Source organism: Sorex fumeus, unplaced genomic scaffold (genome assembly GCF_029834395.1).
Source record: "Sorex fumeus unplaced genomic scaffold, SorFum_2.1 ptg000048l, whole genome shotgun sequence".
In the NCBI taxonomy this organism is placed as follows: Eukaryota; Metazoa; Chordata; class Mammalia; order Eulipotyphla; family Soricidae; genus Sorex; species Sorex fumeus.
Window position 1 is genome coordinate 16297395 of NW_026606105.1, and position 144179 is coordinate 16441573.

General features: G+C 44.1%; 1 protein-coding gene and 1 pseudogene across 1 annotated transcript; one reads left to right on the forward strand and one right to left on the reverse strand.

Moving 5' to 3' along the window:
* Positions 1-21354: 21354 nt before the first annotated feature.
* Positions 21355-108263, reverse strand: LOC130032425 (serine/arginine-rich splicing factor 12-like; annotated as a pseudogene).
* On the forward strand, positions 108262-120810 carry KLF14 (KLF transcription factor 14). Its single transcript, XM_056123979.1, has 5 exons — positions 108262-109218; positions 109393-109462; positions 110321-110354; positions 112117-112179; positions 120675-120810. The coding sequence occupies exons 1-5, from the start codon at positions 108262-108264 to the stop codon at positions 120808-120810; spliced, it is 1260 nt and encodes a 419-aa protein (XP_055979954.1).
* Positions 120811-144179: the final 23369 nt, after the last annotated feature.

The window sequence follows — 144179 nt, forward strand, 5'->3', positions numbered from 1 at the left end:
CCGGCGCCCCGGGTAGGAAGAGGCTGGGACGGGTAAGTCAGCCCCGAGGCGGGTTTGTGCTTTCTGGAGGGTTGGCCCCGGTCTCCTTAGACGGCGCCTGCATCCGGGTGTTCTGCCTTCTAAAACCCCGCAGCACCCCACTTAGTGTCAGGAGAAACGTCTCTAAGGGGGCTGCTGCTTACAGACCCGGATTCAGGCCTGATGGGGAGGAGAAGCGGGCAGAACGCGGCTAGCAGGCTCCTTTGGGCTCCTTCGGCTGGAGGTGTGAGTCGTTGCAGGGGCTTCATCCCACACCTGTGCGGGGGCAGCGAGAGCCCCCAGCATTAAGGGGGGGCCTGCCTCAGAACCGTCAGTGTCCACGCCCCTCCTTACGCGGGTGCTCGCTCAGATTGCTTCGTCTTATTGATCGTCTTTGACTCTGGGAATAGAGCCTGGCATGGTGGCGGCCGTTGTCCTCCTCCTGCAGAGCTGGAGGCCGGGATGTGGACAAGCTCGAGGACACCCTGCCCCACCCCGCCAGACATGCAGGGAGCTTGTCCCAGAGCTTGACGTGCCCTCCTCAGATGTCGGCCTTTGCCCCCTGACCTGCGGGAGGAGGAGCGGTGGGGCCAGGCTTGGAGACAAGGGCATCTCAGCATCCTGTTGCTTACTGGCGTGATCCAGCGGACGGGGCACGTTCTCTGAGCCCCTGAATTTCCTTGAGAATTCTGGGACGTGTCGCTGCTGCCCTTACTTTGCCTGCAGGCCCAGGGTTGCACCGACCTTCTGGTGCCTTCCGGTGCCAAAGGAATCCTCCCCATGCCGGCTTGTTTGATGCTGCGGCTGCTCTCCTTGACTGAAGCCTCGGTCAGTGGTTTGTTTGCTCGGGTGCTTGTAAAAACTTGGGGCCTCAGGGGTTTCCCAGCCTCTCTGTGAAGATACGCTGGGACAGTCCGTGTAAATCCAGGGTCTGTCACCATTGCCGCCTATGGAGGTAGTAAGGTTGAAAACTGCCGGTCCTCTGCCTTGGTTGGTGTGGGGACTGGTACGCAGGAGGGAGCCTCTCCAAGGGGCTTCAGAGGTTGAAGGGCTCTTGATGCTGCTATAAGGCACCAGGCAGCAGAATGAGAACAGCCTGCAGTCACACGGTCAGGGTTGGAATTCTGCTTTGTGACCCAAAGTCAGGTCATGTCGCCACTCGGAATCTCTGCTCCCCTAGAGAACCACTGCACACCGTGTTGGGAGCTGTGAAAATGCAGAGGGCAGAGGACAGACAGGCCTTGCCCATGGTTTTTGTGTCCCCACCTGGAAGCCCTTAGTATCATTCTGAGAAGCATCCTGGCACCTCTCGGCTGGTTTTGACACCTCCTCCACCAGCTTGCCGAGTTCTGATTCGTAAACACAGTGCTGTCCTGGCAGGGGGCTTTAATGATTCCTGACTTGCTGTGCATCTGGAATGGCGCGTGTGGCCTGAACACGCCGCTTCCATGCGGGAACTTGTGTGCACACTCTCGGGACTGAAGTACCGAGGCTCAGAAAGCTGTCGGGGGATGGCCCAGGGTCACCGAGGCAGTGGCCCATGGCACAGACACAGCTCCTGCAGCACGACTTCCTGGTCCCTCTGCTCCCGGTAAAAGCCAGAATGACTTGCAGCTCTGACTCAGCACCATGAGATCCACAGCGGCGCCAGGGTCGCATGGCTGATGAGGGGAGGGTTGCATCCTGATCCGTATCACTCGGAGCTCTGTTTTTTACACACGTGTCACCGTCAGATCCCGTCTCCTTGTGAAATCCAGCCCCAAGGCGGGGGCTTGGATCCAGGCTGCCCCGGCAAGAACAGACTGGCATTGCCCCCGCAGGGAAAACAATGGCCTTCCTCGGCCCCGCCTTGGCCACACAGGAGTGACCGGGGTGGCTGATTGGCTCACCTGTCAGGCTCCCGACTTGACTGTCAGACTTTGGACGCATGAATCGGAGAAGGGCAGCTTGCCCCAGCGGGCTCGCAGGCCTTTGAAGTGGAAATACAGCCTCCCTTGCTTGTGGGCCAGGTGATGCCAGAGATGGGTTTTGTTCTGGAAAGGTGGTGATTTTGACTCTGGGGATGATTGAGAGGGTGCATGTGAGAAAGACTCTAGCCAACAGCATTCCTTTCCAGTGTCGCAGTGCCATAGAATCATCGGTGGGTAGAAGAGAAACGCAGGCCGGAGCAAGGGTACAGAATAGGGTGCTTGTCAAGGCCGGGCTCGATTCCCAGCAGCCCCTGAGCACAGAGCCAGGAGTCAGCCCTGAGCACTGCCAGGCGTGGCCCCAGAACCAATAGAAAAGACGACCAGAAGAGACGCCCGAGAAATTTCACCCTACAATCTCCTGGACTAAAAATACAGATCAGTCAGATTGATTGTTGCAGGTTGGAGGCTATGGGGGGGGTGTGGAAACAGTACTAATTAGCGAGTCTTTCACCAAAAGACAGAAGAGGCAGCTGGCTGCGGCTGTGCCGTCCTGTTGTTCTGTGGGTGTCCTGGGGAGAGAATGAATGATCTCGTGTTACTGGTTGTGCTTTCTCTCTTCCCTACAAGTGAACAGCGCGATTTCCCCCCACTCTGAGTTTTGGTGCCCAGGTTCCTGCTTCAGGCCTATTTCCAGGAAGCTGGCTGTTTGCCTGAAAGAATGTGCATATAGGTCCCCAGATGGAAGATCCTTATCTCAGTGTGTTTTAAGGTCCTTTATAGTTACGTACCAAGTGACTGCCTCAGTTTCCTCCTGAGGACTTCGGAATTGCAGGGGAGTCTGCTCAGTGTCTGATCTCGCGCTGGTTTTCTTGGACTGACAGAGCCTTCTCAAGCCAGGCTCAGGTGGGGACGCATTCCTCCCTGAGGCTTCCTGACCCAAGGAAAGGATTTCCCCGACTTCCCACCAGAGGGAGACAGGCGGCGATTGCCTCCAAAGGATAACGCACAAGGAGTCCCAGCAGCGCCCACCCCACCCTGGAGAGTGTGTGACGTCACTCTCGCCTCCCTGGTGCCTGCTAGAACTCTGTGCAGACAGCCTTGCAGTAGCTCATGACCAGGTCCCACCTGTCCCCTTTCTAGGCTGTCTCGCATTGACTTGCGAGGACATTCTGAAGACCGGAGATCATAAAGCTTCTTCAGGAAGCTGGTTTCATATGGTGGTTTAGATTTAAATAGTGATTGTCTAGCACCATTTGAAATCAGTGTTCTTGGGGGAGGCCAGCGGCGTGACTAGCTACGGAGGAAAGGAAGGGAACAAGGAGGAAGGATTCTAAGGCCGTGGACGGGGGGGCCTGCCGGCGGATCCACTCTGCCTATCACATGGTCCTGTGGAGCAGATCATTATTGGGGTGTATGCAGGGGGTGGGGAGGTGCGCACATCTCTGGAAATGCAGACTCCTCCTGCCTGGGTCTGAGGAGACAAGCGTGCAGCCCAGTTCATCTCACGGTCCTCCCAGCTCTCGCCGCCTCCTGTGACCCCTTAGAGGATGACTGATTTCTTTTGGTGTTCAGAGTCAATATAATTTTCTAGCACCATCTGAAATCGGTTATAATGATGGGGGAAGAGCACCGTGCAGCTGATTAGCGAGAGGAGACTTGCTGGTGACCTTTAGAGAAGCAGCAGAAGAAAAACAAGCAAAGCAGAAACCCCAGGAACTGGCATTTATTTCTTCTTTCAGGTTTTAAGGGAATGTTCGCGGCCCTGAATGGCAGGAGTTTGGATTACACTAACAAATAGTTCATCCTTTCCATATTCATGAAGCTGTAGAGAACTGCTGCAGAATTCGTGGGTTGGGGTTGTTTTGATAATTCCGGGGGTTGGTGTGTGTGTGGGGGGGGACAGATAAAATCAGGGCTGCTGTTGATCATTTGAGAGTGCAGTGAGGGAGTGAGCCCGGCTCAAAGGGAAATAAAATGGGCATTTTCGTCCCCATCACTCCCATTCTGCAGGTGAGCAAACAGGGAACTAGATCGTTGACACCATTCTGCAGGAGCGAGGACCGGGGTTTGCTGGCAGCAGTGTCTATACTCAGCTGCTTTAACAGTGGGCAGCGCGCTCCCTTGCTGGGGGGCCACTAAACCGTTCCCGTGAATCCCACCTGCTGGCGTGCTCCTCCCATCCCTTTGGGTGTGGGCTGGACCAGGGCTGCAGAGATGGGGAACATGATGGGAAACTGCCGCAGGCTGTGCTCCGGCCCTTTCTCTCTCTCTCTCTCTCTCTCTCTCTCTCTCTCTCTCTCTCTCTCTCCCCCCCCCCCCCGCCTCCCTCCCCCTTGCAGCCTTCACGCCCCTCTCGCCCTCCTCTCTTGTAGGGAGGCGGCCCAGTGAAGAGGCCCACGTGCAGTGGCCCACATGCAGTGGCTGCTGTCTGCAGTAGTACGTGAAGGTCAGAGCCCCCCCTCCCCCACCCAAGAGCCACGTGAGTGATGTAAAGTGATGCTGCCTCCAACAAGCCGGGAGGTGGCTGAGCCACAGGACTCCCTGCAGGTGTGTGTGGCAATGACCCTGAGTCTTAGACTCATGTGCTGGGCAGCTGCAGACTCATACAGTATACAGACTCCTAACTTACACTGCTCATAATCTTCCACACCCCAAGTCCAGCTCTGTGATTTCACAATCTCGTTTTAATGGAGGATTTTGGAATAACTAGATTTCTAGAAAAACTGCAAAGATAGTCCATAGTTGGTTCTTTCCTTTTCCGTTATAATCCCGTGTGCTTTATGATTTACATCTTCCATAGCCATAGCGTTTTGCCAGTGCTGAGGGACCAGTCAGTTGACATCGGACTCTGTTCACATCCTATTAGTTTCTTCACTAATGTAATTTATCTGTTACAGTCTAACTCATATTTTCAGGAGCCTAATAGATTGCATGCCTTATAACACTGAGAGTATATATGTGCACATAGGTGTTTTTTGCATAGGAAAACAGACTTGTATTTGCTAAAGACTGGGAGATCCACCTAGAAATAGAAATATTAGCCAAGTCTTTATAGGTCTTGAGATGGCCCTCCCGTTGATCATCGATTTGCTTGAGCGGGCCCAGTAACGTCTCCATTGGAGACTTTGTTGTTACTGTGTCTGGCATATCGAATACGTCGCAGGGAGCTTGCCAGGCTCTGCCGTGCGGGCGAGATACTCTCGGTAGCTTGCCGGGCTCTCCGAGAGGGGCGGAGGAATCGAACTCGGGTTGGCCATGTTGGCTGCGTGCAAGGCAAACGCCCTACCGCTGTGCTATTGCTCTAGCTTTATAGGTCTTGGATACAATTATTTAGAAAAATAGCCGTTATTTCAGTTACTTGAAAGCTGTTATTGTGGGTACCAGAGTGATAGTACACAGGCTGGGGCACTTGCCTTGCACATGGCCAGCCAAGGTTCAGTCCCCGACATCCTGGACTGTCCCCCAAGCACTGCCAGAAGTGATTACTGAGTGCAGAGCCAGGAATAAGCCTAGAGCATTGCCAAGAGTTCCCCCTCAAATCCATCCCTGCAAAAACGAAGAAAACTGTTATGTGACATTGCTAAGCGATGCAGGTAGAACCCACTCCATAGAAAACACACTGAAACCCTAAACTAGTCAAGACACTTTCAGATACATCCTACTAAAAGACTATATTTGGGTAAACAAATGTTAGCCCCCTAACATTTTAGTTTTGTTGTTAATTTTTATTATTATTTTTTATGTAGGAGTACTGCTATTTATTCAGCCACTGATTAGCTGATTGAATTGGGCATGAACTCCACCTCACTTTTTTTTCATTTTTTATAATTTTATTTATTGAATCACTGTGGTAAAAGTTACTAAGCTTTCAGGTTTAAGTCTCGATCATACAATGATCAAACACCTTTCTCTTCACCAGTTCATTTTTCACCACCGAGAACCCCAATATACCCCCCTCCCACCCCTCCCAATGCCTGTGAGGCAGATGATTTCTACTTAACTTTTCTCTACATTGATTACATTCATTATTTTGACAAAAGATGCACCATTAGTGTTTAGAATCCCCCCCCCCACAACAATCAGAATTGCTGAAAAGGCATTGTGAAATACTTTGTTTTCTGTAGCTGGTTATGAGAATCATATAATGATTTTGGATTTCTGCAAAGAGCCAGATAATTACGAGATGGTTTCTGTGCGTCTGGAGCCATGGCTGTGCTGGAGAGCCGCTCATGGGGGGGCAACTCATGACCTCGGTAGGGCATGAAGGATGAGCCGGTACTGCCCCCCTTCCCATGAGATTGCAGTTGCCCCGTCACTGCCAGCTCATACCTGGCTTTCCTATAAACGCTGAGGCAGCAGCCAGCCATCTTGCTGTGGGGGGGGCGGGGGGGATGGAGAGAAAGGCAGAAGGGAGCAACACCCTTTCCCTCCCAGGGAGGCATAGCGCTATAGTTGAATGCATGGTCCATTCACTTTTCTGCTACAAGCTTCCGGGCTCTGGATTAAGTCCTTTTGCCTCTGGAGCCATAACCGCGTTGGAGAGCTGCTTGTGGGGGCAACTCGTGACCTCAGTAGGGCATGAAGGACGAGCTGGTACCGCCCCCATTCCCATGAGACTGCAGTTGCCCCATCACCTCCAGCTCATACCTGGCTTTCCTATAAGCTCTGAGGTGGCAGCCACCTTGCTGCCAGGGTGGGGGGGGGGGGGTTGGGGGAAGGCAGAAGGGAGCAACACCCTTTCCCTCCCGGGGAGGCATGGCACAGTAGTTTAAGGCATGATCCATTCACTTTGCTGCTGCAAGCTGCCGGGCTCTGGATTAAGTCCTTTTGCCTCTGGAGTCATGGCTGTGTTGGAGAGCCGCTCATGTGGGGCAACTCATGACCTCGTTAGGGCATGAAGGACGAGCCTCGTTAGGGCATGAAGGACGATCTGGTACCGTCCCCCTTCCCATGAGACTGCAGTTGCCCTGTCACCGCCGGCTCATAGCTGGCTTTCCAATAAGCTCTGAGGCGGCGGCCACCTTGCTGCCAGGGGTGAAAAAGGCGGAATGATTTTTATTTTTATTTGCTTATTTTGTGGCCTAATGGTGCTCAGGGGTTACTCCTGGCTCTGCACTCAGGAATTACTCCTGGCAGTGCTCAGGGGACCATATTGGATGCTGGGGATCAAACCTGGGTTGACCATGTGCAAGGCAAACACCCTACCTACTATACTATTACTCCTGGAGTTTTAATATCTTTGAGAATCAGTTATTACATTATCACACTGTTGCAAAATTGATTTCTATTTTTATAGCAATTACTTAATTTTCTTGTAACTGTTTAGGTAGAAACTGGTGAAGTAAGTATTAATTTACATTTTTTCCATAATCTTCAGGTACTGGCCAAGACTCTGGGTGGGTATATGTAATGTTGGATTTTTGTTGTGGGGATTTTTTTATGTGAATAGAATTTACAATTCATCAGATATCACAACCACTTAATAGTTGTACACAAATCACTATGCAAAGTTCTCTGTAAAAGGATAATAAACTTATTCACCTAATTACTTAGCTAGCTACATTATTTGGCAGTATTTTAAAATGATTCTTAAGGAACAGTCCATATAAAAGGAGAACTTACTAGGAAAAATGTATGCATACAATTTCAATTAAGGATAATGTTGCTTAAATAACAAAGTATATCCTTCTAGGAGACCCACTGTCTCCTGGGTGAATTTTTTAGCTAGAATTTATATATGAGAAAATCCAGGACTTAAAAGAAAAATAGTAGATAGCAAAGCTTGTCAGAATGCAATTAAGTGCAATTAAGTGAGACCGGATTTTTAAAATCGTGCTGGTCAACAAAAATAACCTATAAAAACACTCTAGAACAGTCTCCCCAGTGAAAGGTTTGTGCATGTGAGGCCCATCCTTGGTGGTTAATGTTGAGCTCTTGGCCTTAGTGTGAGGAGCTCAGGGGTCAAGGCCAGAGTCTTCCTTGTGCCAGTGAGTGGCCTGAGTATCAGTATTGAACACTGAGAAAAACAAAACAATAGAAGGTGTGGTGGGAGGAGAGGATGCCAGAGGAGAGAAAAGTGAAGTATGATTAGGAAAAGGAGCAAAACAGTGTAATTACTTGCACAATGCTTTCATGCCCAGAAGTCCAAATTCATGAAGTTTCTGAAATTTTATCCTCTGAAATAAGTGTTAGTAAAAGAGTACGTTAGTAAGCTTACAGAAAAGCTGCATGCATGCATGCATGTATATATATATATATATATATGTGTGTGTGTGTGTGTGTATGTGTGTGTGTGTATACACACATGTATATAACAGTACATCATTTTTGTCTGATCCTCAAAGATCACGGAAACCATAAGTCATCAAAGATTTCAGTTTTATCCGTCTTTGGTTACTAAAGCCAGAAAAATGTAGAAGTTAAAGAGACCTGATAAACACTTCTTATGTTGCCAGAAATAGAATATAGAACAGACTCTGCACACTCCCTGGACAAAATCCATCCTCAAGTGTCCTTAACACTTCTGTTAAGACAAAAGTCACCCAATATAAAATCTTCCATTTGAACATTTTAGAGGTGGTGGTGGATTTTAGGGGCCACATAAGGTGGTTCTCAGAGGCTATTCCCAGCTTGGTACTTATGGAACATTCCTGGAAGTGCTCAGGACACCATGCAGTTTTGGGAATGCATAGTCTCCGGCATGCTCAGCATGGCCACAGCCCATCAAGCTATCTCTCTGACCTCCCAGTTGATCCATTTTTAAAAAACGTACAATCAAGTGGTCTATAGTACACTTATGGTACTGTGCATGCACCACCAGCATCTTATTCCAGAACATTTGCATTGGCACAAAAAAAAAAAAAACCAAGACATTAGGGGACACTTCTTGTTCTCCTCGCCGTCAGTGACCTGAGGTCTGAGAATCAGCCTGTTCTAGGCCATCATGCACACAGCCTCCCCTGAATAAGGCGCCTCTCATTTCACCTGCCTCTGTTCCTGTTCCAGCAACTGAGCAGGCCACGTTGTGTTGATCCCCTTGTTGATTTGGTGGGCACTGGGCTTTTTCTCTTTACCTTCCTTTTATTTCACTCCAAGCCATGCATGTCCATAGACTTAGCCAGTCAGAAGGTCTCTACTGCCCACAGCAGCCACTTTCTCCCCAGAAGGCTTCCCTCCTCACTCTTCACTTGGGTTTCCATGTCCTCTTCTCTCCAGGACATGAGGACTCAGCTCAAACTCACTCACTCCTGCCAGTCTCTACCTCCACCCTGTCATCAAGGCGGGCTGTGTAGTCACCTCACAAATCCGTGTTGATTATGACAAAAATGCTGCTGGTACACAGTGTCTCTATTTCCTTATACACATTTCTGAACCCCAAGTGAATTAGTTCTTCATGTTCACTTGCATAACTGCCCATAACTTTAATTAAAGTCCTATTTTAGCATCTGCAGACAGATCCAACCGACAGTTATTTGATTGTTCTTTTTCTCAGAGCCAACATCCTTCTGGGTGAGCTGCGTGGGCGACCCCATCATTGTCCAGGAAATGGAACCTTGCTTGGGTTCCATCCCTGGGTTCCAGGGCGGAGGGATCTTTCCATCCTCCCCGCTTCACCTCACGTGCTTATTCTTCCTGTGTTTTCTTAGGCTGATCCAGGCAGTCACGTGTAGGTATATATTTACGTAGGAGTCACTACTAGTGGCTAGAGAGGGAGCCTGCAGGTTGGGGAATGGGGTCAGGACCTAACATATGCTGGTCTCTGCTTCACACTGGGGCCTGATCTCCCAACCCTGGGAGGGGTTGTTTGAAGCTTATGATTTTACTCCTGTGCTCATGTGACTGCCCATGCTATGGCATTTCCAGTTAGAAAAACAGTTACTCTCAGCTCTCTGTTCTCTGTGTCCTGATGTTGTTGAGGAGTCTGATTTTAGGCCCTTTATCTCTGGAACATTCTTGGTGATGTTTGGTTTACTCCTTGTGCAGTTGGCATCTTGTTACAGTTTACAGGGTAAAATTTGCTCTTATATAGTTGTCTCTGTCCCTCAACTCTAGAAAATGTCCCTCTTTTGAACTGGGCCTGGCCACATGCCAGGAAAGCACCTTAATCCATGTATTATCTCTCTGGCTCCGACTTTTTTTTTTAAAGATAGTATAGTGGGTAGGGGATTTGCCTTACACAAGGTTGATCTGGGTTTGATCCCCAGCACACCATGTGGTACTTTAAATACCACCAGGAATGATCCCTAAGTACCCCTGGGTGTGGCCCCAAAACCTAATAATAAAAAATAGAATGATGATTCTGTGTGTGTGTGTGTGTGTGTGTGTGTGTGTGTGTGTACGCGTACGCGCGCGCGCACGTGTGCATGCCTTTCACTTTGGGCCATGTACCCTGTGTTACTTGGAGTTCCCTTTTGTTTCGTTGTCTTCAACTCAGTGCTTAACGGACATCCTGTGCCAGAGAGGGAACCCGAGGCCTCAAACTTGCAAGACAAGAGCCTTACCACTGAGTTAACTGCCTTCTTTCTGTTCCCACTTGTAGTCCCAAAAGTTCATATTTAATTCTTATGTTAACAAATTTTAGTAACTTGGAAGGTTTTGTCCTTATTAACTTTTTCCCCCATTTGAAGATCCACACATGATCCTTTGTTGTTTTTTCCATCATTTTAAAGATTCATGCCCCCTAGATTCCCTGAATTATCTGTTTCTTTTAGGCCCTCTATTTGCATTTTTGGTTCTATCTTTGTTTTGGGGGTCAAGCCTGGCAATGTTCAAGGGTTACTCCTGACTCTGTATACTCAGGAGTTACTCCTGGAGGTGCTTGGGGAGACGTATGGGTTGCCAGGTTTGAACCTAGGTTGGCTGCAGTCACTTCCCACCTGCTGTACTATGGCTCCAGCCCTTTGGCTCTATGTTTTATGTTGGAGGTTTGTTCAGAAGTCTAAGGACTCATAGTTTTGTCCATTGGTAAGTACCTAAGGTAGACGCCGGAAGCTGCTAGACTCTTTTTGCAGACGACAGGATGTATCCACGGGTAGGCCAGGTGGTTTGCCGAACAGTGCCCCTTCCCCAGAGGTGCACGACTTCGGCCTCTGAATCCATGACAGCAAGAAAACATGTGCTGTGCTTTCCAAGTTGTGTGTATGTGTGTGTGGGAGGGGTTGTTGTTTCTCCTATCTTCTGCCTTACCCAGGCAGGGTCCAGTTTGAGGCTCAGCTCCATGGTGGATGGGACATCTGTGAGAGACTCTCTGTGGCTGGCTTTGCCTGGGCCACAGGGCGCAGCCACTCCCAGAGGAACTGGGAAAAGACAGGAAACATGATCTTCCCAAGCCCTGGGGAAACTCAGCCTGCTGGCATTGGATGTGACCCCAGGGCGACCCGCACAGACTTCTGACCTGCAAGTTGGGTCAGACAATAAATTGTTATTGTGAGTCATGGCACTTTGTAAGGGCAGCCATGGAGAACGAATCTGGGGAGCCTGGGTGGAGATTCGGTTGATCCAGAAGAAGGTCCTGTGTCACTGCTGTACTTTTTATTTGCTAGTGGTGGGGGGCTCCTAAGTGGTGCTCAGGGGCCTGGGAGCCCCCCCCCCCGGGATTCTCAGCCAACTGGACTCCGGGGTGCAGCTGCCAGGTGCCAGTGTGCGCTGCTGCTGAGTGCCGTGTGGTGCCGGGGTCAGTACCAGGGTCACCTAGGACACTTGGGCAGTGCTCGACTCTCCAGGGCCACAGCAGCTGGTGCGCAGAGTCTTCCCGGACTGCTCCCAGGAGTGCTTAGGAGACCCTGTGGTGCTGGGGAGGAGCAGGGTCAGCCGCACAGGAGATATGGGCTCTGTCCCCTGTCCTGTCTCACCATCCTGCCTGTCACAAGTCTGGGATTTGTATCTGTTCAAACAAAATCCGGGCACGTTCTACAAGCGTTTCTTTGGGGGAACAGCGGGGAGGGTCTCCTAGTGGTCCTGGGGCTCAGCGGCCACTTTGGGGGAACACCACCTGGACCACCGTCAGCACTGGTCTGGGATCACACAGGAATTCAGCTCAGCAGCTTCTCACACACTCCAGGCGTGCGCTCCAGCCCTTTGCACCAGCTCCCCAACCCTCCGGGATTATTTTTTTCCCCTTTTGGTTTTTGAGCCACACCTGGCAGCTCTCAGGGCTAACTCCAGACTCTGTCCTCATGGGACTCTCCTGGTAGGGCTCAGGGAACCATGTGGGTGCCAGGGATGAAACCAGGTCAGCTGTGTGCAAGGCCAGCTCCCTGCCCCGCCATCTACCAGTCTCTCCAGCTACCACCTAGAGAATTTTTAAGAGAGCCCAGGGTGACTGAGGTCGGCTTCTGGATCTTGGCTTTCACTTTTGAGAAGTCCAGCTTGTTTCTTGTCTCTGGTGGGAGACGGAGCCATCACCCTCTCCTCCCATGGGACAAGTGCTCATGGCAACACACAGAACTTCAGGTAACAGTTAGAAGGGCCACGGGTTCCCCAAAGCCTCCCACAAAGCCCCCAGGAGTACTGATCCCTAAGTTCCAGAACACCTGGCTCAGGTCGCCTCTAAGGTCACCTTTAGATCTAACCTTCTCAAAGGTGTCACATTCCAATATAAAAGATTCCAAGGGACATTTCAAATTGCCCCTTTGAAAATGAATGAAGCCACTGCCAATGTGCATCAGGAAACTGAAGAAAACCATGAGTCTGAATTAGGTTCAGGGCAACCAGCAGCTTAGAGACATCAGTGGCCTGTGGCTGCCCAATGGCTGATGAGCAAGATGAGGTCGGGGGACTGTCCTGGTGAGGGCCCAGGCTGCAGAACACCATGGAAGGAAGGAGCCAGATGGCCTCTGAGACCTGGATTCAGGCGTGCAGTGCAGGCTGAGCCCCATGAGCAGTTGTTCTCGCAACACCTCGTTTTCATTGTGCTGTCAACACAAGGGAGGAAAGAGAAGCACAGCAGGCCCTGGCGTTGCCATGTACCCACCCCCAGGACCAGCTCCCCAGGGCCGTGGGACAGCCTAGACCTCCTCTCCGTGCGTGGCCATGTGTCTGGGTAAGGAGGGGGCGAGTCTGCATGTTGGCGGCTGCAGGTGGTTGGCTGGTGACAGAACGGCTCCCTGCATTGCCTAGAAACTGTGGAGTGGAAAACATTGACTGGGCAGAGGTGATTGCTCACAAGGGGCTTTCTCCTTAGGGAAGGAAAAACCTTAGAGCATGGAATCACTGAGACAGTTCCAGTGCAGTCTACAATTTCAGCTTTTCGTTGAAGCTCCTCTGATCTGCAGGCCGCCCCTGCACAGCGGGCCCCAGGCCAGCATCTTTGCCAATGTTTGGTGACTTTTTTCTTTTTTAATACCACGTGTCGGCTGCTATCTTGAGTCCCGTGCTCCTGGGAGGGGAACCTGTCCCAGTTGGCTCTGCCCCAATCAATGCAGTGTCCAGTGAAGGAGTGAATCTACCACTGGACAAATGTGCCTGACCTCCTGCGCAGATCGAGGACATCCTGAGGGACCTGCTGGGGCATTGCACAAGTACAGTTGGTGACGACAATAGTAATCTCTGGATCTTCCTGAGGATCTCTATTACATGCGTAAGAAAGCTCTACATGTTGGAGAGACAGGTTTGATACTTAGTACCACACAGGGTCTCCTGAGCCAACTTCCAAGAATGATGTAGGCCCTGGCACTCTGGGTGCGGCCCATAAACCAGAAAAGAAAAAGACAGTCAACAAGAAAAAAGACCTGAAAACATCTTGGGAGGAACAGAAAGGATAAGGATGCAAAGTTCTGTTTGATTCTGATTGAGCGCCATAGTCATCACTTGATTTGCTATTCCATTGACCAAATGTGTTTTCCTGTCCCCCAAATCGGATATATGAGTTATCAACAGCCCCTGCCTTGGTTTCACAAACTTTGTGCATCCAAGCACGAGAACCATTGTTTGAATAGAAAAGCAAGTAGAAGTTAACATTCTCAAAATACTGGGCTCAAGACTTGCATCTTGCCCTGACATCCTTTTCTCGGCTCTGCCAAGTGTCCATATGGCTAACCTGGTCAGCAGTTGGAAATTCCCAGGAGCCCAGCAGCAGATAAAGGCATGATCTCTTCCTGGCTTACTGCCAGTGTCAGTGTCTCCTCTGTCAAATGCACCCTGCTTGTCAAAGTTACCTAATCCTGAAGTTTGTTTACAAGGGGGAAGAGTTGCAAAACACTGACTTCTTCCTTTGGGCAGAAACTGAAAAATTCAAAATCAAGTGCAGAGAGGATTTAGTTTACAGTTGATTGGGATATGGATACAGTTTTACTGAGCTCAGGAAGACAGTCACATGAGAGAGGGTCTTCCTTGAGCTCCAGTGCTTGGAGCAGCTCTGAGTGAGAGTCATTTGCCCCTAGAGAAGCAGTGTGTTTCCTCAGCACACTGTAGCTAACTGCATGCACTCTTGGAAGGCGGCCCTGAGCCCCAGCTGCACTGCCGCCATGCATTACCCCGTGGGGATGGATGTGACACACCTCTAACCTGCGTTCCATTGTGCCATCCATCCTTCTTGTGTAATTTTTTTTGTTTAGGGTTTTTGGGCCACGGTGTCCTCAGGGTGTACCCCTAGCTTTGTACTCAGGGGTCACTCCTAGTGGTGCTCAGAACCGTATGTGGTGTGGGAATCAAACCATATGCGTGGCCAAAGGTCCTGACCCCTTGTCCTATCTCTCCAGCTACCTGAGTAATTTTCCTTCACACACACTTTTTCTTCTTCATGCTGTCTTAATGTAGAGGCAAGTCTGCTGAGTAAATTATTATAGCATTGAAAGCAGCAGCAGCCAATCATTCTTCTACACACAGACATACAAACGCTGTGACATGGGCTTTGATAGTATTTACCCTGTACAGCTGGTGAAACAGGAAAAGTGCCGGCATCTGTCCCCCCCCCTCGCCAAGGCAAATTGCCTTCCCAGTGCCATGGGGCTGAATTTTCTTGAGAATAATGCTTAGAGTGCTATGGAAATTGTGTTTTGTTAACAGTTGATAGAGGGATTTGGGGTGGGGGGGGGGGCACCAATTATTTTTTTCAGTTTCCATGGTCTGCTTCTAGAGAAGTTTTGGGCATCATTCCCCAAAACTTTGGACTTTCCTGAGGTTCAAGGAACAAACTGGAGCTAGCTGCTTTGAAAAGGCTCATTCTACCCAGGTGGCCTTCAGTGCCCAGTAGCCAACCCTGCCCACTGTGTGGGAACAATGGGTACCGCCCTGGAATGTGGGTGTGCTCTGGTTGGTGGGGGCCAGTGCTGAAGACTTGAGGGCTCGGGATTAGCACTTCCTGGAGCCACAGAAAAGATGAGGCACTGGAGGCATGTGGCTCTTCCTCCTGGAGGCAGAGAGGGCCTGTTGGTGGACAGGACACGCCTGTGCATTAAGAGTCATTGGAGGAAGTTGGAGAAGAAGAAGGAGGTGGTACTTCCACCACTTGAACAAACTGTGCCTCCCTGCAGATCCGTCCATGCAAGTATGGCCCTGTACCAGTCTGTCAGCATCAAACATGTTGGACACCACCCACTATGGATTGGGCAGAAGATGGTGCAGGCCTGGCAGAGACTTGAGTAGCCAGTTCTGTGCCAAAGGCTTGATGTGGCAGGAGGTGACAGGACAAAGGTACTGGCAGATGCCAATTTGGGCGCCAGCCTTCTTAGCTGTTAGAACTGGTCTTGGAAAAAAAAAAGTATCGCCCTTGGGTATGCTTTTGTAGGAGGCATTTTCATTCAAAAAAACAACTGCCTCTCCTTCAGGCTTCCTGTTAAACAGGCCAGAGGGGAAGGTCAAGGGCAGAAGAATGGGGACAATGGAATAAGGTGTGGGTTATACACAGAGCCCTGCTCTAATCCTAGCACACTTAGTTCCTGCCTATGCAAAGCAAACACAAAACAGAGAAGAACGGGGGGCCTGAGAGATAGTACAGTGAGCAAAGCATTTGCCTTGCACGCAGCCAGCCCAGGTTCCATCCCTGGCACTCTATAAGGTCTCCCGAGCACCACCAGGAGTGATTCATGAGCACAGAGCCAGGATAAGCCCTGAGCACCACCAGGGGTGAAACTAAAAATAGATGGATTGGGGGGAAAGACTGGGAGACAAGAGTGAACAGGACTTCAGCACAGTCAGGAATAGTTACAGTCCGCAGAGGGTAAACGACCAGAGAGCGACTTTGAAATGATCTTGAAATGGGTCCCGACTCCCCAAAGAGACATGAAAACAAACAGACCATGAGCTTCATCTTCCCTATCCAGATGGTACTGAACATGCGCCTCCCTGAGATGCCTCGAGATTAGAGGTAGCAGCTTTTGAGGTTGTGGGCGTGGGCTCAGCTGAAAAGAATGGTGCCCTTGGAGAGGATTCCACTCTCACCTGTTCCCCTGCAACTGGGCTTCCAGTGCAGTGAAATGCTGGGCCTGGCGTTTCCTGTGTGTCGGCTGCTCAAGGGAACAGAATGCGGACTTGATGCTTCTCTGTCCTCCAGAGACATGAGCCCCAGGAAGCTGGTTCCCCTTCTTCGCACACCCCAGCAGTCACAGACGGACCTCACCCCCCAGTGGCTCCCACACCCTTTAGACCCTCCATGCTGAAGGTTGTGACCCTGTTCCAGGTCCAATCGCTTTTAATCGTTTGTCTTACAATTTTTATGATTTACGACCAAGAAATGTTTGGTTTGTATTCCAGTTTTACATACCTGTTTCCCCCGGGGTTGTGGAAAAATGTCTTGGGTGTGAAGGAACCTCGAGGGGAGGTGGTTTAAGAAGCGCTGCTCCAGACCAGAAGCTTTCAAGCCCTTCACACCTGCAGGCCAGCGTGTGAGGGAGAAAATGGGAGAGCTGTTTCATCAGATTCACAATTTGTGTTTTGATTCTAAAATCAAAGTTGCTTCCCAGGATGGGAGATGCACACTGAAAGTAGACTATAGACCGAACATGATTGCCACTCAATGCCTCTTTTGCAAACCACAGCACCCAAAAGGAGAGAAAGAACAAAAGGGAATGCCCTGCCACAGAGGTGGGGGAGATGGGGGGATGGGGGGTTGTGAAGGATACTGGCATTATTGGTAGTGAGAATGGGCACTGGTGTAGGGATGGGTACTCGATCATTGTATAACTGAAATCCAAGCACAAAAATTTGTAAGTCTACAACTGTATATCATGCTGTTTCACTAATAAAAATTAAAAAAATAATAATAAAACAAAATCAAAGGTGCTTTTCTGCAGACAGGCCATGGTCCACTGACCTCCCCCCAGTTGAAACCACCAGTCTAGATGTAAAAGGGAAATGTCCCACCCCCCCCAAAGCCTGGTGTCATTTTGCTTTAGACTGACAGCAGGAGTCGTGAAAAGCTGGTGCCCGCTGCTGTGTGGGCCAACAGCCACACTGCTCTCTTCGAACTAAGTCCTGGAAGGCTGGGGATGGGGGCTGGTTTCATTAGCTGCAGGTCGGCCCAAGTCAGCTGCTCATATGGGTCCCGCCTGTGTCCCCTGCCTCCACAAGTTGCTCCCCTGTTTTGTTCTTCTGCAAGATTTTGTAGAGACAAGAGTTGCACTTTGTACCCATAGAACAGATTAAACAACTTTTGCCCCAACATGCCCTGGACTGCCCCCTCACTGGTTGGCAGAATTCGAAGGAACAAGCTATCCACCCAAGCTCCTGGCAAGCGGGCATCTCCAGAGCCGTGAGCGGGATCTGCACAGAGGGGAATCCCTCTCTAAAGAGGCTCACAGCTCAGCAGACTCTGCCAGAGCATGCCCTGGAAGGAAGGTTGAAACCGGAAATCAGAGCTCTGGAAAACTCTGGGATTAGGATTCAGAGCAGAATGGATCACTGGCCGTATCACAATTCTCTTCTAATTTTTTTTTTTGCTTTTTGGGTCACACCCTGCAATGCACAGGGGTTACTCCTGGCTCTGCACTCAGGAGTTACTCCTGGCGGTGCTCAGGAGACCATATGGGAGGCTGGGAATCGAACTCAGGTCGGCCGCATGCAAGACAAACGCCCTACCCGCTGTGCTATCTCTCCAGCCCCCTCTCTTCTAATTTTTAAAAACTTTTGGTGTCATATCCAGAAGTACTAGGAGATTACTGCTTATTCAGTGCTCAGGGGAAACTGATGGTACCAAGGATTAAACCCAGGCTCCAGTCCTTTGAGCATCTCCCTCACTCTATAGTTTTTATGACATTTTAGTTCTTCTGAGCATTTTAGGTACTGAAGTTCAGCTGTTCTTCTAACACCACCTCTCACTCATACACTCAGCCTTGCTGGGGAATCACTCTTTTTTGTGTTTTCTCATCACCTGGATTGCAGACTTATTAATGAGATGTGAATGTGAAATGACAAATGTGGAATGACAGCATGTGACTTGCACAGGATAGGCCCTCGGGCTGAGCTGAAAAAGCACAGAAAATGCATCCTGAGAGGATTAGCCTACAGAAAAACATATAAACCCAAGTTGCTCGGTGTCTGCAGTCAAGCAAGCCCACGCTTATGTCAGAAACCCACTTGGACAGACAGAAGATCCTTTATGGTTGTGTGGGGAGCATGGCATTAATGTTATTGTTCCCTAGAAACAGAGAAGATAAACTTCCTTGACCTGGATTTATTTTGAAGGTGGTTTTCTGACTATTGAAGCACTTCCACTCATTCTCAGGTAGAGACCAGGCACTGGACACCTCCCAATCTCTACAGTTTAGCGACCCAGTTTAGTACAGTTTGGACAATTTTGTCTCTCCAAGTCCTGCTCCTTGGAATTCAAGGGAGGAGACAAGGGGTATAGCTTAAAGTGGCAATTCACGAAGATCCCAGAAGGGAGGGGGTGTCCATGCACCCCTATCAACTTAACACATCCCACAGCCATTTGTGGAATTGAGTTTACACAAACGGTTCAGCACCATGGTCAGAGCCAAAGAAGTAACATAGTGGGCCTGATGTAAATCCAGGCTGTAGGGAGAAAAATAAGGACTCTCTTTAGTAGAAGCATTTTTCTTCCGAACGCCGAGCTCACACCACACACCTTGAGAATGCTTACACCACCCAGTTGGCAAGAACGCCTCCGACGTGTTCTTGGCGGGAAAGTGGAATGGGACAGCACCACTTTCACGGTGGTTCAGTGCTGTCTTACAAAACCCATTTCACAAACCCAGCTGTCACACTCCTGGGTATTTCCCTAAAGGAGTTGAAAAGTTAACATCGATACACAAACCTGCATGCACAGGTTTATAGCAGCTTCATTCATAATCTCCAGAACTTGGAAGCAGCCAAGATGTTCTTCAGTTAGTGAACAGATAAAGTGCTGCACCCAGACAAGGAAGTATTATTGAGCTACAGATCATGAAAAAAAACGAAAGCATAGTAATAAGTAATAAAAGAAGCCAATCTAAAAATTACGACAGCACGATACCGGTTCTGTGGCATTCTGAATCGGTCAAACTAATGAGACGTTGAATTGATGAGCAGTTACCAGGACTTGAAGGTGCAGCACAGAGGATTTTTAACCGTGAAATAATCCCACTGGGTCATATAGTGGCTACATGTATGTATTTGTTAAACTCGCAGAATGAACTCACTGTGTGCCAAGGCTTTGATGTGATAATGTGTCACTGTCGTTCCATCAGTTACAACCACTGGGTTATGGTTATTTCTCCCCACAATCCAGTGAGCCTCTGGATCACAGAGGAGAGGCTAGACCTTCATAAGGAAGAGCAAGGGGTGTGTGTGACTTGAGTCTCTCATTTGATACTGTTGGGAACCTAAAACTGGTCTTCAAAGGGCTTCATAAAACTCTTGTTGACACAGCAGCGGCCAGTCCCAGAGGGCACCACAACACCGAAGATTTCTCTGGGTCCCAAACTGAGCCGATTTCACTGGGCTAACCCAGACAGAGCGGGTGCAGTCTCCCTGCCTTCTCTAGTTGGAACCCTGGCAACCATGAGCTTACACAAGCAGGGCTCTGGTATATGGCTTTCAGGAGTAAGTCTCCAAACCACACGGTGACAGTGGAATTGGACACCAACAGACCGGGCCCAGAAACTCCCAATTGAATCCCAAAATGGAATAACTCCCTACAGAGATGTCTCTGGAACCCATCCATTTATAATATTAGAATTTCAGAAGCATGCGGCCGCTCATGTGGCCATGCAACCTTTCATGATATGCAAAATGAGCAATAGAAAGTAAATGATCTAACATTTGCCCCTGGAAGGCAGGCTTGAATGGTGTTAGGAAAATTCGAGCAAAATATAATGCCCCCAAATAGAGAATATCCGTGCATTTGTCTACCATAGAGGCAGGGTGAGGACTGGGAGGGGGTTATGTAATGGGGATATTGGTGGTGGAGAGTTTACACTGGTGGAGGGATGGGTGTTCAATCATTGTATGGCTGAATCTCAAACATGAAAGCTTTGTATCATGGTGGGTCAATAAAAAAATTTTTTTAAAAGGAAAAAAATGAAAACTCTTGTTTAGGGCTTTGCATGTGAGTTCCCCAGGTTCAGTCCCTGGCACCACACTGTCAGCACTGCCTGGAGTAGCCTCTGAGCATCAGTGGATGTGATTCAAAAACCAAACATTTTCCCCCTGCTCCCTTCTGATGGCCCAGAAGGCAGCGTTAGGTCAGACTGGAGTTCATGCTCTGAGGAGCGCCCTCTGTCCTCAGCACTGCCCACTCCCAGGATGGAATTCCCAAGCACAGGCCTCCATTGGAACTTAGTCCACCAGGAGTTCTTCTCACTCCAGAGCCACATGCACCCCTCCTGTTGCTTTACAGTGCCAGATAATCTGTGAGAGGAAAAGGGGATCTGTGAGCTGTGTAATTAGAATAGTTGAGAATTCTTCCAAAACAAAGATGGTTAGAGGGCTGACTTCAGGGGCCCTGGAAGGAGGAAGATCTCTTCCCTTAAGAATCATTCCTGTATCGTTGCTGGCGGCTTTTCTAAGGAAATGGCTAAACCTTGGCAAGTACAGACAAACCAAGGAGAGTTTGGGAGGCTGGGAAAATGGCAAGGCAGCAACTTGATCTGAACGCCCGAAGGATGCCAGGAGTGAATACCGCCTCCTCCCATCCCCTGAGCACTAGCTGGGAAATCCTCTGGGATCTCTGTGTGCCTCGCATTACATAATTCATGCATTCCTAAAGAGAAAGAGGGAGAATTAAGCCTCACCAGGTCCTGCTGATTTGCATTTTAATTTTGGATTTTCCGCCCTGATGGAAATGAAAAGCTAGTGCTGTGAAAGTTCCTATCTCTTTTTGAGCTTTAATAATTCATTGCTAGGTCTGGTGTGAAGCACTGCGGAGTCTCTTACTTAGACATCACCACCCTCTCCGCGAAGCAAGTAGGTTATTGGCCCCTGTTTTTCACAATAGGAAATGGAAATGCAGCTTGGCGGAGCAGCTCGGTGTGCACAGCCCTTGAGAATGTCAGCAGTCAGCTCCGAACTCCTCTGACTTGGGCAGATCTCCTAAGGCCTCCAGAAACGTGCACTGTAGCAGATATTTGAGCTGCGTGTTAAATGGGAAACCTTTTATACAGAACATAAGAGCAAAGTTACTAAAATCGAAGATCACATCAAATTTGTGGTTCCACTCTAAAAGCAGCAAAGAGGAGTCTCCAGAAGATTTTATTCTTGGATTGTCCTGCAATAGGCTGTACAGTTGAGCTGTTTGTCTTCTTTGTTTTATTTATTTTTTTTGAGCCACATCCAGTGATGCTCAGGGGTTACTACTCCTGGCTTTGCACTCAGAAATCGCACCTGACAGTGCTCAGGGGACCATATGGGATGCCGGGGATTGAACCTGGGTCAGCGGCCTGCAAAGCAAGCACCCTACCTGCTGTGCTATTGCTCGGGCCCATGTTTGTCTTATTTCAGACGACTGTGGCATCAGTCCAAGAGCATAATCATCAGTCAAGGGTGGGTTTGTTTGGATTTTTTTTATCTTATGCCAAGTTTAGAATCCAGCGAAGTAAGGTGTACACAAGAGATAGACCCCCTGTTCAGTGACACAGAAGTGGTGAGGGATGAATCACATCCCTGACCAACCCCAGAGGAAGGAAGACAACCACAGCGACCGTTCAGGACTCAGTACCACAGAGGCACGCCCCAGCGCTCTGTCCTCCAGGTGGGGCGTTTCACGCACCTGCAGGCTCATTCCAGGTGTCCTGAGAAGCAGAGGAGAGCAGCCACTTCCCCGGCCAGCCTGCTGCATGGCACTCATTAATTACTGGCTAGGAGTTGAGAACCTCTGGGCTCTCAGCCAAGCGTGCCTTCAAATTATTTCTTCTCTCTGCAAGTTCCAAAAACCAGATGCCACTTTTATGGTGAAGTCTAATTTCTGTGGAATCTAGCGCCTGTCTCATGTTCATACTCAAGATACCCGCCTTCCAGTTGAATCCTCTGCACTCCCGTGACTCACAGTCAGGTTAGGGAAGGCACCACGCCTTGTTGATTACCACACAGTGTAAGTGCAAAGTGCATGTCCGTGTCTACGACTTCGGAAAGACACTTCCATGAAGCTAGTTAATAATAGACACAATAAGAGATTTGTCTTACAAAAGAATTAAAGGACAGATTTAAAGTTTTCAGCTCCATGTGTATGTCTCCCACACTCCCATGCACTATAAATATATATGTATGAAACCTTTAGCATTTCTATAGCATGAGACATAGCTGGAAAATTCAAAGGATAGCTTGTGTCTAGTTCAGTCTCTAGTTCAAACATTTAACAGAAGTGAAACCTAGATATTACTGGGTGTTAATAAAGCAAAAATGAATCAGTGTTCTCCTTTTTTCCCTGGGGGAAGTGGGATAGTGGAAAATTTCAAGTAATTTACCAGCATTCATCATATTAGGTGTTGCTGTGAAAAAGATGTTTGTTTATAACATCCCTATTTCAGAGTTCTTATGCCAGTATCTACCTTCATCTTTCTCATCTAACATATTACTAGTTTGAGAATGTCTTCCATGGGATCTTGATTTCGTTCCTGAGCTAGTCTGCTTTTGAGGTGACCTTGATTGTGATTTCCCTATTGACTTGGACTTTTTTTTTTTTTTTTGGTGAGGAATTGGACTTGAATGCCTTCTACAACCAGATTTTCTCCTTGGAGTTCTGGACTGCTTTGCTGAGGTAGACCGCCTTGGTAGCGATTTGGAGCGAGACTTAGACAGGCTGTAAGAAAACAGCTTGTACCAACACTCTGTAAGACTATCAGACCGCCTCCTATTTCTTCCCCACGAAGAGCTTCTACTTCGAGTTCTCCCCTGGCTGGGACTTCTTGATCTTCTATGATAACTCGGAAAACAAGGATGACATTTTTTTGATTTTATCTGGCCTGGTGTTTTGCAATCCCCTTGTGCAACTGTATTTCAGTCTGCCAGCCACATACCCATTTTCTGTTGAGGTTATAACGAGCATCTTCAGCATATCTGACATCTTCAAATTGTGAACGTAAGCAAATCCTTTGGAGTGGCAGGTGTAGAAGTCAAGTGGAATAATAGAATAATAGAAAATATTTCCTCCACTAAAATATGTGACTGATATAATGAAGTGGCATTGTACCTTGTGTAATCAGTGGTGCTTAAAAAAATTGGTCTTCTGGGTGTTGATGTGATAGCTCTTTTATTTCTCATGTAGGCACTGCTGCCCCTTTTCTGTCATCCTTAGCTTATGGGCAGTTGGTTACTATTATGCTTATTGCCTCAGGGTTGCAAGATGGCTGATGCAGCGTGTGGCTTCACACCATGATGTGATCCCATGAAAAATGATGGGATCCTGGGTGGGGTCAAGAATGACCCTACTGCCTTTGTTACCTACCCGGGAACTCTTGGAGATTGACATCAGTATCCACCACATTTTCTTAAGTCACTATTAATGTAGTTCTTTGATGCTTGCTGCCAAAAGCAGACGTAGTTTTTATAATCCTACATCTTTATTATTTCCCTAAGTCCTCAGAGTTGAACATAGCTCTTAAATTCAAAGATAATTAGACTGATTTACTTAATTTTAGGTCTCTGCTTTGAGGACCTAAATAATTTATTGCGTTTGTTATAATCAGAGGTATATAAATACCTGAATTAAAATGTGAAAAATCCCTATTAATAATTACACGTAAGTTCATAAGTTGTTGCTGGAATCAGGATGAAGGACATATATATTTATATATGCCATATATATGTACACACTCCATAGTATATATGTACATATAGTGTGTAAATACAATTTATGAAGTTCCACCCTTTAGATGGCAGAAGTCACTAAGTCTAACTAAACTACAGAGTTGGCAGGGTTTAAGGAATGAAATCTCTATGCCACCGCTGCTCACGAGCACTTTTCCACATCTCTTCACCCTGTAGACAAACCTATGCCATGCTTAGAGAATCTTACATGTACATTTGAGGGGTCTGTACTAGAACATGTGCTGTAGCACTTCTGAAAAATTGAGATTTAATTGACATATACTAGTTTCACGTACAGCACGAGTCAGTACGGACAGATATCATGGGAAACTGGCATATGTCACCACAGGTCTGCAGATTTTTCAAGGTGTACTCTCAGCAGCTTCCAGATCCACAATATTAGCCAGAATGGCCAAAGCATACACTACTTCCCCATCACATTATTGGAGGTTGTTGTCTTTTTAATCCCCTTTTAATCTCACCCCACCTCACCATTCTGCCTCTGGCAACCCCCAACTGTTTTGCCTTGTTTCCCCAGTGGGTAGGGTGTTTGCCTTGCATGCAGCCAACCCACCGACCCCGGGTTCGATTCCTCCGCCTCTCTCGGAGAGCTCTGCAAGCTACAGAGAGTATCTCGCCTGCTTGGCAAAGCCTGCCAAACTACTCGTGATGTATTCAATATGTCAAACACAGTAACAACAAGTCTCACAGTGGAGACGTTACTGGGCCCGCTCGAGCAAATCGATGAACAATGGGAGAACAGTGCCACAGTGGGGCGGTGTTTTTGAGCCTGCCCCAATTATCAGTCAGAGAGTACAGCCATTAAGGCACTTACCTTGCATTGTTGCACTGCAAATGTTTCCCCAAGCACCACCAGGAATCACTCCTGATCACCTTCAGGTGTGGCCCCCAGACTAAGCCAAATAAGTTTGGACATATTAGTGAGAACATGCACTATTTGTCTTTTGATCTAACTTATTTCACTTGACATGCCCTTGAGATCCATCTCATACAGACCTCATTTTTGTTGTTCCAAGTGGCAAGGTTTCACTCCTAGGCAGAATTAGGTTCTGTGAAAGGGGGTGGGATGCATCTCTCTATATATATATGACAGTGAGAAACTAGAGATAACCTAGGTGTCCATCAATAAGTGAATGGATAAAATTTAGTGAGACATGAAACTAGGCAGCTAGTTTAGGCATATGGCTTGGTTTGAACCCCAAAGAATTGCCAACTATGTATACATGTATAGAACCTTGTTGGCCCGTAGGCATCACCAGGTAAGGCCCTATGGGTCCCCAGCAGTGCAGGGCCTGAGCAGCTTTGGCTGAGTATTGCTGGGAGTGGCCTCCAGGTCCTCTGAGAACCTCTTTAGAGGTCCCCCCAAAATTGTGAGGCATCGTTAATATATTAAAGTGGAAGGGAGGATGGAGAGAGTGCAGAGGTTAGGTCATTTTCCTTCCACATAGCCAGCACCATTCAATCCCTACCACTGCATATGGTCCCCTGAGCACCAACAAGGATCAGTCTGGAGCACAAAGCCAGGAGTATGCCCCTGGACACACCAGGTGTAGCTCAAAAAGCAAAACTCGAAAGTTCTATATAACATTTTACCTATTCAGAAATGAGTTTTCTGTGAGTCACAATTCATACGAACTGGCTTAAACAAATAGGAAATTTATCTTATTTCCCACAGTAGAAATGCTGATATGCAGAGTCAAGGACCCTGAACTATCTGCATAGTTTGTTGAGGGACCCAGTTTCCTGTCTTTAGAGTTACTTCATGGTTCAAGGTGGCTGCTAGAGAGCCAGCTGTCATTGCTGTTTCAGCACTAAGGAAGAAATACCTTCTAGTTAAGTCAGCTCCCGTTTAGTAAGGTAAATACTCATGCATGCTGTAAAATGGGAAAAGCTTATCAAAGCCAGACTCATGACTTTTATCAGTGTACTCCTGGATCTTGCACAAGACAGTATATTGACCACTAAAAATTGTGAGAAAACACATATACAAGAAAATAATGAGTTGTATAACTATTTAGCCAAGCCATGCTAGGACCACTCTCCACACGTCTGGACGGGCCTCATGCATGAAAGAACTGGCAGAGGAACTCAGGCATGCGGGTCCCAGGGCTGAGGTCTCCAAGCCTACTCGGATTGGGACTGGGCCTTCTCTACCCAGACAGCCCATCTTCCAGTAGGTAGGCGTCACACCCACCAGCTGCTGACAGCGCCAGGTTGGTCCCATCAACGGCCAAGATGCAGAGACTATAAAACCCAGCTCCCGAAAGTGCGCGGCCGCATTTGCGGCCGGGCGACATCTTATTATCTTTCCTTTGGAGAACCTGGCAGGCTACAAAAAGTATCCTGCCCGCACGGCAGTCTGGCAAACTTCCCGTGTTGTGCTCAATATGCCAAATACCAGTAACAATGATGAGTCTCATCCTCCTAATCCTGAAAGAGCATTGAAATGGCTCTTTTAAAATCTTAGTGCTAGGTAGAAGGAGACGTTACTGGTGCCTGCTCGAGACAATCGACGAACAACAGGATGATCGTGATTGTGATAACTATTTAGATCCAAAAAAGAAGAAATGGGGAAATATTTTTCACACTATAATGTATGAGAGAAAATTGTAACCCTAGTTTTACTGAAAATATCCATGTGTGCATAGTGAAAATACTTAAATGTACTGATCTGGAAACTGATTTTCTAAATATATGGTGAAATTGCTGATTTTTAATAGCTTCTTTGTACCTTCTCATATTTCCTAAATGCCTGCAGTGACCTTTTCTAATTAAAAGGCACTCGCACTAGCACTATTCTCCTGTTGTTCATTGATTTGCTCGAGCGGGCCCAGTAACGGGCCCATTGTGAGACTTGTTACTGTGTTTGGCATATCGAATACATCAGTCATGAGTGGCTTGCCAGGCTTTGCCGTGCGGGCGAGATACTCTCCGTAGCTTGCCGGGCTCTCTGAGAGGGGTGGAGGAATCAAACTCAGGTTGGCCAGGTCAGCCGAGTGCAAAACAAACACCCTACCACTATCGCTCCAGCCCAATTAAAAGGCAAATTTTAAAAAATGAATAGCTCTGCATTCAGTTTAAAACTTCATCGAATAGGAAAATTGATAAAACTAAAATGGGGATGGGGGAAGCATTTGCAAATTATCTGATAAGGGGTTAATACCAGTGAAAAAGAAACTTACACAATGTAACAGTAAAAGTAAAGTCTGAGAAATGAGCAGAAATATTGCACAGTGGTCCAGCACTTGCCTTGCATGTGGTCGACCCCTGGGTTCAATTCCCAGCATCCCAAATAGTTCCCTGAGCACCAACAGGAGTGATTCTGGAGGACAGAGCCAGGAGTTACCCTTGAGCATCTCCAGGTGTTTCCCTCCTACCCACAAAAAAAGAAATGATTAGAAGATAAGAATACACATTTCCCCCCAAAGAAGATATGCAAATTAACAGGTATAAGAAAAAGTACTCAACAACCAGAAATGCACGTCAAACCCACCATGAGATGTCACCTGACACCTGTTAGAATGACATATTGAAAGCAAGTGATGAGAACAAGACAAAAAGAGCCTCACAGACTCTGTAGGAATGCACACGGAAGCAGCTGTGGAAAATGGGTTTTATGAAAAGTTAAAAATAGTCCCAACTACCACCATAGTCTGGGGTTGCCACATCTAGGTACTTATCCTGAGAAAACAAACACTAGCTCAAATGCACTTCTCTGTTCATTGCAGAATTATTTAGAATAGCCACGTTATGGAAACAACTCTTAACTGTCTACAAATAGCCGGATGGGTCATGGAATTGTGGAGCACGTTTATACACGGGAACATTAGCCATAAGAGAGAAGGAAGCCTTGTCTCCTGCACCAGAGTGGCTAACCCCCTGGGGCTTGGGCTCCATGAAATAAATCGTACCAAGGAAGGCAATACCTAACATTTATCTGTAGCGTCTTTAAAGAGATGTTTGAGAGGCAAAATCGTGCATTTTGGGGACAAAGTGAATGGAGCTTGAGGTGAAATATACTCAGTGAACTATAAAAGGAAGTGAAAAACAATCCAGAATGGTTCCATTCAACTGTGGAGTATAAATAAAGCAAACAAACCGGCAAAACAGCAAAGCTAACTCCTAGACTTGGAGACAATAGTGGTTACCCAAGGGGAAAGGAGAAGGTGATGGAAGGAGGGCAGATGGGCCGCTGGGGGGGATGGTTAGCACTGGAATTTGGGGACGGGCATAAAGGATCCTATACACACATGGCAGCTCTAATTCTGAAATTCTGAGCTGCTAGAAAGCAATGACAAGTTCACTAAAAAGACAGTAAATAAGCAATCAGGACTAATAGTTTGATAAAATAATTCTTTCAGGGGCCAAAGAGTACAGTGGGTAGAACACTTGCTTTGCATGTGGCTGGCATAGGTTCAGTCCCCAGCACCCCATATGGACCCTGAGCACCACCAGAAGTAATTGTTGAGTACAGAACCAGGAGTAACCCCTGAGCATTACCAGGTGTGGCCCCCCCAAAATAAAATAATTTTAACGATATGACTGAGAGCGCCTTAAAAATGTACATTTGCTTTAAAAGAAACCATTTGAAATCAAGTTTATAGACACTGAGAAGAGACTGGTCTTTGCCAGAGTAGAGGTGGGGGCATAGATTAGAGTCAAGAGGTAATTTGTAAATTTCCACTTACAAAATAAATCCTGGGAATGTCACATGGCATGGTTAATGGAGATGTGAGGATAAACTTTTAGGTAAGAATAGAAGATGGATTTTTTAAAAAATTTTTTATTAGTGAAACACCATGAGGTACAGTTGTAGACTTACAAATTTTTGTGCTTGGGTTTCAGTTATACAATGATCGAGTACCCATCCCTCCACCAGTCCCCATTCTCCATCATCTGCATTTTTTTTTAAATTTTTGTTAGTGAAACACCATGAGGTACAGTTGTAGATTTACTAATTTTTGTGCTAGGGTTTCAATTGTGCAATGATCAAACACCCATCCCTCCACCAGTGCCCATTTTCGACCATCACAGGTCCCAGTATCCCTCCCACCCCCATCCCCCATCCCCCCATCGCACCCTGCCTCTGTGGCAGGGTATTCCCTTTTGTTCTCTCTCTCCTTTTGGGTGTTGTGGTTTGCAAAAGAGGCATTGAGTGGCAGTCATGTTTGGTCTATAGTCTACTTTAGCAAGAAGCAAAGAAGATGGATGTTAACCATAGTTCTTGAGATTATTTTGCAGCATATATTATTGTCAGTCACTTCAGTATATACACATTACCCATGTGGAACTCATATGCAATGTCAATTATACTTCAGTTTAAAAACAAACCAAAAATAAAACAAGTCAACATAAAAATATGCTGGAAAAATATGTGCACAGATTCCATCAAAAGACTCCAACTACAATCTTTGAGAACATCAAGTACAGTAAAGCAGCAGGCTGCAAAACTTTGTGACGTTGCTTTGTGTAGACAACTAGAAGAGAAATATTTTTTTAAAAAAATTAATATTATGTCCCAGAACATCAGAGAGCTAAGGAATCAACACCAAAAAAACCAAATGACTTCGGCAGAAACATGTACAGGCCACCATCTACAGATAAAGGAAGGCCTCAGGACAAAGCAGCCTCCCTGCTTTCACCTTGATCTAGGACCTCCAACCTTGTATACTGTGGAAAATAACATTTGTAGTTTAAACCACCTGGCCCAGGGTGCTTTGTTACAGAAGACCTTGGAAATGGCTAGTTTGGGTGTGGGGCAGAGGAGGTGGGCCAGATCTTGAGATGCCTAGGGTTTATGCCTGGCTCTGTGGTCCCTTCTGGGAGTTGCTGGGGACCACAGGTGATACTCGGAATTGAACCAGGATCACCAGCATACAGGGCAAGTGTATGACTGTGATGACTGATTTTTATGCCAACTTGACGAGGCTACAGTGCCCGGTTGTTTGATCCAACACCCACATTGCTGCAAAGGTATTTTTCAGATGAGAGGAACACATAAATAATTCAACTTTGTGGGAACACAAGGATGAGACTCTACCCTGCCACAGAAAGCAAACTTTCCCTAAAAAGCATGGGTCCCCTGAAGAGGAAGAAGTTCTGACATGGGACTCAAGTGCTCTACAACCAGCACCACCAGACATTGCAGCCCACCTGCCTGGCACATATCACAGCCACGAATTGCCAACCCGTCTGTGAATTCGTAATCACATTAAGCCAGTTCTTAAATACAGTATATTTTAATTTAACAATCCAGAGATGCTTGCAAATAGTGACATTAAGTGAAACCTAACCAAAAAAGGCCCTCAAGAAGGACCATGTTATTCATCATGGGCAGGGGGCTTTTTTTCTCATCAGTGTTATGAAAACAAAAAATGCTGTAAATGAAATGGCAGCATGTTCTCTCCCTCCCTCCCTCCCTCCCTCCCTCCCTCTCTCCTTTCCTCACTCTTCTCTTTCTGCTCTCACACACACACCCTATAGGCTCTTACATAGTGACTAAGAATTGATCATTCCATGTACTTGTTGCTTTTTGCTCTCCTTTTTTTTTTTTTTTTTTTTTGCTTTTTGGATCACACCCGGCAATGCTCAGGGGTTATTCCTGGCTCTGCACTCAGGAATTACTCCTGGCAGTGCTTGGGGGACCATATGGGTTGCTGGGAATCGAACCCTGGTTGGCCAAGTGCAAGGCAAATGCCCTACCCACTGCGCTATTGCTCCAGCCCCTTTTTGCTCTCGTTTTTATGTGAAACATGTTTACCTAATGTCAAAATTTGTGAATGGAAATGATGGCTCTGTACTTGCATCCAAGTGAAATAATTCATCAGTGGACCCCGTTTGTTCCTTCTTACGTTTTCAAGATGACCTGCAGCTTTGCCGGGGGTAAGAGGGGGGGATGATGGGATGACAGCAGGGAAGAATGAAGGCCAGCATTCTTCCAGGGGACTCACTCTACACCCACAGTGCGCTGACAGCCAGTAAATTCCAGCGGAGTGAACAATGAGGGCTGTAATGGAGCTGGCTTTGTTAGAGGCATCCTGCTCTTGCCTTTTGGTCCTGCCTAATCTTGTTCTACCCTGTACATTGACTGCCTCTCTTCTTTCTTCCGAAGTGGCAGTTTTTCTTTCGGCTCTGTTAAGTACATAAATGCAGCAGCCAGCGCTAATCCAGACAAAAGACAGCAGCCAAGGGGGAGGTGGGGGAAAGATGTTTGCCAGGAGAAACAAAGAGGGAAACATGAAAGAGGCAAATGGGTGTGGAGGAATGGCCCCAGGGCTCACCTGGAAGCATCAGTGTCTAGGTGTCCTATGAGGCTGGGGACAGAAGAGAGCTAAGTGACCTGGGGACTGCAAGCAAAATCCCCAGCAACGGGTTTTCTTGTCATCTTGCTCTGGAAAAATCACTGCCCAGATTCCTGCAGAAATGGGCAGTTAGAGACAAACTAGAGGCCCCACAGCTCCTGGAATGAGTGATAGGCACGGAGTGAGCTAATGGGCTCCTCTTTGAAATCAAGGCACGAGGCAGATCCCCAAACTCTTGGTGGGGGGAAGGGTCCTGCCATCTGTCATTTAAAGAAGCAGCACCTTTGGGCAGCTGTGGGAACATACATGGAAACACACCAGCCACATGTGGCTTCTGAGCCCTTGAATTATTGCTAGTGAGGCTGAGCAGCTGAACTTGAGGTTTAATGTCACTAAACAGAATTAGCCACACGTAGCCTGGGGCTGCCACATTGGCCCGGCCCAGCTGTGTGGCTTCAGAACACACCAGTGGGTCTCCAAGGCTGCAGATGGGCTCGCGGATGCCCTTGCTCCTAGGAGCTCTGATTATAATGATCACAGTTTGAAATGTTGGGTGGAGCCGTAGGAGAGTGGTGGCAAGCAGTGAGGATTCTCTCATTAGAAGCCCGTCTGCAGGGAAAACACTTCGATACTTGCCTTGGGTGCGGAATATAGTTCCTTTTCCAGTAGTCCTTACAACTCACGGGACAGAACTCAAACACCCCCCCACCGCCTTCTGATTTTTTTCTTTCCAAAGGTGGGAATTTTTTTTCCCCTTCTCATTCGAGGTTTGGTCAGTTTAGAAAAATAGCTAGAAGGAAGTTTTTAAGTAGGAGCAGTTAGTATTGATCCAACTGGTGAAGAGAGAATTTGAGTTCAGTTGACTAGAAAATGGGATGTTCTTGGAATGTCCCGGGAGTTAGAATTTGAAACCGGGGCAGCAGACTGTTGAGCAAGAAAATAACTTGGCACTTGGCTCCCAGCGCAAATGCATGCCCACAGCTCCATTGGCTTTCGTTAGGGAGAAAATAGGCACTGGTGGTAACTGCCAGGGCTTCAGGGGAGCAACTCTGCCCACCCCCCTACAATTTTAGAAGGCTCTGGGACCAGGTGGGCTTCCACTGTTTTTGATATATAGCTCGGGAGGAAGGTAAGGTTACTTTCTTTTTTACAGTTTTTTTTTAAATTTTTATTAGTGAAACACCATGAGGTACAGTTGTGGGGCTCCTTTGAGGAAAGAGATTAGAACCTTATAAAGCACCCTTCCTCAAGGGAAGAAAAGACAGTTTCAAGAGTTGGTCACATGTCAGTTCTTGTTGATATGGGACCACAGTCACCTGTGTTCAGGGCTTATTCCTGGTTCTGTGCTCAGGGATCACTGAAGTTGGAATCTGGGGGGCCTTCTGGGGTGCTGGGGATCAAGCTGGGCAAGGCAAATCCCCTTACTCACTCTTCTGTTTCCCCTCCCCACATGTCAGTTCTTAAGAGAATTATTGCCTCCAGGAAGAAAGGGAGCTAGTTTCAGTATACTCTATCACCAGCTTTCTGACTGTGACCTGACTCATTTCTGAGGAATAGGTAAACAAATTCTTCCTCTTTAACTGCAGGATTATATTGATCAAGTCCATCTGCCTGTAGCGACGGGATGGCTCCACTTCACATTGTTTGGGGACCGGTCAGCTTGAGTCAGGCTGAGTAAGCACGGTTAACGAGCCTTGCTCTTTTCTCATTTACTTTTTACTCCATCCTTTCACTCAACCCACATTTTTCTTCTTCCCTCGAGACCATATGAACACATGAGTAATATCCTCATTTTTTAAAATCAAATCCAAAATTTAAAAAAGTCTATTTTATGCACCATTATTTAAAATCCTATTAATTGTAAGGATCTTGCATCCAATGTTCTAGCACCACGATCTCCCCAAATGTGTCTGCTTCCCTCCACCATTGTCCCAGTGCCTCCCTACCGCATCTTTTTCACTCTTCCTCAGCCCCCTAGCCATGGTAGGCTTTCAGTTAAAGATCAGTGCTCAAGTTTCTGTTGCCTTTGAACTTGTGTTTTTCTTTCTGCTTTTTTTCTGACCCACATATGAGAGTAAATTGTATGTCAGTCCCTCTCCTTCTGACTACTCCACATGATAAATTTTATTGCACTTTAGATAACATGGTTGCAGTTGTGTTAACATGGCTGGGTTTGTTGTAGCAACATCCTAAGGCTAAAAGAACAAGAGCAAACTGCCACATTGGCAGAGGAACTCGATTAAGAGTATGGTGTGTGGGACTTCCTGTGCCAACTGAGATCTGTTAAAGAATGAAGCAGTTTGTTTTGATAATTATACTGGGGCAACAAGGATACAGTGACTGTCTTAACTAAAGAAACAGTCAAACACGTACGTAAAGATGGCCCTCTGCATTAGTAATCAAAGCAAAAGTGGAATGAGTCCATCATATATCTGCCAGATTGGCAAACAATAAGAAATACCCAAACTTTTAGATGTGTTACCCAGATTTGGGCAACACAGGGAACAGCTGGGACTCCTGTGAGGAGCACATTTTGCCACCATTTTTGCAAACAATTTGACATCTACTAAAGATGACCGAGAATTGACCTGTGACATAGTAGTTTTATCCCATAGGTTGTGTTGGACAATGCATAGAAACTTTATAAAAACCTAAGCTGGGAGCAGCAGAGATATAGTAGAATATCAAAATAAATACATATCCAATGTATAAACATAGAAAGACGTTAAAGATGTCATAGTTTTGGAAAGATCCATTTATATGAATCCAAATAAACCCAAATTAAATAAATATACATGCCTTGATGGCAAGAATTAAAGCAGATACTATATTATTATTTTTCCTGTTATTGTTGGTGGTGGTTTGGTTTTGGGATCACGCCTGGCAATGCTCAGGACTTACTCCTGACTCTGTACTCAAGAATCACTCCTGGCAGCTCAAGGGATAGTAAGGAGTGCTGGGGATCAAACCCAGGTCAGCCATATGCAAGAAAACGCCCTATTGCTGTACTGTCTCTCTGGCCCAGGCATGGATATTATTAACTCAAAGTTAGATCATTGGAGGTCTTAGGTCTTGAAATTATTTTATTTCTTAACCTGGAAAATACTGGAGTTTGTTTCAATAATTATACTGGTCACACCCGGCGAAGCACAGGGGTTACTCCCTCCTGGCTTTGCACTCAGGAATTACTCCTGGAGGTACTCAGGGGATCATATGGGTTTCTAGGAATCGAACCCAGGTCGGCCGTGTACAAGGCAAACACCCTACCTATCGCTCCAGACCCCTACTCAAGAATGCGGAATGCAGAGGAATGTTGGCCTTGCAACATTAATTACACTTTACACATAAAATGCTGATTTCATAAAACTGTAACAGACTTGACATGTGTAAGTTTAAGTGCATAATATATTGTCACTGTCACTGTCCTCCCGTTGTTCATCGATTTGCTCGACCGGACCCAGTAACGTCTCCATTGTGAGACTTGTTGTTACTGTATTTGGTATATTGAATACGTCAGTCACGGGTAGCTTGCCAGGCTTTGCCGTGCAGGTGAGATACTCTCGGTAGCTTGCTGGGCTCTCCGAGAGGGGCAGAGGAATCGAACTCAGCGGCAGGGAGTTTGCCTTGCACGCGGCCGGCCTGGCCGAGCCAGGTTCAATAATATATTAATTTTTTTTATTTCAATAAGATTACCAGTTTAACTTTATCATGTCTCGGAGTAATAATTTCTACTTTTGTAGCAACTTTGAAGCTAATGATAACATTTCTTTTTAGATCCCAAATATAAGCAAGATCTATGGTAACTTTTTCTTACTTTGGCTTCTTTTAGTTAGATAATGCCCCTGAGCCATTTTTACTGAAGTCATGATGCATGATAGCATAAAATTCAGATCTGAATAATTAAAAGTGAATAAGTAGTTTTTGCGTAGTGTAACTATCTCACAGTGATTCAGTAAAACATATAAAACAATAATTAGCATAAAAGCTTAAATATATAAAAACTAATTAGCATAAAGCTTAAAATTAATACATGGTATTAAGAGACAGCAATTGTGCTGAGAGCATAGGTAACAATTGCAGAATAAAACCTGATAAATGTTTTTTAAAAAGTAAGTATATCCCCTTTTTGCCAGTTTTCCCCTTCCCCTTCCCTTCTGGTAATCAGCAATTGGTCTTACAGAACACATTTTTTTGTTTGTTTCATTTTAGTTAATCTGTTTGTTTTCTCTCTAGACCACATAAAAATGAAATCACCATCCATCTGGCTTGTTTCACTAGGCAGATCTTCTTGCCTTGAAACAATCAGTTAATCCATTAGTTCCATGTTTGGCTTTGGGGGAGGTGGTGCTTCAAAGCTGTGTGATTCCTAGCCAACTGGGCCAGTAGTCCAATGCAGGTACCTGAGGATGCAGTGATGCTTGGCATCTGAAGAGCCAGGGACCACCAGGGGCTGCCCCCAGTGGTGCTCAGGAGCGGATCTCTCCTGCACGACACCTGGCAGTCTCAGGAGGCCATGTGGTGCCAGGGACTGAAGCCAGGTTGGGCACACAGTGAACACACGCCCTAGCTGCTGTTCTCTTTCCTGATCCCCCCAGTCCCATGTGTAAAGGCCTTACCTTTGCAAGGCCAACATTCCTCTGCATTCCGTATTCTGCCTTAGCCCAGAACCATGTATTGGGATGACCAGTTTTTTTTTTTAATCTTTCACATACTTCTGTGTTAGCACCGTGATTTTTAATCCCTTTAATGGTCGTGTTTTATGCACAAAATATTTGAGCAACACATCCTTCACCAGTGTGTCCACTCCCCTCCACTACTGTCCCAGTGTCACCAGTCCTATGCCCTCTCCCCCTGCCTCCAACCCCACCATGGTCAGCTTCCTTCTGGAGACCAGTTCTCAGTCTCTGTTGTCTTTGAGCATTTGTTCTACCCTACTGTGTTTGTTTATATCCCTCACATGAGTAGATCATTCTGTGTCTGTTCCTCTTTCTGATTCATTTCACTCAGTATGATAACCTCCAGATCCATCAACAGATTCCTTCATCTTTTCTTCTGGCTAGTAGTATTCTAGCATTCCATTGTGTATATGTATCACATTTTCTTTACCCAGTTTTCTCTTCTTGTTACTTGGATTGTGTCCAGATTTTGACTGTTTCGAGTAGTGCTGCAATGATCCTTGGGTTAGCTGCCAAGAAGTGGAATTATGAGAACTCAATTCTTAGTTCTTTAGCATTATCCATCTTGTTTTCCCAAAAGGTTGGATCAGTCAGCATTCCCCTTTTCCCCACATCCCCAACACGGGTTGCTTTTGTTCTTTGTGGTGCGTGCCAGTCTCACTGACATGTGATGATATCTCGTCATTTTGATTTGCATCTCCCTGATGATCAGTGATCAAGAGTATTATTTTTATATGCCTTTGCGGAGAGCCTGGCAAACTACCGAGAGTATTCAATATGCCAAACACAGTAACAAGAAGTCTCACAATGGAGACGTTACTGGGCCCGCTCGAGCAAATGGATGAACAATGGGAGGACAGTGTTTGTGGACAGTGCCTTTGCGTTGAATGCCCAATTCTTTTCCAAGGTTTAAAACCTCTCAACCTTTTCAAAAGTGAATTTTATGCTCCCCTCTCTCTCTCTTTTCCTTCTAAAATATCTATTTGTCTAATATTTATTCTTTCGTGGCATCTCAGAGATCATGTAGGCTCTCTTCAGCCTCTTTTCATTTTGTGTTCTTTGTGTGCCTTTGTTTCAGGGAAAGGGCACGCCCTCGGAGCCACTCCCTGCAGTTAGGGAAGCCAGTGGGTCATACCCAGGCCTCTCCCTGCACAGTGTGCTTTCCAGTCCTTTGAACCGTCTTCCCCAGCCCTCTTCGTTTGCCTGGAACTGAGCTAGTTCAAAATTCCTCTCCTCTGACTCCTTCTGTATTCCCTTCATATTTCTTTACTGCCTTTTTTTTTTGTTTATGTGTTTGTTTTGGGGCCACACCCAGAAATGCTCAGGGGTTACTCCTGGGTCTGCACTAAAAACTTAGTTCTGGCAGTGCTCAGGGGGCCATATGGGTTGCTGGGATCCAACCCAGGTCATCCCTTTTATTTTATCCATTGATTTCTTCACCTCTAGAATCTCATGCTTTTTCAGGTTCTACATGTTTAGGGGGGGAAATAATCATTGATTTTGAATCATTTTTATTACAGTGAAGAGTTTACTGTTAATCACACCTTTCATGCATACATCATTCCAGCACCACACCCATCACAGGGAGCTCGTGTCCTTTCACCTGTGTCCTGAGATTGCCCTCATCTCACCCCAGGTATGCTCGTATCTGTAGACAAAATCTTCAGTTCCAGTTCCTAGGAAAAAAATAATGTTAACGATGTTTACAGCAGGTAGGGCGTTTGCCTTGCAAGCGGCCAACATGGCCGACCTGAGTTCGATTCCTCCTCCCCTCTCGGAGAGCCCAGAAAAGCTACCGAGAGTATCTCACCCGCACGGCAAAGCCTGGCAAGCTACCCGTGACGTATTCGATATGCCAAACACAGTAACAATTGTCACAATGGAGACGTTACTGGGCCCGCTCGAGCAAATTGATGAACAACGGGAGGAGAGTGACAGTGACAGAATCAATTTGTTTGTTTTGGGGCCATACCCAGTGATGCTTAGGGATTACTCCTAGCTCTATGCTCAAGTATCACTCCTGAAGGTGTTCAGGGGACCATTGTGTACTGGGGAACAAACCCAGGTTGGCTGCATACAAATCAAGTGCGCTACCCACTGTACTATCTCTCCAACCCATGATCCTGATTTTTTTTATAGTTTGTTATGTTTCTTTGAAATAACTATTTTGAATTTTTATCAGTCAGATCACAAAATTCCATCGAGTTTGGAAAATTTTCAAATTAAGTTTTTGATGGCATATCTCATTGATTTTACTTGTTCCTGGTAGTTTGCTGTTGCTGCCTTTTCACTTGAAATAGCAGGTGTCTCTTTAAATTTTCCTAGTTGGGGGCCAGAGAGAAGTACCATTGATAGGGTACTTGCCTTGCACATGGTTGACCCAGTCTTGATCCCCAACAGCATATCCCTGCGCTCTGCTACGAATGAGCCCAGAGCCAGGAAAAAGCCCTGAGCACTGCCAGGTGTGGCTGAAATTTTTTTAGATCTCTTTTTGCTAGTTTCCAGGTAAGAGGATTCTGTTCAACAGTGATGTTTTCAGATGACTGCTTTTTCTATTAGTAACCTGCTCTGCTCCCTTGCGCCCTCTTATGGCAGGACAAGGACTTTTACGTCTTTTTACATCAACCAGCCAGGCTCCTGGAAAACTCGAGTTTATTTTATATTAGTTGGCAACTCTCAAGTTTTCCAGTAGGTGGCACCATCACTCTAGTTTCTCTTTTTCTCCTTCACCCAGGTCTCTCCCTGCACCGAGTCTGTCTGAATTTGTTCTTATGGCTGCACTCAAGAGTATGCACGAGAAGCTGTGGCAGAGTACTGGAAGGTGTTGGCTTTATTACTTGCTGACGTTTTGTTTGGGGAACTGTAAGGCGCCAAGGGTCTAATCTGAGATTTCCACCTGCAAAGCATTCGTTCACCCCCTTTGAGTCAGACTCTCCACAGCCAAAGGTGTGGGTTTAACCCTGAGACATCGGGGTCCCCATGCATTCGGTTAGGGGGTCCCCAGGAGTTCCTCTCCGCAGCTAGTTGGCTTCAGAAGCAGTGGTACCCCAGGTCTGCGGCTTCAGGAGACCGATCCCTCCTGAACACAGAGTCCTGAGCCACTGCTGGGTGTGCCCCCAAAACCAAAAGAAAAAGAGAAAAGAAACGACAGTTTCACAGATGAACAGTAGAGGGCACCCTGGCGCCGTGTACTAGTGACATACAGCAACGCTCTAAAATCCTTCCCCATGGTGAACCGTTCCAAGAAAAAAAATTTTTTTTCCCCCAAATGAATGAGAAATGTCTGGTAACTTCCCAGACAAAGCCTGTCTATAACAGGAACATAAAAACGTTTCAGCTGATGAAAGTTTCCTCCCCAAAATGAAGCAGATGGCACAAATCTGCAATAATCATTCTGAATGGAACCAACACCAAAGAGGAAGCTATAAAAAAGAGAGGCTTACAGTACAGGTGGGCTCGTGGTCCTTCAGACCACTCCTCCTTCCAGCAACAGCCACAAGTCCCAGCCAGAATATCAACGCCACTACTCAGGGGCACAGGGACGAAAATCAGAAGGAAGCAGGAACAGGAAGGCTCACATGAGGGGGACACAGGGTACCCGGAGTTGCATGCCTGGATTCCATGGACTATTTAGGTCTGTTGAGCTCAGGATGCACTTTTTTGTTATAATCACCTTTTTAGCCCAGAGGGAAAGCTCAGCTACCCACAGGCTCAGTGATTCACAAGACAGATTCTGAGGCACTTCACCAGATTTAGAGGAGGAAGTTACACATTGAGCATCTGCCTTAAAGTCCTTCCCACTAGTCCCAGAGAATAGGAACTTCTGTAGGAACAGGACCATGAGGGTAAATTTTGTTAACACGAAGCCATAGTGCAGAAGGGTGAGCTTGCTGGTGTAGCGGGGGGGCCCAACAAAAGTGGAGATATTGGGCTCGAGACATAGCACAACAGGCTGAACACATGCTTAGCACGTGGAATGCCTGGGTTTTGGTATCTGGTACCATATGTTCTCCCAAACACACGTATGGGGTGAGGGGGATCAAACCCAGGTCAGACTGATGCAAGGCAAACACCCTGCATGCTGTACTATCTCTCCGGCCCTGCAGCTCTCTTGAGGGAGTGGGAGAGGGTTCATAGGGCTGGAGCACAAACTTGGCGACTGTCCATCTACACCAAGTTTTCCTCAGCACCTCAGAGTAGCTCTGGGGTCCCCAGATCTGCTGTATTAAGCAACACAGACTGAGCTAAGTGTCCTGATAGTCGCCCTGTGCTTCCTGCACGTTGCTTGGGAGGCATCCGGATACAAACACACACACACTCATATACGCCCACACATTCTCACACACACACCATCACACACACTCACATTCATACAGATTTATACACACCCACACATGCTCACCCACACACACTCACACCCTCACACACATGCACACTCATACACACCCACACATGCTCACTCACACGCACACCCTCATACACACCCATGCTCAATCACACACACTCACACCCTTACACTCATACACACCCACACATGCTTACACACAATCACACCTTCACATATACACACACACCCACACACTCATACACTCATACAGACCCACACATGCTCACTCAGACCCTCACACATACACACTCTTACACATACACACACATTCATACACACCCTCACACACTCACCCCAGACACACACATACAGCTCTTTCTCAGCCTGTCACCACTAGCAAACGTACCCAGGCAGAGAGAATTGTTCTTGCTCTATCCTGCCCCCAAAGCCTAAGAAATGAACAGTTGTCCTCATGCTGTCCTTCCACGGAAGTCTGACCCTTAAGGACAATCTCCTGGTTGAGTAGTCCTGTATCTCCGGCACCCCAAGTGATCCACCAAGCACCATCAGGAGTAGTTCCTGAGCACAGAGCCAGGGGTAACCCCTGAGCACTGCCAGGTGTGGTCCCCAAACCAAACCCAACCCCATCCCCCCAAAATAGAAGCAGCTACAGGGGAACCCTAAGATCTCAATAAGAATATGAATAGGAAGGAGTCCAAGGCTTTTTCTCTGTCAAAATACCCAGATTAACTTTTATGTGTGTGGAGAACACCAGGCCAAGACAGTTTGGAAAAATTGTATGGAATCTTCTCCCAAAAGCCATTTTCTCATACAGGGCAGGCTGCCCCATTGCTGGACACCAGAGCAATGGGCTGTATGAAAACGAGTTAGCAATTGGAGGGGACCTAAAAGTCACATGGCTAGGAAAGCTGAATTATTTCTCATGCCCCGTGAGTTTATCCCGTAATTTAGGACATCTGGGCCCTTTACTACCGAGTGCCTTATCTTCTGCTTCTTTGTCTATCCCTTACTGTCCAGTAGTCTTTGCTTTGCCCTCTTTCGTTTGTGTGCTGTGTGAACACTGAGATTTGCAGGAGGCGTGTCTTTGTGAATGCAAGGTTTGGGACTGCTTTTTTACTCCACGCGTGCCTCATTACCTCTTGTGGTTTTGTCACCTGGGCTCTGTCAATTAGAAAGCTTGGAAACCAAAGAGCAGGCCGGAGAACTAGTATTCCAGAGGGAGTAAGGTGCTTGCCCTGCAGGCAGTCGACCCGTGTTCGATCCCAGGCCACATCTAGATCCCAAAGCTCTACCAAGTGAGGCCCCCAAACAAAGCAAAAAACTACACAATTTAAATATGCAGTGGGCACTACGTGGACACTCAATTTAAAGTGGTGAATCTAAAGATAAAAGGAAATGGGCTTCTTGGGGTCTAGGAGCAGGGGAAGAAGGAGGTGTGAGCTCAAGCTGTCTCCTCTGTCCGCTTTGGCCTGAGATCCACTTCTTTCTGACTTTCATGAAAGGAAACTTAATAGATTGAATTAAGTAATTTCCCCCCCCTCCCGTTGACAGGAACTGGTCTTCATTGCTTAATCTCAAAAATAAATGCTGGTAGGAATTATCATAGAGGTCATTACCCAAATTCTGTTAGGAATGTGGCTGTCTCGTAAATGAAGGTGTGGTTTTAGAAATTTTAAAAAACCTCATGCATCAAAGGCATAGGACTATTTGAAATTAACTCAAAGCAAGTGCTTAGTTCTTGTATTTTCAGATTTTTTTTTCTTATTGGGGTTACACCAGGCAGTGCTCAGGAGTTACCCCTGGCTCTGCACTCAGGAATTACTCCTGGTGGTGTATAGGGGATCATATGGGATGCCGGGGATTGAACCCTGGTTGACCACAGGCAAGGCAAGCACCCCACTCACTGTACTATCACTCTGGCCCCAAGTTCTTGTATTTTTATAAACACTGGTTACTCAAGTGTTTTCTATTTTTTTAAATTTTTATTTATTTATTTATTTTGAATACTCATCCCTCCACCAGTGCCCATTTCCCACCACCATGGATCCCAGTATCCCTCCCACCCCCCATCCCCCCCATCCCACCCTGCCTCACAGAGGGCATTCCCTTTTGTTCTCTCTCTTCTATTGGGTGTTGTGGTTTATAAAAGAGTTAATCCTGATTTTCAGGGAGAAACGTTGGATGATTTACTTCCCATTGATCACTTTGTATATAAGGAGATGTCGCGCGGCCGCATAAGTGGCTGCACGGTTTGGAGTAAAAGTCCTGGTTCCCACATGCCTGAGCTATGCTTGTAGAGGCTCATGGTCACCAGGGTTCCATCTGGAGAAGGCGGGATGCGGCACCTACCCCGTCTGGGACTTCCCGGTGATCTCAGCTCTGTTTGGGACCTGGAGCATTCTCCGGGAGCTGTGGAGCCTTCCAGCGGCCTTTCTTCTCTGTTGCTGTGTGTTGTAAAGATGGCGCTGGGGGGGTCAAGTGTTTTCTTTTAAGATAGTACATATGTTAATTTTTTTTCTGGCCTTCATCTGGCAGTGCTCAGGGATTACTCCTGTTTCTGTACCAAAGGATTATTCCTGGCGAGTTTGGAAGACCTTATGTGGTCTTGGGTATCAAACCCTTGGGCCTCATGGCCAGCACTTACCTGCTTTACTGTCCCTCCAACCCTATTTGAAATTTTAATGAAAACTAAGAAACTTCTTTTGTGTTTGGATATATGTTTGTACATATGCCCACTTTTATTTTGCTCTTGGACAGATTCATTAAAATAATTTGATTCAGCATGCTTATGATGTGAAGTAATTTTTGGTAAATAAAAAGTTGTTTAAAAATGGTATTGTGTCATGTCTGCCCGGAGGGGAAAGGGTGTTGTTCCCCTCCGCCTTCTCCCCTCTGGAAAGAAAGATGGCAGCCGCATGGGAGCCTAGTGGAGAGCCAGGTATGAGCCGGTGGTGATGGGGCGACTAAAACCTCATGGGAAGGAGGACGTTCCGACGCGTCCTTCACGCCCTACCGAGGTCACCAGTTGCCCCCCACGAGCAGCTCTCCGGCACAGCTATGGCTCCAGAGCACAGAAACCAATCTCTTAATTATCTGACTCTCAGTAGAAATACTTCCAGGGTTAATAAGTAAAATAGCAGAAATCCAAAACCGCATGGCCGCATCATTTAATTCTTGAACCCAGCTGTAGAAAGCAAATCATTTCACAATGCTTTTTCAGCAGGTCTGATTTGGGGGGTAAATTCTAAATAATAATGGTGCATCTTTTATCAAAACAATGAATCTAATCAAAAGTAGATAGAGTGTTAACTAGAATTCATCTGCCTCACAGGCATTGGGAGGGGTGGGGGTGGGGGTTTATTGGGGTTCTTCGTGGTGAAAAATAAGTATTGGTAAAGGGAAATGTGTTTGATATTTGCATGACCAAAACCTAAACCTGAAAGATTTGTAACTTTTCCCACAGTGATTCAATAAATAAATAAATAAATTTTTAAAAAATGGTATGGTGTCGTTTAAAGCATGCTTGTCTTCCAAGTATACAGTTGGGTGTACGAATCTATCTGACTGGTATTTATTAATCAGAGCTCATGTAATCTTAGCAAGGACAGTATCTTGACATTACAAGGTTTTTGGGAAAACTTGTTCTGTGTCTTCCCAGAAATCCATGTCAGGTAAACTTGCTTAAGAGGTAAGAAATTAAACAATGATAGAACTCTCCTGCAATATTTAGTTGCTAATCGTTTTGGTCAATCAACATTTTTAGAACTACTTAATGAGCTAGAGAAAAGGAGAGATTATTTTGGACCAAAGTCATAGTACATAGGGTAGAGCATTTGCCTTGCAGGCGGCTGACCCAGGTTTGATCCCTAGCATCCCCTCTGGTCCCCCAAGCACCGTCAGGAGCAATTCCTGATTGCAGAGCCAGGAGTAACCCCTGAGCATCGCCAGGTGTGACCCCAAAAGCCACAGAAAACAAGAAAGGAAAGATTATTTCCAGGAAGATAACCTCTATGGTGAAGTTGAAAGCACAGTACTGCTATCAAGAGGACTCCTTTTTCCAAATCTTTTGGGAAATTAAAGTTTGATTTTAAGTTTAATAATGGAAATTTATTGAGTAGCCATTTTACTAAAATATTATTTGGCTTAATTTACTTTTAAGACTCATAGTTTACACCTATAAAATATGATAAATGTGTTCTTAAAGTAGGAAACACGATGAAGACTTCTTTAATGAGGGGGATAAAGGATTCTGTTATAGTGGCAGACTAGAGGTTTATGACATGAAATGAAGAAAAAGTATAGGACTAATGTGAATGTGAAAGAAACGTGTAAAAGATTTATGAGGAATGGATTTTAGAATAAGTAACTTAAAATGCGGTCAAGTTGAATATAATCTAATAAACTGTTATAAGGATTTTTAAATTAAGTTTTAAAATTTGCAGTGTACTTGAGTAAATAAAATTGAAACTTTCCCTTACTAAAGGATAATAGAATTCATAAGCCTGGTCAGCATTTTAGAATATAAATTGTTTAATTAGTCTTGATAATAACTGAACATGTATATTTTTAAAATAACTATTTCAAATCAGTTTTATATACATCAGGTCATTAAGTAAATATAGTCTTCATAAAATAGCTAAATTTTATTTGCAGTATGGAGGGTTTTTAATGTTCCTTTAGAAACCTTTGTCATTTGTCTAAATGGGCAGTTAAATACTTTTTTTTAATAATCTATGTGTTGAAATATTTAATATCTGTGACAACTTCCCAGAAATCAAAATTCTAAGAAAATAAAATCTTAATTGTTTAAAAGGAAAATTAATATGGGAAGCTTTAGATTTTTTATGGTATCCTGTAATAACTGTCCTCTGACCTTCTAGAAAGAGAAATACATGCAGATCGGTCCCATTTGATAGGTTGAAACTTCATGGTAAACATTGTCACATAAGGGACAGGTCTAAACTTCTTACCATATATATGAATATATGTCATTCTAAAATTATGTGACCCTCCTGGAGACTCTATTATGTTCTGGGCAGTTCGGGTATTACAGGCATAATATCGAGTCAACTTCCTTGCCAGTGGTATTAGAATAAGCTATTGGAGAGCAGTCTAAAGCCTTTTTCCATTCGCAGAGTAGTTCTAACACCTTGTGATCAGAGAAGTCTGTAGAAAGAAGACAGAAGACTCTGACAAATACTGCAGAGTATAGATCTGTCATGAAACTAATGGTAGAACTGGAGAGCATAGGAGCCAGAGAGTACAGCGGGCAAGGTGCTGGCACCCCATATGGATCCCTGAGCACTGCCAGAACTGATCCCTGAGCACATGAGCATAGACAGGTATGGCCCCCAAATGAACCAAAACTACAGAGCTTTCGCGCAGGGTTGGGGGGTGGGAGGAATGAACACTTAAAAGTGGTAGGAAATAGAGAATATGTTCAAGAGAGAGAAACGGGCTTCTCCAGCGTGGAAGGTCAGGCAAGCAAAAACGGAGACAAGCAAGATATATCTTCAATAGAGAATACAGACTTGAAGAGTGAGCCCAGTGGTCTGCAGGGGGAGGCGTTTTTTACACAATTACTCCGAAAGGGCTTTGCCTAGGGTTTTGCATACATTCAAGTTCATCTGCAGGGTTGATGGTCTCTTCATAATCTCATGGACTCTTCCGTAGCTTCTCATTTTCTGAGGCGCCCACCTTTTTCTGGCAAGGCCTTGGATTTCTGTATCTGGGTGATGCCTCAGTTTCTCCTCAGAGCCCAGGCTTTGCATCTCAAAGGGATGTGGTCTTTGCATTTTCTCTCCAGGGTTTACATTTCAAAAGCTGTGTTCTTCATGCCTTTGGGCTACTTAGAGCTAGGCAATCTCTTCTGAAATTTTGAGGGTGGGGGGAGGGTGAGAGAGAGCACCTTCAGGGGCTCCTAAAGACAGACCAGCCTAACCAGTAACTCGGAATGTCTCCACTGCTCAAAAATGGATTTTGGAACATCAAATACTGAGATCTGATACCCCTTACCAGACCCTGTCCTCAGTATCTAAATGACACTCTGGAAAATGGGATTGCTCCCAGCCCAGCCCTAGGCAGGATGAGAAGACTGAAGAGGCTCAAGACTCCCTTCACTTCACCACGTTGACCTAATTGTCACATCAGGCTACACTTTAAGTAACCCTTGACATAGTAGATAGAAATATTAAATTTATCTAGAGTTGCCACCATCACCTCAGGAGTACTGAGCCTCACAGTAGAAGTAGAACTTTACCTGTTTGAAACCTCAGTTGTTCAGGTCCCTGTGTCTGAAAGCTCCGTGCCTTCTTGGAATCAGGATGGGCTACCTCCCACCACTTCCTGGTACTTCCCGAAGCCCTGGCAATCACACCCACTAACCACCTCTACTGCCATAGAAATTCAGCAGTAAAAAATTTAACTCCAGCTGGAGTGGTCAGTTAAAAAACTGGATTTTCATTCTTTTGGATGTGGGCCGGTCTCTGTGGTGTGAGATGATATCTCATTGTTGTTTTGATCTGCATCTCCCTGATGATTAGTAATGTAGAGCATTTTCTCATGTGTCTTTTAGCCATTCGAATTTCTTCTTTGGAAAAGTTTCTGTTCATTTTATCACCCCATTTTTTGATGGGGTTAGATGCAAGAATAGCCAAGATAAGTACCACGAGGTTCACTCCATGGCTTGGAGGCCAGCTGCACATGCTAAGGGAAAAGGCAGCTCAGATAGAGAAGGGAGCACCAAATAAAGGGTGTTGGGAGGATCCTTCCAGGAAGGGAGATGAAAGTAGAGCCATGCTGAAAGTAGACTATAGACCAAACACGATTGCCACTCAATGCCTCTTTTGCAAACCAGAGCACCCAAAAGGAGAGAGAAAACAAAAGGAAATGCCCTGCCACAGGGGTGGGGTGTGATGCGGGGGTGGGAGGGGGTGGGGGGAGGGATACTGGGAGCACTGGAGGTGGAGAATGGGCACTGGTGGAGGGATGGGTGCTCAATCATTGTATAACTGAAACCCAAGCACAAAAAATTGTAAGTCTACAACTGTACCACATGGTGTTTCACTAATAAAAAAAATAATTAAAAAATGAATAAAAAACTGAATTTTCTGTAGTGCATGGTTGTGAGTGCCAAACTCTACATCTCCAAACTCTACAAGACTGACAATCCAGTAGTAGCACACCAGCCTGGATGCAATGCAATGCAACCAATTTCAACAAACAAAAACATTAAAGCAGAAGCTTAATCTGTAACATTTTAGTAATCCCATTTCTTAATTCTAAGAAAATGCTTTTTAATCCTTCTGTTAACCATTTATAGGTAACAGGCAATATAAAATAAATTATTGTGGGCTTGCCACATGGCGGGGCAGGCTTGAGGGGTGGTTGGGAAAATGGTGACAGCGAAGGTAGGCTTGGTGTTGGAATATTGAATACCTGAACAAAATCATCATGAACAACTTTGTAAAACACGGTGTTTAAATAAAGTGTGTGTGTGTGTGTGTGTGTGTGTGTGTGTGTGTGTGTGTGTAATATTGAGCAGTTTGGCCAATGGAAAAACTGAGGGACCACCCAGATACATAAAAGGAGGCACTTCCCAGAGATTGGTTGAACCTCTCAGCAAAAGAGAAGCTACAGGAGAATCTAAAGGTCATGATAAGAATATGAAAAGATCATCAAGCATCCAAGACTTTCTTTGTGACAATGCCCAGGTTTTTCTATATGTAGAGTACTCTAAGCCATGACAATTTGGAGAATTTGTATATGACCTTCTCCCCAGGTTGGAGATACCTGTGTTCTCTTTCTTTCCTCTCGTGTTTCTTTTAAGTAGATTTCTTCCAATAAACTATTTTGCTTGACGAAAAAGAAGAAATTGATAAGTTCATAATTGATACAGGAGCCACTTATTGTCCTCAGCCAATCCCTAGGACTTCTCTCAGCAAAATACTAGAGGTAAATACTGCATCCAGAATAGAATGTTTACTGAATATCTCCATTCTTCCTGTACTTAGGCAAAATCACTAGCCGCATTTTTTTAAAAGTAAATGTAATCGTTCACTGTAGTTATTTGATAGATTTGGGAAGAAGGTGGATAGGAAAATGTTTTAAGTTACTGCGTTTTTGTGGAGATCATATTATCATTTCTCTTTGTCATTTCTTTCAGTTTTTGCTTTTTTGCTTGTAAATGGGAATATATCTTAGAGCTCTTAACCGGATTTTCTATTTAATTTTAACTGAATTTTTTGTCTCATTCTGCATAAAGGATTTTTAAAAAGTCAGAAAATGGGGTTTTACAACTTTAAGGAATTGTAAATACAACTCTTTGTAAACTGACATATCCTTAGGATGGAGAGACTTTTTTGGTAATATCTAGACAATGTGAAATAAGACTGAGTTTTGGAACTTCCCAAACTTAAACCCAAAAATCTAAATCCTCATTCTTCTCTACTGCACATAGAATAGAACATATACTGGTATTCACAAAATTACAAAAATATAAATTATGCTTAGTATCTTAACAGATCTTGAAGGTAGAAATTAACCATTTTTTTAAAAGAACAGAAAAGCTCCAACAAATTCGACAATCCCCTAATGAGATTCATGAAGAAAAAGGGGAAAAAAAACAGGGTCAGCGATTAAAGGGGGAAAAACTTACAACAGACACCTCAGAAATGTCAGAGATCATAAATTACTATAGACAAGTCTAATGCCACTTAGCTGGAGAACCTAGAAGAAATGAGTGAATTCTTAGAATTAAAAAAAATCCCAATATTGGACCAGGAGGAAGTAAAACAGCTGAGCAGATCAATTACTAATAAAGAAACTGAAACAGTAATAAAAAAAAGGTTCAATCCAGGGAAGTTTACCTGTGGGTTCTACCAGACCTTTATTTATTTATTTATTTATTTTTTATTTATTGAATCACTGTGGGAAAGGTTACAAAGCTTTCAGGTTTATGTCTCAGTCATGCAAATATCAAACACATTCCCTTTACCAATACTTATTTTTTACCATGAAGAACCCCAATAAAACCCCACCCCCCACCCCTCCCCGTCCCTGTGAGGCAGATGAATTCTAGTTAACACTCTGTCTGCTTTGATTAGATTCATTGTTTCAATAAAAGATTCACCACTATTATTTAGAGTTTACCCCCCCCCCCAAATCAGACATGCTGAAAAAGCATTGTGAAGTGATTTGCTGGGTTCAGGAATTAAATGTTGGTTTTGGATTTCTGCTATTTTACCTATTGACCCTGGAAGTATTTCTACTGAAAGTCAGATAGTTAAGAAATTGGTTTCTGTGTTCTGGAGTCGTGGCCGTGCTGGAGAGCCGCTCGCGGGGGGCAACCGGTGGCCTCGGTAGGGCGTGAAGGGCGGAGCGAAACGCCCCCCTTCCCATGAGGTTTTAGTCGCCCCCACACTCCCGGCTCATACCTGCTGTCCACAAGGCTCCCATGTGGCCGCCATCTTTCTTTCCAGAGAGGAGAGGGCGAATGGGGCAACACCCTTTCCCCTCCAGCAGACTTGATGGGCTGGATCAACGTATAGTCCGTTCACTTTTCTGTTCCAAGCTGCTGGGTTCTGCATTAAGTCCTTGTGCTTCTGGGGCCATGGCCGTGCTGGAGAGCCGCTCACAGGGGGCGACTGGTGACCTCGGTAGGGCGTGAAGGACGGACCGGAACGCCCCCCGACCCATGAGGTTTTAGTCGCCCCCACTCCCCCGGCTCATACCTGCTGTCCACAAGGCTCCCATGTGGCCGCCATCTTTCTTTCCAGAGGGAGGAGGACGGAAGGGAGCAACACCCTTTCCCCTCTGGGCAGAAATGATTGCCTGGATTAACGCATAGTCCTTTCACTTTTCTGCTCCAAGCTGCTGGGTTCTGCATTAGGTCATTGTGCTTCTGGGGCTGTGGCCGTGCTGGAGAGCCGCTCGTGGGGGCAACTGGTGGCCTCGGTAGGGCGTGAAGGGCGGACCGAAACGCCCCCCTTCCCATGAGGTTTTAGTCGCCCCCACACTCCCGGCTCATACCTGCTGTCCACAAGGCTCCCATGTGGCCGCCATCTTTCTTTCCAGAGAGGAGAGGGCGAATGGGGCAACACCCTTTCCCCTCCAGCAGACTTGATGGCCTGGATCAATGCATAGTCCGTTCACTTTTCTGCTCCAAGCTGCTGGGTTCTGCATTAAGTCCTTGTGCTTCTGGGGCCGTGGCTGTGCTGGAGAGCCGCTCGTGGGGGGCAACTGGTGACCTCGGTAGGGCGTGAAGGACGGACCGGAACGCCCCCCTTCCCATGAAGTTTTAGTCGCCCCCACACCCCCGGCTCATACCTGCTGTCCACAAGGCTCCCATGTGGCCGCCATCTTTCTTTCCAGAGGGAGGAGGGCGGAAGGGAGCAACACCCTTTCCCCTCTGGGCAGAAATGATTGCCTTCTACCAGACCTTTAAATAAGACTTACTACCTGAACTCTTCAAACTCTTCCAAAATATCCTAAGGAGTGGGAATTCTTCCCAACAGCTTCTCTGAAGCCAACCCTAACATATTGCAGATGTTTATAAAGTAGAACATTACAGACCAGTACTCATGATGAACATTAATGCAATAATCCCCCACAAAATCTTGGGAAACCGAATTCAGCAACATATCAAAAGGATCATATGCCAAGGTCAAATGGGAGTCATTCCAGGGATCCAAGGATGCTTCAGCAGACCCAAATCAATGTATCATACCACATATATAAAATGAAAAGTAACAGTAACATGACAATATCAACAAATGCAGAGAAAACTTGAAATTCAACATAACATGACAATAAAAAATTCAGGAAAAAAAACTTGGTAAAATTGAATATCCACTCATGATAAAAACCCTCAAAAAGTAATGATAGAAGGAATCTTTCTCAAGATAGTTTACATTTACAACAAACTCACAGCCAATATCATACTCAGTGGCAAAAACAGAAAGCCTTCCCTCCCTCCGAGCTCAGACCCAAGACAAGGATGTCCACTTTCAAATGGGTGTTTATGTAGTCTTGGAAGTCTTCATTTAATACAACAATTAGGCAAAAGTCAAAAGGATCCAAATTGAAAAAGTAGATAAAAACTATCCCTATTTTCAGAATACACAGGAACCCTGACTGTTATACTAAAAAACAAACAAAAAGCCCCTAGAAACAGTAAACCAGTATAGCAAGTAAAAAAGCCTACAAGATGAATACACAAAAATCTGTTGCATTTCTCTATGAAAATGACAAGAATAGAAAGAGATGGGAAAGTTTTCCTCATTTAAAATAGTGTCCCAACAAATAGAATGCTCCATAGCTGGAAGCCTGCCCCATAAGCAAAGAGGAGAATAGAGAAGGAATCACCAAGAAAAACTGGCTGGACGAATCGGTCAGGATGGGAGATGTGTGCAGAAAGTAGGTAAAGGAACGAACATAATAACCTCTCAGGGTCTGTATTGCAAACCATAATGCCCAAAAGTAGAGATTATGGGGAATCTTGTCTGTCATGGAGGCAGGGGCGGGTGGGAAAGGGGGCGGGGTATACCAGGGATATTGGTGGTGGGGAATGTGCACTGGTGGAGGGATGGGTGTTTGATCATTGTGTGATTGTAACCCAAACATGAAAGCTTGTAACTACCTCACAGTCACTGTCACTGTCCTCCTGTTGTTCATTGATTTGCTCGAGTGGGCCCAGTAACGTCTCCATCGTGAGACTTTGTTGTTACTGTGTTTGGCATATTGAATACATCACGGGTGGCTTGCCAGGCTTTGCCGTGCGGGCGAAATACTCCCGGTAGCTTGCCAGGCTCTCCGAGAGGGGCGGAGAAATCGAACTCGGGTCGGTCATGTTGGCTGCGTGCAAGGCAAACGCCCTACCCGCTGTGCTATTGCTCCATCCCCATCTCACGGCGATTCAGTAAAATTTAAAAAAAAATAGTGTCCCAAAACATCAGCTACATAAAAATCAACAAAAAATAGGAATAAAAATAAACTATGTCTTGAAAATTGTAAGTCCTTTATGAAAAAATAGATGAGGACACCAGGAAATGGAAAAAATATTTTGTTTATGGATTGGGAGAATGGGCATTGTCAAAATAACCATCCTACCCAGAGCATTATACAGATTCAGTTCAAGTCCCATCAAAATTCCGGTGATATTCCCTAAGAACCTAGAACAAATACATGTACAGTTTGTACAAAACTATACAGTTCCTTAAAGCCTGCCAACGGTCAGGTGGGGTGCAAAAACTACAACAAAACGCCCCAGTTTTAATAGTGCCAGTTAAAGTATGTGGTGGACAGAACTTCTCATTGACAACACAGAATAATAATTTTGCAAGTTGCATGGCAGTGGTTATAACAAGTAGATTGCCCTGAGCTCTGCATTCAGGTCTGTGTGTCTAGTTGTTTTAGGACCAGCCTAGCAGTGCTTGGGGGACCGCACAGTGCTGGGTATTGAACCTGACCTTTCCATGTGCAAAGCCTGTCTTCCAGGCCTTTTAACCATCTCCCATCCCTCACAGATACTTGATCACTTGATCACTTGACATCCTGTTACTCATCAATTTGCTCGAGCAGGTGCCAGTAACGTCTCCACTTGTCCCTGTTGTGTGCTAGTGAGCCTAGTGGCATCTGCTCACTCCAGGAACATGAAGAGCCTCAAACCGTTCAGGGTCTTGACAAAGAAGTCTGACCATCTCGTAGATGGGCTGCCACGCAATCTTTTGACGTCCCATGGAATTCAGTCGGTAACAGCTCTAGTCCAGTGGTCATCTCCAAATCACATTACGTGTCCAGCCCATCAGATTTTTGACGCCTTGGCAAACAAGACAGCGTCCCTGATTCTCAATTGTCAACAGAGGCTGGAACTCCAGATTCCTTCGCTCACTTGAGTGAAGCGTGATACTCCAAGCACAGCTCTTTCTATTCCTCTTTGGGAGACCCGAATAACGTTTTCATCCTGTTTTTGTAGGGCCCAGATCTCTGAGGTGTATGTTAGTGCAGGAAGAATGGTGGAGTCGAAGAGATGTGCCCGGAGCCAGAGGTTCTTCGTCCTCTTAACAACTTCTTCGACGCTCTTGAAGGCATGCAATGCCACTCTCTTCCTCCTATGCAGCTCAGGTGCCAGGTCATTCATCATGTTGAGTTCTTGACCTAGGTACACATAACTGCTGCATTCGGAGATGTTCATTCTGTTGAGAGTGAATGGAACATCAGGAACAAGTCCGTTTCTCATGAACATTGTCTTTGTGAGATTCAGCTGCAGTCCGACCTTTCCACACTCATGGTCGAAGTTGACCAGCATTTGTGCTGCTTGGCTAATGTTTGGTATTATTAGTGAAGCGGAGGTGGTGTAGTTGCTATCATATATCTTCACTCCTATTCCTTCCCATTCCAGTCATTGCATGATATTCTCGAGGGTGGCACTGTAGAGTTTCGGTGAAATGGTATCACCCTGCCAAACACCTTTCTTGACGTTGATGATCACTTGTAGAATGGTGAGATCCTGGTAGTGAATCCGTAATACAGCTCACGGAGGATCCTGATGTACTGAGTTTGAACGCCTTGTTTGGCTAGAGCTTTAATGACCGCTTCGGTCTCAACAGAATAAAATGCCTTCTTTAAATCAATGAATGTTAGTCAGAGTGGCATCTTGAACTCCTGAGAAACCTCAATGAGCTTGGTTACCATGTGGATATGGTCGCTCATGCTGAATCCTTTTTGGAACCCAGCTTGCTCGCATGGTTGTCCTTCATCAAATGTTCTGCCAATCCTATTCAGGATGACTCGAGTGAGCAGCTTGTGGACGACGGACAACAGGCAGATGGGGCGATAGTTGCCAATGTCATGGATGTCTCCCTTCTTGTACAATAGAACGGTTCTGCTGGTTTTCCATTGGGATGGAACCTTGTATTCAGATAGGTAGTGTGTGAAGAGCCGAGCCAGTGTATTGATGAGTACTAATGGCAGGTTCTTTAGGTGTTCAGGTCTGACTTTGTCTGGGCTGGGTCCTGTTTGCTTCTTTACTGACAAAATGGCGTGTTGGATTTCAGAAGGGAGAACACTGGGAACGACATACCCATCCTGCGGAGTTAGGTATGTGTGCAGGTGAACATGGCTATCGAAGAGATCCGAGTAGAAGTCATGAATAGTCTTCTCGATTGCCCTTCTAGAAGATGTGATAGATCCCTCAGGACATTGGTGGGCAGTCATCTTGGTCTTATAGTCGGTAAAGGACAGTCGGGCATTGCAAATGCTTTTCCCAGTTTCTGCCACATCAGCCAGCACTGCTGCTCTTCTCTCTTTGAGGTCTTCCTTTATCACTTCTTTGCACTGCTTTGCAAGCTCGGACATTCACCTGTGGTTGCGTGAGGCTCTCACTAAGCCATGTTGGCGAATGAGCTCGAGAGTTTCTGAAGACAGGTGTCTTTTTGTGGCTTTCTCTCTCTTGGCGTTCCTCGCACAATCATGGAGGTGCTGAACTAGTCAATCGTAATCTTTGTCGATATCGTCAACGATGGCATCTTCCCATGTTGCTGCAATAGTGCCAAAGAGCTCCCAGTTGGTGGTCATTCTGGGAGTTCTCTTCTTAAACGTTGCAGTGCTTTCTCCCTGCTCTGTGAAGTAGAATTTTGCACGAAGGAGACGGTAGTCCGATCCCATTTGGAATTTTGGAGCAAAGCAACATAGGCTAGGCAGAACTGTTGATTGAATATGATGTGGTCAATTTTGTTGTAGAACTTTCCACCGGGAGACTCCCATGCCCAACATTTAGATTTGGCCTTCTGGAACTGAGTTACCATGGATGGTCTTGGTCGAAATGATGAACTCAAGACAGTCTCTTATCTTATTAGTTCCATTCTAGGTCATGGGTCCTGATGTGGAGTTCTTCGGCTGATCTCTCGGTCCTATCTTGGCAATAAAATCACTGACAATGATCTTGTAGAAGGCGTGGTCTTTATAGAACTTCTCCAGCTCCACGTAGAATTTCTCAATTTCTTCTTCATAGTACTTGTATGTTGGTGCATAAACGACAAAAATAGAAACTGCCAGCAGTGAGCCACATTATTCAGGCATAAGCATTCAATTCGGGATGTTAGGCATTCGAATGAATCAATGCTCATGGCCAAGTTCGTGTTGACAAGGATACCGACTCCCTCCACTACTCAGCCGCCGCCACGCTCCAGATCATCATAAGACACTTAATACCCATCTTCCAAGATTACCACACCATATTTGATGGGGTTCAACCATGGGAACACCTATAAGGGCAATTAGAGGCCACCCTAAAAACCTCCATCCTTCTTGGAGAGCCTGCCCACACGACAGAGCCTGGCAAGCTACACATGGCGTAAAAACAATGGGCCTCATTCCCCTGACCCTGAAAGAGCCCCCAATACGGCAGCGTTAAGAAGGATGAGCAAGGAGAGGCTGATAAAATCTCAGGGCCGAACTAGGCTGCCAAAAGGACAAAGGACTAAAATGACTGTCTGTACTTTTAACGCATGTACACTGGCATCGGAAGCATCCATCGAGGACCTGCAAGCGCAGAAGATCAAGTACGACATCATTGGTCTGACCGAGACGAGAAGGCATCAACCACATCACGCCACTTTTGACAGTGGTGAAGAACTGTTCCTCAGAACATGCCACAAAAGAGGCATTGGTGGTGTTGGTGTCCTCACAGATTCATTATTTAGAATTTACTTAACAGAGCTGAAAATATTTTCCTTTAGTGAAAAGACTCCAAAGACGTGCTGTTACGTATGTGATTCTGTTTCCCTCCCCACTGACTATTGACATCAGCAAAGCAGTACTAATGTACTTTAAAATTGAAAACTTGTAAACATTTCCAGGTATCAGAGTTCTGCGAGATAGCTTTGATGTGTAGACATCAACAAAGGGCCTGCATTTAGATCAATGCCAATTCAAACACAACCTTGAATTGGGCTCTCTGTATTTTACAGACCTGTTTTTGTCTGGATATAAATAGAGTACCAGGCAGCAGTGAAATGCCCACATAATTTTTTCTCTTTCGTTCCATTTATGAGAATTTTTTTTCCTCCTGTAGGTACCCACTTAATGTGTTCTGCTCAGCAGAAGTGGACATTACCAGAGAGAATTGGAAAGAGTCAAGCAGATACCGTTTTAAGGCAGAGAGACCAGGAAGGAACTAGCTAGCTAATAAACACGTATCCTGGAGGAGAATTTGAGTTGATTTAGTCGTGACTGATTCTGAGTATAGTGGCTGCTTTAAAAGCATGGAGGCTCTTACTAACCAATGTTCGTTGGTTTGTTTGCTTTTTAATCTTGTCACCCTGAAATCACAAAATTATTCATGATGGGTTTTAGGCAGACAGTCTTTCAAAGTGGTCCCTTCATCAGCATCCATTTCCCTCTACCAGTCCTCTCCCCCAGTACCTCTGAAATCCTCCCCCCACCCCTTTTCCCCTAAGTTTTGCTTCTGTAGTTTACAGTAGTTACTCATAGGTTTCACACATAACATTTACCGCCTTCCAGAACCACCCTCCTCGCCCAGTAAACCAAATGATGTTTGTTGTTGTCGTTTTGCTTGGCATGGTTTTGGGTGTTTTTGTTTTTTGTTTGGGGATCATAGCTGGTGGTGCTTAAGATTGACTCCTGGCTCTGCACTCGGGAATTACTCCTGCCAGTGTTTGGAGGACCATATGCAGTGTTGGACGTTGAACCCAGGTTGACCAAGTGCAAGGCAAACGCCCTACTCGCTGTGCTATCATAGCTCCAGCCCCAAACCAGTGTTTTGTAAAGAAACAACTAAACATAGTCGCAGGTAATGGGAGAGCAGCACACTAAGAAGTTTGTCTTGCGCTATCTAGGTTGGGCCGTGTGCTCAGATGCCCCAATTTTTCTGCATTTCCAAGATGACAGGGTGGGGAGTTGGGAAAAATGGTATTTTTCATCTTCTCAGGCTAAGCTGACTTCTAATGTGAAGACTCCTGCAGGGTTGATGATTTAGTTAAAATGTATGAGCTATTCTTTGCCTAGTTTTTTTTTCCAAGTTTTCTAGTAACTACAGTGTGGGCTTACACTCAATTATATTAGCACCCTAATATAATTCATTCTTCTCATAATGAAAGATGCCTTCAGATTTATGGGCATCAAGACTTTGTCCAGCCAGTGTTGTAACGGCAGAGCCACATTTTACTTTGAAATGCTGTGTCTTTTCTTAGTTCCTCTTGCACTCTGGGGGCAGTTAAAAGTCTGATCATTGTTAAACACTGAAATGGGTTTATTTGATTTATTGCCTGACCCATTCCCTTTGACAATGGAAACAGACCATCCTCCATTAAATCATTCAAATCTGTTTCTGTGACTGCAAATGATTTAGCTCTTTTTTTTTTTTTAAATCTAACTCATTTGACTGAGGTATCGTGATGTACAGTAGCACTGACATTCATTTTCCAGGCTCGCAATGCCACTGGACACTGCAATATACTCTCCAGCAGAGTGCCATCTCTCTCCATCACTGTCCCTGACCCTGTTGGGTCGCCCCCTTACCGTCCTGATGGCTTCCTCAGTTCTGTTGGCAGAGACTCGGGGTTGTTTACATTGGTCCTTATCTGTTCCCTAACCCGATTTATTTATGTTCCATATACAAATGAGATCATCCATTATTTGTCTCTCTCCTTTTGATTTACCATGACATGCTCCAGTTCCATCCATGCTGTAGCAAACCGCAAGATTTCATCTTTCTTATAGCTGGCTAGTACTCCACTTTCTCGCCATTTCTTGTCCACTCATCTATTTCTGGGCACTGAGTTGGATGGATTAGTTTTTTTTTTTGTTTTGTTTTGGTTTTGTTGTTGTTTTATAAGAACATGCATCTTGGGACTGGAAAGATAGTATGGCGAATAGGGTGCTTACCTTGCATGTGGCCAGCCTGGATTCAATCCCTGTCACCCTGTATGGTCCCACAAGCCCTACCAGGTGTGATTCCTGAGCACAGAACTGGAAGTAAGTGCTGAGTACCAGATGTGGCCAGAACCAAAAAGGGGGGAAATATAATTTGCATCTGCAGATGTGTAATCACTACTTAGGGAAAATAATTATAAAATAAAATAAATTAAAAATTTGTTTTAAATTAAAAAGATAAAGCCTATTAGGAGTTTGGGAAAGAATGCAAGATATTTCCACAACTATTTTCCTAGGATTCCTTTCACGTGCACACAAAATGTGAAAACAAAATAAGGCATAAGAGTCTTGAGGAAGGAGATTCAAGAACTTACGGTAAACCAACATGCATTGTTTTATGTGTTTATTTGCTCATTCATAATTTTTGTGACAAGTAGAAAAGAGTTCCAAGATAGAGTAAAGAACAGAGAAGAGTCATCTGAGGGAGCCCACGAACCATCTGCCATACAATCTAGATCATTCTCACTACAGTTGTTTTCCTGGGTGCAGGGGTCACTACTGAACCTGAGAGAGGGAAAAAGTCAAGTTCCACCCATACCAATTTCAGCTGTGACTTTCAGCATCCCCAAACAATTCTCCACTGTTGCATCGACACCATCTGGGATGACTGGGGTTTCCACAAACTCAGGATTCAGTCTCCCCAGACTGTTCCCACCACCAGAGTCACAAGTTTAGGTTGTGCTGCTGCTTGTTTTCTTTTTTTTTGGCGGGGGGGAGTGGGTGGGGCACATCTTGCTGTACTTAGGGTTTAATCCTGGTGCTGTGTAGCAGAGCCTACACAGAGGCTCTCTACCCACTGGGCTATCTCTCTGGGCTATCTCTCTGGCCCTCAGTTGTGCTTCTTTTTTTTTTTTTTATCTTTTTTTGTAGGGGGTCACATCCGGCGATGCTCAAGGGTAACTCCTGGCTTTGCACTCAGGAATTACTCCTGGTGGTGCTCGGGGGACCATATGGGATGCTGGGAATGGAACCCGGGTCGGCCTCATGCAAGGCAAACGCCCTGCCTGCTGTGCTATCACTCCAGCCCCCTCAGTTGTGCTTCTGATTGGCCAGCAGTCCTTGGGACATATCCCCCTCCTTGTACTTTGTTGACTCACTAGAGTAGCTCACAAAGTTCCAGGAAGTCTTTATGTAATAAATGTAATAAATAAATGCAATAAATCCATTTATTACAAAGGAAATCATAAGCGATACAGGTAAGTGACCTCCTCACTACTTCAGGAGGTGCCAGAAGGTCCCCGTGTATAGGAGCTATTGTCCCTATGAACTCAGGGTCCACCACTTCTGACTTGGAAATACCTTCACCGACCTTCACCAACCTGGAAGCTCCTTAAACCTCTTTGTGCAAGAGTTCTTCTAGAAGGATCTCTCCAGTTTATCCTCATCCTGAAGGTCAGTGGGTGAGGCTGAAAGTTCCAACCATCCATCCCTCAGTCATTGGTTTTTTTTGGTGACTAGTCCCATGCTGAGGCTCCTGGGGAGTCCCACCCTGTCCTTGGGAAATTCTGAGGTTTGGAAGTGCAAACTGAGGGCAGAGCAAATGGGTCTTTGTTCTCCCACATACTCACTTGGGAACCGCGGGCCTGACCCTGTCCTAAGCTGTTGGCTAGTGTCCCTGCTGCACATTCGAGTGTGGCCCACTGCTGGGGAGGGGTAATTACTCGTGATGGTGCTTGGGGGCCAATAAGAGATGCTGGGGATCAAACCCTGGTCAGCCACAAGTAAAAGGCAAGTACCCGCTGTACTCTCTCTCCAGCCTGCAAGAAACCATTTTGTTCGCCCTATAGCTTTCCAAGTATTCTGACATACTCGAAACCCGGTTTAAGAGAGTTTTGTTTTTCAATGAAACAGTCTAATAATTGCTGCTGGGGGGAGGGGGAGGTGGTTTTTCTGATCCTGGAGGCTTTGTTTTATAAATCTGGGACTTCTCAGAGCGAGCCATGGAGGCGTCTGTTTCCATCAACACACCATTTCAGAGAAGGAATTGAAGATCATTGTTTGGACCTCAGCATCAGCGAATGAATTGTAGTTTTAGATTTTAGTTACATTTTATTCCTTTCCATTCAGGCCCAATATTGTTACAGAATTAGGTTGTATTGCACTCCAAAAGGCTCCGATTCACCCAGCACACCGCAGCCAGCCTCTGGTGTGACTGGATGGTGTCTTGGAGCCGTGTGACTTTAGATCACTCTCCCCGAAGGCGCATGGTGGAGAAGGGAACACACAGACTAACTGCTGACTCCAAACTCCAAGTTAACGTAAAACTGCAAATTAATGTAAAATTCAGACGAATGTCAGACTAGGAATGTGTCTGCACGCAGGTCGGGCAGACAGAGAGCAGCATTCTCTCCAGATGCAGAGACTGAGTGAGGGTAGCATTTCCCAGGTGTGGGCAGTGGAAGGCAAGGTTAGGGACCTGGCACAAGGCTGTGGAGACAGGAGCAGCCTGTGGTTGGAAGAGACAAAGAAATTTGTCACAGGGACGTGCACCCCCGTCCCCCCGGGGAATTGTTTTCTTGGAAAGATCCAGTGGTTGCCCAAGATGTGGCTCAGAACATTGGAAGGGTGGGGAGCCAGTGCCCGTCTCTCCTGCCCTTCAGTCTCTTGGCTCCCATTTACCAAACTCGCCCAGAAGCCATTGGCAAGGAAGCCTGGTGATGTAATCCTCGGGGGAGATCACGCCTGGGCTGTGGGACAGAGCAGAGGAGGAGGGTGAGAGTCAGTGGGTGGGGTCGGGAATGAAGAATAATGAGAACAGGCCTGCGTGTGGCTCAGTGCAAGGGCACACGCCTCGCGTGTGTGAGGCCTGGGACCACCCGGGGCGCACTCCTTGGCATCCCCAAAAAGAAAAGAAGAAGAGGCATGCGAGGGTGCTGACGCATTGACTCTCTTTTAACTGTGTTTAAGGAGATGGACACATTTTCTTCTTTTAATGCCAAACTTCCATTTTTAGGTGGTCTTGAAATACTTGTTTGTCTCAACCTTATTTTAACGCTAAAGATACCAGCAACTGGGACAAATGAATGACTAGAATTTTCAGACTTAAAGAGCCTTATTTAAAAGTTTATTTTGTTTTACTTATACAGCTTTTGATCAAGAGATGTCATTGGATAAATTCATGTAGGCAAGTTATTTTACTTCATTTTTATAAAGTTGGGGCAGAGCGATAGCACAGCGGTAGGGGCGTTTGCCTTGCTCGAAGCCAGCCCGGCCAAGCTGGGTTCGATTCCTCTACCCCTCTCGGAGAGCCCAGCAAGCTACGGAGAGTATCACGCCCGCACGGCAAAGCCTGGCAAGCTACCCGTGATGTATTCAATATGCCAAACACAGCAACAACAAGTCTCAAAATAGAGACGTTTCTGGGCCTGCTCGAGCAAATCAATGAACAATGGGAGGACAGTAACAGTGACAGTGACAGTGTTTTATAAAGTTGTTCACAATAATTTATTACAGTGTTCCAACACAAAACCCACCACCATCATTTCAAATTTTCCCAACACTTCCCAAGCCTGCCCCCAAAGCCCCCTAAATAATTTATTTTGTATTGCTTGTTATGAATACTCTGCTAAAAATTATCCCAAAAGGTTTCCTTTGGAGAAAATGAAGATTGTTGTGTCTCACCCTGGAGCCATTAAACCCTGGTATAAGAGATTACTAATAGGTAACTAACAGGCTGAGCCTTGTGTGCTCATATATATATATATGTAGCATTGTCCTCCCGTTGTTCATCAATTTGCTCAAGCGGGCCCAGCAATGTCTCCATCGTGAGACCTTGTTACTGTGTTTGGCATATCGAATACATCACAGGGAGCTTACCAGGCTTTGCCCTGTGGGCAAGATATTTTGGAAGCTCGCTGGGCTCTTCGAGAAGGGTGGAAGAATTGAACCCGGCTTGGCCGGGTCAGCTGCATGCAAGGCAAATGCCCTACTGCTTTGTGTGTGTGTGTGTGTGTGTGTGTGTGTCACTGTATCACTGTATAACTATCCTCCCGTTGTTTATCGATTTTCTCGAGCGGGCCCAGTAGTGTCTCCATCATGAGACTTTGTTGTTACTGTGATGGCATATCGAATATGTCACGGGTAGCTTGCCAGGCTTTGCCGTGTGGGCGAGGGCGAGATACTCTTGGTAGCTTGCCGAGCTCTCTGAGAGGGGTGGAGGAATCGAACTCGGGTTGGCCATGTTGGCTGCGTTCAAGGCAAATGCCCTACCGCTGTGCTATCGCTCCAGCCCATAAATATATATATTATATATATATAATATATATAATATATTTTGATTACCATCAGTAGGCAAATAACTTTAAAACACTATTTAAGGTCAGAGTAACTGTTCAACGGGCTGAGCTCATGCTTTGCATATGGGAGACCTGGGCATGCATGGTCCCTTGGCCCCACATGGCTCCCCAAGTGCTAAGCTAGGAATAGCCCCTGAGTACTGCTGGGTGTCACCCCCCCAAAACAAACCCATTGTTTATATTTTACATAAATAACATACATTAGCATATCTTAATCAGCACATTTTAGGGGCAGAATGACTTCAGGGTTGGCAAGGTTGGGCCACACTCACTAGTACTCCAGGGCTATTCCTGGTTTCATACTCAGGAGTTACTCCTGGCAGTGCTTGGGAGCCTATCAGGAATGCTGGGGATCAAACCCAGGTCAGCCACATGTGGAAGGCAAGCATGTTACCTGCTGGAACTGTCTCTCCAGCCTGCTAAATACTTTTTGGTTCGCCTGATAGCTTTCCAAGCAATCTGACATATTTGAAACCCTGTTTAAGGGCGTTTTGTTTCCCTGTGAAACAGTCTAGGAATGTAGCAGCATGTATAGAAAGTGTTATGTAAACATTCATCCACGTTTTGAAAGCAGGCCAAGCTCCAGTCTGGGGTCTGGGGCAAGTGCACAGCCAGCAGAACAGAGGAGCCAGGGATGCAGAGCTGCCTTGGGATTGCTGCCTTTGTGTGTAGGCAGACATCCCTGGGTGTGTGGCAGACACAGGGGGTGCCCGACACACTGGCCCACGGGAGCCAGATCAGTTCGTTGGTTACTGCCCCAGGGGAGTATTTACATCACAGCAATCAAATAAATAAGGGTTCATTCCTTCCTGCCTTCCTTTTTCTCCATCCCTGTCTCCTTTCCTCCTCCTTCCTCCCTCCCACTCCCACCCTTCCTCCCCACCTCTATTCCTCCCTCCCTTTCTTCCTTTCATGTATTTATTTGAGAAAACAGAGCCCCACCTGGTATATTTACTCTCTCAGGGGTTTTTGTCTAGTTGGTTGGTTGGTTTTTGTTTTGTTTTGAGACCACACCTGGTGATGCTCAGGGCTGAACTCCTGGCTCTGCATTCAGGGATCACTCCTGGCAGGCTCAGGGAACCATCTGGGATACTGGAGATCAAGCCCAGTTGGCCGCATTCAAGGCAAGCACCCTACCGCTGTATTATCGCTCCAGCACCTCACCATGTCACTTGGACCTGGATGAAGCCTATAAATTTATGTTCTAATGTCTATTCCCATCCCTTTACCTGGGATGACCTCTACCCATATGATTTCCAGGAGGAAATGAACTTGCAAATGAACTCTGGAGCTGAGTGAGGATACTGACAGTTTTCGAGGTCCTCTCTGGGGCCTTCATTGTCTCCGGAGGCGTTGGGCTCTCTCAGGAGGCCTCAGAGGACACACTGCCCAGAGCTGGGCCACTGCAGTCCCCTTCCTGTCCCTGGAAGCACCCCTGCGGGCCCCCAGACCCCTGCACAGTCTGTCTGTCCTAGTTCCTAATTTTGACTCATTTCAATAATCTGCACTTCTTGTCTGATGGGTCCCCTTTTCCCCCTTCCTCCCCCCTCCTCACAGTAAAACTCAGCCTCCCTCCTTCCCTTTCTCAATTCAGATGCTACCTAAGCCTTGGCAACCAGCCAAGATCCCAAATTAACCGAAACCATCATTTTTCTCCCAATACTTGAAATCTTGGCAAGTTCCGGGCAGCATGCCAGATGTGTTTTATCCCGGGCTATGGAGGCCGTCATTACCTAAATAAAATTGCATCTGAAATAGAAAAGTCAGCTCTTTCATTCCTTCGTGACATTTTTCTTTATGCCTTTATAATACAGTCTCCTTAGGAACTACAGAGCACCGGGCTACTGATGAAGTTATTTACTTGACAACTTTCTTAGTCACGTTTAAGCCAGATATTACACTGCTTCACCAAAATCCAATAAGGGTTAAGTTGGAGGTTAAAGAGTAGATGCATGTCCCTCCTTACCCAGAAACCTGTCAAGTACATGGGATCTTTCTGAGTTCAAAATGAAGATCAAGTATCGTTGCTTTTTTTTAAAATCTTTTGTTTGTTATTGTTGTTATTGTTGTTTTGGGTCATACTCAGCCATATTCAGGGGTTACTCCTGGAACTGCACTCAGGAATCACTCTTGGCAGTGCTAAAGAGACCATGTGGGGTACTGGGGATAAAATTCAGGTCAGTTGCATGCAAGATAAGTACTATATCATTTGTTCTACCACTCTGGCCCCTTTAAATTATTTTTCTATATAGAATAGTTTGTGTGTGTGGCGGGGGAGGGGTAGTTGGTTTTCCTTTTGTGAAGAGAAAGAAACTCCACATTCATGGAAAGCAGCTTTTCATCTTACTACCATTCAGTAAAGGTCTCCGTAGCAGGGGGATTGAAAGCTACTTCTGACAGCAGCTGAAGTTGCATGTTGCCAGCCTGATTTGATCCCTTGAGCACTGCCAAGAATGGTCCCTGAGCACGGAGTCAGGTGTAAGCCCTGAGCATGATCAGGTATGTCCCTCCCTCCAAAAATATAAAAAGATGAAAAATAGAAGGTGCTTTTCTGGTCACCAGGCACTGTGCTTTCTCAGGAAGATTTCCAAGCACCATGGAGCCCCTGACTGTGGTCTGAGAAGGGGGGCCAGGCGAGTGTGGGGTGGGAGACACCCAGAACCGTGGAAGAGATTTCATCGTGAGGCACTGTGAGTCCCGTGAGTCCGCCTCCACGGCATTCTCGCATGGCCAAGATTTGGACTGTCAGCTCTGGTGGGAGCTTTCACAGTAGAATAGGCAGAGAAGGGTGAGGGCAGGAGGGGGCATGGTGCATTTTTCTAGCTGCGCTTTATCTTATTTTTATCTTAGTGTTCCACAATAAGGAAACATACAGACCTGTGGGTGCCCAGGATATTCATAAGTGGAAGTCACGAAAGTGGGAAGCCACGGAGTGAGACTAGGACCAACCAGGTGTGTGTGTTTGGGTGTTTGGGGGGGGGGGGGGTGACATCACAGGAAGGAAACAAGGTTTGAAGTGAGCTGTGGTTAGGAAAGGTTGAAAGAGATCACTTGATCTAATAGTCATCCAGCTGCAAAATCTGGCGAATTATCTGATCAACAGATTCATTTAATAATGAATAAAAACAAGGCCAGGGAGATAACTCCATAGTGTGGAGCACGTGCTTTGCATGCAGGGGCCCTGGAGTCAGTTCCTCTAATCACACAGTCCCCTGAGCATCACAGGATCAAGCCGCCAGCAATGGGCCAGGAAGGGCCCACCACTGCAGCCCCTGCATCACCAGATGTAATCTCCAAACCCCAAGATAAATAAAAATGAATGAACATGCTTTAAAGGACATTTACATGTTGACTACAACCAAAAATTTGCATGTGTCTAATAGGTAAGATTTTTGTAAAAGCTTTAATACCCTGAAGAATACATACAGAGCAAACAGTAATTATAAAACAAATGCATCCACATACACAGTCACTGGTTACAAAAGTTCATACCAACATGAGAATTTTATCATGTACTCTCTGGGGAGATTTGTATCGTAAAAGGCGGGAGTATTTCTCCCCATAGTCTCATCTGCGCAAATCTAAAACCTTGGCATGCATCCAATTTCACCCGCCCAATTAGGTTAAAATCATTTTAAATCTTTTTCTGTTTTAAAACTAAAACAAGGATTACCAGTTCATCTCTATTTTTATTGTAAGTAATGCATCCAGATACAGGGTAATTGTAGGTTTGTGCTTCCTAAAGCCTTTTCAGATATAAATGGAGTTACCTGAATCTAATAAACCAGTCAGGAGAATTACAATTTAAAATCATCCTGTATACAAAAAAAATTGGCCAATGTAAATTGATAGTATAGTGTGAGTGTGCTGTTACCTCACACTGTGAGGTCTTATTCACCTCATTTTTCAAATCCCCTCCACTAAAACAAAATTCTATTGAAAATATCACTGAAGTCTTTGCCTTGCAGATAGGGTGCTTGCCTTGCATTCGGCCGATCTGGGGGTAAATTCTTGACACCATATATGGTTTCCCTGACCCCGCCAGGAGTGATCCCTGAGTGCCAAGCCAGGAGTAATCCCTGAGCATCACTAGGTGTGGCTCAAAAACAAAAAAACAAAGATACCGTACTCGGCCTGGAATGAAATTATATAAAGGTGCAAGATGCCCTTATCTGCATTTCACACATTATAGTTCATTTTCATTTTAGTTTATGCACCATAATTTACAATGATAATTTACAATGATTGATAATGCCAGGGTTTCATACAAAAACATACCATATTCTTCCCAAAGTTAACCATGGGAGGTATGTTTTCCCCTCTCTCCTGGTAAGCGTCCAACTAAAAACCAATTCTCAGCAGGACTGTTGCCTTTGGACATTCATCGTTTCCTTACTTGATCACTTGATCACTTGACTTCACGTTAATTGTTAATCGTCAGTTTGTTAGAGTGGGTGCCAGTAATGTCTCCATTTGTCCCTGTCACGTGCTAGTGTAGCCCAATGGCGTCTGTTCATTCTAGGAACACAAAGAGTCTCAAACTGATCGTTCAGGATTTTGATGAAGAAGTCTGGCCATCTGGTAGGTGGGCAGCCACGCAGTCTTTTGACATCCCGTGGAATCCAGTCAGTAACGGATCTAGTTCAGCAGTCGTCTCCAAATCTCATTACATGTCCAGCCCATCTGATTTTTGACGCCTTGGCAAATGAGACAGTGTCCCTGATTCTTGATTGTCGATGGAGGTCGGAACTCCGGATTCTTTCTCTCATTTGAGTGAAACGTGATACTCCAAGCATAGCTCTTTCAATTCCTCTTTGGGAGACCCAAATAGCATTCTCATCCTGTTTGTGTAGGGCCCAGGTCTCTGAGGCATATGTTAATGCAGGAAGAACAGTGGAATCAAAGAGATGTGCCCGGAGCTGGAGGTTCTTTGTCCTCTTAGCTATTTCTTTCACACTCTTAAAGGTGTTCCAAGCCACTCTCTTCCTCCTGCGCAACTCAGGTGCCAGGTTATTCGTCATGTTGACTTCCCAACCTAGGTACACATAACTGTTGCATTCGGAGATGGTCGTTCCATTGAGAGCAAATGGAACTCCAGGAACGAGGCTGTTTCTCATAAACATTGTCTTCGTAAGATTCAGCTGTAGTCCGACCTTTCCACACTCACGGTCGAAGTCGGCCAGCATTTGTGCTGCTTGGCTGTTTGCTGTTATTAAAACAATGTCATCAGCAAATCGGAGGTGGTGTAGTTGCTGATCATCTATCTTCACTCCCATTCCTTCCCATTCCAGTCATAGCATGATGTTCTTGAGGGTGGCACTGAAGAGTTTCAGTGAAATAGTGTCACCCTGCCGAATCCCTCTCTTGACATCGATGATTACTTCTTCGTAGAATGCTGAGATCCTGGTAGTGAATCCATAATACAGCTCAAGGAGGATCCTGATGTATTGAGTTTGAATGCCCTGATTGGCTAGGGCTTCAATGACCACTTCTGTCTCAACAGAATCAAAGACCTTCTTTAAATCAATGAACGTTAGACAGAGCGTCATCTTGAACTCCCAAGAAACCTCAATGAGCTTGGTTATCGTGAGGATATGGTTGATGGTGCTGAATCCTTTGCGGAACCCGGCTTGCTCACATGGTTGTCCTTCATCTAGTGTTCTGCCAATCCTATTCAGGATGACTTGAGTGAACAGCTTGTAGATGACAGACAATAGGCAGATTGGGCGATAGTTTCCAATGTCGTGGATGTCTCCCTTCTTCTACAGTAGTATAGTCCTGCCGGTTTTGGGACGGAACCTTGCATTCAGATAGGTAGCGTGAAGAGCCGAGCCAGCGTATTGATGAGTACTGATGGCAGGTTCTTCAGGTGTTCAGGTCTGACCCTGTCTGGGCCGGGTGCTGTTTGTTTCTTTACCGATGAAATGGCATGTCGGATTTCGGAAGGGAGAACATTGGGAATGACATATCCATTCTGTGGAATTTGGTATGCCGGCAAGTGGACATGGCTATCGAAGAGATTTGAGTAGAAGTCATGGATAATCTTCTCCATTGCCATTCTGTAAGATGTGATAGATCCATCAGGACGTCGGAGGGCAGTCATCTTGGTCTTGTAGTTGGCGAAGGACAAGAGGGCGTTACAAATGCCTTTCCTGGCTTCTGCCGCATCTACCGCGTGGAAGGCAAATGCCTTACCTGCTGTGCTATCACTCCAGTCCCTACTCATTCCTACTTTGGACAAACTGGCACATTACCGAATGTAGCCTGCCCACATGGCAGAGTCTGGCAAACTCCCTGTGTCGTACCCAATATGCCAAATACCAGTAACAACGATGGGTCTCATTCTCCTAAAGAGCCTTGAATATAATCTCAGGGCTAGGATGAAGGAGACGTTACTGGGGCCTGCTCAAGGCAATCGACGATTAACAGGATGATTTGTGATTTGTGATTTGTGCCGCATCTACCAGTACTTCTGCTCTTCTCTCTTTGAGGTTTTCCTTGATCGCATCTCTGCACTGCCTCGCGAGCTTGTGGCTGCCTGAGGCATGCGCCAAACCACGTTGGCGAATAAGCTCAAGAGTTTTTGAAGACAGTCGTCTTTTTGTGTCTCTCTCTCCCTTGGTGTTTCTCGCACAATCATGGAGGTGCTGAACCAGTCAATCGTATTCCTCATCAATGTTGTCAACAACGGCATCTTCCCATGTTGCAGCATTAGTGCCAAAGAGCTCCTAGTTGGTGGTCATTCTGGGAGTTCTCTTCTTAAACTTTGCAGCCCTTTCTCCCCGCTTTGTGAAGTAGAATTTTGCATGAAAAAGACGGTGGTCCAATCCCGTTTGGAATTTTGGGACAATAGCGACATTGGTCAGGAAAACTGTCGAATGAATTATGATGTGGTCTATTTCATTGTGGAACCGTCCACCGGGAGACTCCCATGCCTAACGTTTAGATTCAGCCTTCTGGAACTGTGAGTTACCATGGATGGTCTTGGTCAAAATGATGAACTCAGACAGTCTCTCACCCTGTTCATTCCATTCTAGTCCATGGGTCCCGATGTGGAGTTCTTCAGCTGATCTTCTCGATCCTATCTTGGCATTAAAATCACCGACAGTGATCCTGTAGAAGGTATGGTCTTCTTTATAGAACTTCTCCAGCTCCATGTAGAACTTCTCAATTTTCTTCATCATAATTGGATGTTGGTGCATAGACAACGAAGACAGAAACTGCCGGCAGTGAGCCACATCTATTCAAATGTAAACATAGGCAAGTATTCTGTTGCATGTATGTACCATAGTTCCTTTATCCAGTAATCTGTTCTTCAGCACTAGGGTTGTTTCCAGATTTTGGTTATTTAGAATAGTGCAGCAATGAATACAGAAGTGCAAATGTCTTTCCTGAATAGAGTTTTGGGGCCCTTATGGTAGATGCCAGGAAGTGGAATTATAGATCATATGGAAACTGAATTCTGAAACTTTTTGAGAAGTGTCCATACTGTTTTCCCAAAAAGTTGGACCAATTGATAACCAGCAGTGTATGAGGGTTGCTGTTACCCACATCCACACCAACACTGGTTGCTTTTGTTCTTTGTGATGTGAGCCCATCTCACTGCTGAAGGTGGTAGCTCATTGTTGTTTTGATTTATATTTCCCTGATGATAAGTGATGCAGAGCATATTTTCATATACCCATTGGACATCTGTATTTCTTTTTTAAGAAAGTTTCTTCTTGACTTTTCCTCCATTTTTTGTTGTTTTTTTTTATGTTTATCAAATAAAGTATTTTTTGTGAGACATCATGAGGTACAGTTGTAGACATACACATTTTTGTGCTTGGGTTTCATTTATACAATGATCAAATATCCATCCCTCCACCAATGCCCATTTCCCGGAGGGATACTGGGTTCCACCATTTTTTGATGAGGTTGTTTGCTTGCTTCTTTTTTATTTCCTTGTTAACTGCTACTTGGATATAATACTTATAAGACTTGGATATTAAAACCCTTTGTCAGATGAATGGTGTAAAAATGCTTTCTCCCAGTCTGTGGGGTGTCTTTTTTTCCCTGATCACTTTTTCACCCTACCCTACCCCACCCCTATCACTTTACTTAAGCACCATGGTTCACAAAGTTGTTCATGATGCATTTGTTATGGCCATTTGGAATTCCAGCCCCAATCCCACCACCACTTTGCCGTCCCCTCCACCATCATCCGCATTTTTCCAACCACCCCCTCAAGACTGCCCCCATGGGAGACCCAAAATAATTATTTTTTAATTGTTTGTTACAACTAAATGGCTAATAGAATTATCAAAAAATAGTTCAGTGAAAGAAAATTTGTAAAAATTATTACACCTCACGTGGGGGCCATTAAGTCTGTGTCTGGGGGTTGACTAAGCTGTTGTTGCTGGTTGAGCCTTCTGTGTTAATGTTTTTATTAATCGAGCTTAGTTGGCTTTTGCATTAGATTTCCACCCAATCTGGTGTGCTCCTTCTGGGATGTTCATATAGTAGAGTTTGGAAATGTTGTGCAACCACTCCAGAAAAATCCAGAATATTTAGCTGGGCAGTGAGCTTCTATGGCAGCAGGTGGGAGAAGGTCTGGTGTTTCCAGCCCCCCGAAAGCCCCTCTGCACCTGAAAATTTTGGCAGTTCGGCATCTCTGCGGAGCTCAGTCATGAGGCAGTGGGGTCTGGCAGAGGCATGGCAGCAGCTATTGGGGTGTGAGGGAAGCTGCTGAGCTTCAGCAGGGCAGGAACTTGGCCCCTCCCCTTTCCTGAGGTTGCCCCTGGGGTCTCAGCCAGGGATCCACCATGTATCCGTGTAAGATATTTCTGCAGCTTGTTGATCTCATTTGAGATTTCATCATGAATGTCCCAAGCAGAGCTGATAGATGAGGTTACATGGTGGCAGTGGTGGAATGTGGATCACTGACCATCCTTTCTTTGGCAGTGCAGGAGGCTTCTTAGTTTGATGTTGTCCCATTTCTTTTTCTTGCCTCTTCTTTGTTTTGGTCAGTGGTCTTGAATCATCAAAGATGCCTCTAGAGGCAACTTCGTGAAATGTTTCATGTTTTCCTCAGGATAATGTATGGGTTCAGGTATTTAATATCAAGGTATTTAATCCATTCTTACTTAAATTTTGTGCGTGGTATGAGAAAGGGGAACCACAATATCACCAACTTGAGGCGGGGGGAAACAGAATATGGAATAACAAGACCAGAATTAACTAGAGGAAAGTCTCCAGAAGAAACAAATTAATAACGTGAAGAATAATTTAGAATTGGAAAAGAGCATCTAGTAGTTTTACAGATATTTAGGTATTTAACTCTTGAGCAGAGTCCCATCCCCCCCAAAAAAAATGGGGGCAGCAATGACTATCAAAGAGCATTCAGTACACTAAAATGTGAATGTCAAATTGGAAGTAAAGGTTGGCATATAACCCTTCAAAATTCAGGCAAGGAATTCTAAACAAAAGTAAAGCAGGTCGATAGGTTGCAACATGGGAAAGAAAAACCAGGAAGAGAAGGCAAAATGAGTCAAGGAGAGCCAATTTGACATGTCATGTTCTAATAAGAGAAAGCACTCAAGTAGAAGGAAGAAAATCCTCAAAAAGTCCCAGATGAAACAGAAGAGAGCATTTCCCAGAACAGGAAGCTAGTGGGCTCCCAACCATGCTTTCAGGCCGCCCACTTGAAGATATCCTGAAGACACTTAGAGCACTTTAGTTTCCTTTTAAAAATCCTTTAAGAAAATGCATGATGAAAAACCATCTTATAATCTCAAAATGCTTTGAAATTACATGGAGAAAGGATGGTTAGTAAGAGGCACTACCCAGATGCAGAAACTGAAGACCACTTAGAGCAGGGTGACCCCCCTCAGGAAAGGATAAGCTCCAGGAGAATCTAAAGGTCATGGCAAGAATATGATGAAAAAGACCATCAAGAATCCAAGGCAACACCCTAGCAATAGACTGACTCAGGCCAGAGAAATCTGGGGAAAGTCCTACTATACAGTCAGCTTTGGAAAGGCCTATGGGGGCACATTCCACACCCTGGCGATTCACCCACATCTCAACTTGAGATGTGCACTCTTGACACTCTCTCTCTCTTTCTCTTTCTCTCTCCCTCCCTCTCTCTCTCCCTCCCTCCTTCCTTCTCTCTCTCTCCACTCTCTCCTTTTCTTTCTGTCTCTATCTTCCCTGAGAACTTGGAGAGTGGCAACCTGTGCTCTGCCTATGCTGATGACATGAACAAGGCATAGTTTAACCTCTGCCTTGTGGAGCTGGTGAAACACTGTCCTCCATGTTGTGTGTAGACGCTCAGATGAGACTGGATCAGTCTAATCCATTCCAGAATTTCTCCCCAGGTGAACAAGATGGGTGGAACAAGAGAGGGAAGTACTCTTCTTTGAGGCTGCACCCTCTTTGCTCTTCATTTAACCTGAGTCACCTGCTGCACTTGGTGATGTGACCAGGAGTCAGATGACCTACTGCTGTATTTGTATAGACCTACTGCTCTTGGGGTGAGTAGTCACCCTGAGAACCTGGTTCTTTTTGTGGGGACACTTTTTCCACCTGCAACATGATTAGAATGGCAAAGCCAAAGATATTGAGAATTTCAAAAACATCAGGAGAGAAGCAGAATCACATAAAAAGGAGCCCCCAAAATTCTCACAGCAGGTTTATCAAATAAAACGCTAGAGGCCAGAAGGGACAGTAAGGCACAGCTAATATGTAATATGTAAGACTACTCTGTTCTGCTAGGTTATCTCTCAGATTCAAAGGAGTGATAGGAAGTTTATCAAACAACAGTTAAAGAAATCGATGGCTACAAAACCAGATCTGCAAGCAATATGAAAAGGCAAATTATTGGTTAGTTGTAAGACACTAATAATGTAAAATTTAAAAAATAGTGTAAAATAAATTGTGGGTCAAGAATAGAGTAATAATGTGGTCTCCTATAAAATGAGCTCAAGACTTACTTTCATGTTATGGTATATAAATTTAGAATTACAAAAGTAACCATCACAGTAATTTTAAGACAAATAAACTTAGGAAATACAAACATGAGGCAAATGAAACATGATCACTACAAAACAGCAAGACATCAAAGTACAGGGGAAGAAAATAAGAGAAAGTTAAAAAAACAAAAACAATTTCACCAACACCAAGAGTCCATGTAGAAAAGAGGGTAATAAGTTCATTAATTTCACTAAATATCAATGATATGAACTTGCTCATCCAATAGATGCCTTGAACTTCCATAAGTACAGGCTCAAAGAAAACAATCACATAGGCAAATGGTAACTTAGGAATAGCAGATAATTAGATCAGATAAAATAAACTTAAAACTAAAAGAGGTCATATGAGAGGTGGGCATTATACAGTGATCAAATGATCAATGCATCAAAAGTATTTCGTGTGGGGCTGGAGCAATAGCACAGTGGGTAGGGTGTTTGCCTTGCATGCGGCCGAACTGGGTTCGATACCCAGCATCCCATCTGGTCCCCTGAGCACCACCAGGAGGAATTCCTGAGTGCAGAGTCAGGAATAACCCCTGTGCATCGCCGGGTGTGACCCAAAAAGAAAAAAAAAATGGCGAACACATAGGCAACAAGGAAGGAGCATCAAAACGCATAAAGCAACTGCTAACAGATCCAAGGAAAGGTACCAACATCAGTACTGTCATAGTAGGAGACTCTGACATACCTTTTACCACTGGTAGATCAGCCAGAAAAGAAAAGCAGTAAGGAAACAGTAACATTAAGGAAGCAATAGGGGGAGCTGAGCAAAAGTCCCATTCTGCTTCAGTATCCATGGGGCATTCTCCATGACGGTCCACATGTGGGACACAAAACAAGTGTCCATACAGCCATGAAGACAGAAGTCTTACTAGAATCTTTTCATATCACAGTACTCGAAAGATTAAAAAATAAATAAGAACCATAAAAGAACTTGAAAATAATGGAAATGAAACATACTATAGGGTTGAAGAGGAAATGAAAAGGAGAAATAAGATTCCTGGAAACAAATGAGAAGGAAGATATGCACTATCAGAACATATGGGACAGTAATAGCTATACTGAGGGACTGGAGTGATAGCACAGCAGGCCCAGGGCGTTTGCTGTGCACACTGCCGGCCCAGGTTCGATTCCCAGCATCCCATATGATCCCCTGAGCACCGCCAGGGGTAATTCCTGAGTGCAGAGCCAGGAGTAACCCCTGTGCATCGCCGGGTGTGACCCCAAAAAGGAAAAAAAAAAGCTATACCGAGAAGCTCAGAGCAATACAGACTTACATCAGAAAACAAGAAAAAGTTCAAATAAATAATCCATCATCTTAAATACTTCAAACAGGAACAACAAACAAAGCCTAAAACAATTAGAAGGAAATATAAGGATTAGAGCATAAATAAAGGCTGTAAGTGATTTTTCTTTTAAATTCAGGAGCCAGGGAGATGACTCAAAGGGCTAGAGCAAATGCTTTGCATGCAGGAGCCCCAAGTTTGAACCCTGGCACTGCATTGACCCCTGAGCACTGTAAGGAGCAACCCCCAACTGATCACTGGGGTGGGTTCCCACCTGACCAAAATATTACAAAGAGTCAAACCAACAAGATTGACCGAATTCTTGGCTAGATTCATGAATAAAACAATGGAGAAAATGCTAATAAATTGTATCATAAGTGAAAGAGAAGTTACAACAGATACCATGGAAATATGAGACTATAAGGGATTATCATGAACAACCAACATCATGCTAGTAAATTGGAAAACCTAGAAGTGGATCAATTTTTGAAAACAATGGGATTGGAGTGATAGTCCAGCGGGTAGTGCTCTTGCCTTGCACACAATCAGCCCAGGTTGGATCCCTGGCACTCCAGATGGCCCCGAGCCCACCACAAGTGATCCCTGAGTGCAGAGCTAGGAGTAAACCCTGAGCATCTATGGGTTTAGCCCAAAATAAAAAGCATACTAAGGAGCCACAAAAAATTATGCAACTTCCCAGGACTTGAGAGAGGAGGAAAGCTGAGCAGGTCAGGGGTCTGGCATGAAGATTGAAGCAGCGGTTAAAAATCTCCCCTGCGGATTGCCCTGCCACAGAGGCAGAGGGGGAAGGGGGGATGGGGGTGGGGGGATATTATCCATGGTGGTGGAAAATGGGCACTGGTGGAGGGATGGGTATCTGATCATTGTATAATCAAACCCAAGCACAAAAAATTGTAAATCTACAACTGTACCTCATGGTGTTTCACTAATAAAAAATTTTTTTAAAAAATCTCCCCTGCAAAACAAAAGCCAAGGTCCAGATGGGTTCAATAGTGAGTATTTCCAAAACATCAATGAGGAACTATTAACTGCCCTTTCACATTATTTCCAAAGCAACAAGAAAACCGGAAATCTTCTGAACAGCTTCTGTTTAGAAGCTGCTTAAGAAAAAAAAAAGAAAAACTCATGTTCACGGATTAGAAGAAGTCACATTGCAAAATCTTATCCAAAGCAGTACACAGATTCACTGCAGTCCCCATAATGGCATTTTTTAAGGACAGAGAACAAGTGTTACTAAAATTTGTATGGAACCAGAAAACTCCCCGAGTAGCCAAAGCAATGGTGAGAAAACAAAAAAGGACGGGAGACATTGCATTTTCTGATTTTCAACTTATATTATAAAGCTAAACTAGTTAAAACATATGGTACTAGCATAAAAGCAGACTCTTCGAGCAGTGAAATAGAATCGAGAGCACAGAGGTAAACCCTCAGATAAACGGGCAGTTCATTTAAGGCAAAGGAGTCAGTCGTGAGCATGAAGTGGAGGAAGGAAAGTCTCTGGATGAAGAGTGCCAGAAAAGCTGGTTAGTGACATGCAGAAAGATAAAACCACTATCCCACACTGTACATAAAATTTAATTCAAAATTGATTAAAGACAGTGTTAGTATGCTTGTTTCAAGCAGAGTCTAAAATGTTGGGAGGAAACCAAAACAAAACCAAAAATCCAACTAATTTTGGGACTGGAGCGATAGCACAGCAGGTAGGGCGTTTGCCTTGCACGCAGCCAACCCGGGTTCGATTCCCAGCATCCCATAGGGTCCCCTGAGCACTGCCAGGAATAATTTCTGAGTGCAAAGCCAGGAGTAACCCCTGTGCATCGCCGGGTGTGACCCAAAAAGAAAAAAAAAACAACTAATTTTAAAATGGGTAAATGGCTTGATGAGACATATGTCCAAAGAATACACATGTGACCCATAAGCACAGGAAAAGATGTTCAACATCACTAACCATCAAGGAACTGCAAGTCAAAGCAAGTGAGACCCTCCTCTTATTAAGATGGGTATTTAAAAAAAAAAAGGCAGGGGGAGTATTGTTAGCGAGAATACGAAGAAACTGGAACCCTTTCAAACCATTGTGGAAAGTCACTGTGGAAAACAATAGGGTGGTATCTCAAAAAATCAAAATGACTGAGGCCAGAACGATAGTATAGCGTAGTGGGCAGGGCACTTGGCTTGCATGCAGCCGACCTGGATTCAACCCTTGGTGTCCTGTAGGTACCCCCTCCCAGCCTCCCCCCTAGGCCCAGCACCACCAGGAGTAATTCCTGAATGCAAACCAGGATGTGGCACCAAAATAACAAATCAGAACTAGCATCTCATCTGACCGGCAGTTCCACTTTGGGTTAATGCCCAAAGGCATTGAACACAGGGTCTCCGGAAAGATAGACACTCACAGCAGCTAAAATGTGGACAAACCCCTGCATGGCTCGCAGGTTACCCATGTACAAGGCAAATGCCCTGCCCGCTATAGCTCTGGTCCCTCTCTCTAACTTCTGATTCAGTTTATTATGCTTTTCTGTCTTTCTTTTGTAGCGAGTCTTGTTCTTTTCAAAGATCCAACTTTTTTTTTTCTTGGTTTCATTGATCTTTTGTATTGTCTTTTTGGGTTCTAATTTGTTCTCATTCTTACCTTTAACACCTTATAATACTCTTTAAAAAGGGCGGGGGGGGGGGGGGTAGAATGTAAGGTTGTATCTTTAAGATCTTTAGGATCACACCCTCAAAGATGCCAACATGTCCCAGCAAACCGAAAGCCCATGCAGAGGTCCTGTCCCTAACTTTGGGGCCTCTCTGAGGCTGGTCTGCCACCCTCCTCCCTGCTTCCCAACTGCCACCTTGTCACTGGAATTGGGAACTATTGTGAGTTCACAGAGTAAAAGGTGTGGGCTGCTGCAACTGTGACATATGCGTTAGTTAGGTGGCCCAGAGCTGCTTCCCTAACAGAGAGACAGAAACAGGGAGACAGGGCTGATCAGCTGTGACCCCCACACACAGTGGGATATGAGACCAGCCGTTAAACATGCTACAGTTGCTGTCAAAACTCGAGGACATTATGCTAAGTGACAGAATGCAGACACAATAAAAGACAATGGCTGGGTGATTGCACTCAGGAGAAGTGCAGTTTCATGCTTCTGGGAGGGGTCAAACTCACAGAGACAGGAGATGGAATTGTGGTTGCTGGAGACGGAGAGTTATAGTTTGGTGGACACAGAATTTCCGTTCTTTGAGATGAATGAACAAAGAGTTATGGAGATGTAGGACAGGGGTGACTACCCACATTATGGATGTAGTTAATACCACCAAGCTGCGCACTTAGAAATGGTTAAAGTGGTGAATTTTATGTCATGTGGTCACACAATAAAGAAAATGGAAAACAAAACCAGAAACCAAGAACCGAACCATTTAATTAACAGAAGACCCACAGGCCTAAATAATCTTGTCAAAGAGCTCCCAAGAAATGAAGTACACTACCAGATACTTTATACATATGTAAGAGGGGCCTGTTACAGGGACCTGTAACATCCATCACATATTTTGGGATGAACAGGAATAAAATCAAGGACAACATAAGGTCCCCTACAGATGCTTCTATCAATACCAGAAGGAAAAAAGAGTTCTAGTTATGAGAAAAGTGGGTAAAATGGTCATTTCTGATGTAACTGTTCACAGAGCAATCCAAAGTAATCAAGTTAAAGAAAAGGTTATTATTCAGACATCAGGCAGTTCTCCAAAATAATTAAAATTCAGTTTCATTTCTCTGATTGTCAAAATATAGTCCAAAAATAATGAATTGAGAAGGACTGATTGCCAGTGTATCGGGGGTATACCTGGAAATAATCCCTATTGAAGTATTAAATTTTTATAATTTATAAAGTTTATAACATTTAATTGAGGGAATATAGAGTAAGATCCAAAGAAATGATGTGACCTATAATATTTCTACATGGAAAAACAATTTACCATTATAAAGACATAAACTCTCTTGAAATTGGTCTATTGCCACTGGGATTTTTTTTGGGGGGGTGGTAATTTGTGAAACAACAAAACATTGTAAATGTGTTTGATGATACAATGGTTATTCTTTGTAGCTCATCTGAGTTCCTAAATTGTCTACAATAAATATTGCAAGAAGGAGAAAGCATCATTTATTTTTCTAACAACTTAGATCATATCTTTTTGTGTGAGGGAGCGCTGTGGATCTAGCTGTGGACCTTCACTCTTCCACATCCTGGGATCTTAGATTTCTTTTTTCTTTATCCTCAAGAATCTTTCTCTTAACCCTGTTCCTTCCGATCACGGCTAGTGGATTTTGCTTGGCTCCTTTTATTACTACAGGTATGGTTTATCACAATTCTTTGACTTTCTTTATTGCAGCCTTGTGATCCTTTTACAAGAAATGCTTTCTGTTCCTGTACTTAATAGGCCTGTATTTTATTTTATCTGTTTTATCTGTCCCTAATCTGTGCCTGATCGCGTCTAATAACCCATAGCCGGTCCTCACCAAGCGGTGACTGGATAATGATGAAGAAACAATAGATACACAAATAAGAAAATGCACGCGCCTCCTTTTGTTGCCAGTAGAGGGCATCATTTCCCCACTAAGACCATTCTTGGGGCTGCTGAGTGGAGATTTTTTTTCTAAGGTGGTTCAAATCTGAGAAGCCTTTCAGAAAACATTGTCAGTCCACGGGGTGGGGGTGGGACGGTATGGATTTAAATCATTCCCAACAGTGATATGTCTGTTCTCTGATCAGATACCCCACCTTATCCAAACTCATTATACTTAATATCCATCTGCTCACTAGGTCCGACACAGATCAAAAGTACTTTTATTAGCTATCAAATTCTATCTTGCGCCCTGTCTTGCCTCCGCAAACAGAGAGGACGCTCAGGTCTCAGCTCGTTTCCCTCTCTCTGGCCAGTTCTGTTCTCATCGGTCAAGGTGCGTAAATACATTTTTAAAAGGTAGGCGTCTCCCTTTAAATCATGTGCCATTTTAAGAACATCTAATAGGTAAATTTTTAGAATTTCCTGTACTTAGGTGCAGGAAACAAAATGTGTGCAAAGGTTTTCCGTCCGTCCGTCCGTCCCTCAGACTTACAGAAGAAGGTTTCCATGTAGACCTCTTAGGGGAGCCTTTGCAACGTGGTCTGGTTGTGAGAATTCCTGGGAGCTGCTTTCATAGGGGATAGTGGTTTAGACAGTGAGTGGCGTGGACAGTAGATTCCAGGTGGGCAGGGCGCCCCCAGGGCAAGACTATGGGGCTAAAAAGAGAAACTGGGGGAGCTGATCACTGGGGTGGGCATGCTCAGAACAGAAAGGCAGGCAGGGCTGGGCTGGATCTGCTCCGCGGGGCTCCGCTCCGGGAGAGGCTTGGAAGTGGCTGCCAGGGTGCATTCCCAGCCCCCACCACTGCTGGTTTGTGTGATCTAGACTAAATGACTCAGCCTTTCCAGGGGCAGAATGGGGGCGAGCAGTGAGGGTGTCTGGGATGCTTAGGATGAAATGACCCAATTCACGTAAAGTATTTGGTCCACAGCGAACATGAAACATATTCAACAATTTACCCATAGGCTCTTTTTTTTTGTTTTGTTTTTGGTGGGTACCGCTGGTGGTGCTTAGGGCTTAGTCCTGGCTTTACCCTCAGGAATTGGTGCTGGGGGACCATATGGGATGCCAGGGATCAAACTCTGGTGGCCCGCAGGCAAGGCAAACGCCCTGCCCGCTGTACGAACACTCCAGCCCCCCACCCACCACCATAGACGCTTTCACAAACTACATGGGAAAATGTCAACCAGACATTCCTGGCAGAGCTGGGACTGCGCAGGTTGGGTGGGGGGGGTGTTTGAAGGAAGGGGTGTGCTCACATGTGTGTCCCAGGCCACTGAGAACTGGAGAGCAGCTGCAGGGGTGGTTTTCACGCCGTTTCCTGTACTCCAGTGTGTTCAGTCATTACCGGGTACTAGGTTGGCACTCAGGGTCTCAGGCTGAGGAGAAGCAGGCCCAGGGCTTGCTCCACCCACCAAGATGTGCCGCCCCTCCTAATCCTGAATCCAAAGCCAGGTGACCTCTCGTTCACATTCAGTTTGGAGAGATGCTTTTTTTTTTTTCCTTTTTGGGTCACACCCAGCGAAGCTGGAGCGATAGCTGGGTTCTCCAGAGAACCCAGAGTTCTCTGGAGAAGAGCCCTGCAAAACCTTCATTCCTGAGTGACCAGATGGCACTTAATTAAGAGTCTCTCTGGGGGCTGGAGCGATAGCACAGCGGGTAGGGCATTCGCCTTACAAGCGGCCAACATGGTCGACCCGAGTTCGATTCCTCCACCCCTCTCGGAGAGCCCGGCAAGCTACCGAGAGTATTCGATATGCCAGACACAGTAACAACAAAGTCTCCAATGGAGACGTTACTGGGCCCGCTCGAGCAAATCGACGATCAACGGGAGGGCCTTTACCTTTACCTTACCTTTACCCAGCGAAGCACAGGGGTTACTCCTGGCTCTGCACTCAGTAATTACTCCTGGCGGTGCTCAGGGGTTACCGCAGGGGATGCTGGGAATCGAACCCAGGTTGACCGCATGCAAGGCAAGTGCCCTATCTGCTGTGCTATCGCTCCAGCCCCCAGAGAGACTCTTAATTAAGTGCCATCTGGTCACTCAGGAATGAAGGTTTTGCAGGGCTCTTCTCCAGAGAACTCTGGGTTTCTTCTAACCATGTTCATTGAAGTCCCAGGCTTTGCAGTGAACTATCATTTCATGCGCACATCCAGCACCACACCCACCATCAACATGCCCACTCTCCCCCCCCAACCAGTGTTCCCAAGGCCTCTTCCTTCCACTGTCCTGTCCCGCCCCCCTCGGTTTCCATAGAATTTTAAGAAACCAGGATCCCCTGTCCCTTCCATCATATTGTGCGCCTGCTATGGTGGACAGTGCTGCAGTTAAAGGATGAAGAGGGCAACTCTTCTCTTTCCCTTCCCTCTTCCCCTCCCCCGGCCATTCCTCTTGCTCCAGAACCTCCTGTGCAGAGGGGAGCAGAGTTCAAGGACAGAGCGGAGGGTGATGAGTTCTGGGGCTCTGTGGGGGAGGCAAGGGCAGGGGTGATGCGGTTAGACAGAGGACACATGGGTGGTGTCCACTGACCACCTGTGACTCATCTCCTGTGACTTTAGGCAAAGGGGGATTCAAGTGCCCTCTCCCCCCTCCCCTTGGGGACAGTTTCCCCTCCTGTCCACCCCAGGCCATTTCTCCTGTAGGACTCATAGGCATCAGGTGAAACACCAGTTACCAGAATCATCTCTGCCCTGTGCAGGGGCACCCTTCACGTCGGTATCCGCAAGCCCCGAGTCCCCGAAAACCTAACAAAGACAGTGGGAGACCCAAAGTGAGTCAGTCCTGGTCCCTCACTGGGCCAGACCAGCTTGCTCCCCCTCCACCGGGTTTCCCCAAACCTCTTTTGGGCTGGGAGTCACAGAGCATCCCATCTGGAGAGAGGGCACAGCGGGGATGGTATTTACCTTGCACCTGGCTGGCCCCTGTTTGATCCCCGGCCACAGTGATGGTCCCCTGAGCACCACCAGGAGTGATCTCTGAGCACAGAGCACGGTGAAGACCCCAAACCCCAAACTTCCCTGGGATTAAAACAAGAGAGTTCTTGAGCATCCAGAAGCCAGCCAACATTTTTCTGCTCAGGTAGTAAATGTTTTGTGTGAGCAATTCGACCTTTCGGTGCCGCTGACTCTCCTTTGCTTGATGACCCATTAAAAGTCATTTTCTGAAGCCCTTGTTCACAGGCTGTACAAGAACAAGCCAGGGGACATCAGCTGTGACCCCCGTATGTGGGGAGGAATGATGGCTCCCGAGCACGCCTGGCAGGCACGTGAGGGGTCTTTGGTAACATCGACCCCTGGTAGCATCCAGTCACTGCAGAGTAAGGGCAGGGTCGGTATGTGTTGAACAGGAGGTCCCGAATTCCTAGGGTGGGAACTGCCTCCTGGAGAAGATGTGATGGAGGGGACACTTGGGAAGAAGGATGCACGACAGGCCCAGGCGAGAGTCGCAGAAGAGTTGGTGAGCGAAGGAGGAGCAGAGCGGAGAAAGATGGGGAGAAAGATGGAGGTGGCCAGTGGCCCTAAGGACATGTGGATAGAGGGTCAAAAGGCTTTTTTTTAAATTTATTTTTAAAGTCACCAGTGGTCCAGGGAGAGAGCTCATAGGGCTGCATGCAGGCTGTCCATGTGGGGGACCCAGCTTCCATCCCCAGCAACTCCTGGCCCCTCTGCATCTCCAGGAGAGACCCCTGAGTCCTGCTGGGTGCAACTCTTTTTTTTTCTTTTTTTGCGTTTTGAGTCACACCTGGTGATGCACAGGGGTTACTCTTGGCTCATGCACTCAGGAATTACCCCTGGTGGTGCTCAGGGGACCATATGGGATGCTGGGAATCGAACCCAGGTAGGCCGCATGCAAGGAGAACTCCCTACCCTCTGTGCTATCGCTCCAGCTCCCTGGGTGTGACTCTTAAGCCAAAAACAACTGAAATCATTGAGTCCGTCTGATTCCACCCTCCCCCCCCCATATAAATTTGTTTTGCTTTGACAGGAGCCCTTTCTTGTAGGCTGAGCCTTTACCTGTGGTCTTTCTTCCTCCAAATCAGGGACGGCAGCATTGGTTGGGATTTGGGGACTAGAGCCCGGAGCTGCTGGGAATGTCCCCACTGTTGGAGACAGTGGCTCCCCAGAGCAGCTGGGATACCCTGGCCCTGAAAGGGGGTCACTACTGAGCATACCAGACCACAGAGGTTCCCTCACCCAGCTGAAGCCCACTCCCCCCCCCCCCCCAGAGAGAGGAGAGCAGTGTCCGGTGTGTGTGGGAGGGGGGGCGAGGGGGATGAGGAGAGGGGTAGGTCCTCGCCCCTCCTCTCCTTTTGGGTAGGAGGAGGGGATCAGCCACCAAAAGGGGTGAGCTCCATGAAGACAGGCTCAGACCCTGAGGGGACTGAGGAAGGAGCCCTTAAAATGCTTGTGGCTCCCAGACAAGGTCTTTGGAATCACCCTAGGATGCTGGAAGGGCTTAGACCAATTTTGGGAAAAATGTAGCGGACGTGCATTTCATTTGTCCCTCTTCATCTGTGGCTCTACAGAGCTGGTCAAATTAAGGCTCTGTTCTTACATCTTAGGGGAAGGGGGGAGGCACCTCCAAGGCTGTCCGAGCGGTCAGTCAATCTCCAGTTTCAGTATTAAAACTATCCATTATCTAACACTCCAGCCTCAGAAAGACCCTCACTCTGTAGACACCGGGGGTCTGGAATCAAGAAAGGACCTTTTGGAGCCAGAGTGCTGGTACAGCAGGTAGGGTGTGTGCCTTGCATGTGGCTGACCCAGTTTCGATTCCCAGCACCTCCTATGGGCACCCAAGCATCTCCAGGAGTGACCCCTGAGCTCAGAGCTAGGAGCACCGCCCAGTGTGGCCCACAAACAAATACAAAAAAAAAACCAACAAAAGATCCTTTGAGCTCCTCCTTTCACTCACTCACCTGCCTGTAGGGTTGTAAGAGAGAAGTTCTCAGTGTGGGTCCTTGGCAGCATCAGATATTTGCATCAACCTGGGAACCTAGAAATTTTCATTCTGGGCATCGGCCAGAGATAGAATACAGGGGTTAAGGCATTTGCCTTGCAAGCGGCCAATCCTGGCTCAACCCCCTGGCACCATAAATAGGTCCCCTGCACCTGCACACAGTCAGGATTTCACTCCTCAGCAGAGCCAGGAGTGGCTCCTGAGCACTGCCAGGTGTGGTCTCAAACCACCCTCTCAAAAGAAGAATTTACTTAAAATGCTCTTTCTGGGCCAGAGCGAGAACTCATTGGGCTGAGCTTTAGATGCAGGGGGCGCAGGTTCAATCCCCAGCCCCACCTGATACCCTGAGTACTGCTGCCAAGAGCAGCCCTAAGCCCTGAGCTAGGAGCAGCCCTGGAGCACACTGGTATGACCCCCAAACCAAAACCAAAACAAAAAGAAACAACTTAACTCATTCTAAGACCTCACTCCCACCTACCACGGCAGAAAATCAGGGGGTGGGGCCAGCAATTAGTATTGTCATAAGCCCACAAAGTACTTCTGGGGGAAGCTCAACTTTGAGAAACAGCAGTTCACAATCCCCTCAAGTCACTGATAGAGGACTAAAGTTCTAGTCTAAGTTCTAGTCTAAACTAGACTAAGTTCTAGTCTCTATATAGTTTATACATCAAAACTCTACTAAAATGTAGCCATTTCCTTCCTTTATTCACAAACTAGCACTACTTCATTCCAATTAGTCCTGCCCCTGATAGAATATATAGTAGATTGTGTATTAGGAGATTCTGCCCCTGTTATCAAGTCTTATTTTATTTTCCTTGTTTTTGGTAAAGTCAGCCCTGACTGTGGTTCTTACACTGGTCTTCTCCAATTATTTCATTTTCATTTCGTGTTATATATATACATATATATGTATATACACATATATATACTAACAGCTGATTGCTATTTATTTTTTTAACCTAATGTAAGAGCCTTTTTACTTTTGAATAGGATCTAATTCCTTTCACTTCTATGATGAAAATTAAATCTAGTCTTTGTTCTGTTAATTCATGTTACACATCCTATTTTTATTCTGTTTGGGGAGGGGGGATTTTGAGCCACACCCAGCAGTGATCAGGGTTTATTCCTGGCCCTGCACTTAGGAATAAACAGGGCTTATTACTGACCACATGCGGGGCAAGGGCCCTACCTGTTGTACTATCTCCCTGGCCTTATTTTAATTATAGTTTAGGTGACATGGTCAGTAGTGTTAAAATGGTAACATGATTTTGAGGGTTGACCGTTAACATTCATGATTAACAGTGTTAACTTTTAGGGTTTGGAGGTACAATTATTGCATCTTCACTGCCACCAAAGTGCTCAAGACCCACTATGACTGTCTTGTGTTACTTCTGCTCCACCTCTTCCACCTCTTTTTCTTTTTTTTCTCTTTTTGCTATTTTTTTTTTGGGGGGGATCACACCCGGCGATGCTCAGGGGTTACTCCTGGCTCTGTACTCAGGAATTACTTCTGGCGATGCTCAGGGAATCATATGGGATGCTGGGAATCAAACCTGGGTCAGCCGGGTGCAAGGCAAACACCCTACCCACTGTGTTATCGCTCCAGCCTCTCCACCTCTTTTTCTTTGTCTATTTTCCTTACTCGAGTAATAAAATTTACTTTCCCCCTTCATTATCTGGCAGGGTTAACTTATTTTTCAATATAAGATACTTCTGAACTATTTTTTATTTCACCAGCTTTATTGTTAAATGAAACAAACATGTTTGCATCATAAATTTTCAAATAAGATTAAAGGAGTAAAATTGAAAAATTCAAAAAAGTGTATAGACCTGATCTCGTTGCAAATCACCCTGGTCAACAGCTGCCTCACCGTGGCGTGTACGTACACAGAACCTATTCCTTAGCAAGTGTATACGTAGAGAGAACCTATTCCTCACACACTAAGCAAGTGTGAGTTCTATGAGCAGATTGGTAGATTTCAAAAACCAAATAGGATTGGTGTGGATTGCTTTAACTTGCTTCTTCATGAGAAATGAACGCAGTACTACTTGAGTACTTATATATGTAAAATGGGTCACAGCAGCCCATGATATGGAGTTATCTAATTTGTTTGATCACTCTTTAGTGAACAAAGGTTTAAATTGTTCCTGTTTTTTCACTACAAATAATGCCCTCATTAAAAAAATAAAATGCGCACACACACACACACACACACACACACACGCACGCACGCACTTTTGCATACAACTTGATGTAGCCATGCAGCTATTTCTATAGTATTAATATCCAGAAGTGAAATGACTGAATCTAGATGTACATTACAGTTTTCCTTGGCTGCGACTGATATAGGAAACCAGTGTTTACACGAAGCACTCCCCCGAACTAGACAGGGTACCTGTCGCTTCACATCTTCGCTAATGTTGGCTTTTAATCATCTTTAAAACCTTTGCCCAGCTGACAGCTGAGAATGATGAGATAGTATCACTGTAGCTCGCAGCTCACTGAGTGACAATAAGGCTGTGAATTTTCTCATGTTTATTGAACATTTTGATTCTCTGTGTAAACTCCCTGTTCTGTTTCCTTGCATTTCATGTACTTTGTTGTCTGAATATTATTTACTTCTTTTTCCATATTAATTTTCAGGCATTCTTTGTATTAGGGATCTCCATCTGTGTTATAGAGACTGAAAATCTATATTCACCAAGTCAGTAGCTTGAGTTTTAGATTTGTTTCTGGTGACTTTTGTCCTGATTCTGTTAGGACTTTTGTCCTAATTTGAGTTAATTTTGCAAAAGGTGAAAGGGATGAATTGCAGTTCAGATCAGTACTTCACAGTAATCAAGTCTGTGTTTGTTTCTTTTAAATCACAGTGTCAATCTGGATTTTTGGGTTTCATGGTCTCTTCACTTCACAATTATACACTATAGTTTTTTGCAGCTTTTTTTAATTAACATGAATTGTATCTACAGGTAAATTCTCTTTTTGAGTATACCCCTCTATGAATTAAAATAATTCAGACACACAGGCAACATCACAAAGACAGGAAGATTCTCTGTACCTCCAAATTCATTCATTCCCACAACTTTCCACCACATCCTCTACTGGTCTGTTTCAAGAGATTTCTCACATAAGTAGAATTGTGAAGTATGTAGGTTTTTTTTTTTATTTGACTTCTGTCACTTAGTGTGATTCATGAGAACCAGCTGTATTGTGGGTACTTGCAATTTATCTTTTTTAAATTGCTGAATAGTTTTCCTTTGTAACAAAGTATCCATTTGTTTATTCATCTACTGACATTTGGATTGTTTCAAAGTTTATTGTTATTAATAAAACCATTAAAAATATTTATGTAAAGCTTTTTTTTTTAGTCACAGTTTCTATTTGGAGGTTTTGAAGGGAAGGAGGGAGATAAAGTGAGAGAGACTGGAGAGTAACCTGCTCAAGAGAGAACCTGGGCTTCTCCAAGGGCGGCGAGAGCCCCTACACACATCCCAGTGTTAGACATGAAAGCATGAAAGTACACATCTCAAGAGGGGAAATGCGGGCAACACATGTGCTCAGGCACCACATGTGCTGGGCCACATGGGCGCAGGCAGCACATGGACTCAGGCAGCATATGCGCCTATATAAAGCTTTTAAGTGAATTTAAAAGTACTCTCTCTAGCCTGAGTTCACCCCTCCCCTTTATTTAAACACCATAGTTTACCAAGTTGTTATTTATGACGTTCACAATCATGATCACGATCATCCTGCTGTTCGTCGATTGCCTCGAGCAGGCACCAGTAACTTCTCCTTCTTCCTAGCCCTGAGATTTTAAAAGAGCCATATTCAATGCTCTTTCAGGGCTAGGAGAATGAGACCTATCATTGTTACTGGTATTTGGCATATTGAGTACGACATGGGAATTTTTCCAGACTCTGCCATGCGGGCAGGATACTTTCGGTAGCCTGCCGGGTTCTCCAAAGTCAAAAAGAGATAATATTTTGTGACAGGCATTCAATATTCCACCACCACTTTGACCTTTCCTCCCCCAGTGTCCCCATTTTCCCAACCACCCTCCAAACCTGCCCCCTTAGTAGGCACAAGGTCCTTTAGAGCGCTTGTTACAACTAAGTGGAATTATCAAAAATACTTCAGTAAAAGAAAATTTGTGAAAATTGTTACATCTCACCATGGGGTCATGAAGTCCTCACATGAGGGTTTACTAACTGTTGTTGCTAGTTGAGTCTTCTGCTTAAAGTTTTTGTTTATGGAGTTTAGTTGGCTTCTATGTTACTTTCCCATCTAATTTCGTTTGTTCCGAGTGGGACGTCAGTATTGTCGAACTTGGAGCCGTTGGAACTTCAGAATTCTAGCCTAATTTCTTAAGAAATTGCTGTAACCTACACTAATTGTGTATTTATAAGCTAGGAGACTGTCTTTCAAAATGACTGTTATTCTGCATGGTCACTTGCAATGTATGAAAGCTGTGGTTTTGGTTTGGTTTTTTTGGCTTTTTGGGTCACACCTGGAGATGCTCAGGAGTTACCCATTACTCCTGGCTCAGAACTCAGGAATTATTCCTGTCTATGCTCGGGGGACCATATGGGATGCTGGAGATTACTACCCACTGTACTACCACTGTATTATCACTCTGGCCCCTGGAGTTTTAAAAAATTCTATTAAATGTATAAGAGTACTTAACTATAGTAAAGATGAATGTTGCTGAACTTTAAAAAATGTAATTGTCGGTTATATTCTTTGGTCATGAGTCTGTTTAAATTTTTTGTTGATTAAAAATGGCGTTGATATTTTTCTGCACTGAATTTTGTAATTTTACATTTTTCAGTATAATTATGTACCTTGTCAAATAAGTACTTTGCAAATATTTCTCCCAGTCTTGCTTTCTCGTTTTCAAAAAGTGCCTTTTGTAGAGGGAAAAATAATTTTAATAAAATCCAGTTTTACAACTTTTTTTTTCTGTCATGGAATTGTATAATCTCCAGGCAGCTAGGGAGGACCCCCGTGGCTCACTCTCTCTCTCTCTCTCTCTCTCTCTCTCTCTCTCTCTTGCCGCCCAGGTTCAGTAGTCCCTGGCGCTCCCCCAGCGAGGGTGGCCCATGCCATGGGCCCCAGGGAGGAGGAAACGAGTGCCAAGCTGGTTGGTGGTCAGTTCCCGTTTATTCCATTCTTTCCACGCGCCTGTTCCAATCTCTCTGAGACTCCCATTCTAATCTCACACTGCCCCTCATTCCCGTCTCCTCCTGTCTCTCCTGCTCATCTCTCCGCGCTCCATCTCGCAGCCTGGGCTCTCTCTCTCCATGTGCCTGCTCCTGTATTATTCTTCTACATTCTTCTCCCTCTGTCCCCCTTGCTAGTCTCTCTGCGCTCCATCTTGCTGCCCTGTTCTCTCTCTCTCATCTCTCTCCAACTCTCTAGCACTGGGGGTAGATGCTATACCTAGTCTGGTAGGAAAATCAACATAAGAAAGCCCTTCCTGACCGCCCATCAGGCTCCAGGGAGAAACACCACTTAGGGGCCCCATTCCTCTTTTTCTTAATTCAATAACTTAATTAACATCTTAATTCTACTTATTATTATTTTGTATGGACACAGTAAGAGGTTGAGCTTGTAGGGTGGCTCTCCTGGGAACATCTCGGCACAGATTCAGACTACAGTGCTCAGGCCAGATTAATCTTTCCTAACCCTAGCGGGGTCGGAATCTAGTTATTACTTTTTGGATCGTGACAGCAACTGTCCATGACCAAGCTCTTAACTTATAGTTAAGTATTATGGCTCTTTGGCCAGACCCATTTTGATGCCAGGGTAGCACATAGCTCAAAGCTTGTCCTGGGTCGATTCAGTCCTTTGTCGGGACCCTGCTTTTGGGGTGCTAGGAAGTAAGGGCAACTGAGGCTTAAGTCAAGAGAACAGATGTCCAAGAGGTAAATATCATTCAGAATCAATTAACTCCCAAGTTAACTCCCAAGCATAGCATTTACTGTCTTCTTGTGCCCATACAAAAAGGACATTGTTCTGAATTATGCAGAGGACTTAAGGAGAAGAGAAAAACAATATTTATAAATCAACAGAGCACAAAGAAGTTACAAATAAACACAGAGGAATGGGAGCACTGTGAGGGGAGTAACCCAATAAAACTAAGCTCCCTGTGGCAAGGCAGAAAGACAAACCAATGTTATCCTACAATGGATCATGGTTTTGAAATAATCTTTTAAAAAAATTGCCCAGTCCAAATTCACAAAGACTTTTATTTCTAGAAGTTTTATAGTTTGGGATTATACTTTAGATCTCTGATCCATTTGAATTCACTTTATATAAAACATGAAAAGAAGTTCATTATTTTGTATATGAACATTAGTTATTTCAGACAATCTCACTGCCATTATTCTTCCTCCACTGACTTGTGTTTGTACCTTTCTCTAAATCAGCCAATTCAATCTATTTTTTGTGGGTTTGTTGTTGTTGTGTATGTGTGTGTTGATGTTGTTGTTTTGGTGCCAGGCATTGAACCCAGGGTGTCATATCTCCTAGCACTGAGCCAACATTGTTGACGACCAGTTTGATCTGTTTCCTGAATCTTTCATCTTTCCTCCAGCAGTTAAGTACATTGTCCTCATCTCTATAATTTTGTAATAATTCTTTTAAAAAACGAATCAGCAGGCTTTATTGAGAAATCAAGGCTTACAATAGTATTGATATTGTTTTATTTTAATTTTTTGCTTTTTGGGTCACACCCATCAATGCTCAGGGGTTACTCCTGGCTATGCAATTAGGAATCAGTCCTGGAGATGCTCGGGGGACCATATGGGATGCAGGGGATTGAACCCAGGTCAGCCACATGCAGGGCAAATGCCCTTCCCACTGTACTATTGCCCCGGTCCCAATATTATTGTTTTAGACTTGCTGGGAAACTACACCACACTGTCAATATTCCCCCACCATTACTCCGAGGTGCCTAACTCCCAACACCTTTGTATAAAGCATCTCTTGAATTCAGATAGATGAGTCTTCCCATTTTGTTTTCCTTCTCCAAAACTGTTTTGAAATTATTTTACTTCATTTTTTCCATGTCAGTTGTAGAGGTTGCTGACAAAATAGTACTACTGAGATTTTTACTAGGATTGCATTGAGTTTCTCTCTCTCTCTCTCTCTCTCTCTCTCTCTCTCTATATATATATATATATATATATATATATATAGGAAGAGCTTGCACCTTTGTAATATTAAGTCATTAAGTCTACCAATCCATGGGGACAGATGTTTCTCAGGTTTTGTTTGTCTTATTTTTACAATTTTTAAGAACATAGCATGTGTATCTTGTTATAAGCATATTACATTTTTCCTTTTTGATGGGGTGATTGGTACCATTTTGTATAGTTAATGAAACTACAAATTTCTGTTTGTTGTTCATAAAAATACACTATTAGTATTTGTCTATGACTTGTATCCTGCATCTTTTTCTTTAAATTTTACTGAATCCCTGTGAGATAGTTACAAGTTTTCATGTTTGGGTTACAATCACACAATGATCAAACACCCATCCCTCCACCAGTGCACATTCCCCACCATCAATATCCCCAGTATCCCTGCCCTTTCCCACCCTCCCCTGGCCTCCATGGCAGACAATATTCCCCATACTCTCTACTTTTGGGCATTATGATTTGCAGTACAGACACTGAGAGATTATCACGTTTGGTCCATTATCAGCACACATCTCCCATCCCAACCAGTTGTATCCTGCGTCTTGAGTACAGTTAGTCATATGTTCCAGTAACTTATTGGTAGATTCCTTGGGATTTTCTAAATAGGTAAATATCATCGGATAGTAGATGAGTAGTATTTCTTCCTTTCGAGCTGTATGCCTTTCCATGCCACTGTGCTCCAGCTAACCCTCCAGTACAATGCTGAATAGAATTGGCAAACCAAGCATCCCTGGCTTGTTTCCAACTTTGAAAAATCATTTGCTCTTTCATTGTTCAGTACAATGGAGGGTGTTTGGGTGGGGGGCAGGAGTGGGTTGGTAAATATTTTTTTCATCCAATTTAATTCCTTCTACTGTTAGTTTTCTAAAAGTTTATAAATTAGGAATAAATTTTCAATTTTGTCAGCTATTATAGACCCAGATTATCTCAGTAATTTTATTTTTGTGTGGATCTCTCTCACCTGAATTTATTTTTATATTGTATGTGAAAGTGGTTATACATTGTTTTTCCCCAAATGAAGAATTGATTATTGAACACATGCTAATAAATTGTCTACCTCTTCCCCACTCCTTTGAAATGTCACTTTTATTAGATATTGAATTCACACAAATATATAGTTCGTGGGGACTGGATCAATAGCACAGCGGGTAGGGCGTTTGCCTTGCACTCAGCCAGCCCGGGTTCGATTCCCAGCATCCCATATGGTCCCCTGAGCACCGCCAGGGATAATTCCTGAGTGCAGAGCCAGGAGTAACCCCTGTGCATCGTCAGGTATGACCCCAAAAGCCAAATATATATATATATATATATTTCTGGATTATCTCTTTTGTCATACCAGTTTAACATTCACCTATGCCAGTAACATATTTCTGTATTCACTTAATCCACTCACTAGCTTGGTGCTGTTTTAACATCTGCTAGAAAATGTTATTCCTGCCATTTCCCCCTTTCAGATGAACGTGAGTCAGCTTGAGAAATTCCATTCAGAAATCAATTAATAGAATATTTGGCACAGCATCAAAAGGATAAATTATAGGGAATAATTATTATTTTATAGCATTTGGACTTTTTCTTTTAAGAAATAATCTTTATTTCTCTCTTTATTCAGTGTTTTTGTTTGTAAACATTCCTTCCGGATAATTTTTATTTTACTAGATTCCAAGTTTCTTGGATAGTTTTCTTGGATTTTTCCAAGTAGGTGAAAATACCTACCCAACGTGAGTTTTGTGTCTCTTATTTTTCAGTATCTGTATATTTGATTTCTTACCTTTAAAAAGTTGTTGATTGTAGGTTTTTTGGAAGAAAGACCTTTTTAAATGTGGAATGCATTCTCCTCTGACTTGTTTACCAAGACTTCCTTCCTTCTCACATCTGGCGATGCTCAGGACTTACTCCTGCCTCTGTGCTCAAGGATCAGGAGGTGGTACTTGAGGGACCATATGTGGTGTGGTGACTGAACTGGGATTGACTTCACACAAGGCATGCCCCTATCTCCAACCCTAAGATTTTCTTTCTTAAACTGAAAATGTTTGTTGCATTTTACCCACTAGTTTGGAGGCACCTACTAAGATGTTTTTCTTAAGAAAATACAAGAAGTTCAATTAATTTTTTTAACTCTGTATTTTCCCTCTCCTAAAATAAGCCCAATATCATCCTGATACACCATTCTTTTAAAACCTGAGAGGACTGATATGCTAAGAACTTCAGAAATGTTCTTATAAAAGAAATTAAACTTTGTCTGTGTTCTGATTTCAGAACTAGGATATTTTCTGTCTCTTACATGAACTGGAATGCTTTCAATCTGCTTTATAAACTAGAACTCTATATATGACATGGAATTCTATTTATAACATGTTTACTTCTTAGTTTGGGAAGGTCTAGATTATAAGACTATTTGGTTCTGGTTCCTTTAAAAATAGGCTTTTAATTATTTTTCCACTTATTTAAAAGAAATGGTGCATAGGTTTTCTTGTTCTCATTGAATAGAGCTTGGTGATTTGTCCTTTTATGAATCAAACATTTCACCTTAATTTTTAATTGCATTTACTTAAAGCTGTACATAGCAATCATCTAGTTTTCTCCCCAATTTTTATTCCTTACATTATTTATGTCTTCTTTTTCTTTAATTAGATTTACCAGGCATTCATCTTTTTTATTGGTTTTGACAAAGAAGTAGTAAGTGGTTTTAGTAATTATTTCGTTAATTTCTATTTTAATTCTGAGTCTCCTCCCTTTTAATTAGGATTGTTTTTCCTATTCTTTCTCTAGCTGTTGGATCAAGTGCTTGTTTATTTTCACAATTTCTGTTTCCTACAAGTCCTGAAAACTGTAACTCTTTCCATTTGTACCACATTGGCAACATTCAGAGGTCTTGAAATGTAGTGAGCTCATTTGTTCAACTCTAAGTAGTATGTCATTTCATTTTTAATTCCTCTGTAATCTAAGTTAATTAGAAGTGTGGCTTTTCGTTTTCAAGAGGATGGATTCTTGCCTGCTTATCATTTTTACTATTTTTCATTATTAAACATTCTTTAATGCATGTGGTCAACGAGATAGGTTGTCTAATTTTGACTTTACAGAATCTATTGGAAGTTTCTTCATAAATATTTCTTGTGAGTTATATCTATGTGGCATATATATGGTTATTTGCATAAACAACTTCTTAACAGTGTTAATTGAATCTTGTCTTTTTCACACTTGAAGTGTTTGGTTGGTTTTCTTTGATGCATCTGTTTCTGGTATTTTAAGTTCCCGGGGCGCTCTGCTTCAGGCTGATAGCAGTTAGCTCTTCAGGATTCAGGGAACCCATCCCCACCCCCTATTCCTCTCTCCTTTCTTTCCAGGTTGAGAGACTCGATATTTCCAGAGGATTAGTAAATCTGTTCACATTCTGATACTGACACTATGGACCTTACATCTTATTTTATGTTTTCTATTTGTCCAGTTTTGTTGCTTCTCCCCTTTTCTTCCCTTCCCCTTTTGGCTGAACGGATGAAGTTTTCCTGTTGATTTATTTTTCTTTTAATGGTTAGGCAGTTATACATGCCATTTCAATTTTTTCTAGTGGTCACTCTAATTTTCAAGCACACACTAAACTGGTATTACAAAATAAAGACTTTCAATCAGTGATGAATGTAACTAGCTTCTCTCCAACAAGGCGAGAGCACTTGCATGCTCCCCTCCTGGCTGATGTCCCCTAGCGTCATTAGGAGCTTTCATTCTGCTTGCTATTGTGATCTCTCTTTCTCCCTCTCTTGCTCAGTGTGTGTGTGTGTGTGTGTGTGTGTGTGTGTGTGTGTGCGCACGCGCGTGTGCGCGTACCTTCCTCCCTTTCTCCTGTCTCCTCCGTTAATAAGGATTCCTCCATTCCCCCTTATTTCACAGTGTTTTGTCTCTAGATTTTTGCGTGCTTCATGCCTTCCTCTTGGATTCACTTTCATTTTCCTGAAATACATTGTTTAGTTATTCTTCCGGAGAGGGTGCTTGAGTGGTCTATTTTCTGAACCCTTACATTTCTGAAAGTGTTTTTATTTTGCTCTCACACTTGAGTGATGGGCTCACCTGGGTATAGAATTCTAAGTTCAAAATCATTTTCACTCGGAACCTTGAAAGCCTCGCTCTGGTCTCTCTCGAATCCACTGTTGCTTCAGAGCCTCCCCCCAACCCCCCCCCCCCCCCCCCCCGCAGGGCTGTGGACCCCTACAGCGCACCTCTCCCGCACCCAGTGTGGAAGGAAACCCAGCAGACTGTTCTAAGGGTCCTTCCCCAACCCCTGCTATTCCTTCACCACTCCTTTGCTTAGCAAATATTTTTGATACGTGTAATGTTCCCGGTTCTGCATCGTGATTTTTTTCTTTAAATAAAACATATCAAATGTCAGGAAAGTATGAGCATAATAGAGCAAATAGGAGTGTACCCACCACCTGGGTGGATAAATCTTACCATTTTGCGTTATTTGCTTCAGGTTTTAAAAAATTAAAAAAAAAAAAACATTGCAGAGCTGAAGTCTCACCCCCTTTCCTTCCATACCAGAGAGAATTTCTGCCCCTAAGTGAAAGATACATTTAAGATATGAACATTTATAGATGATATGTAGATCAACACTATATAATAACACTGCTTACTATGTTATAAAATAACATATGACCTAACCACATTACACATGTCAGCTAATTTCTCATGACAAGTGAGTGAGGTTGCACTATTGTCGGAACCTTTTTTAGAGACTAGGAGAAGTTCATCAAAGTCACAGGTGATCAGGATAAGTGATGGACCCAGAAGCTGGCAGTCCAGCAGAAATTTGTGCTATTAGTATCTATCAAATGCTAACTGATTAGCGATTCTCAGATACTTAAACTTCCGGTAAACTGTATCTGAAGTACATTCTTCTGAAGTCTTCTGAAGTTTTCGGATATTCCCCCCACCCCACCCTCATCCCCTCCTGTCATTTGCTAACCAGAAAACATTATCCATTAGTTTGTCTAGGTTCATCTTGCATTTTTTGCGTTTTTTTTAAATTTTATAATTTTATTTATTGAATCACCTGGAGAGTGGTTACAAAGCTTTCGGGTTTAAGTCTTGATCATACAATGAAACACCCGTACCTTCACCAGTGCTCATTCTCCATCACCAAAAACCCCAGTATACCCCCATCCCACACCCTCCCCCTACCTGTGGGGCAGATGATTTCCACATTACTCTCTCTCTACTTTGAGCACATCCAATATTTTGACACCAGACCCACCATTATTATTTGGGATTTTACCCCAACACTCAGATCTGCCAAAAAGGCAACACTAGACAATTTGTTTTCTATTGCTGGTTATGAATAACATATGATGTCGTGTGGCTGCAGCAGTGACCATGCGATTTTGAAATTCCGAAATTTTAACAATTAAATCTGGAGGGATTTCAGCCAAAACCTGCTGGGTTCCAAGATTTGTTCCTGCATCTCTTGGGTCATGGCCGTTAAGCAGCTTGATCAGAAGCCAGAGAGGTCATTCATGAGCGACAACTTGGGGTCTTGTTGGGATGGGGAGGAAAGGGCCGGCTCCACCCCATCCTGTGAGGCCCTGCGTGTCTCATCACTGAGGGTCCACACCTGACTGTCCGATGTCCTCTGGAGGATGGTGGCCACGGAGCCGCCTAGGGGGAGCAGGTGGAGAAAGAGCACCCTTTCCCCCGTGGGGTGGCCCAGCGACAGCAACCCACTGTGCAGTCCTGATGCATTTCAGCCAAAAAGCTGCTGGGTTTCAAGACTTGTTTCTGAGTCTCTGGGATCATGGCCATTAAACGGCTTGATCAGGAGCCAGAGAGGCTGTTTGTGGGCGGTGACTTGGGGTATTGGTTGGGATGGGGAGGAAAGGGCCGGCTCCACCCTCATACCGTGAGGCCCCGCGTGTCTCGTCACTGCAGGCCCAAACCTGACTGTCCAGTGGCCTCTGTAGGATGGTGGCCACGAGGCCGCCAGGGGGAACAGGCCAAGGCACGAAACCTATTCCCACCTGGGGTGGCCCAGCGCCTGTAACCTACTGCAGGGACTGACGCATTTCTGCCAAAAGCCGCTGGGTTTCGAGATTTGTTTCTGAGTCTCTGGGATCATGGCCATTAGGCAGTTTGATCAGGAACCAGAGAGGTTATGCCTTCAATTATATAGCTGAGCCGGAGGTAGTTTGTGGGTGTGTCTCCCACATACCTAACTTTTGGCCATTTACTTTCTTGGTAAACTCTGCCCCAAGTTTTTGGGGTCTGGCCAAAGGCACAGCAGCAATTTTGGGGTATCTGGAAGTCTGAAGGCGCCATCAGGCTGCTGATGCACTCACCTCACAGGTACAGATTGACCTGCTAGTGGCACCATACCCCCTTTTTTTGCGTTTTTAGAAATAGGTTGCTTCAAAAATTGCAGCAAGCACTGGACCATACTTATGGCTCTTTCCTGTGATCAAAGACAAGTTCCTCTAAGGGATATGCCCAGGCATTACATATGTAAATCCCAGGCAGTGCACACTGCCATTTTTACCAGTTATTGCCAAATTACTGCACCAATTTATATTTGTACATGTGTAAGGAAAGGGCCCCATGTCTTGCCAGCATTTGAATAAAACTTGTTAAGACTCCATGCAGATCGCTGAGTTACTGGTCCACTAACTATACTATAGAATCTTCTGTCCCCTCACCCCCTCCCCCGCTTCTGTCTTAATCAAGACACTTCAGTTGACTCCACTCTCAGTCTTGTTATATAAAAATATTTACTGATTATTTGCTTCTTGCTAACTCTTCCTGCTGATGCTGATTTCTCTAAAGCCCACTGCCTGACAGGCACTGGAAAGTATTTTAAATTAGTGAAATAAAGGCTTACCTGTTCTTCATAAGGTCAGGTACACTTAACAGAGACTTGTAAATTAACATGAGCCTGAATGGAACACAAGAGAAGTTCAGCTGGATTTACGAGAAGCCTGACAGCTACCAACCTAGAGCTTTCAGCGGGCACTGAAATCGTATCTAAAATGAAATTATTAGATGGCAGAAAGTATTTGCCTTTTTATCATTTACTAAAGTATTTGTTTAAAAAATAGACAGATAGCATTAAATAATTTCTAAAAATTATTAATAATTTTATGACAATTATAAGACATTTTGTTAAACTCTACCAAGAATTAGAATCCCTATCCTCAGGAAACATACATATAAACATATAACATACATACATAAAAATGCATACATATATACATAAAAAATAGAGCACCTGAAAACATCCTTCTGCTTTTTTAGTTTGGGGGACACACATGGTGGTGCTCAGGGAAACCATATTTGGTAAAGGGGTGAAATCAGTTTGGCCATGTACAAGACAACTGCCCTATCCATTGTACTATCACTTTGCCCCTTATCCCAATCCTTTTATTTGCTCAGTGAATTCCAAATATCACTCCAGCTGCCTGCTCCAAGTCCCCCACTTGGATGCAATTAGTAACCTTTGAGTCACCAAAATCCAACTTGCACTTTCCACTTTGGCCTATTCCCTCTAAATCTTCCTCCCTTTGGCTGAATGGGTTATTCTTCCAGTCACAATGGGCTGCAGCTCTTGAAGTCCTCCCTATCATCCCACTTGCTCTGCCACCTGTCTAAATTCATCAGCAAGCATCTCTTTCTCGTGCATACTGAGAGGAGCGAGGAGCACCAGCTTGAAGCATCATTTTCCTGCTCCTTTCTGTCATAGACATCACCATTTCACTTGGGTTTCTGGAGTATCTTACCAACTTTGTCCTCCTCCTGCTCCTGCCCACTGGTGAGACTATTAGGACCGCAATCAGGGGGACCCTCTGAAAGGTGATTCAGATGAGCAGGGCAGGAGTCTGTGCTTTTGCATACAGGAGCCCTGGATTCCATCATTCCCTGAGTTCTGCTGGGAACGGCTCCTGAGCAAAGTGTCTAGGTTGCCCCTAAGCACTGCAGGGTGTGGCCAAAAAAAAAAAAAATAAAAGAGAAAAGGTGTTTCAGTTGAGTCCTTGTTCCAAATTCTCCCTAAGATACTCCCCACTTCACTCTTTAATAATAATTTTTTGTTGTTTTTTGGGAGGAGGACCAGTGGTTCTCAGGGTACTCCTGGCTCTGTACTCAGGGATCACTCCTGGTGGGCTCATGGAACCATATGTGGTGCCAGGGATCAAACTGGGTTGAATGTGTGCAGGCAAGCACCTTACCCACCCTCTCTCTCCTGCCCTGTTCCTCGCTCTTTATACACCTTACATGTATACGCTTTTATACATGACCTGCCTCCCATCCGTGGACTCCCTGGACCCACCCATCTCTTGTCATGTTCTTACCATCGTCTTCCTGACTTCAGCCTTGTGTTGCAGAATCATGCTCCAACCCCCCTCAAAGACATCCACACCCTACTACTTACAATTTTGGAAAATGCTACATTATTATATTAACCAAAAAGGTGATGGTTTGGATTAAGGTATTTGGTAGAGAAAGTAAGAAATGATAATCAAGATATATTTTGAAGGTAGAATGAAGAAATATTAAGATGGACATTTGTTAAGGAAGTTGGGGAGACTGATGGAAAGTTAGGCGTTAAGAATTTTTTTTCTGGTTTGAGGAACAGGATGAATGAAAGTGCTATTTACTGAGAAAAGGAAAATGTGAGAGGAGTAGATTTGGGTGGAAACAAGGAAGAATTCCATTCGGTATATATTAGGTTGAATCATCTTTGAGACATCCTAGGAGGAGAAGGGGGCCTAATTATTAAGTAGTCAGACAGATATAAGATTGCCTATGTCTCTGGAAAAAATATCCGGTGTAACAAATTACAAGTTGTTGATAGATAGGTGTACTTAAGTCATGGGAAATGTTTGAAATTACATAGAGAAAGTAGGTAGACTTGAGAGGGGGTGCCACTGGATAGAGTCCCATAGAATTTTACATTTTAATGGAGAAAAGAGCAATTCGCTGAAAAGGAACCATTAGAAAAATGGGAGAAAGCCCCAAAGAATGCAGTAGCCCAGCAGCCAGGAGGAGAGAATTTCAAAGATTACTCAACTGTTATGAGAATTCTAGACATTGAAGATTGGATTTAGCATTCAACTTTTTTTCCCCTTGCTTCTTCAGAAAAGAGATTTTTATTGTGGCAAAATATACATAAACAAAATTTATTATTTTAATTGTTTTTAGGTGTCCAGTTGAGTGGCATTAAGTGTATTTATATTATCATGCATCAGTGTTCTCTAGCAACAGAGGGCTAAAGCTTGGAATGATTTTAATAATAATTGGGGGTGAGCCGATGATGACAGACTCTATTCAGATCTTGAGAAATGGGCTTTGAAGGGGAACACAGTTATGTGGCAGCAGCCAGGCAAGAGCAGCATGGGGCGGGGGGAGAAAAAGGGGGATCTTTTATTTGCGTTGGAAATTTTAGTCCTTTTTTGAGTGTTGATTTAGAATGTTCTCGAGAGAAAGAAAGACAAAACTAAGTGAGAGAAGAGGTATGTAATGGATCGAGACTCTTAAGAGGGTAAAAGTAACGGGGTTGGGGCTCATGAGAGTGGATTGTCTTTTGCCCCAAATGCAAACAGGCTTTTGAAAGTAGTATTTCCAGAAAGTATTTCTGGAATTACTGAACCTCTCTTTGAGATTGGCAATCATGAAGGGGTAATGATGTTAATCTGCCAATTTGGAGGTTGCTTTCCTTGTTAAAAAAAAAAATAGAAACACTCTGCCTGACTCACTTATGACCAAAGGGATGGACAGGTCAACCTCTGAAGCTTCCCTGGGATCGATCATCAATTCGATCTTGTTCTGGAAACTTCTGAATGAACTTGGAAGAGATTCTGTATCTAGACATTTAATGCAAGGATACTGTGTAGATTTCATTGAGAAAGGAGCCATATATTCTACTTTCCACTTTAATTAATCTTTTGATCTCTGACACTAAGAAATGAAGAAACTCCTTTCCTTTCTGGAGAAATACTATGTACAAGGGTGTCTCCTTCATAATCTTCCCATTTCTGCTTCTGCTCTATCACACAGATTTCTCTGGGGTCCTGTTTAGAGCCACTCAAAACTGGGTGTCACCCATTGGAACTGAAAGAGCCCTCTCAGCATCTACCACAGCAGTACTGAAGTGCCAATCCTGAACCCCTCACTGACATTGCTTTTCCATCTTTTTTCAAGACCTAGACATTTTGCATTCTCATCACTACATCCACAAATTACAAAAGGCCTGAGCAAATTCCTGTGCTATAATATAAAACACACAAGGGTGGCACATTTGGAGTTTTGGATTCACAAAGTCACTCCCAAGGCTTGGAAGAATGCTTCCTCTATGTCCAGGTCTATATCCCCTCCCCATATATATATATATATATGTATATATATATATATATATGTACACACACACATATATATATATGGTGAAGGCTATCAACATAACTCAGCTGAATGAATGAAATATCTAGAACCATATGCCAACACCAGGGCAGAAAACCCCTAGCAAAACAACATTTCCAGGTACTAACAACATTGCCTTAAAATGGCTTGTTGGTACCATTTACCTTAAACACAAAGGATGCTGTACTATTTCAAAAAAGACATTCCTTTAGGTGTACACTTAAACAAAAGCAATTATTACTCCTTTTTACAGTATTGATAGGAAGTTGTAACTGCCATCCAGAGAAAGCACCTTACTGAAAAATTTAGCATCTAAGAAATCATAGTGGAATTACAAATTATTTATAAATGACTGACAATGAAAGTATTATTTTGAAAACTAGTGGGATACAGATGAAGCAAAGGAAAATCTCTCTTCAAGAGAAATTTACAGTCCATAATCATATTGTTATGAATTTAGAAAGAGTGAAAATCACTGCTAAGTATTTAACTTGAAAATAATTTTAAGGGAGTAGCATGTTACTCTCAGTAGAAGTTTGAGGTGGATCAAAAATATAAATCAAACATTTGTATTTAAAAAGAAACACATGATCAGTAAAATACCGAAAAGACTGTAGAGAATTCTCTAAAGGTTTGTTTGTATAAAAACATCAGTCTCTGTTAAGATAAAGAAGAAAATGCAGAATTCACAAATACATCAGGAACAAAAAGTAAGACACAACTAGAAGAAAAATACAATTTTTTAGAATAAGAGAATGCTTTGAACCAGAAACCATTTTCAAAGGCTTGGATGTAATATCTAATTTTCACAAAAGAAAAATGCGAATTACCAAAATTGACTCGAATTGAGAGCCCAAATAAACAAGAGGATTTTTGTTTGTTTGCTTTCTTGTTTGTTTCTGGATGACACACAGTGGTGCACAAGGCTTACTTCTGTCTCTATGCTCAGGGATCCCTCCTGGCAATGCTTGGGGGACCATTCGGGGTGTCAAGGGTGGAATCTGTGTGGGCCATGTGCAAGCCAGCCCACCTGCTGTATAACTGCTCCAGCATTTAGAGAATCTGAACATCCAAAGCCTGATGACTTCACAGATGAGATTTACCAAATATGTAATACTAAATCTCACATAAATTATTACAAAAGATAGAAGAAGGGAAAATTCCAAAAGCATTTCACGAGGCAGTATAATCTTGATGCCAAACATGAACAAAGGCAGTGCAAGAGAAGAAAATCATAAGCCAATATCACTTATGAACACAGTTACTAAAATAAGAAAAAACATTACAAATTGCCTGAAGTAATGTTTTTTCTGTCACACCACACACACACACACACACAGAGGCAAAAACAAAGTTTAACTCAAATAATGGGAGGATAGGTCCACATTAGAAAAACCTATCTAAGGTGACCTGTTACATTAACATACCAGACAGCCCTATCTTCCCAATAGTATAAGAAAAAGCTCTCAATAAAACTTATTATTCATTTCATGGTTTTCTATTTCTATTTGGGGGCATAGAGAGATACTACAGCCTTGCATATGGCTAGCCTCAGTTTAATCTCTGGCACCCGTCCTTGATCCACAAAGCCCCGCTTCAAGTGATCCCTAAACTTATTGCCAGGAGTAAGCCCTGAGCACCACTGGGTGTGACTCAGAAAACAAACAAAAATAATAAAATACTCCTATTTTAAACTGAAATGGGATAAGAGGGAACATCTTTATCTAGTCAAGGTTTTCTACCAGAAAACTTACAACAAATAAAAATCAGTATGACACATCAGAAATATTCTCAGTGAGATACAAATGGGAAAACACTGTCTGGCTTCACTCTTACTATTTGATGCTATTCCTGGATGAACTGGGCACTATAAAGTCTATCCAATAAGGTACATGAAGGAGAAGGCAAGAAGAGTGTTACTTACAGGTAAGAGGATTATCTATGTGAAATACTGGAGGAATCTGTAAACCATTTTACTAATAAATGTCAGCATGTTTGCCAAAGTAAAACTGTTCCAATAATAACATTTCTAAGCAGCAGCAATGACCAATTAAACAATTTAGTAGGACAAGTATCCCACTTAAAAAGTAACAAAAGCTGTAAAATACCTAGAAATGAATGTAACAAAGAGGGTTAGGGGAGGCAACGTGGCGGAGGGGGGAGACTTCAAAGGACTGGAGTATATGATTTGAGTGTAGGAGCCCCGAGTCCACAATCCCTCAGGTGCTACTAGGAAGAGCCCCTGAGCACAGAACAGAACAGTCCCCAGAACTGCCAGGTGTAAATCCCCTCAAACAAACAAGCAAGCAAAGAGAAAACAAACTTCCTTTGTTTGGTTTTGGTTTGGTCTTTGGGCCACACCTGGCAGTGCTCAGGGCTTACTCCTGGCCATGTGCTCAAGGATCTCTCCTGGTGTTGCTTGGGGGACGTATCCCTTGGGGGATTAAATCTGGGTCATCAGCCACCTGCAAGGCAAGTGCCTTAAACCCCTGTACTGTCTCTCAGGCCGGACCAAATAAAGGAGTTTTATAATCAAATTATAAAGCTTTGTTTTAACTTAAATCGTAAGAATATTAACATACTGATTCACTCAATTTTACAAAGATGTAACATCGTCCCAAATTTAACCTATATGTTCAACTCAGTAAAATACCAAAAGGATTTCCAACAGATCAATACAACCTGATCCTAAAGTATCAGTCTGAAAAATAAATTGTTTAAATACACTGTTTTTAAATAAACAAAGAGAAGAGATGCCCTTTCGACATGGAAGACTTTTTATAAAGCCACACTAATTAAAACAGTGTGGTACTTAGTCTTAATTAGTCTGATTCATGAAAAAGGAATGAATAGATGATTAAAAAGAAATTTAATTTATGATCATATTTGCATTACACATCAATAAGAGATAAAAGACTGTTTATTTCAAATCAGATCAGAATAACAGCTTTTCACATATGGGAAGTGGGTGAGTAAAGTTAAATTTCTAATTTACAGCCCTAAAAAGTCCAAGATAGATCAATTTTACAGGTGTGGAAAGGAAAACTTTCAGAAAAAAAAGCATTCAGAAAAAACTTAGGAGACTATGTTCTTGGCCTCAGGAATAGGTGTATTTAATAAGACACAAATGTAACTATAGGTAAATGCATATGACTCCATTTAAAATTTCTCATAGGACAAAACACATCAAACTCAGTCACAGGTTGAGACAATACATCTCACGTGAACTCTACAAATCAGGGGAAATGGAGGAAAACATACACAGATCCTGGGAAAAGGATGAGAAGAGTGAAAAAGAAAAACACATTCAAAAAACCTTCATAGCAAATAATGGACAAAAGCTCGGTCTCATTAGCATGAGGGAAATTAAAATGATCCAGTGAGATACTGGAAAACCAAAGTCTCAGAAATAAGGAAAGTCTGAATCTAAAAAGTATAGAAGTTCATGTGAGGGAAACAAGAACACCATGCTCAGCTGGGTGTGTAAATTGTAAATTAGAGAACCATTTGGCAGTATCTAATAAAACTGAAAACGCGTGTGTAACCTAGCAATTCTCCATCCAGGTAGGTACACAGAGAGGTTCTCACATATGTGCAAAGGACACATATGTTCGCTTGAGCACTGCCTGTAATACCAACATATTGGCAGCGGCTTAAATATTCATCAATAGGGGAATTAATAAACACAGCCCATTCATATGCATGGATCTATAATATACAATTAAAATGAATATGCTGGATTTATATTTTTCCGCATGGAGAAAATAAAAACATACCAGGAAGGAATAAAAAAACAAGTCACAAGCAAGGTTCTAACACCACACTTGTTTACTTTAAAAATCAAAGCAAAATTCTATGCTTTTATGGATTCATATGTAGTAAAAAAAAATATAAAACCCAGATTGGAAAGTTACATACTAAATTCATGACAGTGTTTGCCTTTGGAGAGAAGGCAGGGCAGTGAGTACAAAGGGATTTCAGTTTTATCAGAAATATTGGATAGGTCAATTATAAAAAACCTTGAAGCAGACAGAACAAAATGTTAACATTTACCAATTATATGACTTTAGGTATATGGATGTTTGCTATATTTTCTCTGTATTTTGAAAGAGCTTTTCATTTAAAAAATAAATAAAATGGAAAAAAATCCTAGATTCACTAGAGTTAAAGTTTTGAGGCAAGGAACTTTATCATAATTGTTCTTAGAAAAGAATCTCCATAAAAATGAGAAAGCTGCCAATAATATACAATTGCTGAAATGTTGCTATAAGCAATCAACCTGAATTTGGATAATTCTCCAAATCACTGGGGGGGGGGGGCGGGTATAGTAAGTCAAAAAATGTACACTAGCATTTAGTTTTTAAAATGTGGAATATATTAGCACACATATTTACATGTGAAAATAAATAATCAGAAAATAGAGATAGAAAAACAAAAGCTACAAGAATGCACTTTATAATACTGAGGAACTAGGGAAGTTGAAGAGGGAGAAGGTGAGTGAGAGTGGGAGGGGGAGGAGGAGTCTATCCTATTTGTGATCTTTGCTACAAATGCATTTCTAAAGCAGATATGACAAACATTGCACATTTCCTTACATGTTGTTCTTGATATGTAAGTATTCTTTCCTCTTCAAAAGAAAAAGTACTGAAGAAGTACAAATAAACTTATTGTATGCATAAAACTCAAAATTGTGTACATCAAAACCCGTGGGCATGACTATTGATAGAAATACTTCTGTTTGCTTTCTATATGCTTTTAATTTTTAAAAAGTAAAAAGGAGGTAAAGTGAAAGCAATGGAGGAACTTTTAAAAAAAAAAACCAACATAGCTCTGATATTCAAAAAAAAAAAAGCCGTCACAACCATAATATACCCCACGAGCAATCCTATATCATTTGCTGCATCTTCTTATTTTTAATTGTTGTCAAAGGAGGGGGGGGGATGTTGTCTAATTGGAAACGTGACTTTCTATTATTAAAATTGTGGGAGTCCATTTTAATGTGTCTATCTCGCTGCTACTCTATAATTTATATTTCAGCGTGGAAATTTGTTTGTACGCCTCTGACAGGTTAATGCAGTTTAAACATGCATTTTTCTTTCGTTCGCCGAATGGTTAAATCGTTACTCCAAGGATTTTAAGTTTCCATTTCAACCGCACGAGAGGATTCTTTGGCTTTTATCAAGGATAAAAATGTTTCTGGTTGCAAAACGCTATTAATTAATAGCTACGGGAGTGGCTCTATTTCGGGAACGTGCTACCGACCCTGGATTCACAGTAGCTCTGTTAAATGAGAAAACTTTTTCTCGTTCTCTCTCTCTCCCTCTCTATCTCTCTCTCTCTCTTTTGGATGCAGACTTGGGGGGATATTTAAATTTTGCTCCGCGAGCGGAGAGGACAGAAGTGCAGTGCAATCGCAGCCCGCTGAGCTCACGATCGTAATTAAGAAGCAAAAGACAGGTCAGGTACTAGCGGGGTGTTTTCCTAAAAAAAAAAAAAAAAAAAAAAAAAAAAAAAAAAAAAAAAAAGCAAATACCCAACTTTCTCGGACTCTGCCGCCGGACACCCGGGTAGCTGGCGGCGGCCCAGCGGGGCGCGGGGTGGGGGGCGCGGGGACGGGGCGTGGGGGGGGCGGGCCGGGAAACAGGGGGCGCGACGCCGGCAGACTGCCCAGAAGTTGCGACCGGGGAGTTGGCTCCTGATGGAAATTACCTGGCTCGCCCGCAGAGGCAAGGAGGCGAAGACAAGATAATTTCGGCGGCGCTTTAAAAATGACTTAGGCCGGCGGAGCGCGCGTGGCGAGGGGGTGCCGTGCGGGCCGGGGCGGGTCCCGCCGCCCCCGCGGGCTCCGGTGCGTCAGGGGCGCGTCAGGCGGGGCGGGCTCGGCGCGGGCGGCGGCGGCGGCGGCGGCGGCAGCGGGCAGCGGGCAGCGGGCAGCGGGCAGCGGGCGGGCGCGCGCGCGGAGCCCTCCAGGAGCTCGGCGCTCCCCGGCGGCGGCGGGACGGACGCGCCCGGGAAGTCTCCGGCCCGCGGCCGGCCGCGCTCGGAGCGCGCTCGCCGGCGGCCCGGCGGGGCGGCGAGCAGCATGTCGGCCGCCGTGGCGTGCCTGGACTACTTCGCCGCCGAGTGCCTGGTGTCCATGTCCGCGGGCGCCGTGGTCCACCCGCGCGCGCCGGACCCCGAGGGCGCGGGCGCTACGGGCGCTGCGGGCGCCGCGGCGGCCGCCGCCGCCGCCAGCACCGGCTCGGAGGTGGAGGTGGGTGCGGCTCCGCCGCCGCCCGCGGACTCGGCGGGGCCGGGGCCGGGACCCCCGGAGCCGCCCGCGGAGGGGTCCCCGCCGCCCCCTGCCCCGGGCCCCGGCGGCGCGGCGCCCCACCTGCTGGCCGCGAGCGTCCTGGCCGACTGGCGCGGCGGCGCCGGCGACGGCGACGGCTCCGGGGAGGACTTGGGCGCAGCCGCTCCGCGCGCCTCGCCCGGCTCCCGAGAGCCCAGCGGGGGCTCCGCGACCAGCCCCGAGCCTCAGGCGGACCCGGACGGCAGCGGCGCCGACCTCCCCGCGCCCGAGCGCGCCCCGAGCGAGCAGGAGGCGGCCGAGGCGCCCGACGACTCCGCGGCGTCCGAGGAGCCGGCGGGGGAGTCGGACGCGCTCCCAGCCGCGGGCGCCGGCCCCGCCGCGCCCCCGGGGCCCCGCCGGCGGCCCGTGACCCCCGCCGCCAAGCGCCACCGCTGCCCCTTCCCGGGCTGCAACAAGGCCTACTACAAGTCGTCGCACCTGAAGTCCCACCAGCGCACCCACACCGGGGAGCGCCCGTTCTCCTGCGACTGGCTCGACTGCGACAAGAAGTTCACGCGCTCCGACGAGCTGGCGCGCCACTACCGGACGCACACGGGCGAGAAGCGCTTCTCCTGCCCGCTCTGCCCCAAGCAGTTCTCGCGGAGCGACCACCTGACCAAGCACGCCCGCCGCCACCCCGCCTACCACCCCGACATGATCGAGTACCGCGGCCGCCGGCGCACGCCCCGCGCCGCCCCGCCGCCCCCGGCCGGCGACCCGCCACCCCCCGGCCCCGACGCCGCGCCCGCGGCCCCGGCAGAAGAACCGCAGCTGCCGGCCGACGACCCGCCGCCCCCGGCCGATGACGCGCCGCCCCCAGGCGACGCCCCACCCCCAGGCGATGCCCCACCGCCCCCAGGCGACGCCCAGCAGCCCGCCCAGCGGGTGGACAGCTCCGACTCTGGCTCCGGGACCGACCAGGCTCCCAGCTTCACCGCCTGCCTGTATTTCGGTAATTGCTTTTAGTCTGGCCCGTCTCCTTTCTGGACGACGACGATGACGACGACGACGACAACCACCACCACCACCACCACCACCACCACCACCACCACCCCCACCCCCCCCAGACTCTCGTCCTGTCTTCTCTCGGATCCTCCCTCTTCTCCCCGGTGCCCTCAGTCCAAGGGACAGACTGATTCCACCTCGCTCTGAGCGGGGGAGCTGGCTGGCTCGTTGGACCCTGGGGAAAGACAAGGGGTTGGGAACTGAGGGTACGAAAACAGCAGGAATCTTCACAGCACGTGTGTTGCCCCTTCAAAGCGGGGTACTTGCCTGGAAGGAACCCCCAGCAACTGGCGAGAAGGGACAAACCTCCTGGGTACTCTCCAGAGTCCTGAAGATGCGCAGGCGCGCCCTTTGCCTGAATGCAGAGATGGGAAAACTGGAATTCTCAGGGCCTGAAGACCCCCGTCTCCAAGAACTCTGGTGTTTCACCTGCACAACAGGGAGGACCTTGGAGAAAGTGGTTTTGGGAGGGGCGGGGACGGGTGGTGGTCTTGGAAAGTGTCCAGGACTGAGATGGTGAAGAGGCCTTTAGAAACAGAAATGATTTCTGTTTCTGTAAACAGCGATGTTTACTAATTTATTTTTAGTATCTTTTACACAGGAATCCCAGGTTGATTGGAGGTTTCTGTCCCGCTCCCCAGTTGTCCCAGCTACCTCTGCTAGGAGGGGCCCTGTGACAGGCCCCTGGAGGTGTGGCTGGGAGATGCTTCTTGGTGATGGGGGAGTGGAATGAGTTAGTGTGCAGGAGGCCCTGTCGCATGGTTTGGAGCCCTGCACTCGCCTTGTGGCCTTTCTTCCCTTTTAGGGAGGGTGACTTCTCGGCGCACTCTCGCCATGAGGTTGGTTTAGAAATTTGTGAAACAGCCATACACGCACCAGGTCTAAAAAATAAAAATTAAAAAAAGGAGTGGTCTATACTAGCTCCCCCTGCACCCAGGAGGCAACTGAAGTTGCTTTGGGTGATATTGGTTCAGAACAAGACGTTTCAGAACCAATCAGGGAAACCGAGGCACATGGTCCCGGCAGCCCACTCCAGGTAATCTCAGGTGCGGTAGATTCTGTTTGCTTCTTAGTGGTGGACTAGAGATTTGTTTTCTTGGGATCTGTGCATTTTTGGGGGTTGTTTCTGCAGCAGGTTGAGTTGGTGGTGGGGGAAGGAGAAGAGGAGGATGGCTTCTTCCCAAGAGCAGGCTGCTCTGTTTGGGACATAGCAAGGTGAAAGTTACCATCTCAAAGGAGGATTATTCTTCCCTGACCTTGGCATTTCCCCGAGTTATACCCTCAGGACCCCTCTTTCCCTATGCAGGAACTGAGTATCTATGGTATTTATTATTTTAATTTCTTGTTCTTGTCTCTGCTGCTATGGATGAAATCGTTGGCCACTTTGCTTATGTGTGTGTGTGTATGTGTATGTGAAAGTGTGTTCGTGCAACCCATGAAATATGGGTCTAAAAAGCGTTTTCTGCCCGGCTAAGGTTCCCTTTGGCCCTCTCTGGAGTACCTTGTCGTGATGGTCCATTACTTATACATGTGGAAGTTGCTATATCTCACACAGCTCGAGAGGGTGTCTAGTTAAACAGCTTTTCCCTATTGTGCAGATGAAGACACTGATGCCTGATAAGCTCACTTGGTGATTGCTGGAAAGAGCTCTGACTAGAGCCTGGCTCTCTGAACTGAGTCGCTCTTTCCCTCACGCTTGGCTACCCCAAGGTCCTTAGTCAAAGGACACCACTCTCTTCTCCCAATCCCTGCCACTTCTTGATTCCTTCAAAAGTCCAGCCCTCCTTTGCTTGTTGTGTTTAACCCCAAAGCCCTTTTCTTAGCAGATTGAGTCCATTTCCTCCTTCCCCAACATGTGAACATAAAGTTAAAAGTGACTGGCATTTTGGCGTTTTTTAAAAATTGACAGATTAATTTTTCAAGACCAGTTTAAATTCTTTTTCTGGTTCTGGACATTCCAAGGGAGTGCTGAAAGAGTGAGTGATTGCGCGATCCAGCCTGGCATTGGGACTATACTAAATGCTTATAGATTGAGCAAGGGGAAGTGTCTTTTAAGAAGGACCCAGATAGTATGACCTAGAGAGGTTTATGATTTCCTGGTGTGTAATATGGAAGATGTGTCAGCTTCACATTTGGAGGATATGCATGGGAGAAGAGGCGGATGTGATGTGGGCTTTGGTGGTGGGGAGAGCTGTCCCTTTGTTTGATTACTCAGCTGGCACTGGATAGGTAGGCACTCTAGACCTCCCTGAGGACTGTGATTTTGTTCCGTCAATAGAAGATCTGCTATTGGGTTAGGTGGACCAACGAAGCTAACAAGGAGAGACTACCACTGACCATTCTGGAACTGGGATCGAGAAAGCTTGGCTTTTCCAACACCTTTGATAAATAACTTTTGATTCTGAACCTCCCACGTATTGTCCTTATTTGGGTTCTTCTGCCTTGGGGACTTTTTTTTTCCTGGGGACAGACTCATCGGTCTAAATGTGGCTTGCCTTTCTTCTTGGGGCGGTGGGGCTGAGATACCCAGAACACCAGATCTGCAAGTTAATGGAGACGAGATTTCTACACTCACCTTTCTTATTTCCCTTCTCACTCCAGCAACCAGCCAGTTCTTGACCAGTTAGTAGTAAATACCTTGGAAGGGGTTCCCTATATTCATGGGTATTTCTTCAGGTTCATTTTGTTAATCAGATGGAACTCAGCAAATGAGTATGTCTGGGGATTACTTGGGGTCATCCTGATCTTTTAGGACTTTGAACCAGCCACACCCCCACCACCACCCTAAGATGAATATCCTGAGTTCTGACGTGGGGATAACCTCGGAACATAATTTATTAATAGATGTCTTTCTTAGATCTGGGTTGGAATTGAGTATGAATTTCAAGTCAGACCTTGGCTGTGGGTAAATTAGGATCATCCCATGCCCCTACTGGGAGAAGATGAAGAGGACAGACCCTTTCTACACCCCTGGGAACAAAATTCTCTCTTTTGTGTCTATTTCCCTGCTCTTCAAGTCACACTGGGAAGCACTCATGGTTCCCTGTCTCTGCCTTTTACTTTTTTCTTCGCAGGGGAAGATTTTTGTCCACTGATGGAGTCTTGGGAAAGAGGGTCATGGTACGCATAGCAGTACACACACACACACACACACACACACACACACACACACACACACTCTAAGATTTCTCCTCTCTTCTGCTCTTTGCCTATGATGTTTGCACTCCTCTGCTGGGATCCTGCTTTCCTATGGTAAGCATACTCGCTGAATCCCAGTCTGCCTGCCAGAGACAGCTCTGAAGAAACACTCTCCTTTTCTCCTCTGTTGTGGCAGCTAGACCCCTGGCATCTCTCCAGGTAAGTGTTCTCCCTTTTAGGGGGATGGAGGTGCATATCAAGACTGGCAATTGGGAAGAGTAGGAGAGGCAAAGTAGGGATGGTTTTTACAAAGCCCAATTTTGACCATAGAAAACTTCATCAACAAAATACTCATTTTTCCTTATTGATATGATTCCTATTTCTATAACTCAGGTGGTGTAGGAGAAAGGAATATGATTTCTCTTCTCTCTTAACTCCCAAGACATAGGAATATGTTAAACATGAGAACTACACCCTCAGGAGTTAGGTAACCAAAATGAGACGTGTGAAGATGGGGTATCTGCTATACCAGGGCACAGGTCCTTATTTATTTATTTATTTATTTATTTATTTATTTATTGAATCACTGTGGGAAAGGTTAGAAAGCTTTCAGGTTTAAGTCTTGGTCATGCAATCATCAAACACATTTCCCTTCACCAGTACTTATTTTTCACCACCAAGAACCCCAATATACCCCCCTTCCAACCCTCCCAATGCCTGAGGGCACAGGTCTTTAGTGTTTTAAAGATACCGATTCTTTTTAGTTTGTTGACCTTTTTTTCCCCTCAAGTTCTAGAAGCTTGAAGTAGCCAGGAAAACCTCCTTTAGAAGAACTTGACATAGGGCCACAGGAAAAGTAGGCTACACATGTCCCAGTAGCTAGTTTTGACTCACAGGGACTTGAGGCAGATGGGAAAAGCATTGTAGAATGGGAAAGTAGATAATTCTTTATTTTTATTTATTTATTTTTGCTTTTGGGTCATACCTGGTGATGCACCGGGGTTACTCCTGGCTCATGCACTCAGGAATTACTACTGGCGGTGCTCAGGGGACCATATGGGATGCTGGGAATCGAACCCGGGTCCGGCGCGTGCAAGGCAAATGCCCTACCTACTGTATTATCACTCCAGCCCTGAAGATGCTTCTTTTAATTGCAGCCAGAATTGTAGATACAGTCTATGTGCAATGGAATGAGTTTCAGATATATGCCAAATAAAATGCTTGGGAGATTCTCATCTTAACATTATTCTGGGATTATCCAACAGGCAGGCATTGGGTCAGTTTCACTCAGTTTGGTTCCCTTTGTCTTAATTTGAACTTTATCTTGACTAGGACTGGGAGAGAGACCTGGAGGGAGGCACAGTGTTTAATTTACTGTGAGTGTGTGTGAGGTTGTTATCAGGAGCACCTCCTATATATGTTTCCTATTGGTACCAGGTATATTGAATGTATGAAGCCTGATAGTAGAATTTCAGGGATTCAATTTAGGTTTCTTCTCACAGAATAATGATAGATTTTGATCACAATTATAGAAATAGTGATGCAGATATATGTAGGAATTTGAGCGAGAAAGAAGCAATGATACTGTAATCCAAGAGTAGAAAAGATTGCAACTAATTTCTGTGTCTCTAGGGATCAGGTCTATATAGGAGATCAAGTATTTGTTTAAAAATATATTTAAATTCTGAAGTCCAAACAATATTGACAGGGCAAAATATGAGTAATAGAAGAAAGGCTGATTAAGCTAGAGGAAGAGAAATATTTCTCTACTAGAAACTTTGCAGTCTTAGAAGACAAATAACAATACAAATGGGAAAATAAGAAAGATCAGGTGCCAAACTATCATAAAGGTTAATTCATGAAATAGAGTGATAATTTAGTCATTAATAGGTTAGAGGAGATGATTGGAACCCAGAGATACAATAAAAATAGAAGTATTAAGGGACAAACAAATGTCCACTTTAATTAAGGATCTGAGGTGAAATTTTGAGAGGTACCACTGAATCTGCAAAGAAAGCAATGGGAAATTAGTCCTTCAGTACTGAAAAATGTACACTGGTGGTTGCAGTTTTTCCAACAGTTTTAGCCTAGACTCAATGATATTGCCATTGGATATGGAAATACAAATATACTCAGAAAATTTACAGAGGTAGGTTTCTTTCTTTTTTCTTTTTTTTTTTTTTTGCTTTTTGGGTCACACCCAGAGATGCTTAGGGGTTACTCCTGGCTCTGCACTCAGGAATTACTCTTAGCGGTGCTTAGGGAACCATATGGAATGCTGGGAATCGAACCCAGGTCAGCCGCATGCAAGGCAAACGCCCTACCCACTGTACTATTGCTCCAGCCCTCAGAGGTAGGTTTCTTAGGAAAGAAGTCAGGTGAATTAAACAAAATAGTCTAATAGAAATTTAAAATAAAAGGTAGCATGATAATGTCAAATTTGTTCTAAAATATAGATGAAAGCAACACAAAATTCTGATTTAGTTACAATCACTTTATTAAATGAGTAACAAAGATAATTTCTTAAATTAATAGAGTATCCATCAAAAACCTAATGGAAGCATCAAACTTAAGGTTGAAAGATTGCAGGTATGGTAAAGTAGAAAGTAAGTCTTGAACTACTTGAACCACATCAAGGAAGATGAACACATAAAAATACAACAAAAAACCCAGAATTCATTCACTAGAGGAAGTGAAGACAAACCTTTGCATGATATACAAAATGGTCATTTTTAAAAAATATTTATTTTATTTATTTATTTATTTGCTTTTTGGGTCACACCTGGCAATGCATAGGGGTTTACTCCTGGCTCTGCGCTCAGGAATTACCCCTGGCGGTGCTCAGGGGACCATATGGGATGCTGGGAATCGATCCCGGGTCAGCCGTGTGCAAGGCAAACGCCCTACCCGCTGTGCTATTGCTCCAGCCCCAATGGTCAATTTTTAACATGAAGAATGAATCAGTTCAAAAGTGCCACACAATAAAATTTCTGTGATGCACGGGAATTCCACCAGTAAGGGAGTTTCTATTTTAAACCTTTTTTTTTTTGTTTGTTTGGGGGCCACATCTGACTATACTCAGGGCTTACTCCTGGTTCTGCACTCAGGGATCACTCCTGTAGGGTTCAGGGGAGCATCTGTGGTACCAGGGATCAAAACATGCCAGTTGTCTTCAAGGAAAGTGCCTTACTCACTGTACTATCCCTAGTTTTAAATTTTTACCTAGAAAATAGATTTAGTTTTGTTTCAACTCTAGAAAATAAAGAAAAAACAACTCGAAAGAAAGAGAAAATACTGTGGACTGTGCATTCTCAACAAGGTACTATCTCCAAGAGAGCAAAAATGATGAGAGTTTAAAAAAAAAGATATTCATTGTGACTCTAAAATGCTATTTTACTTAAACAGATGTCTTCTTTATGTTTGGCATATGTTAGAGAGGTTAGTGATTAGGGAAAATTTTCTTAATTTGGGGGAAGAGGGTGGGCAGAAATGTGATGTACAGGGGTTCCTACTCCTAGCAGTGCTGGTGGGAGGGGAGCCTTATGGGATGTCAGGCATCAAACTATACGGGATATCAGTTTCATGGAAGGCAAGTTCCCTACCTGCTGTACTATCACTCTGGCACCCCAGGAAAACTTCTCTTAAAAAATCTCAGAGGGATGTTAGTGAGAAAGTGTCAAAAATCTGTTAGAGGTTAAAACAAAAAGAAATGAGGTGAAGGGAATGAGCAGATTTGAGCAAAACTCTTTCCAAACCTCCAATAAAAATTTATTTCTTTGGCAAATATTGTTAGAAAAAAAGAGAAGAGATAAAAAGTTACCAAGAATATAAAAGCACAAATTATAAAAAGTAGACTTTCAAAATTGCAGAACAGCATATCAATATACAAATGATTTTACAGAAAAACCAAATTTCAATATGCTATTAAAAGATATAGAAAATCTAAAGTTGAAATGGTAATCTACAGTCTATTTCTTTAAAAGGCACTAGGTCTAGGTGGTTGTATAGGCAAGTTCTATAAACTGTCAAGATACAGATAAATTCCATCTCATAAATTGTTCTAAATCATAGAAAAAGACAAATATCCAGTTCATATTATATTGATCAATTAACCCTAATTTTAAAACATGAGAAGTAAAAGAAAAGAAAAGCACTGCTTTTATTTATAAAGATGGGTGCAAAAAAAACAGTAGAAATTTTAGCGCAGCAATGAACAAATAGAATAATATAGAATAATTATTCTGTATATATAATATAGTTTATCTAATGCAATTTTAACTTGACAATAAAGGTCTAGCTATGTAATTTACTATCTTAACTAAAAACTAGAAAATCAATGACTTAGATGCCACAATCATCAATTAAATTGAAATAGAATGTGACTCCATATACAGCAGCAAAGAATAACATAATAAAACTTTATGTATAAAAATAAGTTTTAGTGAATGACATAAAATATGGCTAACTAGAGATAAATAATGTGTCTGTAATAGGTAAAACACAATACCATCACAATGTCAGCCCTTTACTCAGATTTATAAATTTAATACATTTCTAACAAAACAAAGGATTTTTTTTTACATAAAATTCTTGTAAGGAAGTATTACTGGAGACTGTGGGACCTAGGGAAAAAAGGAGAGAATTGATTTTCCATTTACCATAATGTCACAAACTTTGGTTATTAAATAGCATGGTATATCACAGAAATAGAAAAATAGTCAAGTGAAATTGAATAAAAAACTCATAGTTGACCTGTATATAGAAGAATTTGGCATACAGGAGGGATCACTCTTCACATGTGTGGAATAAGAATAGACTGATTAATGAGACAAATGGATATTCATGATAAAAAAAAGAAAAAGCTTCAAAATATTATTTTCTATCTTGAATCTTTCAGGGAAAAAAAAACATTCTAGATGTTGAAGACCCAGTATCTTTGAGTTGCGAATGCTTTAGTGAAAAATACTAGAAAATTTTGTCTTTATTGGATAAGGAAGATTTTATTTAGATTACAATTTTTAAAATAGTGAAAAGGCAGAATCGATTGCATAAAAAAGGAAGGATGAAGAATGTTTTATACCAGAAAACCTAAGTGAAATGAAATACCAATCTGTACCCAGAGGAAAATATTTAATGGTATTGGTTTATATTTAGAATAGATAAGGAATAAAATCCACAAGGAATAAGAACCCCCAAAATAACAGTACATGATTAATGGATCATAATGGACAAATTAAAGAGTAAGTATTAAGAAACAAATTTATATATGATTCAAAGGGGAATATTTCAATATCTTGGTGTGCACACAGTGAATTTTTTTAAAGAAAACTTTTGGTGTCACAAGTTAGTTTTAATTTAAACTTATTTAGAAACATATGTGGGGGGGGGAGAGAGAGAGAGAGAGAGAGAGAGATTTGAGAGAGAACACAGGCTTCTCCAGAATGGAAATAGTCAAACAATGAAACAGAGGCAAGCAAGCAAGATCCAAGTTCAAGGAAGACCACAGGCTGGAAGAGCAAGCCTTTCTTTTTAAACATTTATTTGGGGTGGGTGTTGGGGGGTGTCACACTAAGCAATGCTCACGGCTTACTCCTGGCTCTGCCTTCAGAGATCACTCCAGGTTCAGGAGACCACGTGGGATGTCAGAGATTGAACCAGGTTTAGCCACATGCAAGGCAAGCTCCCTACCCACTCTACTCTCGCTCCAGCCCCTAAATTTTAAAAAATTATTTTTAAAAAAGAAGGAATTACTATTTGTTAAACAAAAGAGTGGTAGGGTAGGAAATGATAGACCACATAAATATTAATAAAAATAAGCAGATGTAGCGAAAGAATCCATGTCAAAATAAAATTTAAAGTGTGGAAGAGGAGCAAAGATAGATCCTCATTTTATATGTAGAAGGAGTGTCACAGAATCTTTTTTTTCTTTTATTTTTTAATTTTTATTAGTGAAACACCATGAGGTACATGGTGTAGACTTACAAATTTTTGTGCTTGGGTTTCAATTATACAACGTTCGAGTACCCATCCCTCCACCAGTGCCCATTTTCCACCACCACGGATCCCAGTATCCCTCCCAGCCCCCTGCCCCCCATCCACCCTGCCTCTGTGGCAGGGCTTTCCCTTTTGTTCTCTCTCTCCTTTTGGGTGCTGGCATCACAGAATCTTAAATGATCTATTAGGGGTGTCAGCCCAGGAATCCCATTACATATTCCAGGACTTGGACCGGGGTTTCTTTCCCCAATTCTCACAAGGAATTTCCTTTTCTGTCCCATTTCCATTTTCTGAAGTTTATTATAGGGAGTGCAAAGTTTAAATCAATTGAAACTGACCTCCATCTAAATTCCCTCAGGGAAGCCTTTTTACCTTCTGAACTGCTTCCCTACTGATTTCCTTTCTCCAATCATCCAACCTCTTTTTCTCTTTTTCCTTTTTTGCATTATCTCTTGAGAGTTTCACTTAGATGCGAATTTCCCTTTCCAAATATTCTAGTTTGAGGGAAGAAAAGTCAAATGCAAAACAAAAACAATGACAGAATGGTCCCATCAAGTGCTACCCATCAAGCTGCCCCTCTTACTAGAGACAAAGTCATATATAAAAATTGTTGCTGCTGGTTTTAGGACCATACCCAGAAATTCTCTGAGACTACTCCGAACTCTATGCTCGGGAAGATTGTGCAGTACTGGAGAATCCAGTGCAGCCCACAGTCAGCCTCTTGAGCCATCTCTCTGGCCCCAGAGGCAGAATTTATACTGGTCAGACTCTTACAGCACTTGCTCCTTCATCTGCCTACTTCTCCTATCATGGGTTTTTGAATGCTGGGAGTGTGTATATCCCTGCAATGGCAGAGAGGGTTGCTGTGCTGTCTTAGAGCTCTGTGCTATGCTGTTCCCTGAGTCTCAGCATTTTCCATGTCCTGCTGCTCTCTGGGCAATTAGCACTTAAGTCCAGTGGATGGGGTGCCTTTCTGTTACTCGCTTCTTAAAAGTGCTCATAAATAGGCTTTTGCTTGTTGAGTCTCTGCTGGATACAGCTTTCTCATTCTAGATGCAGAGACGTCAGCATTTCTGTGCCCTCTCTTCAAGGCTCAAAAAATATACCAAACGAAGTCAACCAGAATATTGAGCACTGGGGTCAGTGCTGAGGCTCATCTACCTGGACATCTCTCTACCATTTCAGAATCACTTTGCTGTGTACCAGCATGTTGCCCCAGCACCACGATGAATATGGAATGGTTATAAAGAACAAACCCGGAAGTAGAACCAATCCAGAAGTTCCAGGTTCTACTACCGTATCTTCCAGGTGATGTTTTATCCAACATCCGCATTCTGGGTCCAAAGCCCAAGGAATGAGGGAACTGATGGGTTCCTTTACAGGAATACAAGCACCAGGTAAATTTAATCTCAGTTCCTTTCCTTAGATCTTCCAACTGGAAGAACATCTTACTTCCTCACTTGGTGGCAACTTTTCAGCATCACAGTTCAAAATTTTCTCTGCCTTTTGTTTTCAGTGCAGTTTTATCCCGGCATCATGCAAACTCTTAAGGGTGTTTGGGATTTAGAACTTCCTTGACTTCCTCAGCAAACATTTCATGAACATTATGTAGTTGTGGGCTTCAAAAATTCAACATTATTCAATCCTTATTTGCCTACTAGAGAAATCATGATATTTCCCAAGGAAAGAGATGTCCATACTTAAGAAGGGAATGGACACATGGAAGAAACAAAAAGGAAAAAAATCACATTAATACTTTTCCAAACATCTCTTTCATGCCATTTAAAAATCTGGTTCAAGATTTAATTATTCCTGCCCTTACAATTCTTTATTCTCGCAAAGAATGTAGAAAACAAGTGAGTAAATCATGTAGTTTGTTAGGTTATAAAAGATAGGGAATTATTATTACTTTTTTTAAAAAGCAGACTGGAATCAGAAGTGCTGAATAGGATTAAGAAATTTAACACTGGGGTAATAAAATGATCTGGATAAGCTTCATGGTGCATCCATGCTCCTGTCTTTATTAGATATGAGCAAAGACTTGGAGGCAATTCAGGAGTTATTCAAGAGGTATCTGGGAACAATGTCCAGGAAGAGAGAACATCTGGAGAAACGACCATAGGAGGTGATGTGAAGAAACAGAAAGGAAACCAGCGTGGCTGAGCGGAGTTATGATCAGAAGGAAAGGGAGATGCCTTCATATGAACCTTAGAGGCTGTAGTAAAAACTTTAAGTTTTTCACTGGATAAAGTGGGATCACTGAAGATTTTGAGCAGAAGCACAACCTGACCGGCCTTATGTTTAAAGGGACTGTTTTTGGCTGTTATGTTTGAGTGCTCGAAACAAGGAGATCTACTAGAAGGCAACTTCACCAATATGGGGAAAAGGTGGTGGTACAAGTGTTGTTGAGAAGTGGTCAGGCTCCGATGTATTTGAAAGGAAAATCCAGTCGGGTTTCTCAAACCATTGCCCGAAGGTGAGGGTGACTTAATGTCTTATTTGTCTTGAGCTGCTAGGAAGATAAAATTGCCATAAATTGAGAGGAGGAAGGCTTGGTGTTTAGAATAAGAGCAAGTGTTAATTGGGGACATGTTGAGTGTGAAGTGTGTATTAGACAGAGGAAATTTGAAAGGGCAGAGAAATAAGTCAAGACTTTAGGAGAGAAGTCTAGACTATAGATAAAATTTGGGAGTTTCCATGTTTAAAACTCTGAGCCTGAATTTGACCAACAAAAAAACTAAATGTAGAGGAAGAGGAGAGGAAAATTCAAGACATTCCTAGAATACTCCAACATGAACTTTGGTAGAAGAAAGCATCAAGGAGGAACCAATAAAGTGTGAGCACTAAGGTAGGGAGAAAGAAAAGAGCATTGTTTTAGAAATGTAGGAAAGTAGTATATCCCCCGAAGTGGGGGTCCATGTTTTCAGCAGAGTATGCTAAATAGACAAAGGCTGGTTGCTGGTCATTGACTCTAACCTACTGAGGGTTGTTGGTAATCTTGCCAAGAGCAGATGTGGATATCTAGTAGAAGTAATTACCCCATTGCAAAGGATTTAGGAAGAATAGAGAGGAGAGAAACTGAATGCCGTGGATCTAGGGAACTATTTTCCATAGTTTTCCTGCAAATGGGAGTGGGGAAGTGGAATGAAAATTGGTAGGGAAAAATGGAGTCAAGAGAAGATACTGCATTTTTAAAGATGGGGGAAGTGTGAGGGAGTGAAGTGACTAGTCTGTTTATATGCTAATGAAAATTATCCAAGAGTGAGTGAAAATGGTTCATGTAAGACTGAGTTTGTGTGAGGGGGTGTGGATTTTAGAAGTGACATCCTGGAAATAAGGACAGTGGGATCTAGTACATGAGTGGAGGGATTGATGTCAGTCAGGAATGTAGCTGTGCCATCTGTGAAACGACTGGAATTTAAGAATTCTTCTGCATTAGGCCTGCTCCATGTTATGGTGACCCCTTAGCTACTCAGTTACTAACACAAAACCTCTGATGGGTTATTCGTCTTCCTTGATGAATCTCCAGATTGGAGAGTAAAAGGAAAACATCCACCAAGAATTTGAAGACATTAAGTTCTAACTCTCAGGTTATATATGCCTTCCTTTTAGACTGCTGTTGTCTCAGAGTTTGTCTTCCTTGCACATATTTAAGGCTGAGCAGGGCACTTTGAGTTCCTCTATAGCTCAAATGTATCAGGCATTGTATTCTGTTCCACTGGGTAATATGTTGGTCATTATCTCTAGCAATGTCCTTGCAAAAGACTATCTTGCCTTGTTGCCCAGGAATCCCTGAACATGTATCCAGTCCTATTCAGAAGATACTCTGATTACCTGATCCATATTGATGTAGTTATAGAGGTGATTTTAATTCTGACATCCTTAAAAATCATGCTTCCTAGGTATTTAAAAAGGCCCCCACTAACACAAACTCTTTTCTTGGACATAAGCTTAACAGGTTTTGTGAACTATAGAATATCATAGTTATATTCTCCCTTGGAATACTTAGATTTTTTCCCTAGCACCTAACTCTGAATGGTACATGTCTAGAATAAAAGGGTCTCCACAAAGACCCTGTAGGTTGTAGTAAAGACACAGACAGTTGAATGTCTAGGGAATGGTAAGTCAGGCTTTCTGATATTCCTTAGAATACTAAATTCAGTCCTCAACCATTAAGATTTCTACCAGACAACTTAATTTGGTGGAGTCCTTTAATCCTGTGAGTTCTCTGAGGGTCAAGGAGTCAAGCATCAGTTCCATTTAGTACCACTTATTGGGTACTTTGGCATAGAAAAATCCCAGGAAAGCTCTCTCTGGTCATCTCAGTTTTGCTAATCAAGAAGATGTAGGTTAAGATGGCCATTATTCTGACCGTCCTGGGCAAGGGTCCCCCACTTCTTCCTGGACTGCCAAGCTCTGAAGCACATGCCCACGCGGTGCTGCTATTCCAACCACTTCTCCAGATGGTGCCACTTCAGAGCATCTGTGCCCAGGGATCTGTTAGCAAACACCATGGACAAGATTTACTCTATCACTGGGGGAATGGGAGGTGCAGCCTCTGTAGTTCCTTACTGAACCTGACAGGGTCCACATCAAATCTCCAGAAAAATCTAACTACTAATAGCACAACCCTGAATTGTTCTCTCCTAGTTGGAAAACTCTAATGATCATTGTTGTATTGTACTAGTTTATGCCTGCAACTGAACCTCACGAAAGAGGAAAGACAGGGCTGGGAATATAGCTCAGCAGTCGAAAATTTGTTTGGCATGTGTAAAGCCCTGGGTTAATCCTCAGCATTTTGAAACAAATAACCAAAACTTGCAGGCCCTCATCTAGCATTTAGGGTAATCCCATAACCTCAGCAAGAAGTCCATTTAGGATTTGGATCCTTGGAGATGTTATAAACTTTTATCTTCATGCTATTATTCTTTTTGGGGGCTTTTTGGGTCACTCCCAGTGATGCACAGGTGTTAGTTACTCCTGGCAGTGCTCAGGAGACCATATGGGATGCTGGAAATCGAACCCAGGTCAGCCATGTACAAAGAAAAGAAAACACCCTGCCCACTGTTCTATCACTCCAGCCCTTGCTATAGTCTTATCTTTGCTAAAATGGCTATATTATGATTGCATGGGACTGCAAGTAATAGCAAACCTTACTAAAGTCTGACCCACAGAGGGTTTCCCATCATATTGCAATGGTGGAGGGTAGTACCTCCACTTGCTGTTATTTGTTCAGTATGCTGATGGGGCACTGGCCACCTAATGATCACAAAATAACCTAGCACTGAGCACCCCAAATGATAAGTGACCTAGCTGTTAAAGTTACGTAGCCTGATCATTTTAGGAAGGTTTATGATCCTGATGAGAAAGCCTAAGAGTGAGTGGTCTGTGGCTTGGCACCTCCCTAAACACAACTGGAGCCCTCTTTGCAGGAGATCAAGGGAGGATTTTTGGCAAACAAATACTTGACAGAGTCTGCCATAACATTCTACTGACCTTCCAATGACCCAAATGCACACAGCCTAAAAGATCCTTTATCTTCAAATTGGTTAGTGTCTAATCCGTGAGTTTTAGGATCTCATATACTGTGGTACACTATGGACCTTTTTTTTTCCAGTATGAAAATAGGAGCTTAAGATAAAGGCCAGCAGGCTGGAGTGCATGCTTGGCACAATCCCCAACACCACAAGATCCCACAGCCACTCTCAGGAATGACCCCTGAGCACTAAGCCTGGAGTAGCCCTAGAGTGCCACCAGGTGTGATCGAGATTTATATATGTATATATATATGTATATATGTACATATAGGTATGTTTGTATATATTAAATGGTTGTAGGCAGAAATTTAATCATTTTCTCTTTCAAATGTTAACAGGAATGCCCTGTAACAAGATTGTCTTACATGTGTATAATCACTCAGATTACAGTTTGAAGCACAGGGTTTGATAAGGCTCACAAATCAAATAGATAGCATGCATGCGATTTGAGTTTTATAGACATCAGGAGGGATTTCGTTGAAATTGTACATATCAATCAGTGCTACGAATATCAGACAACAATATCTCACCCCTCACACATACTCGCCTAAGCAGGAGGAGAAGGACTGACAAACAGGAGGAGGAGGAAGGAGGGAAACAGGGAGGATGCTGTCTTCTTAGGTATTCTTCTCTAAGTTTTACATTGTCAGCAGCAGATCTTTCCTCTGACACCCAGTCAGTGCCGCCTGGGCCTTGAATTATGAGCTCTATTTTGGGGCTGGCTTTCAGGTGCCAAAATCTCGGGCCTTTGAGCTGCAATTTATTACTTCTCAATAGCTGATTTACACAGGTGTCTTCATGAAGAGGGAGATCACAATTCTTGATCTTCGACTCATTGTGAAGTTTTGTAAGGAACTTTATTTCTCTCGAAGACACTTTGCCCTTTAACAGTGAAATAATGGAAATTCTTGAGGCCAGTGAATTCAGAGAGGAAGGTGGATAGAGATGGTACTTTTGACAGTCCAGGGCCTAGAGGCTGGACTTACCTACAAGGCTTGGGGTTACTTCAGAATCTGAGGGGCTACCGTGACAGGAGTTATCCAACATTTTCTTCTCTGAGCAGCATCGAAGAACAGCAGAAGAACACTAGTAGAAACTGAGCCCCAGAGCAGGGGATCCAGTGGATCGCAATACTGTGGGCAGATCTGGTAGAATTGGGCAAGTTTTTCCACCATGGTCAGGTGCTAGGACTGGGGATCAAAGTTCACTAGAAACCCTTTCTTCACACCCAAATCAGTGAAATTCTGGTGATTACAGAAAGGGTGCACACCTCACAGCGTGTACTGAAGTGGTCTCACAGCAGTGATATTGGAGAGGGGAATAGCTGCCTCACAGGAAAAGTAAAAAGTTAGACATCAGGGGAAAGGGACCAACAGTTCTCTAAAGAAGTGCTCATACCCACCAATTATCAGGAAAATGCAAATGAAAATATGAATGAGAGATCTCCTTATAGCAGAGAGAAAGGCTTATAATAAAAACCCAGAAACAGTCAGTGATGGTGGGCATATGGGTGAAAAGGAATCTCTGATTCACAGTTTCTGGGCTCACCAATTGGTTCTGTATCTAAGGAAAATAGTATGCAGATTCTTTTAAAAAATTATAACTAGGACTCCCATATGATCTATTACACTAGCCAAGATCTGGAAACAACTCAAATACCCAATCGACAGCGGGATACACACAATGGAATACTCAGCTATAAAAAGAAGATAAGAATGCTGCATTTGCTACAAGTTGGGTAGAACTACAGGGGGTTATATTAAGCAAAGTAAGTTAGAGGAAGAAGGACAACAGAGGATGATCTCACATATGGTATGTGGATAAACAAAATAAGGGGATGGACAGTATACAGTGAGAACCAGCCCTTGGGCTTTGAGAACAGAACCTAGGTTACAGGCGAGAATGGATTTGATAGGAATAGGGTGATAAGGGACTCAGGAACAACTGTGGAAGGTCTTGCTCCTTTGTTGGTGTTGGTGCCAGACATAACCATAAACATCACTGTAAAAACCATGTTACCTCAGTAAAAAATAAAATTTAGAAAGAGAATTAGAGAAAGAACCTTCCAGGGTTAGTATTAACCAAAATTTCCAGAGAAACAACCAATAGGATATGCACAAGTGCGTGTGAGCATTTGCATGCGCGCGTGCACGCACACACACACAGAGGTCTTTATCTCTGTATGTGTGTATATAGAAAGAAATTGATATAATTGTCTCACGTGGTTACTTAAGTTGACAAATACTAAGACCTGCAATCAGCTAGCTAGAGACCAGGAATGCCAAGGGCATAATAGTTCCAATCTAAGCAAGCTTAGGATCACACAACAGCTGGTGATTCTGTTCAAGTCCAAAGGCAGGAAGAAAAAAATAAGGTCCCAGTTCCAAGATACACAGGCAGAGGGAGTTCCCTGTAACCCACAGGAGGCTCAAATATTTTGGTCATTTCAGACCCTCCACTGATCAGAGTAGGCTCGCCCAATTTGGGAAGAGCAGTCTATTTTGCATTGTAGACCAATTCAAAAGTCCAACCTATCCAGAAACACAGACACATCAAAACAAGATGGTACCAAAATAAGATTTGACTCTTGACCCGATGAAGTGAATAAAACTGTCACACAAAATGTGATGTGACACATTTTGTTGTCATAAATTATTAAAATTTATGCTGATAACGGGTCCAAGAGCCTAGGAAGTTGTATATAGTTTATTTGCCAGTGGGACCCGAAGGAAATAACCCAGGGATATAGTTAATATAATGTGGGCTCATAAGAGGTCCATATCCTTGGTAGACCCTGGAGCTTTTTTGAGATACAAGAGCCTTCCTAGGCTGCAAAGTTCCTTCACCATGAGAACAGTGCCCACACCTGCCATGTCCCAGAAGACTTAGAGGTAGCTGAACCATTGTGAACATTCTCAGTAGAATATCCTCTCTCTTGGGCATGTTCAGGGCATGGAAGAGAAAAAATCAGGAGCCATATAAAGTTATATGAGATGCTTGGTCAGTGTTTCGTGGAAGTGGAAGACGTATCAAGCCAGGCTTGATCCTGTTCCACCTACACTGCTCTCTCTCTCTGGCATGGCTGGGTGGTTTGAATCTAAACTATGTAAAATGGGAGAAAGAGTGAGAGAGATGCTGAGTTTCAAGGTGAAAAAGATGCTGATGACTGGAATGGACAGAGCTCTAAAGGAAAGTATTGGCTATATTAATGGTAGCAAAAGCAAATAATTTGTGATAGATGTTACCTTTCCTCTTAGAAGGATGAGATGCAAGCGGTCATTTTCCTTTTCCTTCCTTCCTTCCTTCCTTCCTTCCTTCCTTCCTTCCTTCCTTCCTCCTCCTTCCTTCCTTCCTTCCTTCCTTCCTTCCTCCTTCTTCCTTCCTTCCTTCCTTCCTTCCTTCCTTCCTTCCTTCCTTCCTTCCTTCCTTCCTTCCTCCTTCTTCCTTCCTCCCTTCCTTCCTTCCTTCCTTCCTTCCTTCCTTCCTCCTTCTTCTTCTTCCTTCCTTCCTTCCTTCCTTCCTTCCTTCCTTCCTTCCTTCCTTCTTTCCTTCCTCCTTCTTCCTTCCTTCCTTCCTTCCTTCCTTCCTTCCTTCCTTCCTTCCTTCCTTCCTCCTCCTTCTCCTTCCTTCCTTCCTTCCTTCCTTCCTTCCTTCCTTCCTTCCTCTCTTCCTTCCTCTTCCTTCCTTCCTTCTTTCACTTGATACTTTTGGTGTTATTTTTTATCACAGCACAAAATATTTTCTATTCATTTAAAACAGGAGATCTAGAACATGCATTATGGAATTCTGTGTCTGAGTTTCAATTACCAGGCTTATCAGTGGCTATTGTGAGGTTAACATAGTCAATGAGATCAACTTTTTAAAGTAGTGCCCTTGACCAGCCTGTCATTTAAATACTCATTTATTTTTATTACAGAGCAAGAGCAATGCATTTCCACGGCAGAACATTAAGACATGTAGACTAAACCAAGACAAGAAAATAAAACTGTATTATAATCTCACGTTCTTGTGATAATCATTGCTAACATTATGCTACTATTATAGGGTGCACTTTTCAAGTTTCTTAATATTTCTGTATATAAATTTTCATACTTTCTTTAGTTTTAAACAATTTTAGGCTGAGAAGTTGCTGTAGTAAACACAAAATTGCATGTTCCTTTCAGAGATCCTGCACTGCAACAGTTTGAATTACTTATCTCTCCATAAATATATATGTATGTGTGTAGACACATATACATATCTATACAAACAAGCCATGATAAAGTAGATACATATTTTTCTCTGAATCATTTCAATAGCAATCAACTTTACAACTTTACAACAGGAGCAAGTTTTATCAGTGATTTATGTCAAGTTCTAAAATTATGTGCACTGCACTGTCCTCCCATTGTTCATCAATTTGCTGGAGCAAGCCCAGTAACGTCTCCATCGTGAGACTTGTTGTCACAGTGTTTGGCATATCAAATACGTCACTGGTACCTTGCCAGGCTTTGGCGTGTGGGCAAGATACTTTCTGTAGCTTTCCAGGCTCTCCGAGAGGGGTGGAGGAATTGAACCCGGGTCTGCCGGGTCAGCTGCATGCAAGGCAAATGCCCTACCCGCAAAGACTCAAAATTAAGAATGAGAATATGACAACAAAACCCTTATCAATAAATTCACATCATACCAGAATAGACACAGGTGTGGGGTTAGAGTGACAAGACAGCAGGAAGGGCACTTGCCTTACAAGACCTGACAGCCTTGAGTCCAATCTGCATATATTGTCCCCCAAGCCCCACCAGGAGTGATCCCTGAGCACAGAGCCAGGAGTAAGCTCTGAGCACTTCTGCCCATGGCCCAAAAATTAAAAAGAAAAAAGAAAACAGAACCGACATGGATCCAAACTGAACACCCTCAAGACCTTTGTAACTACTCAAAGATCTTGCAATCCTGAGATAGACTGAAGGGTCTTAGTAGCTCAGGTATACTCTTATGTATGGGGTTGGTTTTTTTGTTTTTTTTTTAAACAAATTATCATGAGCTGGGCTATTAGAGAGCTTCAAGAGGAGTTTCAGAGAGTGAACCTGTGAGGGGATGAACAGAGACACTGAGCTCCACCATGGGCCACTAGTAAATGGACACTGTATTTCAAGGATATTTGTTTCTTGTCATCTCCTCTCATCTTGAGTGTAATCTGTCATTTTGGAGAAATCATTTCCAACTAAACAATTGCAAATTCTTAGTATAAAAGATAGAGGAATTAGTCATTCTCAGGGCATAAACAGCCTCCCCCACAGAGGAATCATTAGGGAAAGAAGAGAAATTGAGGCCTTCTGTCATCTGTCAGGTGAGGATATAAGTGAAATAATGTATTGAGAGTGGGTTAAATATTTTTTTCTGGCAGAGCTTATCACCTTGAGAATTGGTATGAAATAGAACCAGATGCAAAATGCCTTGCTGGATTGTTTTTCCAGGGTTGGACTGGTTTCCCTGAGGTATAGAGTTGAGAATACCAGATTGTCCATGCCTCTAAAAGCCAAAACAGCAAAATGCTTCCCAATAGTCTTAAAGCATCACGGAACTGTCAGGACACAGAAGCCAAGTGCTCCAACTCAGGGGACCAAGCTGTGACATGTGCTTGTCTAATACCAGCATTGGCTCTGTTTTGAAACAGAAAAAAATTACATTCAATTATTTCCCTTATAAATAGAGACAGGTTTGGATTAATTTAGGATACTCACCTCTTGATCCGTAAGAGAAAGATTCATTTTACCAGGGTAATGTGTCGTGAATTCCATCTGCGGATGGATGCTCTCCAACCCTCTGGAGGGCGGGCTGGGAGATGAATACCTTCCTGCCCTAAGGACTATTCAGGAACTTGCTTGGTGCTCTAAGATCAGGAGTGAAAATGATGGTAGTAAAATGGCAAGAGACAGTTAACCAAGAGAGGAGAGCTCTGCCCTCACCAAGTACCCAGTTTGTGCTAGGAATAGCATGTGAATTCTCCAAATGCTCATAGTCCCAAGCATTAGCTGCAGAAGATAGGTGAGATTGTGGGGTCAGTTCTTGCTTGAAGACCGAGAAGGGGGAAAGATGCACGTGCATAAAAAGAATGGAATGTTGGGGCCCAGGGAATCTGGAGGGAGAGCTTGAGACTAAGCCTGTTATTGGTGGAGCCCGTCAGAATGAACACTGTATTCTCACTGGTGCCACAGAATACCAGCGGGATGCATAGATCATCTCTCTGTGAACAACCCAGAAGGCTTCTCCTGAGATTCCTCTTCCTGACCCCATCCTCAGAAGGCATCTACCAGGGAGAACGGAGTGGGAGCTAGATTGCTTCCTCCTCTCTGAGCTATTAGAAACTGCGGTGGAAAGGAGACTACAGGAAACTTTAAATCATATATAAGATTCACATTTTGGAATGAACATCAAGGAGTCATAAGAACTAAAAGCAATTGTTTGAATAGATGGAAGGTTGTGAACTGATATACACAGAAATTTCAAAAGAGAACAGATAACGGTCCCTGGGGAATTTTTTTTAATTTTAGACCCAAGAGTTGAGATTCCCCTCTATGATTTTATACCCCCATGCATTTGTCATTCCCCTTGACTCCCTCCGCTTGTCTCCTTCCATCTTTGCTCTCTTTGCATTAGAGAAACCTGATCAAGGATGCAGAAACTAGAACCATCTGTAAAGTCTGTTTTCCCACTGATGTGAGGGGTCCAAGATGACCCGTAAATAGTTTCCCCTTCTCATTTCAGGGGATTGCTGTGGGCCTCTGGTGAGAGTAAGTGCTCCTTTGGTTTTGAGACCTTTTAACAAACAAAACCCGTATCAGTGGCAAGGGGAAATAAAAACTTTAAGTGATAGAAAAATTCTTCCCGAATATTCATGACCTGAATTTTGTGAGATTCATCCCAGTCTTGCAAGACTGACTATGAAATGTGCCTCCTTGATGATGCAGTATAAGGTAAGCCAGTAGATTGCAGGGGTACAAGCAACATTTTGCCCTTGTTCTTTGATAACAGAGTGTTTCATTTTTTTCTTTTTTAAAAAAAATTTTATTAGCGAAACACCATGAGGTACAGTTGTAGACTTACAAATTTTTGTGCTTGGGTTTCAGTTATACAATGATCAAGTACTCATCCCTCCACCAGTGCCCATTCTCCACCACCAGTGATTCCAGTATCCCTCCCACCCCCCCACCCCCCCCACCCCCGAGACCACCTTGCCTCTGTGGCAGGGTATTCCCTTTTGTTCTCTCTCTCCTTTTGGGTGCTGTGGTTTGCAAAAGAGAATTGACTGGCAACCATGTTCGGTCCATAGTCTACTTTCAGCATGCTTCTCCCATCCTGGGAGGATCCTCCCAGCACCCTTTATTTGGTGCTCCCTTCTCTATCTGAGCTGCCTCTTTCCCTAGCATGTGTGCCTGACCTCCAAGCCATGGAGTAAACCTCCTAGTACTTATCTCGGCTATTCTTGGGTGTTAGTCTCCTATTTTGTTACTTTCTGTTCCCCAGATGAATGCAATATTTATATGTCTATCCCTCTCTTTATGACTCATTTCACTTAGCATGATACTTTCTATCAACGGCCAAGACCCAGAGACTATAAAACCCTGCTCCTGGAAGAGAACAGTGCAGTCTCCTGCTTCCACGCCTGGCTATCCTCACCGGGGCCCCTTGGAGGAGGATGGTTGAGTTTTCCTCCCCACCCCGAGCAGAGCCCCGGCAGCTGAAGACCTCCGGTTCCAGCCACAGCCATGCTTAAGACCACTCTCCACACGTTTGGACGAGCCTGACGCATGAAGGAAACGGCCAAGGAACCCAAGTATGTGGAACCCGGAGCATAGATCTCCAAGCCTGCTCAGATTGGGATGGGGGCCTCCTCCACCCAGATCCCCCATCTTCCAGTATGTAGGCATTACACCCACCAACTGCCCCCGGCGCCATGTAATCCCATCAATGGCCAAGACCCAGAGACTATAAAACCCTGCTCCCGGAAGTGCGAGGCTGCATTCATGGCCCTGCGACATCTTATCATCTAGTTCTTACTCTGGAGAACCTGGCAGGCTACCAAAAGTATCCTGCCTACACGGCAGAGTCTGGCAAACTCCTCATAGCGTATTCAATACGCCAAAAACCAGTAACAATTATGGGTCTCATTCTCCTTACCCTGAAAGAGCCTCGAATGTGGCACTTTTCAGAATCTCAGGGCTGGGACAAAATAGTTGTTACTGGGGCCTGAGGCAAGACAATCGATGAACAACAGGAAGACAGTGATACAGTGATACTTTCCATGTAGCACCACTTGTATGTAAATTTCATGACTTCATCTTTTCTAACTGCTACATAATACTCCATTGTGTAGATGTACCAAAGTTTTTAGCCAGTCATCTGTTCTCAGGCACTCAGGTGTTTTTTTTTCCCCAGAATCTGGCTATTGTAACAGTACTGCAATGAACAAACAAGTGCAGATGTCACTTTTTTTTATTTAATCATTTTTTTTATTAGTGAAACACCATGAAGTACATTTATAGACTTATAAATTTTTGTGCTTGGGTTTCAGTTATACAATGATAAAGTACCCATCCCTCCACCAGTGCCCATCCTCCCCCACCACGGGTCCTAGCATCCCTCCCACCCCCCATCCCCCCACCCCGTCCCACCCTGTCGCCGTGGCAGGGCATTCCCCCTTGTTCTCTCTCTCTTCTTTTGGGTACTGTGTTTTGCCAGAGAGGCATTGAGTGGCAATCATGTTTGGTCTATAGACTACTTTTAGCATGTCTCTCCCACCCTGGGAGGGGCTTCACAACACCCTTTATTTGGTGCTCTCTTCTCTATCTGAGCTTCCTTTTCACCTAGCACATGTGGCTGGACTTCAAGTCATGGAGCAAAATTCCTGGTACTAATCTGAGCCATTCCTGGGTGTTAGTCTCCCGTTTTGTTGCTTTATGTTCCCCAGATGAATGCAATCTTTCTGTGTCTATCCCGCTCTTTCTGACTCATTTCGCTTAACATGATACTTTCCATGTAGTACCACTTGTATGTAAATTTCATAACTTCATCTTTTCTAACAGCTACATAGTACTCCATTGTGTAAATGTACCAAAGTTTCTTTAACCAGTCATCTGTTCTCGGCCACTCAGGTTTTTTCCAGATTCTGGCTATTGTAAAGAGTGCTGCAATGAACAAACAATTGCAGATGTCACTTCGACTATACCTTTTTGCCTCTCTGGGATATATTCCCAGGAGTGCTATAGCTGGGTCAAATGGGAGATCAAATTCTAATTTTTTGAGAATCGCCCATACTGTTTTCCAAAAGGGTTGGACCAGCCTGCATTCCCACCAGCAGTGAAGGAGGGTCCCTTTCTCGCCACATCCGCGCCAGCACCTGTTGCTTTTGTTCTTGTGGATGTGGGCCAGTCTCTGTGGTGGTGTGAAATGATATCTCATTGTTGTTTTGATCTGCATCTCTCTGATGATTAGTGATGTAGAGCATTTTCTCATGTGCCTTTTTGCCATTCGGATTTCTTCTTTGCGAAAGTTTCTGTTCATTTCCTCGCCCCATTTTTTGATGGGGTTGGGTGATTTCTTCTTGTGTAGTTTAACCAGTACCTTGTATATCCTTGATATCAACCCCTTGTCGGATGTGTATTTGGTGAATATTCTTTCCCATTCTGTAGGCTGTCTGTATTTTGGTCACTGTTTCTTTTGAGATGCAGAAGCTTCTTAGTTTAAGATAGTCCCATTTGTCTATCTCTGTTTTCACTTGCTCGGCCAGTGGCGTGACATCTTTGAAGATACCACTAACTTGAATATCGTGGAGAGTTTTGCCAACTTTGTCTTCAGTAAACATTATGGATTCCAGTCTGATGTTGAGGTCATAAATCCATTTCGATCTTACTTTTGTGCATGGCGTTAGGCAGAGATCTGAGCCCACTTTTTTGCATGTAGCCGTCCAGTTTTGCCAGCACAATTTATTAAAGAGGCTTTCCCTGCTCCATTTCACTTTTCTTGCCCCCTTATCGAAGATTAGATGGTTATATGTTTGGGAGGAGATGTCAGTATATTCAACTCTGTTCCATTGGTCTGCAACGCAGATGTCACTTTGACTATACTTTTTTGCGTCTCTGGGATATATTCCCAGGAGTGGTATTGTTGGGTCAAATGGGAGCTCAATTTCTAATTTTTTGAGAATCATCCATACTGTTTTCCAAAAGGGCTGAACCAGTCGGCATTCCCACCAGCAGTGAAGGAGGGTCCCTTTTTCGCCACATCCGTGCCAGCACCAGTTGCTTTTGTTCTTTTGGATGTGGGCCAGTCTCTGTGGTGTGAGATGATATCTCATTGTGGTTTTGATCTGCATCTCCCTGATGATTAATGATGTAGAGCATTTTCTCATGTGCCTTTTTGCCATTCGGATTTCTTCTTTGAGAAAGTTTCTGTTCATTTCGTCGCCCTATTTTTTGATGGGGTTGGATATTTTCTTCTTGTGGAGTTCAACCAGTACTTTATATATCCTTGATATCAACCCCTTGTTGGATGTGTATTGGGCGAATATCCTTTCCCATTCTGTAGACTATCTTAACAGAGTGTTTCTTGGTCTAACAAAATTTTATATGAGAACTTATCAATAGTCCATGAAAAGTATGCTAATGGAGAAGGAAAGGCAGCTGTGGGAAAATATTTATATACAGAAATAAAAATGTTAATAAAATAATATTATTAATTTAACTATAAATAATAATTATACTATTTGTAGCACAATGGTAGGGCATTTGCCTGACAAGTGGCCAACATGGCCAAACCGAGTTCGATTCCTCCGCCCCTCTCAGAGAGCCCAGCAAGCTACTGAGAGTATCTCGCCCGCAGGGCAGAGCCTGGCAAGCTACCCGTGACATATTCAATATGCCAAACACAGTAACAACAAGTCTCATGATGGAGACGTTACTGGGCCTGCTTGAGCAAATCGATGAACAACGGGAGGACCATGACCGTGACCGTTCTCTGAGAGGGGTGGAGGAATCAAACCCGGGTCGGCCGCGTGCAAGGCAAATGCCTTACATGCTGTGCTATCATTCCAGGAGTATCCCACCTGTACAGCAAAGCCTGGCAAGCTACCCATGACATATTCGATATGCCAAAAACAGTAACAACAAGTCTCACAATGGAGACGTTACTGGTGCCCACTCGAGCAAATCAATGAACAACAGGAGGACAGTGCTACAGTGCATACGATTTGTTGTATTTATAAATACATATTTATATCAAATATAGGTAAAGGTAAAGGTAAAGACCCTCCTGTTGATCGTCGATTTGCTCGAGCGGGCCCAGTAACATCTCCATTGGAGACTTTGTTGTTACTGTGTCTGGCATATCCAATACTCTCGGTAGCTTGCCGGGCTCTCCAAGAGGGGCGGAGGAATCGAACTCGGGTCGGCCATGTTGGCCGCTTGTAAGGCGAACGCCCTACCCGCTGTGCTATCGCTCCAGCCCTATATCATTGGCTATGCTAGGAACCCTCGTCATTGGCTATGCTAGGAACCCTTCCCCGATATCAAATATATTTATATTTATTTCCTTGTGTGTGGGGATAAAACCTCAGCCCCCTCCTTGATAGAAGAATTTGGCCAACAGTATCCGTGACAATATGTCCCAGCCTCTGGCTTTGTTACTGCTCCCAAGCACATGCATTTCTGTTCCTTAGTCTGAGAATTGGGTGGGGGGATGCAAGTTATTGAGCTAACTGATAGACTCAAAATCTACCACTTAATTGTTGAGCCCATGAAACAAACTCTCAATGCTGGGGGAAAAAACAAACTAACCTCTCCAGGACAGGACAGGTCATAACGACCCGGTAATGAGCTCTCTGCAGTAAGAGCTGTTTCAGTAAGCAGTCCCATGAAGCACAGATATGCTTGTACTCTGGGTTTCTTCTAAGAAGCTAATTGATTCACTCAGTAGCACTTGGAGTCCCAGCAGAAACCAATAGATCATAAAGATGAAGATAAAGAGGGTTATTTACAAAGATGTAGTCAGTCAGCCAGTAGGACAAAGAATGCAGTACCCTGGTGCTATTATCACAACTGGACCCAACAAGCAGAGGAAAAACATAAATTTCTAAGACCGCTAAGAATGTTTTGCAATGCTCATGGCTTACTCCTGGTTTTGCACTTAGGAATTACTCCTGGCTGTACTAAGGGACCATATGGTGAGCCTGGAATCGAACCTTGAAAGACAAACACCCTACCCACTGTACTATGCAGAGAGGATCACCTAGAGGAAAACTGGATCATTGATTTGACTGAACCCATAAGAATGTGGGCAATACAGGGCTTCAGTCCTATCATCTTTCATATCTTTCTGAACCCAGCCAGAAAACAGGAGAACAATAGCCACAAGCCAAACAGGTGAGCTTCCCAGGGTAGAGAGCAAGAGCTGACCTGAGAGTGGAAATGAATTAAAAGTGCACTGGTGGAGGGATGGGTATTTGATCATTGTATAATTGAAACCCAAGCACAAAAATTTGTAAGTCTACAACAGTACCTCATGGTGTTTCACTAATAAAATTTTTTTTTTAAAAAGTGCATCTCCAAAGGCATTCAGGAACTGTGGCACCTGTCTCCTCAAACATGGTTTATTGCTAGAATTAATTTAGTACCTACTATGTTCCAGATGCTATCCCCCATGTTGGGAGCCAAGCAATCTCAAAACGGATCAAAGTTCTGAACCTCACGGAGTGCACGGAATAAAATATAGAGTCTTTCAGACATTTACAAACAGGAGAAAAGAAAGCAGAAAATACCAACTCACAATCTTAAAGAGGAGGACAGGAAGAGTTGCCGGGAAAACCTGGAGGAGATCAGCAAGTGAGCAAGGGAGGAAACAAGCCCCGTGTGAGGAACATTGGGGAACAGCTTTGCATAGTGAGTGTGCCAGGTGTTTTTGAGGGACAGAGAGAGAAAGAGGAGGTGAGGTAGAGCAAGGAAACCGTATGGAGAGGGAAATGGTGGGGCGGAGGGAGACTGGGAGGCAGGGTGGAGTCCATGTCGCCTAAGCCTTTGTAGAGCTGGAAAACCATCAAAAGGTTTTAAACAGAGGAGCACTTTTGGAAAACAGTTTGGACGATTCTCAAAATTAGAAATTGAGCTCCCACTTGACCCAGCAATACCAATCCTGGGAATATATCCCAGAGAGGCAAAAGAGTATAGTCGAAGTGACATCTGCACTTGTTTGTTCACTGCAGCACTGTTTACAATAGCTAGAATCTGGAAAAAAAAAAAAACTGAGTGCCCGAGAACACTCAGGTTGAAGAAATTTTGGTACATCTACACAGTGGAGTGCTACCTAGCTGTTAGAAAAGATGAAGTCATGAAATTTACATACAAGTGGTACTACATGGAAAGTATCATGCTAAGCAAAATGAGTCAGAAAGAGAGGGACAGACATAGAAAGACTGCATTTATCTGGGGAACAGAAAGTAACAAAATAGGAGACTAACACCCAAGAATAGCTGAGATAAGTACCAGGAGGTTCTCTCCATGGCTTAGAGGCCAGCCACACATGCTAGGGGAAAAGGCAGCTCAGATATAGAAGGGAGCACTAAATAAAGGGTGTTGGGAGGATCTTCTCAGGATGGGAGATGCATGCTGAAAGTAGACTATAGACTGAACATGATTGCCACTCAATGCAAACCACAGCACCCAAAAGGAGAGAGAGAACAAAAGGGAATACCCTGCCACAGAGGCAGGTGGGATAGGTGTGGGGGTGGGGGTGAGGGATACTTGGATCATTGGTGGTGGAGAATGGGCACTGGTGGAGGAATGGGTACTCAATCAGCCAGTAGGACAAAGTACTGTTTGCAATAGCAACAAATCTCTGATATAGCTAGGACTGGATTTAATTCAATGTAAATAAGACTTCTATGAAGAGACATTTAAAAATTTAATATAATTAAAAGCATATAAGGATTGTCTAAAATTATGTCCTCTTAACTAGTACAACTTGATAGTTTAATAACCTTGTTCTCTTTTCTGTTTTTGGACCACACCTGGCAGTGCTCAGAAATTACTCCCAGCTCTGTCCTGGGGTGGGGGGGGGGGTCACTTCTCTGGTGGTGCTCAGGGGACCATGAGGTACCCAGGATTAAACTCCGGCCTCCTAGCATGCAAAGCATACACTCAGCTGTTTGCGTTATCTCTCCAATCTAATAGGAATTCATTTTGGTTTTTGTTTTTCCAGATCTGTTTTTAAATGAGGTATCATGATTTACAACTATAACAGGTCTCATTCCCCTGACCCTGAAAGAACCTCCAATTGTTGTTAAAGACAAGAAAGAAGAGGCTGCTAAAATCTCAGGGCTGGGACGAATAGAGACTTTACTGGCGCCCACTCAAGTAAATCAACGAACAACGGGATGACAGTGATACAGTGATCATGACTTCCAATGGAGCTGATGTGGTTGTTTCACACCGGCAGGGCTGCTACCCGTGGTCACAACCAGAGTGTCAGATCCCTCCACCATGGTCCCTCTCTGGCTTCCTTTCTCACCTGACAGTTCTGTTCACTGTGGGCTTGCTTCCTTTGGGGATTCGCTAATCCCTTGCTTTGACTTTTTTATATTCTGCACACGAGCAAAATAATCTGGTATTTTACTTTTTCTTTCTGGCTCCGAACAGTTAGCACAACAACCTCTAATTCCATCCAAGTTGCAGCAAATGGCAAGATTTCATTTTTCTCATAGCTGAGTAATGTTCCATTGTGTATATGTACTGATTTCTGTATCCAGTCAGTCATCTGTTGTTGAACCCTGTTGTTTCCAGATTATGGCTTTTGTGAAAAGTTTAATTGCAGTGAACATAGGTGTACATGTCTTTTGTCTTTTCTGATGAATGTGCTGTGTTCTTAGGTTAATAACTTATTTTTGAAGGAGAAGTTAATAAAGGTTATAAGGAAGATCTAGATCAATAAAATTTCCCGATTTTGCATGGAACAACTTTGTACTATAATGATGTTTCTTTGTGCTATAATAATATATTCTTCTGTAGTATTAAAATAATCCAACTCAAAAATTTCAATTAACATTATAAGGAAAATGATAACCTGACTCAGTATGAATAAAAGCCAACTTTAGAAACATAAAGTCCTAAAAAAAGAGAGAGAGAGAGAATTAAGGGGATTTGCTACCTTGATATTAACAATATATTTTCTCTTAATACATGCTATAAATATATTTTGGGTAAAGGACAAATAGACTAGTGGAACAGCAAAAAGAACTGAAAGAAAACTGTTTTTGTATCAGATTTTAATTATGGTCAAGAAAGCACTAAAAATCAATTGGGAAATTGAGATTTATTTAAGAAACTGCTTTATTATATGCATTACTTTCAATTAGATTATTACTAAATAATAATTTTGTGATTATTATTTGGGAAATTACAAACTAGAGTCCACTTAATACCAACTACAAAGGGAAGTTCTAGAAGGTTTGACTTACATGTGGGGGAAATCCACAGAAGACAAAATCAGAGATTTTATGTCCTGGAAGGCGGGATGAACTTTCATTTAATTTTTAAGAGCAAGAGTAAGGACAAAACTATTTATAATATCTATACCTCTTGTACACGTGGAAAAAACCAACAGCTGAGTAATTCACCCATTTTAATAAACTTGTTAATTAGACTTTTAAGAAGGCAGGGGAAAACAATTTAAATTGTACTTCCTCCATTAATTACATTTTCTCAAGGGAGGTGATTAATCTTGATTTTATGTATTTTATTTCATGTGTGTGATACCAGACTGGTCGAACCACAGTTTTATACATGCTAGGCAAGAGATGCTTAATCTTCCAGATGTAACCTCCATTCTTCCCTGAGGATCTTTCCCATAAAATTAACCTTTGGTCAAAGACAGCTTCACAGGTGGCAGATTTTTGCTTCCCTCTTTTTCTTGTGGCATTTCACACATTAGAGATTAAGTTTTCCCAAACCTCTGTCCTCAGGTAAAAGCATTCTTTCGTGATTTCTTTTTTGAAATCTTTCTGCCTCTTTCAATCTGACTTTTCACATTCATTTAAAATTTATTACTGGGGCTGGAGTGATAGTATAGCAGGCAGGGCATTTGCCTTGCACACAACTGACCCAGGTTCGAGCCCCATCATCCCATATGTTCCCCCGAGCACTGACAGAAGCAATTCCTGAGAGCAGAGCCAGGAGTAATCTCTGAGCATCACTGGGTGTGACCCAAAAAGCAAAAAAAAAATTAAATAAAATTTATTACTATGACTACTATAAAAGGTAAAGGTAAAGGCCCTCCCGTTGTTCGTTGATTTGCTCGAGCGGGCCCAGTAACGTCTCCATTGGAGACTTTGTTGTTACTGTGTTTGGCATATCGAATACGTCACGGGGAGCTTGCCAGGCTCTGCCGTGCAGGCGAGATACTCTCGGTAGCTTGCCGGGCTCTCCGAGAGGGGCGGAGGAATCGAACTCGGGTCGGCCATGTTGGCTGCGTGCAAGGCAAATGCCCTACTATACTATTATTTATTTGGGGAGGTCTCCCAAACTGTGCTCAAAGGGTTCAGGGGTCACTAGTCTAACCAATATACTTGGCCAACTGGGCTGGTGGTTCAGTGTCAGGGTCTGAGAATGTGGTGCTCTCAGGCCCTGCAGTGCCAGGGGCTACCAAGGCCTCCGTAGAAGTGCTCATGTCCTCCCAACGCTGTATCTGGTGATATTCAGGAAGTCACATGGTGTCTGACATCATCAGACCCCAGGTCAGGCATATACAAGGCACTAACCATTGCACATCTTTCTGGCCCTTTTGTTTGTTTGTTGGCTATGCTTGGCAGTGCTCAAGAAGCTCAGTGGTGCTGCGGCTAGAACTTGGGGTTTCCTTGGAACATATCCCCCCTTTTTTGGGAGATGAGGCCACACTTGGTGATATTTGGTCACTCCTGGCTCTGCACTCAGGAATTACTCCTGGTAGTGCACAAAGGGCCATATGGCATGCCAGGGATCAAACCCAGGTTGGCTACATGCAAAGCAAATGCCCTCCCCGCTGTACTACTGCTCTGTCGCTTCGGCCCCCATTTTCCCTTTCTTTCATTAAAACAACTTTTTTATTCATACAAAGTATATTTTTCAACCATATTAGAATTAAACTATAAATAAATAATGGAAAAAATGTCAGAAGCTTTTCCAAGTACCTAGAAATTGAACAATACACTTCTCTATTCCATGAGAAAAAGAGGAAAAGTGTTTCCTAAGAACTAGAAAATATTATGAAATAAAGGTAAAAAGGTAAAGGCCCTCCCGTTGATCGTCGATTTGCTCGAGCGGGCCCAGTAACGTCTCCATTGGAGACTTTGTTGTTACTGTGTCTGGCATATCGAATACTCTATTTCAAATAAAGTTTAAAAAGGCATAGTATTTCTAGTATCAAATACTTATATATCTAAAAATAATTTTATAATCAATAATCTGTTTCCACCTCAAGAATCTAGAAAAGGAAGAGCATAATGTATCCTATTTAAGCAGAAAAATGAATAGGAAATCTAAAAGCAGAAATCATCAAAATTGAAGACAGAAGAACAACAGAAAGGTAACAAAAGCAGAAAGGATTTTCGATATTAGCAATAACAAAAAGGAGAAATGAGAGAGATTATCAGTGTTAGAAATGAAAATGAGGGGCTGGAGATAGCACAGCAGGTAGGGCATTTGCCTTGCATGCGGCCGACCCAGGTTTGATTCCCAGCATCCCATATGGTCCCCTGAGCACCGCCAGGAGTAACTCCTGAGTGCAGAGCCAGGAGTAACCCCTGTGCAACGCCAGGTGTGACCCAAAATGCAAAAAAAAAAAGAAATGAAAATTAATATCTTACTATATGACCTCCCTAAATAGTAAAAGAATAGAATAAATTACTCTCAACATAATTTAAATTTTTCTATGCAGTGAGCCTTAATAACTAAAAACTTAATAAATTAAAACTTAAAAAGGTAATAACTACAAACTACCAAACCTTACCACGAATAAAATAGATCACTTAAAGAATACTAAAATACTGTTTTCAACTGAAATAAGGTCCAATTTTAAAGAACCAAATATAAATTTTATACCTAAAATGAATAAGTAAATTTGAAAATAAAGAGTTATTGTTAGTACTCTCCTCCTTTTAAAGAAGTCAGCTCCTTCAGTAGTTCTTGGAGGGCTGATTTAATGGCGATGAATTCCTTTGGCTGTTTTGTTTGAAAAGCTCTTTATTCCTCCTCAGGTTTGATTGATAACCTAACTGGACGGAGTATTCTTGGTTGGGGAACTTTTCCATTCAGCATTTTATATAAATCATGCCACTCCCTTCTGGGTGGTAGAATTTTTGGTAAAATAAAGAGAAGGATTGTTCTCAGCAGCCTTCACCCCAGAGCTCCGCCGTATCTAGGGGCCAAGTTCCACCACTTCTGCGTGTGCCCCAGCCCTCCATGTGAGATTAATCTGCTGGCTGACATCTCCAGAGTCCTTTTAGAAAAGGAAGCAGATTCGCCTCCCTTCTAGCAGGGTCCCAGTAGCCTGCAACCCCCGACCTCTGGAGTTGAATAGACCCAACTCTTCTAGTTCTCAGTCATCAAATCTCACACTGTGGCCAGTTTTGCTTCTGATGTTGGCTGAAGAGCAAATTGAGGCCTAACCTCTCTGGGATTATCACTGTGGAATGATAAGAGCTTCAAAGGACAGGCGACAGTTTAGAGAATTTACACACCTACAATGAGTTTTGCAAGAAGTGTTAAAGGATTTAGTACCACCTGTATGCAAATTTCATGACTTCATCTTTTCTAACAGCTACATAGTACTCCATTGTGTAGATGTATCAAAGTTTCTTTAACCAGTCATCTGTTCTCTGCCGCTCAGGTTTTTTCCAGATTCTGGCTATTGTAAAGAGTGCTGCTGGTGTTTCACTAATAAAAATTTTTAAAAAATAAAAAGAAGTGTTAAAGGAGCTTTTGTAAACAACAAGACAAATTTCTGGGGGCAGAGCAATAGTACAGTGTATAGGGTGTTGCCTTACACATGCCCGACTGGGGTTTGACACCCCCAGCACCCCATATAGGTCCCTCAGCACTGCCAGGGGTAATTCCTGAGTTCAGAGCCAGGAGTAACCCTTGAGCATAATCCAAAGCCAAAAGAAAAAAAAGACACCTTTTCAGCACTTGGCATTGATGAACATGGCACTCACTCATGGCCTTATGGGTGTCCTCTACTAGATTAAAAAAGTTTTGTGGGGCCAGGGAGTACTGTGGATGGGCACTTGCTTTGCACACAGCTGACCCACGTTCAATTTCCCTGCATCCCATATGATCCCCGAGTAATTCCTGAGTGCAGAGACAGAAGTAATCCCTGAGCACCACTGGGTATGGTCCAAAACCAATAACAACATCAAAAAGGTTTATTACTTCTAGCTTATTAAGGGATTGTACATATTTCCAATAATGAACTAACATTTATATTGGATATTCCATGTCTGATCATAATTTGTTTTTACATCCATAGAGGTTTTTTATTAGAATATTTTGCTTATTAATGCAGATGCTTAAATATTATCTATAATATAGTATTTTTTACATAAAATATTCCCTTTCTTAGGGTTAAACATATAGACCTATTCAGATTTTCCCTTTAAATTTTCACTCTTACTAAGGTGTACATTAGTAGAATTTATCTACTTCATGTAAAATTTAAAATGTTTTAGCACAGAATTAGTCATAATATTAATTTAAAAATTATACCTACAAAAAGATTTATAGTTTTTAATTTAAAAAATACTAACTTATTATGTGGAATTTCAGGATTCAGCACTATTCAACTATATGTCTATATATGTGTATATGTATCACCTCCTCAATGAAAAAATGTTTTTGAATCTCATGTGAAATAAAAAGAAACAAAGTAGGGAGACAACCACTGATCAAACTTAGCAGAACTGAAGATTTTGTCTATAAAATGCAGCTCACACAGGAGTGG

What these genes read in the sequence shown, in the direction of transcription:
- KLF14 (XM_056123979.1), top strand. Translation starts at nt 108,262, where the DNA reads ATGTCGGCCGCCGTGGCGTGCCTGGACTACTTCGCCGCCGAGTGCCTG. An exon ending in CACCGCCTGCCTGTATTTCG is followed by an intron (nt 109,463 to 110,320) that starts GTAATTGCTTTT and finishes CTTCCCTTTTAG; the next exon opens with GGAGGGTGACTTCTCGGCGC. An exon ending in GGGGTTCCCTATATTCATGG is followed by an intron (nt 112,180 to 120,674) that starts GTATTTCTTCAG and finishes TGTCTTTATTAG; the next exon opens with ATATGAGCAAAGACTTGGAG.